The sequence below is a fragment of the Wolffia australiana genome, chromosome 5 (assembly GCF_029677425.1).
Source record: "Wolffia australiana isolate 7733 chromosome 5, ASM2967742v1".
In the NCBI taxonomy this organism is placed as follows: domain Eukaryota; kingdom Viridiplantae; phylum Streptophyta; class Magnoliopsida; order Alismatales; family Araceae; genus Wolffia; species Wolffia australiana.
The window spans coordinates 20626832-20769406 of NC_135839.1; the positions used below are offsets into that span (position 1 = coordinate 20626832).

At 40.7% G+C, this 142575-nt stretch overlaps 10 protein-coding genes and 1 long non-coding RNA gene across 17 annotated transcripts in view; 4 read left to right on the forward strand and 7 right to left on the reverse strand.

Moving 5' to 3' along the window:
• The first annotated feature begins 12788 nt into the window (after positions 1-12788).
• I-2 (phosphoprotein phosphatase inhibitor) lies at positions 12789-15534 on the forward strand. 2 transcript variants are annotated; one of them, XM_078576068.1, is made up of 6 exons: positions 12789-13007; positions 13106-13164; positions 13923-13987; positions 14135-14247; positions 14334-14513; positions 15250-15534. In XM_078576068.1, the coding sequence occupies exons 3-6, from the start codon at positions 13968-13970 to the stop codon at positions 15444-15446; spliced, it is 510 nt and encodes a 169-aa protein (XP_078432194.1). In that variant the 5' UTR covers positions 12789-13007; positions 13106-13164; positions 13923-13967; the 3' UTR covers positions 15447-15534. The 2 variants fall into 2 exon arrangements, with proteins under 2 accessions (XP_078432194.1, XP_078432195.1); XM_078576069.1 differs by lacking the exons at positions 12789-13007; positions 13106-13164 and adding an exon at positions 13211-13297.
• Positions 15535-30512: 14978 nt separating this feature from the next.
• LOC144703434 (uncharacterized) lies at positions 30513-39023 on the forward strand. The gene is made up of 11 exons (XM_078575600.1): positions 30513-31339; positions 31435-31509; positions 31575-31646; positions 31733-31813; positions 32243-32340; positions 32430-32555; positions 32689-32737; positions 32819-32997; positions 33847-33936; positions 34901-37707; positions 38631-39023. Exons 1-11 carry the CDS (start codon positions 30563-30565, stop codon positions 38999-39001), a joined length of 4725 nt encoding a protein of 1574 aa, XP_078431726.1. The 5' UTR covers positions 30513-30562; the 3' UTR covers positions 39002-39023.
• On the reverse strand, positions 33513-34011 carry LOC144703805 (uncharacterized). Its single transcript, XR_013581634.1, has 2 exons — positions 33841-34011; positions 33513-33727 (listed from the first exon to the last, which is right to left on the reverse strand). It is a non-coding gene; the product is annotated as an uncharacterized LOC144703805 (long non-coding RNA).
• Positions 39024-57399: 18376 nt separating the features above from the next.
• LOC144703806 (embryogenesis-like protein) lies at positions 57400-58359 on the reverse strand. Of its 2 annotated transcripts, none has more exons than XM_078576072.1 (2): positions 57675-58359; positions 57400-57498 (listed from the first exon to the last, which is right to left on the reverse strand). In XM_078576072.1, exon 1 carries the CDS (start codon positions 58171-58173, stop codon positions 57685-57687), a length of 489 nt encoding a protein of 162 aa, XP_078432198.1. In that variant the 5' UTR covers positions 58174-58359; the 3' UTR covers positions 57400-57498; positions 57675-57684. The 2 variants fall into 2 exon arrangements, with proteins under 2 accessions (XP_078432198.1, XP_078432196.1); XM_078576070.1 differs by having other exon boundaries at positions 57400-57600.
• An 11860-nt stretch (positions 58360-70219) lies between these two features.
• Positions 70220-73556, reverse strand: LOC144703807 (Tetratricopeptide repeat (TPR)-like superfamily protein). 2 transcript variants are annotated; one of them, XM_078576073.1, is made up of 6 exons: positions 72828-73556; positions 71912-72058; positions 71778-71831; positions 71617-71697; positions 71361-71552; positions 70220-70486 (listed from the first exon to the last, which is right to left on the reverse strand). In XM_078576073.1, exons 1-5 carry the CDS (start codon positions 73467-73469, stop codon positions 71379-71381), a joined length of 1098 nt encoding a protein of 365 aa, XP_078432199.1. In that variant the 5' UTR covers positions 73470-73556; the 3' UTR covers positions 70220-70486; positions 71361-71378. The 2 variants fall into 2 exon arrangements, with proteins under 2 accessions (XP_078432199.1, XP_078432200.1); XM_078576074.1 differs by lacking the exon at positions 71778-71831 and having other exon boundaries at positions 72828-73555.
• A 1563-nt stretch (positions 73557-75119) lies between these two features.
• On the forward strand, positions 75120-76773 carry LOC144703808 (putative cytokinin riboside 5'-monophosphate phosphoribohydrolase LOGL10). Of its 2 annotated transcripts, XM_078576076.1 has the most exons (7): positions 75138-75521; positions 75599-75696; positions 75768-75798; positions 75876-75975; positions 76057-76127; positions 76210-76353; positions 76422-76773. In XM_078576076.1, exons 1-7 carry the CDS (start codon positions 75411-75413, stop codon positions 76575-76577), a joined length of 711 nt encoding a protein of 236 aa, XP_078432202.1. In that variant the 5' UTR covers positions 75138-75410; the 3' UTR covers positions 76578-76773. The 2 variants fall into 2 exon arrangements, with proteins under 2 accessions (XP_078432201.1, XP_078432202.1); XM_078576075.1 differs by having other exon boundaries at positions 75120-75521; positions 75876-76127.
• Positions 76774-76903: 130 nt separating this feature from the next.
• Positions 76904-78103, forward strand: LOC144703153 (uncharacterized). The gene is made up of 3 exons (XM_078575253.1): positions 76904-77149; positions 77224-77524; positions 77604-78103. Exons 1-3 carry the CDS (start codon positions 77042-77044, stop codon positions 78002-78004), a joined length of 810 nt encoding a protein of 269 aa, XP_078431379.1. The 5' UTR covers positions 76904-77041; the 3' UTR covers positions 78005-78103.
• Positions 78104-87497: 9394 nt separating this feature from the next.
• Positions 87498-88927, reverse strand: LOC144703809 (Peroxidase superfamily protein). Its single transcript, XM_078576077.1, has 3 exons — positions 88715-88927; positions 88357-88548; positions 87498-88215 (listed from the first exon to the last, which is right to left on the reverse strand). The coding sequence occupies exons 1-3, from the start codon at positions 88925-88927 to the stop codon at positions 87664-87666; spliced, it is 957 nt and encodes a 318-aa protein (XP_078432203.1). The 3' UTR covers positions 87498-87663.
• Positions 88928-125626: 36699 nt separating this feature from the next.
• Positions 125627-129966, reverse strand: LOC144703810 (Small GTP-binding protein). Of its 3 annotated transcripts, none has more exons than XM_078576080.1 (12): positions 129421-129966; positions 127981-128737; positions 127741-127897; positions 127613-127667; positions 127470-127537; positions 127286-127390; positions 127097-127168; positions 126909-127022; positions 126705-126845; positions 126189-126248; positions 125925-126105; positions 125627-125801 (listed from the first exon to the last, which is right to left on the reverse strand). In XM_078576080.1, exons 1-11 carry the CDS (start codon positions 129709-129711, stop codon positions 125940-125942), a joined length of 1986 nt encoding a protein of 661 aa, XP_078432206.1. In that variant the 5' UTR covers positions 129712-129966; the 3' UTR covers positions 125627-125801; positions 125925-125939. The 3 variants fall into 3 exon arrangements, with proteins under 3 accessions (XP_078432206.1, XP_078432205.1, XP_078432204.1); XM_078576079.1 differs by having other exon boundaries at positions 125627-125809; XM_078576078.1 differs by lacking the exon at positions 125627-125801 and having other exon boundaries at positions 125864-126105; positions 129421-129963.
• A 1756-nt stretch (positions 129967-131722) lies between these two features.
• On the reverse strand, positions 131723-135677 carry LOC144703813 (putative LRR receptor-like serine/threonine-protein kinase At1g14390). Its single transcript, XM_078576082.1, has 7 exons — positions 134509-135677; positions 134297-134433; positions 134006-134225; positions 133726-133925; positions 133569-133618; positions 132174-132294; positions 131723-132099 (listed from the first exon to the last, which is right to left on the reverse strand). The coding sequence occupies exons 1-7, from the start codon at positions 135608-135610 to the stop codon at positions 131866-131868; spliced, it is 2064 nt and encodes a 687-aa protein (XP_078432208.1). The 5' UTR covers positions 135611-135677; the 3' UTR covers positions 131723-131865.
• Positions 135678-136254: 577 nt separating this feature from the next.
• ERMO2 (Sec23/Sec24 protein transport family protein) overlaps positions 136255-142575 on the reverse strand; it is a 6348-nt gene continuing 27 nt past the window's right edge. Inside the window, exons 1-13 of the mRNA XM_078576081.1 lie at positions 142261-142575; positions 140321-141349; positions 140087-140225; positions 139062-139252; positions 138862-138969; positions 138567-138770; positions 138258-138489; positions 138042-138191; positions 137817-137973; positions 137618-137745; positions 137223-137545; positions 136974-137156; positions 136255-136609 (exon numbers count right to left, since the gene is read on the reverse strand). The exon at positions 142261-142575 is cut by the window's right edge and continues 27 nt beyond it. Coding sequence (XP_078432207.1) covers positions 136376-136609; positions 136974-137156; positions 137223-137545; positions 137618-137745; positions 137817-137973; positions 138042-138191; positions 138258-138489; positions 138567-138770; positions 138862-138969; positions 139062-139252; positions 140087-140225; positions 140321-141310 — 3039 coding nt within the window. The 5' untranslated portion in view covers positions 141311-141349; positions 142261-142575 and the 3' untranslated portion in view covers positions 136255-136375. The remainder of the gene's footprint in view (positions 136610-136973; positions 137157-137222; positions 137546-137617; positions 137746-137816; positions 137974-138041; positions 138192-138257; positions 138490-138566; positions 138771-138861; positions 138970-139061; positions 139253-140086; positions 140226-140320; positions 141350-142260) is intronic.

Consider the following 142575-nt stretch of genomic DNA (forward strand, 5'->3'; position numbering starts at 1 on the left):
GAATGAGGGCAATTTCAGGTGACCTTATGATTTTCTTTAGTTGATTTTTATGTTCCATGAGACTCTGAATGCATGATTTTATTCATGAACCGATATTTATGAGTTTTTTTAGAGCTTTTATCACCGCGACTTCTGTTGGACATTTCATCGAACATCTCACCTGTTTGATGAATATATCTTGATTTATATAAGTTTTTCCCTCTCTCAACCTTATAAAAATCTGAATATAAATATATATAACTCTTACCCAACTCCAATCGGGAATTCTATCGAAATTCGAAGAGGCGTTCTACAAAATTGCCTCTTCTACCCCACTTTTCTTATATAAAATACTTATAAAATCATATAATAACTAAATAGACTATATAACTCTTTATTTCAACCTTTTTTTGGGAATTTGGTCAAACACCTTCAAGATGTTTGATAAATCACCCTTTTACCTCTGAAATTTGACCATAAAAATCTGTAAAAAATATAAATAAAATATAAAATAAATGTATTAACTATCTAATAACTAAGTAAACATCTATAAAACTGCATAAAAATATATTGTCTTCATACCTATCTACTTATTTAGGTATATAATATTTATTTAATTACTTAAATCTCTCCCAAGCTATAATTGTGTATTTTATTCTTCTTCTTTTACTTCCTCTTACTAAAATAACTACCCTTTCTTAGCAATTTTACACCCTTCACATCTTCTTATCTTAGATCCCTAATCTTAACTAAATACTTAAATCTTAATAATTATTATTATCCCTCTCTTCTACCTAGAATGAAACTTACTATTAATAAAATAAATATCATTTTATCTCTATCAATATTATATTACTACTATATATATCTTCTACTTCTTCACTAGCTATATTACTATCATTCTTAAATATAATATCTAATATCTTAATTCTTTATTATTCTTATACATATAATATCTGATATCTCTTTTCTATTTCTCGTATTATTTTAATATTCTATCTACCTGTTAATTACTTATCTCTTCTTATACTTACTATCTCTACTATTATTAATCCTATTAAATAACAACTCAGTTATTGAATACATCTCTAAAAGGCCAGTCCCTGTGGAGATGGCCTTACTCACACTATACATTTGAGTAAGTTTATATACTTTATCAAATTTATTTGATTTTAAGCAAATCAAAATTTCAATGACAGTTAAAAATTAACCCACAATTTGCCTTCATCACCCCTTTAGAGATATCCATTTCTTGTTCGACATGAGCCTCATTTCCAACGAAATTGGCTAAAACTTGTACTTGAAGACTATCATCCAGTTCATGAGCTTGTCATAAAGTCTGGACTTGTCAAATTTTGGATCAAATATTACCTAATGTTAGTTGAAGACATATTTTTTGGGGGGATTAGGTCATTTGATACCTAGGAAAATTTTGGCATATGTCCTATCATTAATATTGAGGTCTCACTTATAAATCATTTCACACGACCATCAAATGCACGGAAAGGGGGAAACTAACATTCTGCTATCATTTATATCATAATATGTTGATCAGAATCCATCTCATAGGACTTTCAACGCCTTCCAATATTTGACATACTTTGATCTCCAACATCCATGGGACCTGGAGTTCACTCCATGAACCTGAGTTAAATATGTTTGGATCCTATAACGGAGGACCATGCATAACCTTTTACCCTTTACGCTGATGCTCATAGTTTGGTGGAATATTGTTAAATTTGTCTCTATTGTAATATATCTCTTCATCTAGCATGTGTATCGTATGCATACTTCAGGGATATGAGTGTAACTTGACTATCAATTATAGTCAAGACTATGAGTTTAAATTTATATCAGTCAACTAACCCTTGGAAATCCCACATTAGGTTCATGTAAGTTCTTTAGGTCTTTCACTAGATCCAACATACAACAGCACAATCTTACATATCGTAAACAAAATATATTAATAAGATTTCAAAAAACATAAATCACATGAAACATTTGCTAAAGTAAAAATCTAAAAGACATGAAAAAATTCATAAACAAACATTCAAACAATGTAAAATGATCATAATCATTTTATTGACTTTATAATTCAAATATTAAATTAGTACATTCAATTACTCCAAAACTATGCATTATTACATTTAAGAAATTTATTGAAGTGAAATAAGTCAAATTTAATTTATTTAGTTCAATAAAGTCAGTAACATAGTTTTTCAATTTCTTTGAAATTAATTTGACATCAAATAGTTGAACACCTTAAATTATTCAACTTGGAAAAATGGATTTTTTTACTTGTGATTTATATTTATGAGTTAGTTGAATTAAGTAATGTAATTTTTAAATAAAGTGAAGAAATGAAACATATAATTCTTTCTTTTAAATACCCCCTGTGTAAAGTACATAGACATAATTAATATCATTTCTAAAAGAGAAGAGTGGCTTAGTACAGGTTGTCTTGATCTATGATGAGGAGCAGGGGTGTCCATGTGGCTGCCACATGATACAAAAAATGCTTGTGTTAACTATAAGCCAATGTGGTAACGCCATATAGCCCTCGAGATACATCTATGTGGTATTATCATGTGACATTGGGCCCACAGGTTTTGCTGCCATGTGACATGGGAGTGTACATGATGCTACAATACGGTTTTTCCCACCTAAGTATTGCTGCCATTTAGCCATTGAAACCTAGGTGCCCCTGTTACACGGTATCTGGTGCATATAAAGCTCCCCATGCTGTACAAACAAAATTTTCTTACATTCTGTTCTTGCGCACCAGCTGGACCATACTCATTGAGGATTGGGGTATGACTCAATGCGTACCAAGGGCGGTTGGCCCATGGAAGTGGGCCCAAAACTCAAACTGTTCTAGACACCGTTTTTGGCACTTCAGTTTGGATGATCATGATGAGTTTTTTCATGTCACTCATGGTAAAACTTGTCCCTCATACCCGATAACCTCAATACTCGGGTTTTTTAATTATATGGTTGATACTTTGAATTTAATCAATAGCATTTATAAATCATTATTCACTAGAAAATTATGACTGGTTACTGAAACGGATCATCTCCACAAGGAACAGAAATCAAGACCTTAATATTCTTTCAGTCATGATTAAGATGGTGAGGATGGATGCATATAAGTTGTGTTTTACCTGTCTTGAACTCAATATCTCATGGTAATATCATGAAAAATACTTTACAAGATATCAGAAAGGGCAACATCCATTTTAACCAATATATGGATTACTAGATGATGATATCAAACATCAGTTCCTACAGTACCAATACCTGATAATTATCTGTCCCAATATTAGCATGTCTCAAGGCTTGGATGACCATATTGGATATTGGTGTCGGATATCAGTTTTTTTATATCTAACATTATAAATTGAAAGGAATTATACTTTTTATGGGACATATCAATATGTTTTTAAGCTATTGGGGTTATATTTGTTATATGTTTGGATATTATTAACTAGTTAAATTAATTCAACATCACTCAATCAAGTTGAGCAGTTTGAAATAATATAAGATTATCGAATGGGCTATTTGGAATGGACACCCAGTTCATTACATTTCAATGGATTATAAGCCCAAATCGATTAAGATGACAGCAATCACCTAGATATTCCTTGGCCATAGTTATTTTTAATTTAAGTTTGATTGCATTTACAATATTTTCTCTTTTATTTTTTCCGTATGGGACAATGCATCCTTAGAAAAATGAGCTGATATCCTAATCTCAGATATCAATCTCCGGATACCATTTTCCAATATGATTATATCCAGATGTAAGTTTCTGATATCTGTCATGTCATGATCTGATATATGTCCAGATATCCTATCTCAAATGGATATTTGGTACACGTCTGATATCCAATATTTAGCATCTAAAACTGTCTTGATCTCATCTGAATATTGATTGTCTGATATTAAATGTCAAATGGATATCAAACAGGTGAACACTTTTTATGAGGTAAGAGCTAGAGAGAAGATGGAAATGGTGATGTAGGAAGGTGATAATTAATTCTAGTAAAAAAATATAGTATTAAATTAAAAGTTGGAAGATATAGATTTTTGATGAAAAGAGAGAAGGAGAAACAAAGGTGTGAACACATTATAAGTCTTTATGCTACATGGGTGGTCATGAAGAAGAAAACAGAAACACCACATAGTTTTTACCTTCTTGGATTTAATTCATAAAAGTAGATTTAAATTTTTTTTACCTTCACAAAAATGATTTAATTAAATTAAATTTAAGTCATAAATCTGTATACAACCCTAAAAATAATAATAAACTGAAATTTCATGTTTCACTACTTTCTATTTTTGGATTCAACCTCACTCCACCATTGGTAAGGAATATTATATGTACTATTGCATCAATAAGGTCTAAAAAATTTTTATCAATATTGTCCTGTGTTTAGTTGAAGATTGGTTGAATTTGTGTGGGATATTTATGATTAGTCATGAGATAAATTAGCACCATAATAAACAGTACATTGGTAAAATCTTGTGATGTTATTTTGAACTATAATAATGGGTCAAATTCAGAGGCTTTATTCATAGTCCCTTCATTTACACTTATTTTAAAGTACTAGGGAGAACTTTAATCAGATACAATGCAGTTATGTTTGTAAAGTGAGGTAAGAGCTAGACAGAACATGGAAATGAAGCTCTACCAATTGAGCTATATCCTCCTAAGCCAACTAGAGCATGCATGAAGGAGTCAGATGCTTCTCTTATAATTTTCCCTAGTGTTGCGAGGCCATCTAGATTTGAGCAAGAGACCTCACACGTGAAGTAAGTAATTGCACATATGATTCAGCCTGGATTAAGTATTCTTTTCAACCCATAAACTCTTTCATGGAATGAATCAATAAGTAGCACCCCATCTGAACATGCCATATGGTTATACCTTAATACCCTTTAGTGAGGCTATTAAACATGTTTATGATGTGACCATTATGATCCATGGATCATCCCAGAACTAAAGAAACAATCTCTTCCTTAATATTGTTTTCCCATTGCCTTGAAAAAACAATATTCCATTAGACTACTGAAATAATGTAACTCCATGTACGCAATCCTCATTGGTGTCATTCAGAAGTGTGATGCGCTAGAAAGCATACATCCACTGATACCAACAATATAATGTTGTTGGAACTTTCCAAAATCTGATGAACTCAAATTTAGTTGTTTTAATTATATCTTTGTTGTGATTCGAGTGTCATGCAATACATTCACAATCCTCACTAACTATAGTGTGTAAGCAAGGATCAGTCCTCAGGGAGCCTAGGTGATGGAAATATATGTGGCCAATAAGTCACTCACACATTCCATATCTCATTCCATGTTCTTTAAAAGAACATAATCATTATAGCGCCCGTGTGATGCTTATAATCAAGTCCATGAATACATGATCTGACTTAGTGAATTATGATGAGATTGTAATACAGATATCACTAGTCTTTAAACATGTGTTCTAAATATTCCTATTCGAAGGATCCAGATAGAGTAACACTATATAGCCTCATTTATATGATGAGTATAATTGTTCCCATAGCCATTAGTGTGGAGACATTAAGGATAGATAGTGGGTGCTCTTTAGTGGATAGATTTCACTTACTTTATCCGTATGAATTCTTGAATAGTATAATACCGAACTTTCAATCAGGTTGATTCACATCACGGTTGTGTAAGTGGTCCTTGGACCTGAGACACCAAAGATGTATTCTGGACAGACAAGTGTACTTTGACTATGGCCTATGTGTCCCTAATCATGGGATTCTAACTAGTCTTAGTTTGGGTGCATCACGAAGTTCATGAAGATGATTGAGTGTTCAAGATGGGATCGTCCACCCTCGGTATAAGAGGTGACAGCTCAAGAAAGGTGACGTGATGAAGTCCTTGGCAAAGGTCATGAAATATCAGACTACTAAATAGTAGTATTGACTCGAATGATTGATTAGGGTTTGACATTTCACCATACCCTAAGTCATCCTAGGAGCGTCAAGTGGATGAGGGATTATACATACATGGTAACCAATGGTGAACAGGTTATATGAGTGTGTTGATACACACTCATTTGTATCTTCTAGAGTACGAAATGTAGCTTGACACCCCACGTGTTGGAGACTCGACTGATCGATTGGGTTCAATAGATCTGACATTAATTAATCTATATGTATAGTTAATTAATTTGGAAGTCCAATAAAGGTTATTTTGCCACTAGAATTATTAACTAGACTGATACAGGGGTGTAGACAGACACACGCAAATGGTCTTTGAACGTCGTAAGATATACTTAATTTTGGGGAGTTTTATGAAAAATACCTGCTTAGTACAAATAGGGGAAGACCCTGCACGAAATTCACCCAAGTCCTAATAGTTTAGGGTCCTTCTCCTCCTTTCTCCCCACACTTCCTCTCCACTCCCAATGCGATCAGGATGGCATAACGACAATGACAAAGATTGAAAGGGCTCATCAACAAGGAGGCGATCCGACGTGCGGAGGACAGCATGGATACTTCTAGAGGCTGCAGACATGAGCAGCTCCAAGCGACTCATTGGAGGATCAAAGGAATCACAGATGTGATCTGTGACGAGGTTCTTCATTTCAATAATTTTAATTATGCCGTTTGATTTCATTTAAGTCTTCCGCTACAGAATGTTTTGACTTTTTCATCCATGTCAAGGCCTATAAAACCCAACACTAGGAAATGAGGGTAAGTGATTTTTAAGTGATGAGTTAGAAATTTCATATAACCATATGAAGGTGATTTTAAGTGAGAGATGAATAATGATGGAAGTTAAGAGGGTGGTACAAAATAATATGGTGTAATTACAATGTAATTAAGTATTAGATGTGGTTTTAAAAGGATTTTAGAGAGAATTTGATGGTAGGAATGAGAAATCAAAGACAGATAATGTAAAGAAAAGAGGTGCTGATTTCAGATGACTAATTGAATTTCAATGATGAATTCCACTAAAATAAAAGAGAAATAACACCTACATTGTCCATATAAGGGAGTACAAGGAAAAAACCATATCCAAACCTGCACAGAAACCCCCATTCGCGTCAGTCTTAGGTCGAGTGATGCTAGGTTTGCTTCGATTGAGATCTTTCACTTGCTCTTGCTTCCCCAATACTCTATATATATCAAGAAATGAAGAGAATGGACCTTGCACCCTCTCTTGAACCTTCTGGTAGCCTGCTGATAAGCGGATAACAAAAAGGCCCAAGGAGAAAGAAAATGTGGCTTCATATAGGGACTACTTAGGGTTAGGGAGGCATTTTGGTCATTTTGAAACTTCATAAAATATTTTAAGCTCAAAATCATGATCAGACCACATAAAATTAAATATAATCTTATGGGGAAGTTGTCATTAAATTTTCAACCCAATTGGTAGTATAGATCAAAAGTTATTAATGTTTCAAGTTGGAACATTTTGGATTTTTTGATTAAATGTGACCCGTGTCACACTCTAATTGGGCACGACTGTGTCCTCTCTTTTTGAATTACAGGGCACATTCTATTATTCATTGGATAATGGCATGTACCTTGTATATTATCCATTGGATAATTTTTTGTATCTTTGATACTTTGTGGAGCACTATATTATACATTGGATAATGCCATGTACCATTAATACTTTGTGAAGGACTCTATTATCCATTGAATAATGCCATGTACCATTAATACTTTGTGAAGCACTCTATTATGCATTGGATAATGCCATGTACCTTCCATACTTTGTAATGCACTCTATTATCCATTGGATAATGAAATGTGCCATTGGTTCATGTAAGTTTTTTGTAGAAAGATATGAAAATTTTCACATAAGCCCCTAAAAACTCAAATCCTAACATCTATCTCAATTCAAGTTCTTTTTACTCCAAATTTTATCTACTAGTTCAATAATTCAATCATCTTTATTCCTAAATCTTCATATATTTAAAATCATTAATAAAATAGTAGTTTAATTAGATTAAACCCAACCTATGCACAGAGTAGACTCGGATCTTAGTTCAAATCCCAATTGATAGTTAATTGGTCATTTTAACTTCCTAGATGCATGGATCATCGTAAACAGAGACCTATTTGGCTCTACACCGAGAGGGTGTGTCCGGACCTTCTAGTCATTATCATTGCATCCACACCGCGATCTCTTTCTTATTCATTTGAATCCAAATATTCATCCAAAATGTGACTAAACTATTTGACTCAGAGATGTAAAATGGTGTTAATATCCCATAATAAACACACGAAATGCTTTGAATGATGTAAGATGGGATTAAAATGCTAATTCATGAAAATGTGGTATTTCATCATAAACATAAGCATAATTGAAGGATTTGATGATGAAATAGCATTTTGATGCAAGTATGTAACGTCAAATTTATGCTTATCAAAATACTACAGTCATTTTTTGAAAATAAAAAAATATTTTTAAAAATTAAAAGACTTTTTTTGTTGAACTCTAACAGCATGTCCCATCTGGAACTTGGACAATCAATAATCCTGCCCTTTAAGGGCTGCACAGCTGTTTGACTCCTACTTGTTTCCAAAACAAGATGTTTAATTGGTTGAGGCATGTATGTGAATCAATGCTTCCAAGTTACAGATGCTTGAAAAAGATTTTGTATCTCCGTGCCTCATTAGTCCCGATTTTGACTGATGTTATTTACCACGTGGGGGTTCATGACTTAAAAACTTCAAGGTTAAAATCAGAAAGCATCCATATTATTGTCAAATTAAAGTGTTTCTTACTTTCAAAAAAAGTTTCTTCAAAGGAGAAGGAAGTCATCAATGGAGAATAGGAGATCAACAAAAATTGATGGTCGTATTTTTTGGCAACATACTTAGTATTATTGTGTAGATTTTAATTGTTTATCTCCACAAACTAGCTCATGTTACTTAGTCTTATGCATCATGTCAGATAAATGAATATGCACAATTAATCTGGATTCAATCCGAGAATCCAGATCCAAACATTCATGATTTTGAAACATTTGAACATATTTACTGTGACACCTACATGGAGTTCACATCTTAAATGCATCATTTAAAAATCACTGTATTCATATTAGTCTATGTCAGTGATAACACCCAAAATTATGTGCCTAATTAAATAATTAGCACAATTATGTCCATTTAAGGAGTTTAAAATAGAGTCGTTATCACATATTTACATATTAATTAATTTTCCAAGTGAACTCTGAGCTTACCCTAATTTTCTGTTAATTTATTAATTTTATGTAATTTATTAAAGCTTGGAATACCTCTATTTAAATCAAAATATCAGGCTTAAAAATTAAATTTAATATTAAGTAATGTGGGGATGAATTATTGAATTTTCTAGACTTTTCTAGCATTTTATTGAATTTTTTGGGAATTTATTTGATAAAGAAATGAATTTTTAAACAGAAAAGGATATAATCATAATGATAATAGGATTCTAGAGCAATTTCTAAAGTTGGAGGGACTATTTTTAAATTTTGGCTGTAAATATGCCCTTAAAACAGCTCTCGGTCGTGTGTTGTTGGCGTAAAAATCCAATAAAAATATTTTTAGGGTTTCATCAAATTGATTGGGATTTTCAATGGTTCTTTTAGGGAAATATGGAGGAGAGAAAAGCGGAGGGCCATATCTCCGATTATTTTTGGGCCGTGTTCGTTTGTGCGCACAAATTAAAGCAAGAACCTTTGCAAAAAATGTCAAGAAATTGAGTTAACGACACCACATGGTGAAATCTCGACCGTCACAAAGGAATCTGATGGCTTTAATGTGGTCAGCAGAAGTATCTCTTTTGGGCAGCAAGTGCACCGCCCGTGCTGTGCATATAAAGATGCAAGCTGGGGAGGTGACGAGGCTATGCCGAATTGGTTGACGTCAATAAAATGTACAGGTACATGTAAAGCAATTTATATTCTTTTTTATTTATTTTATTTTATGATTTTCAACCTGGGGTATGTGGCACGCTGAGGGAAGACCCACCAAATTGACTCTAAATTTTGCCAGCCAATCAGCGATTTACACGAAACATGGTTTTTTGAAATTTAATTTAAATAAATGAATTATTGGTCCAACGGCTCAATTTGGTCAATTTTCATTTATTCATTAGTCTTAATCCAGAAGTCAAATTGATCTCAAAATATTTGGGTTTGCTTGTCTCGACCTCCTCTTTCTATATATATATATATGTTGGATCATTCAGATCAAGCCTGCATAGATGGATAAAGTTTAATTAGCTATTGGAGTTGAAATGACAATTTTTACCATTTAACCTAAGTATAAAAATGTAAATTTAAGTTGAGGAGATCATTCTGGAAAGGGCTCTTTCACAACTGCAAAATAGAGAGGAGAACCAGCTTGGGTCATCTGCTTTTGGTATTTTTTAATTCACTGTATTTGAATTTTAGTGTAATTTGGATTATGTGTCAGTGAAATTTTTTATTGTTATTTTTTATCTTGGTCTGAAATTCTGAATTTCTTGGCTTGAGCGGAATGTACAAGCCCTTATTAGGATTAAGAGGAGTGAGCATTGAATTGATCTAACTATTCCCATCACAAATTAAGAACAAAAAAAGAAAAGAAAAAGAGGATAATTTCTATGTGAATAGATTTAAGTTTATTTTAAAGGTAATGACTTAGTTCGGGTATCAATTCCACCAAAGAAACAATTTATCATTAAACTTCTCTTAACCCCTCTACTTGACTCCATGATCCTTTGTATTGGACGAAAGAAGTCAATATAGAGATCCTTACTTCTATTCTTCCCATCTCCTCTACCCTCCTTTTTAAATTCTTCATCTAATTAGGGAAATTTGATCTTCATTGAAAATCAAATTAACCTTAACATGGGTTAAATTATTCAAGTAGAACACTAATTGAATAACCTAACTATGTTCCTTTGGACGATACGTATACATATCATTATAGATCTTATGTTAGGGTTTTATAAATTTTATTATATAAGCTAAAATTAACAGCGATACGAGATTTTAATTTGTTAATTCACCCCTATTTTTAGCTTATCAGCAAGTATTACTGACATTTTCTACATTTTTCTTGACTTTTTCAGGATTTTTGGTGTGTGAACAAATTTAAAAGAAGTTTTCAACCAACTTTGACTCTGTGTAAAAAAAATTTACTTCAGAATAAATGGATTTACACTTAACAGTAAATGATATTCATAACAGATTAATTTTGGGTGAATGCCATCAAAATGTACCATTTTATTTAAAAACGATTTTTAAAAATTAATTTCATAATAAAACTTATGATTTATGAATAAAAATTAATTAGTTTTTGAAACATTATATCATATTAAATATTGTGTATTATAGGCAGCCTATTATAGTAAGTATTCAAACATATACTCGATTTTAATATTGGATGACCATTTTGAGTTTTGGGATCACCTAAATCAAGTTTTTTATGTTTTCCACTCGATAGCATGATTTTTTTCTTAAATAAATTTATAAATATATTACTCATGAGCCAAATCAGCTTAGGAGAAGCTTCTCCTGGTATTCTCCTATGTTTTTCATGGCATAAATTTAGGATAAGCCTTGGTATAATGTTTGCATCATATGTATATTTTATTTAAATTTTTTAATTTTTGTTTAATTAGATCTTATTTTAATTTTTATTTAATTTAAACCTTTTATATTGTGTAAAAACTAGATGAATTAATGAAGTTCAAATGTCTGAGCCATTTATTTAATCAGCTCTCCCCATATGGAGCCTAAGAACTCGCGATCAAAACTTGAACTTTTATGTGTGCAATTAGTTCTTTTTTTAACAAAATAATTAAGCCCAATAATACAACTAATGAGATAATTAAATTCATTTGAACTTCTGATCTGGTTATGAAAGGCTCAGGTATAAAGATCATGATCAGTTCATTCTGATCATCCGTCTTTACTGATCTGAAAATGATATCAGCCATCCAAGCAATCAATGTTTGCCCAAATCCCGATCTAGGAAAATGTTGTAGAATCTGATTCAATCCAGACTGATACTCCAACAATGATATCCATACAGGCCTCAAAATAGGGATAATTCCATCAAACTATCAAACAGCCATGATCAATCAAGATAACATGCTGTCTGATCTATCAAAATAATGAACAGATCCCTAACCGATCTGATCCAATCCACACTGATTTGATCCGATCATATCCACACCAATTCAATCCGATCCATCAAACTATCAAACATGCAAGATAAATCAAAATAACATGATGTCTGATCTATCAAAATTATCAACAGGTCCCTATCCGATCTGATCCAATCCACACTTATTCAATCTGATCTGATCCGATCCGATTCCTAGTTTAATAATACTATCCATTATCCAAGTGTTCCTCCAAACTGAACTGAATCCAAGAGTACGTGGGCTTTGACTTGACACGAATTTATGCGGCTTGATTATTGGACTTACAAATTGGGATTAATTATTTGGCCTAATTATTCAGCTAAATTATTGGGGTTAACAATTGGGATTAACTGTTGGGATTAATTCTTGGGTTTAAGTGCTGGGCTTAATTATTGGGCTTTGATCAAAATATCATCATGGTTGGTGGGTCCTGGGCTAAGAGAATAAATCAATTGGGGTTAACAATTGGGATTAACTATTGGGATTAATTATTGGATTTAAGTGCTGGGCTTAGTTATTGGGCTGTGATCAAAATATCAAGATGGTTGGTGGGTCCTGGGCTAAGAGAATAAATCAACGATGTCTGACACGCTGGCGCCGACACCTGGTCAACCGGACTGATTCTCGTTGGCCGTCGTGGCGAGAGTGACGTTGTTGTTCTCATCCCCAAATCTCTCTCTTCTCCCCACCTCTCTCAATATTCAGAGCCCTTCCCTTCTCTCTCTTCAAGCTTCTCTCCCCCTCGATTGGGACGCCTCCGCTTAATTTAATCTTTGCTGATTCCTGCAAAAACTGCGTTCTTGATCGAAATTTGGAGTCGGGTAGTCCATATTTTTGTCATCGCTTACGCGGTATGTCCATTCCGATCAGCGAGTTTCATTCCGTGATTTTCAATGTAAAGGGTGTTTTGTTATTCCTTTGGATGAGTCAAAGGTTCTTTTTTCTGCAGGAGGGGGCGTTCGTGGCTTTTTCCTTAGAGATCGGTTTTGCGTTCTCGGCTGCTAAAAGGTTGTTCTTCCTTTCTTCTTGTCTCAGCTTTTAATTCGGCTCTTCTTCGGCGGAACGTTTTGTAATCCAGGGTTTCTCTCGAAATGGAATAATCCTGTATGTTTCCCCGTAGAATTTGCTACTTTCGGGAAGGGTTTGTATTCTTCGCCATTGATCGATTCCTCTTTAGAACAATTTCAAAGTAGAAAATTTTCTGGGTTGTTATATTTCCGGAAAATCCCTTCCCAATTCGTAGGCGGTTTGTATATATACATAAACTCTGTTCGACATTGTTTGAAGTCGATTCATAGGAATTGATTCTTTTTCGTGCTTGTTTATTCCCGGACGAAACGTATCTCAGGAGAATCCAGTTAAACTTATTCTCTGTCTCCTAATAAATTTTACTTTATATCTCCCGCTTTTTCATTGTATAGCAATTTGGACAAGGAGACTAAACCTCCTTTTTTAGCTTTATTTGAATTCTCATAGTAAAAGCCTCTATATTTAAAGGGGTTCCTGACGCGTATGGAAGAAAGTGATTTAATATTTTTTAAGTTTTTTGCAGCTTAAAATTGGTTTAATATTTTAAAAGTTTTCGGGAAACTTTCAATGTTTCTACGGAAATATTAATTTGAATGTTTGTATTGGCCTGCGGTTACTGAAATTATATGATCCCAACTTCACTTTAACATCTCATAATATATTCTGTATTTTTTGTTCATCTTGCAATTATCTCTGCGAACCGAATTATTCATGTTTCAATTTCAATGACATTTTAGATACCCATTTGTCAAGATTCGGGACAATTCAACTTGGACTTTATAATGAGTGATCGCAAACTGAGGTAAGTGATTGTGTTCCATCCTAAGTAGGCCAATATCCTATCCTTTTAACTTTCTGATTCTAATATGTGTTCCGTTTAAATATTTTTTTTGCTAGCAATTAATTTTGAAGTATTATTTTATCTTGCTTTCTTTTTTTCCTTTTATAGACCCCGAGTACGATGGAATGAGCTCAACTTGAAGGATATCGAGTCAAACAAGCCAGTGAGGCAGAAAATAACAGAACCCAAGACACCATACCATCATATGACTGATGAGGATGGTTCGATCACATGCATACTTCTATATTAATATAACCTTGAATTTCTCAGGAAGTTCAAATCAAACTCATGCATTGATTTCCTTCAGGTGGTACCTCATCAGGTTGGGGCTTCGATGAATGCATGGCTGACATGGAACGTGCAGAAGCTCTAAGAAATGCCCTAAGTGAAAAAGCCTCTTCTAGTAAGACATCTACAGATTCCGATGGGGGAAAAGGGGCTTGGATGTCTTCCGATGATGAAGCAGAGGCCATGGAACAGGATGAAGGTACGTTTTACATAAATATGTATTCTTTCAATTGGAAATAATCATCCGGGTCACTCTTTCCTTTACGGTTTGCTGCCACCGCAGGCAAGGACGGGAGGATGTTGATGAAGCGTCATTACTTGTCATTTGTTTTCCTCGAGATGGCAATGCCTATGATGACGATGAGTTCATAAACATCGCCTTTCATCATCAAATTGTTGACGGATGATGATGTTGATTCATCATCCACCTCTCACCACTTTCTCCATTTTTTACTCTCACATGCTGAGGGTGATGATGAGGACAATGATGAGTCGTCATCCTCATCATTCATTTGGGTTTTAGTTGACGAATGCCAATGATGACAATGAGTTCATCATCGTCATCATCTCTCGTCCTCTGCTTATTGGCGGAAGATGAAGTTGACTCGTTGTCATCCTCTCATCACTTTCTCTCTCTCTCTCTCTCTCTCTCTCTCTCTCTCTCTCTCTCTCTCTCTCTCTCTCTCTCTCTCTCTCTCTCTCTCTTTCAGATGCTATGGCAATGATGAGAACGATGATGAGTCTTTCTTCTCCTTATCATCTGTCTGTGGCTTTGATGATGATGATGATCATGATTTTGTCCTTGTTGTTCTGGCCCTGGACAATGAGGAGAACTACTCATCATCGTCCTTTGCAGATGTCAAATTTGTCATCGTACGTCATGACAGTGATTGAGGATTATGAGTTAGTGGTTCTGATTATGTGATTAAATTCAGATTCTGAAGCAGAGAGGCGGAGTCTGAGCTTCAAGGAGCTCAGGAGAGCCCATTATGATGAGTTCAGGAAGGTGAAGGAGCTTCTTGAGAAAGGAGCTCTTGCAGATGAAGATGATACAAAGGCCGGCGAAGCAGATGATGTGAAAGCAGATATAAATGAAACAGCAACCTTGGAAAGTCCATGGAAAGCAGGGTAAGGAAGACTGGATTTGATTTCAAATTTCTTGATTCGAACTCATGTCCACACAGTCTCTTTCTTTACCATATTGTCTAGTATTTCACATATCCGCCAGAATCTAGCCAGGGCCATTTTTGTCATTTTTCCATTTGAAAAATATCATTTAAGGTGCCTTTCAATTTCTTTAATTGGTATAGAATGAATCATGGCGCATAAATTTAACCCTTCCTTCTATCAAGATACTCAAAATAAGGAGGCTGATATCTATAGCAGGCATCTTGATAGAAGAATCATCATAAGTTACCAAAGTTATTCTCATCTAAGCATATTTTATTCATGTACATTTTCAATTCCTTGTAAAAAGCAAAACTTCGCAGAACTTAACCACATAAACTTATCAGGAAACAAAGGTTCTAACTTGAGAAATGAATGGTGTCTTTTCTTGATAGGCTTCAACGCACATTGCCAAGGGATCATGCGTACACTGTGATACAGAAAAATGATTTGTTAATTTCCCAAAGAGATTTTAACGTGATGAATAGTGCACAAATAGATTCAAATATATCATTTTTTAGAAAGCTGGAGAGTAATGGCATTAACGCAGAGTAGGACCTACCTAACGTGCAAATCCAAATAGTGAAAGCTTTGTATTGATTGATCATCCGAGTTCTGAGAGATATACTCAATTTTATGGTGTTAATTATATTATCGTTCCATTTTGAGTTAAATCAAAAAAAATTATAAAAAAAATTATTAGGGGTACTGATGATTAGGGGTAGTCTCTATGAGAACGGTGATTAGGAATGTAATACTCACTGAATTGTGATTAAAGAGTTGAGACATGATATAAAATAAGAGAAAGTGTGATGACAGAAATGGTTAGGTAGAAGGATTATTGATGTAGCGCGTCAGCCCGCTCCACCGGATTTGTCTTCAAAGTCATCAGCATCGTCACTTACTACCCCGCCGGCTCGTGTCGTCCGACGGCACGCCCAAGGCGTAAGTGAAGACACCAGGGTCTAAATACCCTGGGTGAGAGCACGACCACACCATTGAATGATTTGATTTCCACAGGCTTGTGCTCGTCCTGTTCATTGTTTTAGCGCGTTCGTGTGCTCATTTTCGTAGTGCCTCTATTCATATTTGTCATGTCATGTCCGTTCTGCCGCGTGTCACATCTTTCATGTCGTCATCGCGTCTTTTAGTTTTCAGTGTTTTATTATTTTTGTTATTGTTTTAAAGGGGATCCTTAGATATATGGACCCCCTTAATGGACCCCTTTATTGGACCCTCCCTAGGGGCCCATCTTGACCCCCAATATAAGGGAGAAGAAGGGGCACCCTAGGTCTGTTAGACCAGGCATCATCAAAGTGAATTGTTTGTTCATCCTTGGTCTCACCGCAAAGAAGAAGAGGAAGAGGAAAAGAAGGGAGAAGAGAGGATAGGAGAGAAGAGGAGGGGGCAAAACCACCAACCGCCACCGTCTTTGGCCGCGACTCCTCCGTCATCTCTCAGGCTCGTACGCTAGTTCGCGCGTGGTCCCGACTTCGTTGATACCTGGTCCACACTCATCGCAGGCGTTCCCATGCTACGGCCAACGCAACCGCGGTGCGCAAACAAAGTTGCACCCCTCGCCATATAAGCCCTGCACGCGACCCCAGCTCCAGTGCTACCTGGTCCACACTCATCGCGGGCGTTACCTGCGCTACGGCCAATGCAACTGCGGTGCGTGAGTGGAGTTGCACCCCTCGTGTGATAAACCCTGCGCGCCAATCTCGTTGCCCGTATGTGCGTCGCGACGCTGACCTTGTTCATTCCTGGCATTTGGGACATTCGCTACAATGGTCCCGCCTGCTGACTCCGGCATCGTCACATGTCATGGGGCACTAACGTTACTATCATCAGTGATCGCCAACACTTATGGTCTTGCCACACCGCAACTGTCCTGGCATATATGTGTGTCTTGTTTGGGCGTGTACCTTTCCGGATCGCTGTGCCCGTCACTCTGCCGAGTGGTCACGACCCCTTGCATCTGTCCAGTCCATTGCCGTCGAGTTGTCGGCCGCTACTCGCCTCCGCCATTTGATTCCGCCGTGCCGACCCATCTTAAGGTCGGGCCCCTGCCACGACACCGCTTGAACTTTGCCCTCGCCCTCGACCTCCCTCCAGCTTCCCGCTCTAGTGTCGCGTCTCTGCCGCCTGTCAAGCGACGCATAACCAACCCCCGTCGATGCGCATGCCTGCACCGGCCCATGCACCGGTGAAGACACCGACGACGAACACCACCACCGATGCGCTACGACGTTCCTCTTGCTCGTCATTTATATTACCGTCTTCAGTATATCGTCTATTGTGCTCCCAGTGCTCAGGTTAGTTTAAATGAGAGAATGTATCCAAAACTACGACACTAGAGAATTTCCATGTTCAGGTCAAGCCCGTCCGTTACGTGCGAGCGCCAAAGGGAATATTCTGTTTGATGTCATAGTCGCCTTTGTCGCTTCGACGAGGGTCAGAAGGTCACCGTCACCGTTATCAATTGCCCACCCTAGAGTGATGGAAGACCATCCAATTGAACATGCCCCGACTCGTTGTCAACCTTGCCATGAAGCCCGAGCCAATGTGAAGAACCTGAGTTTTCACTACCAGGCTTGAAAACCGCATCCCTGTCATGTTGTTTTCGTGTGTTCGTGTTGTTCTACAGTTATTACGGAGACCCTTCACGGTTTCACGGGGGTCTGTTTCATGTTGTCTGTTTTACTTAGTCACCCTAGACTGCGGGGGCGACCACACCTGCTTGTTTCACGTTGTATGTTTTACTTAGTCACCCTAGACTGTGGGGGCGACCACACCTTCTTGTGTACGGCCCTTCCTCCCATGTGAGTTGTGTTTTTTTTAACCTTGTTTTTGTTACACCATTGATGGAGGGAGAAGCCATGCATGGCTTCTTCTCCCTTGAAGGTCCCTGTATGGGGGGAAGCCCATTAAGCTTCTTTCCCCTAAAGGGGACCATTAGGGCACTCCTAATCCCCTCGATTCTCGTTCACTATAAAGGGAGAGGGGAGGTCTCGACCTTTTTTTCAGAACTTGTAATGAAAATGAAAGAAGAAGAACGTCGTTTGTTTTGATATGAATTTCTCCCTCGTAGTGGTTTAGGATTCCAGTTCCACCTTCCCCCCGCGGCCCCCTTGTGCCTCGTTTTCCTCCGTCCAAGGGAGAAGACTATCACTAATGCTGCGGTAGTCGTGGAGTCTCTTTGTTCCAAGTCATTTCTACGCCATCGTAGCTCTTGTCGCTAGTTCATTGCACCGTGTGACTGCTAGCTCGACTCGTTTTCTCTGCTCTGCCTCAGTAGTATGTCCAATGGTTAACCCTTCAGGACTTTGCTGAACTGGCAATCACTCTACCGCCCTTGGTTGCCTCTGTTACTTCCTCGGGTTTCTTCGCTGTCCATCCACAGCTTAGCGGTCTGCGGTGCTGTGGTTGACATGCAAAAAAAAGGGTTATCCCGTTGACTGCATCAACATTGCAGGTGAAAGCAGCCCTTCTCGAACGGTAACTTGAAACGCCATCCGCTCCATTAGTCGTGAACCCTAACCGTCGTGAAATCAACTGGGTCCTCCATGACCCTCGTCCCGCCTGCTGGACATACTGAACAGTTGTAGAGTGAACGCATATCTGTATCATTCAGTGCTACTATCAACTGAACCCAGTCCACGGGTGTTGCTAAGAGCTTCTCCTCCACCTCCCGGGGTGGCTGGCTTCGACCCCACTATCCACGTTCAATGAGACTCCAAGACAACGCCCTCTTTGTTCTTCCCCATCTGTCATGCTTCACAGCTCGAGGATCAGGTCATCACCATTCCCCTCAGGTTACTTCCTTCGTCCTCTCCCTCCCTTCTTATTTTGTAGTATCATTACTTTTGTCAATGTTGTCTCAGCTGCTCCTCTGCCCTGAGAGATCCGATGACACCAACATAGGACTAGTCACCCTCTCGTATTAGGTACGTTCCTAACGGTGTTGGAGTAGCTTGTTCGCGACGATGGTACGAACGCTACCCGGACTGTAAATCATACCTCACTTTGTCGGCCCTCAAGCTGAGCGCACAGATCATTGGGAGCCTAGACAAGGCTTGACACCCTCTCGTGTCGTCACCTGAGCCACGCCCCAGATCAGTCGGTTGCCATGTCTTCTTGTTGAATTTCCCTGTGGTGTGACACAACAGGTTGACCTGGTCGTGTTACATCACAAGCTAGGAAATCGACGAACCCCCACGAGTCGGGGCCTGCACGTACATCCGCCTAGGATCCATCGCATCACATAGTTTCATCAACTTTGGGGATTATCCGTCGGACAACATCATTGACAATGCCCGTCATCATATTGGTATCAGAGCATCGTCTCGATACCCAACCAGACGACGTCCTCGATGACGTCTGGCATCAAATTGGTATCAGAACATCGTCTCGATACCCGACCAGACAACGTCTCTGATGACGTCCAACATCAATTATAGATTCTATTAATATTCCTATTAGGAATACTTACATGAATGGTAGAAGGTAAACGATAGTGATGTAGAGAATGAGAGAGAAACAAGATAAGGAGAGCACAATGAGGGAATAATGATGAGATGAGAATGACGATATAGGGTAATTGTATATGTCTAAAGGGATGAAAATTAAGTAATAGTGGGTTGATGAAATGAATTTTTTTAAGAGGTGATGAATATGATTGGTTGGAACTTAAGTTCAGCCAGGACCAATGAGATTTACATATGGATGTGAGCTCCTCCTATTCTCTATTCCTTCCCCTCAATCACCCAAGATATCAAGGATGAACTTGATGGATCTTTTAATTTATTCGCTTTCAAATATCATAAAATTTTACGGATAAAGTATAAGACAGATTTACAGATGTAGGCACGTCCACTCAAAGTTTGAATGTCTTGCAATTATGGAATTTTCTATATACAGAAATAGTATCTCCTCATTAGCTTCATTTTTTTGGGTTTGACATTTTGGATTTTGGGACTCTGATTGAGGTAAAACTAAATGGATTCAAGTACAATAAGACTTCAAACAGAATCATAAGATCACTCAAATCTTGATGATCAAATAACACATATGCAGATTGGATAAGTGATTTATTGGCTCCTCAAGAGAGAGGAGATTAAGCTGTTCATGTGTGATCGATCTAGATGTATCAACACAATCAATGACAAGTCAAATATCCTCCTTTGTCTCGATTGTCTCCCTTATCTAACCAGCATCGTAGTGACACCGTTTTGATTCCATCGGGAGTGGAGGAAAGCCAAGGATATAATGGAGAAGATGAATAGGCACGTGAAGAACTCTTGTATGGGTGAATTTTATTCAAGACCTTCCACAATTTATTAGTGTAGCTTTAGATCTCCAAATGATCATTTGTGTGTTACCCTCTGGGCCCATGTCTCAGTCTAGTTAACAAGTTCAGTGGTCCAATAACATTTATTGGTCTATCTAATTAGTTATCTATATCATCATATAGATTAATTAATCACGAATAATTCAAACCAATTGATAGGTCAAATTTTCAGCCTGTTGGGGGATAATCTACTCCTCGCACTCTATAAGATGCAAAGGAGTAAAATTACTCTCTTGTGGACTTTTACCATAATCGGTAATTGTGTATGTTTAGTCCTCATCTGCTTGAAGTTCCCAGGATGACATAGGCTATTTTCAACTATCAAAACCTAATCTGTCACTCGACTTTGTACTGATAACTTGGAAATTAATATAGATCTCTTATTCAACATTTCATTGCTTGGCTTAGGAATTCATCAAATCATTTTCTTGAGTGATCTCATGTTATACTAAGGGCGGATGATCCCATCTTGAACTCTTGATCATATTTATAAACTTTTTTATGTACCTGAACAATGATGATTGGGAATTCCATAAATAGTAACTTGTAGGTTATTGTCAAAGTACAACCGTTCATCCATAAGGTGCCTTTAATATCTCAAGTGTAAGGATCACTTACATAATTATAACATGAATCAAGCTAATTCATAATTGGGTATTATATCATTCTAGGATTCAAACGGATAAATTTTCATGAACTCTTTTCACTAAATAGCAAGATATGCCCTTTGAGTCTCCAAACAAATGGCTACGAGATTGGTCATACTCGTCATATGAATGGGACTAGATAGTATTATTCTATCTAGATATTTTGATGTCCTGATCAAGTATCCCTTTAATAAGAGTATTCTGAACACATGCTTCAAGACATGTGATTTCCACATAGGATCTCATCAGATGTTATCAACTCGGATGATGAAGTCATGCACTTCATCATAATCATCACACATACCTTCTATTGATTATATTTTATTAATGAACACTAAGTGTGATATGGAGTGTGTGATTTTCTTCCCATGAACATATATTTCCATCCTCACATCCTTGAATTTTCTAAAGAATCATTAGTGATGTTTGGCTCATATTTCTATTTTATTACTGATTGACGGCTCAGAAAGTGCCATTAGTCAAAAAATAAAGTTTATTTAATGTGTGGTAAGGTGATGCATCACTGCATGCAACGTTAACTTATTTTATCCGTATGGTGAATGTCATGATGACATAAACACATGCCACTACTTTTTACGTGTCGAGCATTATTTGTACCTAAATATTCTTTTTCTTTAATTTGGTGACACATGGCACTGTATCTCAATCTTTGAAATAAAATTTGTCGTTATCTTTGTCACTCTTTTTTCTATTGATCCATGTTTCCTATGAGTTAATAAAACTTACGAATTAGCTAATGAATGACCTTTGTAGAGTCCCACTTTGTGATGCCATGGTTTCAGCTTTTTGGAATGAATAACAAATGTAGTCATTCATCGCCAATCAAGTAAGTCAAAAAACAGCAATTTACAGGACATAAATAAAACTATAAAACCTTAAATAATTTCCACAAATATATATATCTATGATTTTCTTATCATATCATAAAATTCTAAATTAATTTATTCTAACTTATAAAATTAATATTAAATCTGGATAAAAATACCAAAAATATAGACAACAATATGATTTCACTCTGATTTTATTTAATCATTGAAAGTTTAAAACATGCATATATTATAATTTATTGCATATAAGCATGAAAAATGGATGCTATTAATCAAATAATTTAGTGTGGTATCAGACCTCGAGTAAGTCGCTAAATCGTAGTCGAGAAAGGGGATAGGATGCTTAAGATAGTTTCAGAATGGGAGTGTTTGGCTACTTCAGTTTCCTTAATATTCAAAGGTTAATATTTGTTTGAAGTTTTCTCCATTGTTGACAGCCACGCTCATAGCGAGTCAATCTTAAGAGGCTGGATAGCAGGATTGAGTTATTGGATTTGCAATATTCCTTTTTCACATGTAAATATTGATTCTTTTCTGATAAGTTTACAGATTTTCATCTATCATCTCAAAGCCACTGTTTTATATTGTGGCATTGTGGACCTCACATTCTGAGTTTAACGTGTCCTTTATTATGCATCATGGATATGTGGATCTCCACATATTTGAAGCCAAATAATTCAATCATAAGTCAATTTTAAAAATAAAAAAGAATACTGTATTAAAATACATGATGAAATGCTTGAGGTCCCAACTAAGCCTTCCATAAGATAAACATAGCTATTGACATAAATAAACTTGTGTGCGTGTAGAAAGTTACCCTCAGTGATATGATTACTTAGTGACACCAACACTTGGCTTCCTACATGAAATGGTGCATGAATGATACAGCCTCAATGGTTCCTAATGAAATGTGATTTAGGTATCATGTAATCATGTATGGTCATAAGTGATTTTAAAACGTCATTACTTCATATGCATCTATGTTAATACATCAAAAGTACTTATTTCGTGCATGGATTCAGTTTAAAAAATGTTTTTTTGTTGAAATTTGGAGAGATCAGATACATTGTTTCTCTGATAGAATTTACAGAGCTCATTTAAGTGAGTTTGTCCATCAAATATTCATTTATTTTTGCATTTTAATGGAAAAAATGAGAAAATATATGTATTTAACAACTCATGCATCAGCAAGGATAGCCTTGTTCGAAAGAAAATTCAACCAGAATATCAAAGTCAATTGGGATTGTGCTTTTCCAGTGATGCTGGTATATCACCCCGATAAAGCAGAAATGAACCCAAACTCAGACTCAAAGCATGGGAAAGGTAGCATCTAACACAGCCTCAATTTGTGAGTCTCTAACTCACTCGTAATCTTTCACATCCCTGGTCTAATATATCACATTGATTACAGGGGAGTAAGATAAAGATTTAATTCTGATGAATTACCTTAAAAATTCTTGAAATAGTGCTTTACTGACTATTTAAAATACATAAATACCAAATAGCATGGGTTGAAATGCTATCTCTTTATATTGAGAAAACACAAGGTTTATGAGAAATTTTTGGGGTAATTTTTTCAATCATAATGAATAACATCCTGAGTATTTTATGTAATAAGTATTTGATTTTTTGTTTAAAACTCAAGAAGAATCCAATGTTACTATTCATTTGTAATAAGGTGTTAAGATGTAGTCATAATTTTTTGTTATATTTAAAAAATATTAATGACACCATACATTTTTGTTGTCTCATATGTGTCAAATATCAAAATTACCCAAATAAAAATATATTCATAGTTATGAAAATATTTTTACATCGACACTATAGGACAAAGAAAAAATAACGTAGCCTTAATTTGACCAATGTGATTTTGAATAGCTTTGCTGCTATTTCTATAATTTGGTGCACTATTTCATATTGCATTCTTTTTCTATTTCATGGGGTGAAACGTTGTTCGCTGAGAGGACTACTGATTCATTAAATTTTTTGAATATTTTGTCTTATATCTATTTTTTCATCTAAATCAAATCACTTCCAGGTTTCTTAGGTTGTATTTCCTTTGCATTTAATTTGACCTTTGAGTCAACTCATATGTGGCTTGAAGAGATATTTAGGACCCATACATAGGATGGAAACTCCTGATGAATCGGAATTATTCCTTTATACTGGAACCTTTTTATCAGACATGTCAACTCTTCTCATTGTCTATATCTTCTTTCAGAGCATCCATTACAGGAGCGAAGACCATGGATCATGATCAGGAGGGCAACTAGAGAATCCGACTTATCCACTATTTGAGACCTGTTCAGAGTCACCCAATGACCTTTCCCAATGCCTCTATTAATATATCTGTCCACTTTAGAAACCAGGCACACATGCACAAATGGCTACCAGAATTCTATAGATTACGATTGGAAGATGCATACATGCATGTCTCACGTACATAGATCAGATTAGGCTATTCCCTAGTACAGTAAAGAATAGAGATAAAGATTGGCTAATGAGATCAGATCAAGAGTTTCGCGTACAGACAGAATGGAACAAGACTTTTTTTATATGGGAATAAGATGAGAACAATTAGAAAGACTATACCGGAATTTACACTAGAGACAAGAGAATCATTTCATGATGCATAGATATGTCACTAGATAGTGTCCTCATCATGGTTTGTTCAGTCGTCAGCACACTCATATTTTTTATGATGTTACAGGGCACAGGTTAGATATTTGCTAGATGTGACATATGTTGGAATATTTATGAGCAATTCTGACGATGGTGCCATAGAGCTGACTGAGATAGCAGGTGAAAGTAGCCAACATAATATTGCAAAACCATTCAAAGGAGAATCACATAGTAGAGGGATGTTGGACACAGAATTAGTGTTCATGATATGGCATTGGAATAGATAGAAAGAATGACCCAATTCTAGAACCTCCGAGATAAGCACAAAAATTAAAAATGGATCTGGTCTTGCCCCAATATGTCTCCTATTTAACATACTGACAATTAAAAGGGAGAAAGATGAAGATGGATTCTTCAACCTATATATCTCCTATTGAACATAGTTCATCCAAATTTTATTGAATACCTTTGGGAAATTTATGGAATTGTCTAATAAGAATTAACTATAACTAAAATACCTTAGCCAGCAAGTGTTTAGGTAGTGCTAGTTGATTGAGGCATGACTGAGATGAGTGGGGAGAGATTTCTGAAAAACCACTTTTGATTGCGAAAAGAATGGCAGCAGATGCATGTTCTCAAGGTTGGGTTCTAGAGTCCTAGATCTGGATGAAGAAATCAAAACAATATGCAGCGGAAGACTTTTGTGAAATCCTACGGCATCGATGAAATCATGAAATGAAGTTCCTTTGCACGGACCGCATTCGTGATTTCTTGGATCCCGGAGTGAGACGAGTCGAGCTGCACAAGTGTGCAGCCTCTAGACGTATCCACATGATCCTACTCGGCACACCGAATCTCCACCTCGTTGACGAGCCCCGTTCAATCTCCGTCGTCGTCTATACGTCATCCCGATTGCATCGTGAGTGGAGAGGGGTTGTGGGGAGAAGGGAGAAGAAGGGGAAGGCCCTTGAACAATTCTGGCCTGGGTTAATTTTGTTCAAGGCCTTCCCCTATTTATACTAAGTGGGTATTTTTCATAAAACCCCCAAAACTTAAGTATATCTTCCAATGTCTAAAAGACCATTTATGTGTGACCCTCTAGGCCCATGTATCAGTCTAGTTAGCGACTCCAATGTTCCAATAACCTTTATTGGCCTTCCAAATTAATTAACTATATCATCATATAGATTAATTAATGTCGGTTCGATTTAACCCAATCGATAGGTCGAGTCTCCAACACATGGGGTGCCAAGCTACACCTCGTGTTCTAGACGATACAAAGAAGTGTGTATCGACTCACTCATGGAACCTGTTTGTCATCGATTACCGTGTATGTATAGTCCCTCATCCACTTAACGCTCCTAGGATGACTTCGGGTATGGTCAAGTGTCAAACCCTAATTGGTCATCCGAGTTAGCACTAATGCATTCGGAAATCATCGGAGAACTCTTTTCTGATATTTCACTGTCTTGGCCAAAGACTTCATCGCATCATCTTCCTTGAGCTGTCACCTCTTAAACCGAGGGTGGAGGATCCCATCTTCACCACTTAATCATCTTTGTAAACTTCTTGATGTGTCAAACTAAGACTGTTTAGAACCCCATGATTATAAGCAGTGGAGTGGAGAAAGAGATATGGATAGGTTTCGCTAGTTATGATAGAAATGGATGGTTGACAAGCATTGATAATTGGTAGAGTTGGTTGTAGCATGTAGAAAGGTTTTGACCTCGGTTATCATTGAAAAGATGACATAGGAAAAGGAAAAAGAAATAAACTCAATAGATATAAGATCACATCAAACTCATTATCATATGTTTACGATGGCCCTAAGAACCAAATCTAAGGGGCCCAATAAAATTTTAATTTTCATTTTCATACTGGTGGTAAGGAATTATCTATATGATTACAATAAATAATAAGGAAGTTTCATCCTCTAAAAGGAAATGCCCTTTTGGATTGCTTTTTTTATGATGAAGATGCCTTCATTTATAGGTGTACCAACCAAAGAGATTACAGGACACCCATCCCCCTATTTAGTCAATAATTGAAGGCATCATTCATTAAATTTTCCCATCTTCTCTCATACATCTTGGCATTTTATAGCCCTGTGAAACAAAATTTAGAGAGATCTAGTATTGTTGTTGAATGTTTTAATGAGTGCAAAGGTGTTTCATTAGAGTGGAAGAAGGCATCACTTAGCTCTAAAAGACATTTCTAGAACCAAGCAGTTTATAGGTATTCAGAGGTAAGAGGTAAGACCACAATCCCTCCTTGAAAACTCATTCTTAATAATCCTACTGTCAACGCCTAAAAAAATTCACATTTCATATGTCCATTCTCCTATCTCATTTCCACATAAATGTTATTAAAAAACGCTTCCATTCCATCATACCGCCCTTATAATTGTGATATAACTATTGTACATTTCCTTTTAGGGTTTGACATTTGGGACCAAGACCGGTCAGTCTAGACTGAACCAGGATCGTCGGTCCACCATTTTGGGGTGGACTGGCTGGTTGGACCGGATCTGGTCCGATGGTCAAACCGAACAAGGACTGGATATTAAATGATAAATAAAAAACATTAAATTCTTGGTCAACCTATCGGCCTCCCCCCCCCCCTCCAAAGCTGCTCCCGCCGGTCACGGGCACCTCCTCCTCCTCCCACCGGTCACATGCACCTCCTCACGCTGGTTCTGCACTTCCCACCCCACCCCCACCCCCCCTGGTTCCATGCTTCCCACCAACGTGGTGGTGCTCATCCTCCCCACACATTGCGCTTCCCCCCCCCTCCCCCCCCCTCATACCCTTCTTCCTGGTCGTGCTCCCTCTCCCCACCCCCCGTGTTTCCTCTCTCTCTCTCTCTCACTCACACTCTCTCTCTCGCACACACACACACACTCTCTCTCACGTTCTCTCCCACACACACTCTCTCTCTCTCCCACTCTCTGGGTTCCACTTTCGTGTGCTCAATCCCCGTTTCTTTCTCTCCTCCAACTGTCAAGTTTGCTTCATTATTCTTTAAGGTATGTTAGGTTTACCCGCTTCTTTCTGTATCTCAATCATTCTACTCCCTACTCTGTCAAGTTTTCCCATTTTGTTATCCTTCTACTCTTCTTTTTTTATTCTTTTTTTCACCATCCGTTCTTCTTTCTATTTTATTTTTATCCTGTTTTTTAATTATTCTTCTCTTTTACTTTATTCATCTTTTCATTATCTGTTCTTTTTATTTTCTTTCCTTTTTATTCTTCTTTTCTTCTTATTTTGTTCTTCTTTCTTCTTATTTTCATCGTCTTTTCTTCTTATTTTATTATTCTTATCCCTTCTTATTCTTCATTTACATTTTTCTTCTTATTTCCATCGTCTTTTCTTCGTATTTTATTATTACTTTTCTCTCTCTTTTCCTTTTTCCTCTTTCTCCTGGTTTTCTAATTTCTCATTATATTTCTTTTCCTTCTTCTTCGTTTCTTTTTCTTTGATTCTTCTTTTATTTTTCTATTATTCTTCTTTCAATAATCTTTACTTCTTATTCTTTGTTTTATTTTCCAAGATGGGATTTATAGGTGACTTTGCAATAAATTTTCCCTTTCATAAGAAGTCCACACCAAATTTTTTATTTTGACATTTGTTTTTCAAGTTTGACAAGTGAACATGACTGGACTGCGATCAGACCAGGACAGGCTCAGGAGTGGACGAGACCGGACCACAACTGGACCGATTGTTAGGTAAGTTTTAGGTCCTTGTTATAAGGAGAGACTGTACTGGGACTGAAACCCTATTTCCTTTACCCACATAATCCCAGCCTCAATCATATTTTCTATTATTAATCTTCTTACACATGTTACGATAACCACAATAATCCATCCTATCATTTGACAGCCCTCTAATATTCCTACTAATAATTATTTCTCTATTTCCTAATCTCCCACAAATAGTTTATATCTTCCACTCACCCTCTTCATCTGTACCCTTGTCCTTATTCTCATTCTTTATACCTTATATAATTCATATCTTCAACACAGTCTGATAAATTATCTCTATCTCCTTATACATGTTATCTCGTTCTTTCTCTTTTCCTAAACTAAATATCTTTATCTGAAACAACAGTTCCCAGTAGATTCAACCCTTTAGTACCGCACTCTAAGTGTGTGCATTTTATATCTGTATTACACCAATTCAATGGCATTTAATGATAAGTATTCCCTTAAATCAACATCATTAGTCCTCTTTCAGGACTCCTTGAAAGAAGATGATGTCTCCCGAGTTCCATACAGGCAACATGTGCCCTCCAAATTTCCATTCATGTTGTGTTTCTTACATCCCAAATTGGACTCCTTGACCCCAATATTATCAATCCACCAAATAAACATATGCACCCCCCCCCCCACCGTTTATGATTATTTGGGGCACTTCCCTCCAAATTTCCATTGAAGTTGTGTTTCTTACATCTCAAATGGGACTCCCTGAACCCAATATTTTCAATCCACCAAATAAACATATGCCCTCCCCCCTATGCTCGTTTGGGCCATTTCCCATCCAAATTTCCAGTATCTCTTACATTTCAAATTGGACATCCTGAGCCCAATCTTTTCAATCTGCCAGATTAACATTTATTGTGCCGGGACATGGACAGGATGGTTTTTCGTCCCAGGATGAAAAAGTGGGCCCGTCCGCGAGGTTGGAGGAAAACTGGGACGAAAATTCGTCCTAAGACAAACGGATGAGACCATTTTCGTCCACTCTGACAAAAAACCGTCCCGTTAGGATGTCTCGGACAAAAAAACAGTCCCATCCGCGTCCCTACACTGATTCCAGATGTCAGATGGGATGATCTTTGTCCCGTCCCGTCCGTTGTCCACGTCTCGGAAGATACGGAACTATATTAGTGCAGGGACGCGGACGGGACATTCTTTTCGTCTCAGGATGAAAAAATTGTCCCGTCCACGAGGTTGGACGAAAACCGGGATTGAAATTCATCCCAAGATAAATGGACGGGACGCTTTTTGTCCACTCTGACAAAAAAACCATCCCGTCCGGACATCTAAGAAAAAAAAACTGTACCGTCCGCGTCCCTACACTGATTCTGAATGTCAGACGGGACGATCTTCATCCTGTCCTGTCCATCGTCCATGTCCCGGACGATCCGGAACTCTAGTCGTGCAGGACGCGGACAGGACATTTTTTTTGTCCCAGGACAAAAAAAATCGTCCCATCCGCGAGCTTGGACGAAAACCGGGATGGAAATTCTTTCCAAGACAAACGAACGACGGTTTTCTTCCACTCTGACGAAAAAACCATCATGTCCGCGTCCCTACTCTGATTCCGGATGCTGCATGGGACAATCTTCATCCCATCCTGTCCCATCGATCGTCCACGTCCCGGATGATCCGAAACTGTATTAACATGTGCCCCTCAATAATCATACAAAGCGTCCATTCAACTCGGGTTTCGCCCATCGCAAATAAGATTTCCAGAGCCCAGTCTTTTCAATCCACCTTCTACAATCCTTTGGGTGCACTTGGAGCTTCTCGCTAGCGGGCCTGTACAGGGCCCATCAAGACAACGGATAAAAAAGAGACGAACTCCCTCTGGGAAGAGCAGCAGCCCTCAAGGAGATGCAGATTCAAGGACTGATGATGATACGCGGGCTGCCTTCTCTCCGCTCGTCCTGGACGTCCATCACCGTCCCCCGCCATGCCTGCGGCTGCGGCGCGTCACGCCGTCCGCTCGCCGCGTCATCCAGACCCATCCTCCTTCCCAGAAGAAGACCCATCGCCGCCTCCCCGTCATCCGATGACGAAACCAGAGACACCGAGCTCGAGCTGCTCGGCAAACCCTCCCCCATCCCAATCCCAGAAGAAGAAGAAGAAGAAACCGACGTCTCGGCCGAAATGGACGCCGCCCTCGCCCCCTTTCTCAAGTTCTTCCGAGCTAGGGATTCCGCCGAAGAGTCCGGCGACGAGGATCTCGAATCTGGGCCGTCCGATGAAGCCGGAGATGGGGGGATGATCGGGGTGGAATATTACGATCCCGCCCTCGGGGATTTCGTCGTCGGAGTCGTCGTCTCCGGCAACGAGAACAAGCTCGATGTGAACGTTGGAGCGGATAGGCTGGGGACGATGCTGACCAAGGAGATTCTCCCCTTCTACGAGGGTGACGTGGAGCGGTCTCTCTGCAATTTGCAGAAGGACGTGGGAGAGTTTACCGTTGCCGGAAGGGTTGGAATCGCGGTCGAGGAGGAAGCTCTGACCGGGGATAATGGGCCGGGCAGGCCGGTTGTCGAAGTGGGCTCGGTCGTCTTTGCTGAGGTATTGGGCCGGACTTTGAGCGGGCGGCCTCTCCTCTCCACGAGGAGGCTGGTTCGGAGAGTGGCTTGGCATCGAGTGAGGCAGGTCCTCTTCTTTCTTTACCTTGGGGAGATGGCGAGGAATGTACACTAATTGTATTTAGTTGTTTTGATTCTTGAATTATGTATTAAAACTTGCAGATAGAACGACTGGGAGAGCCGATTGATGTGGTAATCACGGAATGGAACACTGGAGGCTTGCTCACTAGAATCGAGGTACGGCGAGTATGGAATGATTAAGGATTATCGGAAAGTTTTCAATTAATTCCGTAAATTTTCAGGGTTTGCGGGCGTTTCTCCCCAAGGCGGAATTGATGAACAGAGTAAACAATTTCAGAGACTTGAAAGAAAATGTAACTCCTTCGGTGATCGGTTATGCGTGAGATTCGTGAAGATTTGCCCTAGTTTGTTGATTTATTGTTTTATGATATGGTTGAAGGTCGGTCGACGTGTATCGGTATGCATCACGCGGATTGATGAAGAGAAGAATGACTTGATCATCAGCGAGAGAGAAGCTTGGGTGAGTAAATACTTCAGAAACGAGTAATGAATCCAACGACTGATTCATGTATTTCCCCTCAAAGATTTAGCCACGATGCAGTTCGAGAAGATTTATGAAACACGAACTTTGTAGAAAGATTACGTTGTTGCTATTATGAGATAATTTCGGCTGAAAAAGAAATGGGTAATCTCCATGCCATATCAGTGTGCGCAAGTGTGGGGAAATCGTGCATCGAATGCTATTTTTCTTCACATGCAGATTGAAGAGTTGGCATTTCATATAAATTCATGTAGTTCGTACGTGGAATACTACTGTGGGCCGATTGAGTGTGATTAAGATTGGATAATTGCAACACCGAGGCAAAAAATGTTTTGGTTCCCGATTTCAAAAATCATTCCCAATCTTTCTGCCGGAAAAATGTTTTTAACTGATATCATGGGATTTCAGGACATGCGAAATCTTCGGGAAGGAACTCTCTTGGATGGGACCGTAAAGAAAATATTTCCCTTTGGAGCACAAATAAGAATAGGCGACACAAATCGAAGGTAAGCACGATTATTAAGAAACATATGATCATGTGACAATGTAGAGTCATGTTCATACTAAACTCAATTCCTCTCTCCCCATCTCGCAGCGGTTTGTTGCACATCTCGAACGTCTCCAGAGCCCGCATAGGGTCCGTGGGCGACGTTCTTGAGGTCGACGAGAAGGTGAAGGTCCTCGTCATCAAGTCAATGTTTCCAGACAAGATTTTTCTAAGGTCAGCATTATAATTTAGATTAAGACCTAAGATTTCAGGAACAATTTAATGTTCCTGTTCGGTTGTTGATATTTAAAGATCAGCGATTCATCAAATCTGTTCACCTCACTATCGAAGCTTTAAAATAACGCAGCATTGCGCATCTGGAAGGGGAGCCCGGCTTGATTCTCACCAATAAAGAGGTGGGTATCAGTTAAAATCATTATCTTCCTCATCATTCTCTCAGCCGTTGATCTCATATTTTCAACGGCTCCGATCTGCAGAGGGTTTTCGCAGAGGCCGAAGAAATGGGAAGAAGGTACAGGCAGAAGCTACCCACCTTCTCGGGGACCCAAAGGGTCGACAAACGCAGCCCTGTGGAGCCCCTTTACCCATTCGACGACGAAGCCAGATTGTACTCCAATTGGAAATGGTTTAGATTCCAAAGTGATGAACAGAACTAGGATCTCTACAATTGCTCTTTAGCTGCATGTAGATGATGCCTGGATTAGCGCTAAATCTTCCGGATCATTGATTCTAAAGTTTTCTGTGAATCTTCTGCAAGGCATAAGATTTTCCTTATTTTACTCGTCCCGAAATAAAACGGTCAGAAAGAGTGCCTCAGAACCCTAGGCGGATCAGTGCAAACCAGCTTCGCCGGTTAATCTTCCGCCTATGGCTTCTCCCTAGAGTATGATCTTTTTTGCCCCTATTCCCGAGGCGCTTCACAACCTTTCACAAAGATTACGGTTCCAAGAAACCATTGAAGGGGGGGAAATAATTTATGGAAAACAATATCATTCTATGAGAAAAAAGAAAAATATAAGAGATAGAAAACGTTTATTTTTGCTTTGAAACTTCGATTCAATTGAAAATTAATTAGATTCAATTAAGCAGATGTCATAAATTATCAATTTATTTCAAAGAGAAGCATACGCGAAAGAAACAGAGTACTTTCTTTTTGCTCAGAAACTCAGATTTAAATAAATTTGAATTAGAAGTAGCTGCTTTACAGATTTGAGGGGCCATGGCTCGTAATGTTCGAAAAAGAGGAAGAAAATTATAGGATAGAAATTAACAACTTTTGTTTTGCTTTGAAACTAAAATTTAATGGAAATTGACTTAGAAGTACCTTGTTTGCAATCGGAGCCGGTCATAACGCCTATCGATGACGAGAAATCCAAATAAATCCTCTGCATTCACGGCTTTAATTAGGAGAGAAAACAGGAATCGCGGTAGAGATTTTCCTCGTTTGTTTCTAGATTGATGGCAGAAATCGCAATCGCTGCTAGCAAGACTCGTTTACCTTTAGCAATTTCCGAAGCGTCCTCGGCCCCCTCCGCCTCGCCATCACGAGCTCCAGTTTCCCAGGGAACGAGAGGAACGCGGTCGACATGCTCTGGTTGATCTTGAGGCAGTTTTTGGGCGGGAAAACGAGGAATCGACGTTTCGAATATCCCCAGTCCTTTTAAAGGGGCAGGCTGGACTAATCGCGCTTTCCAGGCCAAACAAATGAATCCAGCCCGTTGAGAGAGAATCCGACGGTCCCCACACTCGAAGTTGACAAGTAACGGTTTCCTATCGCCCAGAGCGGGGCCCACATTTCAAAAGACTCAATTCAGAGCGGGCTTGGCTGGTGCAACTTTTCGTCTAGCAGACTCTCTCTCTCACTTCTCTCTCTCTCTGTGCATGCGTACATCTCTCTCTGTGATTATCAAACTATGTCTCCTATATATCATTCTAATAATCTCTCTGCATATAATTTCCATCTTTCTTTCTCGACATCTATCCATCTAAAGATCGATCTTTCGCGTTCTTGTCTAATATCCATTTATCATGACTGTAATCTCTCTCTGGCTTAGTATCTATCCGAGGTAGCACATGAATCTCATGAATATCTCTCTCTCTCTCTCTGCCTCTATCCATCCATTTATATTTCTCTCTATCTCTATCTGTGCAAGTATATCGATATATATATATTATATATCTATTTGTCTCTCTATTTATCTCAATCTATCTCTATCTATCTCTCTTTATGTCTCTCTGTCTATCTATCTATCTCTATCAATCTCTCTATATATCTCTCTATCTATCGCCTATCTCAATCTATCTCTCTACCAATATCTCTATCTATCTATCTCTATCCGTCCACATGTCTATCTATCTATCTTCATCTGTCTATCTCTATCTATTTATCTATCTATCTCTATATCTATCTCTGATTCTCTATCTTTATATCAGTCTATCCATCTATCTCCATCTATCTCTATATCTCTCTCTATCTAGCTAGCTATCCATCCATCCATCCATCTATTTTGTCTCCACCGATCTTTATGGCACTATCTCTCTTCCTCTAAGGCATGAAGGCATCTTCCTCTATCGTTCTCGCTCTCGCTCACACACTCCCTCTCGCCTGCGCTCCAACGGACGCGAAGACAAGCCCAAAGCCCGGGCGGCGCCGCCGTCCAACCCCCCATGGCTCGCAGTCCAACCCTGTCCCTCGCTCTTCTCTCCCTTCTCTCTTTCTCAATCGCCGGGCTCTCTCCCGACGGCCAAGCCCTGCTCTCCCTCTCCCTCCCCCTCTCGTGGAACCCCGACGACGCGTCGCCCTGCGCGTGGCGCGGCGTGGCCTGCTCCCCCGACGGCCACGTCACCTCCCTCTCCCTCCCCTCGACCTTCCTCAACCTCTCCTCCCTCCCCGCCTCCCTCTCCTCTCTCTCCTCTCTCGCTTTCCTCAATCTCTCCTCCGCCAACGTCTCCGGCGAGCTCCCCGGCTGGCTCGGCCGCCTCTCCTCTCTCCGCGCCCTCGACCTCTCCGGCAACTCGCTCGTCGGCCCGATCCCACCCGCCATGGCCGAGCTCTCCTCTCTGGAGCTCCTCTGCCTTCAAGATAACCAGCTTTCCGGGCCCATTCCGGCCCAGTTGGGTTCCATGGCGGCTCTCCGCCAGCTCCGGCTCGGCGGGAACAAGGGAATCTCCGGCGCGATTCCCCCGGAGCTCGGCCGGCTGCAGAATCTCACCGTCCTCGGCGCCGCCGCCACCGGAATCTCCGGCCAGATTCCCCCCCAGCTCGGCCGGCTAAAGAATCTCCACACTCTCTCCCTCTACGACACCGCCCTCTCCGGCGCCGTCCCCCCCCAGCTCGGCTCCCTCTCCGAGCTTCGTAACTTGTACCTCCACCTTAACCTGCTCTCCGGCGCCATCCCCCCCGAGCTCGGCCGGCTTCAAAACCTCTCCCAGCTTCTCCTCTGGGGGAACTCCTTAACCGGAGAGATCCCCCCCGAGCTCGGCAACTGCACCTCTCTGACGGTCCTCGACCTCTCCGCGAACCGGCTCTCCGGTCGGATCCCCCGCGAGCTCGGCCAGCTTACCCTGCTCCAACAGCTCCATCTCTCCGATAACTCCCTCTCGGGGGCCATCCCCTCGGAGCTGGTCGGCAACTTGAGCTCCCTCGCGGTGCTGCAGATGGACAACAACGCGCTCTCCGGGGAGATCCCGCGGGAGATCGGACGGCTGAGATCGCTTCGGCAGCTCTTCTTGTGGGGGAACTCTCTCTCCGGCGAGATACCCCGCGAGCTGGGGGACTGCTCGGAGCTCTCCTCTCTCGATCTGTCGTTGAACTTGCTCGCGGGGGGGATTCCTGAAGAGATATTTGCGCTTGGGAAGCTCAACAAGCTTCTTCTGGTGGGGAATTCTCTGTCGGGGGAGCTGAGGATGAGAGAAGGAAGCTTTCCGGCTATGGCGAGGCTTCGTCTCGCTGGAAACCAGCTCTCGGGAAGAATCCCAATCGCCATGGCCGGTCTGCGGAACCTCGTCTTCCTCGACCTCTCCCTTAACCTGTTCTCCGGCGAGCTTCCGCCGTCCATGGCCGAGCTCGGAGCTCTCGAATCGCTCGACGCCCACGATAACCAGCTTTCCGGCGAGATTCCCGGCGAGCTCGGGAAGCTGGCGAGCCTTCAGCAGCTCGATCTCGGCGGGAATCGATTCTCCGGCGAGATTCCGGTTACCGTTGGCGACCTTCGCCGCTTGGAGAAGCTTGTTCTGAGGGGTAACCGGTTGACCGGGACGCTTCCCGGTTCCTTGGGGAAGATGACGAGGTTGACTCTCCTCGACCTAAGCAAGAACGCCATCTCCGGCGAGATCCCATCGGCTATCGGATTGTTGACCGGGTTGACCATGAGCTTGAACCTGAGCGGGAACCGGCTGACCGGGGAGCTGCCCACGGAGATGGCCGGGTTGACCCAGCTCCAGTCGCTGGACCTCTCCTCGAACCGGCTCAGCGGCGGGATCGGCGTCTTGGCCGCGTTGACCGGCCTCGCCTTCCTCAACATATCCGGCAACGACTTCTCCGGCCCGGTCCCGGTCAACGCCTTCTTCAACTCCGCACCCCCCGGCTCGTACGCCGGCAACCCGAAGCTCTGCACCTGGGTCAACGGTTTGACTTGCGCCGGGGGCCTCACCCCGGGAGCGGCGTTGACCACGGTGAGAAAGGCGGCGCTGGCCGGCTGCGCCACCGCGGCCGTCGCCGTCGCCGCGATCGCCGCCTGGGTTATGGTCCTCCGCCGCCGTGTCCGGGGGTTCCGGTCACCGCCCCCGGCGGCTTCCTCGTGGACGCTGACGCCGTTACAAACGCCGAGCTTCTCCGTGGAGGACGTCTTGGGCTGCCTTAAAGAAGAGAACTTGGTCGGGAAGGGCAGCTCCGGCGCCGTTTACAAGGCCGAGACCCCCGGCGGTGACGCGATCGCGGTCAAGAAGCTATGGCCGTCTATCGGGTTCGGATCCGAGATCGAGATTCTCAGTCGGATCCGGCACAGGAATATCGTTAAGCTTCTGGGGTATTGCACCAACGGCAGCGAGAAGCTCCTCCTGTACAGCTTCGTTCCCAACGGTAACCTGCACCGGCTTCTGAAGGAAAACCCTTGTCTTGACTGGGATGCGAGGTACAGGATAGCGGTGGGGGTGGCGCAGGGGCTGGCTTATCTCCACCACGACTGCAAGCCGGCGATTCTACACAGAGATGTTAAGAGCAGCAACGTTTTATTGGATTCCAAGTACGAAGCCTGCGTCGCGGATTTCGGCATTGCCAAGGAGATGACGGGATCGGTGGTGGGGGAGTCCCTCCACGCCATGGCCATGTCCAGGATCGCGGGTTCTTTCGGCTACATCGCCCCAGGCAAGTTCCTCTCTCTCTCTCTCTCTCTCTCTCTCTCTCTCTCTCTCTCTCTCTCTCTCTCTCTCTCTGCCTCTCTCTCTCTCTCTTTCTGTCCCTCCATCTCTGTCTCTCCCCAACTCTCTTTCTGTCCGTCTCTCTCTCTCGTCTGCCTCTCCCTGTCTCTCTTTCTCTGTGTCTCTGTCCATCTCTCTATCTCTCCCCCACTCTGTCTCTCTTTCTCTGTGTCTCTGTCCATCTCTCTATCTCTCCCCCACTCTGTCTCTCTCTCTCTCCATCTCTCTGTCTCTCCCCAACTCTCCCTCTCTCCCCCACTCTCTGTCTCCCTCTCTCTCTCTCTCTCTCCATCTCTCCGTCTCTCCCTACTTTATGTTTGTCGATCTCTCTCCATCTCTCTGTCTCTCCCAAATTCTCTGTCTCTCTCTCTCTATCTCCATCTCTCTGTCTCTCCCCAACTCTCTGTCTATCTCCCTCTCTCCATCTCTCTTTCTCTCTCTCTCTTTCTCTCTTTCTCTCTCTCCATTTGTCTGTCTCTTCCCAACTCTCTGTCTTTCTCTGTCTCTCTGTCTCTCTCTCTCTCCCTCTCCATCTCTCTGTCTCTCCCCAACTCTCTGTCTATCTATCTATTGTCTCTCTATCTCTCTCTCTGTCTAACTCTCTCTTTCTCTCTCTCTCTCAATCTATCTCTTGCGCTCTCTCTTGCGCTCCCCCTCTCTCTCTCTATCTATCTATCTCTTGCGCTCTCTCTCTCTCTCTCTCTCTCTCTCTCTCTCTCTCTCTCTCTCTCTCTCTCTCTATCTATCTATCTATCTCTTGCGCTCCCTCTCTCTCTCTATCTATCTATTGCGCTCCCTCTCTCTCTCTCTCTCCCGAGGGAATGGACGGAACTTGGACGGGTAAGGGGTCTGAGTCTGGGCTGGTTGCAGAATACGGCTACACCGTGAAGATAACGGAGAAGAGCGACGTGTACAGCTACGGGGTGGTGTTGCTGGAAATACTTAGCGGGCGCAGCGCGGTGGAGGAAGACGAAGGCCTGCACATAGTTGCACGGCTGAGAGAGAAGATTGGCTGCTTCGGGCTTTCAGTCGAGTTGTTGGACCCTTGGCTGAGAGAGATGCCGAGAAAGGCTGTACAAGAGATGCTCCAGACGTTGGGAATCGCCTTGTTCTGTGTGAACTCTTCTCCGTCAGAGAGGCCAACCATGAAGGAGGTGGTGGCGATGCTTACAGAGGTGAGAAGCCCACAAGAAGAGTGGGGGTTCAAGACAGTCTCCTTTAGGCCTCCCTTTCAGAGTTAGAAGGGTTTGTAAAGCTTTAGGATTCCTGTTCATCTTTCTAATGACTTTGGTTTTATATGAATCATGTTTCTTGCCTTTTTTTTCCCTCTACCCTTTTCTCATCACCAACAATAAATAAAGGTTAGCTCTCTAGTTTTTGCTCAAGGTACTCACGACGAAAAGTTAACCGATTCTAGCTTAAGTCCTTTGATCCCCCAGGTAAAAGACTTTGTTTTCACTGGATCTCACTTTTGTGAAAGAAATGTATAAATATGGTGAAATGGTTATGATTCATATATTAGAGTAGCCTATTCGCCTCAATCTCTAAACTTCTATTATACGATTTTAAGACTACAGTCGCCTGTTTGCCTAAATCCATTAATTTTTTAAGATAACAAACATTTGACAAGCACATTTTCCATATCTCTCTATTATATATTTCTCCTGCATCTTATCTTTCTTAATGTATCAGAATATTATTAAGAGATGCACATTTACTCATTCACATTGACCACATCTGCAAAAAAGCTAAATCTTGATATCGTCAATTGCCCACAATGAAACTAACACTTCATGGTTTGTATATGCATTTGTTCTCATTTTTCCTCCCTTGTCTTATTGGTCAATTAAAGCAAACATAGTTGGATGGTATATGTTTGTCCAACTATTTGATTTCCTCTCCATACAGAATATTTTTACTGACAAGAGCACCTTGAATTCACATATCCAAACAGAAAGTTCCATGACTGTAGCATCCAAAACCAATTTTAATGAAGTCATTGGAGACTACTTTAAAAATCCAATTTTTGGGTCTTTTAAGCACAAATGCATCCAATGTATCAAACTCAAGATAAAGATGATGGATAATAGGCTGATAAGTTCATTCAAGAATCTTTGTTGATATCATTATCACCAATACTTTATATTTCATTGGAAATCAGTTCAAGAGGCCTGTCCTGAATCGGACGACAATTATATATCAAATGAACCACCAAAATCCTATCTCCTGTTCATGAATAAAATATTTTTTCGTCAAAAATGACACAAGACCTCAAAATTTATATTCTGGAATTCAATGGCCTTTTCCAGTCGAATGACACCCACGTGCATTTACTATTTATCTGGAGAGAGATTCGAACTTATAACGTGAATAAGAATACATTATAGAAAATTTTAAACTGGTTATATTTATTTAAATTTTAGCTTTCCTCCTCGTCTTTTAATTATTAATAGGATAAGTAAATTATCAAAAATGAGCCTTTACTTTATTTCATGATAATTATATCAAACATAAGAATGTAATATGAAAATGTTTCTACAACAAGCAGGTAGTTTGAGAGTTGATCTGCTTATCCCAAATTATTTAAAAATATTAAGATAAATTAAAAAAATAATTACGCCTGGTCTAAATAGATTAAGGATAACCTCATAGGGAGTGAATTAGGTCCATAAATTTGCTATTTAAATAGTAGGCCCAACTTGATGAAAATATATGTGGCCGGCAAGCCAATCACACATTCCATATCTTATTCCATGTTTATCACTAGAATTTATTCATTATAGTGCATGTGTGATGCGTATAATTTAGTACATCAATACATGATTGAATTTAGTCAATTACGATGAGATCATAATATGATGAGATCATAATCTTAAAGCTTGTGTTCTAAATATTCGTATTCGAGGATACTCGAGAAGGACATCTGATAAACTTAAATTTAGGTTGTTAATTTGGTGTTGATATTTGAGATAATGAATAATAATTTATAAACCTTTACTCATAAAATAAGTTGACTATTTAGTGATGAAAAAGGGTCGTCTCCATAGGAAATTGATATTAGGCTTTAATACTCTTTAAATGATGATTCAAGAGGGATGATAGGAGATACGTATAAATAGGGGATTGTGATGCAATGGATTCAAGCTGTTGAAAGGGTGATATTTATTGTATGATAAGGATGATATGAATAGTAGTATGATGAATAGGTAGGAGGACGAGGATAGATCAAATGTAAATGAGAGTGTGAGATAGATGAAGACATGAAGTGATGATGGATGTAGAAAATGAATAAGAAGATGGATGATAAGATGGGTGAATGGATATGAGTGGATATGGATGGATGATGGTGAAATAAAATGGTGGAATAACGAATGATAATGACCTAATGGATACTATGGTACAATGGATAGGTGGTAGTGAGATAGAGAAGAGGATGTAGACCGAACTAAATGGATGCTAAGGAGGGAGACAAATGTAAGGCAAGAGACTAACCTTACAACCCTATGTTTCACTAGGATCAGTGAGCTTTTTGATGCAGATAAGCATCTTCACTTCTCTGTTTATCTTTCCCAATCACTCAAAATACCAAGAGCACCTTTATGGATCTTCAAAACCCTCACTCTCTTTCAATCAGCCTCTCTAAGAGAAAGTGAGTTCAAAGATGGTTTTTACAAAAATCTCAGGCTCTATTTATAGATCCAACCATATGAATAGAAAGAGTAAATAAAAAGGAAGCTCTGCTCAATGGCAGCCCAAAACACCTTAAAAATGTCAGATATCACGATTTGAAATTTGGATCTCATCCTTCTGATTTTCTCTCTTCCAAAAATAGACATTAATTCATAAAAATATTATAATATATATTTTTAATTTAAAATTTATATCGCTTCAAATTTAATGCCAAAAAAAATTCAGGAAAATTCGATTGCAACTAAAAAAATTATGTTCTTTGAGAATTTGATATCAAAAAAATCATTAAAAATACTTAATAATTCATAAAATTTATAAAACTCATAAAATTCAAAACATCATTCAAAAAATAAATTTAATCACTCTAGGCTTGATGAAATGCATATATGACTAATTTAATACAAATAAACATGTAAATATAGGCATATTAACCCACTAAATGGGTGTTATCAACATCAATGTATTCGGATAGAATGACATTATCTAGGCTCACTCTTATAATGAGTACTGATGGTCACATAGCCATTAGTGTGGAGACACTAAAGATTGATAGTGGGTGCCTTTAGCACAAAAAGTTCTATAAAACATATGTAACAATCCCTGAATGCTATATTACCTAATTATCAATCAACATGATTCACATCAGGGTGGTGCGAGCGAGCCTTAGACTAGACTCACCAAAGACATTTTGTGGATGAAAAATTTTACTTTCACTATGATCGATGAGTTCCTAATTATGGAATTTTAAATAGTCTTAGTTTGTTTGCATCTAGAAATTTGTGAAGATAGTTGAGTGGTTAAGATGGGATTATCCACCCTCAGTATGAGAGGAGACGACTCAAGGAAGATGATGCAATGAAGTCCTCAACTATTGATGGAGGACCATCCGGATGAACTCATGCTGGACCGCAAGCAACCTCACCCCGCAACTCGAGTTGACGCTAAGGACCCGCAATTCAAGTACACTACGTGAGTTGTTTTCATCGTTTATCACGAACCTATGCTGTTTTCATCTTTCCTTTGTTTTGGCGGAGCTGCCCACATGCATCGGGGGACTCCGTGTTGTTCTTCCTCTTTCTTTCTGTTTCTTTTTTTTTAACTATGTTATTTTCAGAATGGATGCCTGCACTGGGGTGGCGCCGTTAACTTAAACGCCACCCCGACAGGGTGGACTAGGGCACTCCCTTCCCCACCCTAAAAGAGGGAAGAGGTGCCGTTTTTTTTAGAAGGGAATTTTGAAGGACTTTTGATCCTGAAGGAGTTCCCTACCCTCTATCTCCGTTCCTTCGTCTCGTTTCTTCAGCTCTCTCTTTCTCTCTCTCACACCGGAGTGGCGGCGCCCAATTCCTTCCATTTTCGATCCTCCCGCAGTTCTAACAGGGGTGGAAATCCTGCTTCGCTCACCAGATTCCTCATTTCTTCAAGGAGAACAAGGAGTCTCGCCGACCAGGATCGCCGGTTTCCCAGCTCCCCAAAGTGTTGTTGAAGACGGCCTGAGACAATCCTGCTCAGAGGAGGGATCTCGCAAGACCGCCATTCCCATTACCGCCAGAGCGGCCAGCCAGCACCGTCTACGCCAATCTTAGATTCCCCTTCTCTTCGAACTGCCCTCCCCTCCCCCCTCAAGGCCCTCCCGTCCCCCACCCCGCAACCTCCCCCTCTTTCCTTTCCCCCTCTTCCCCTTTTCCTCCCGGTCCCTTTCTCCATCATACGAACCCTCTCTCTGTTCTCACGATCCACCCTACCTCGCCTCCTTTCCCCGAAGACCACCTTCCCCCGAACTGCCCGCCGAGAATTCCCCAACCTTTTCCCCAATCCAGAAATCTCACATTTCTCTCCCTTCGATCACCCCAACCCCCTCACTACATCTCTGCCACAAACCCCTTCTGTTCCCCACGATCTCCTCTCCTCTCCCCCTCTCTGCGTTGCCCCTTCCGACCTACCACTTCCCGTTATTGTTTCCTTCTCCTTCCCCCTTGTTGCCACCGCCGTCCACCCAACACATCAAGAAGAGCAAACGAAGAACCTCGATAGATCACCCTCCCCGATCTTCTCTAGGCGACGAGCACCTTCGCCAACGCTAGAGAGGAAGAAGAGCCTCGACGTCGCTGAACATCATCGGGCGAACAAACGTCCTCCCGGACCACCACCCCCCCGCCGTAGCAGATTCCTGTGACAACTGCCGTGGATCTTCACGATCCGTCCCTCACTGGCGCCCAACAATGCTTGCATTGCGGCGGTCGAGTCAGTCCGTTGGAGGCCACGCGCGGAGGATCTTCATTGAGGTGGGAATCGCAGCGTTCACGGAGGCTGCGGCTAGCATCGACCTATCACGTTGATTCTTCCACGGACATGGACTTGCCTCGCTCGGCGACTTCCGGGACCTAGTCCCCGCCCCCCCCAGGTCAGCCCACTCAACTTCCCTTACTTGGTGTTGTTATTTCTTTCATTGTACCGACTTGACGTGAGCCACCCTTCCGATAACCCGTGCCTATCTCTTTCGCTTCTACCTCACCGTTGTGCTTTCTCCTTACCTACGTCCTAAGTTGGGTGGGGTAATTGATAGGGAGTCTTTGGGCGGGAACTATCCAATAGCGACTAGCCACCCATAACTCATTTCTAGGTGAAGGCTTCAACCCTGACCGGGGCACCCATCCGTAGGTCTCGAGTCACTCACCGGCATTCGGGGCACCCGTCCCCTTACTAGCCTGCCCTGACGAACTAGAAGAGCCAACTCCCACGCTCACGACGGCCTAGTGTTTTTGTGCTTTCTTGCATCGGTTTCATTCTTATTTTCGAGTTATTGTGTTGCAACCCACGCCGGTCGATCCCGGCCGTGGGCATGTTGCATCAGCTATGGTAGTGAACTATCAAAGAAGACGTATCCGATCATTTTCGAACACATCAATACTAACTCAAATGAGTGATTAGGGTTCGACAATTAACCATACACTAAGTCACTCTAGGATCACCAAGGGGACAAGGGACTTTAAATACACATTTATTAGCCTTCCAAATTAAGCTACCTTATCATCATATAGATTATTTAATTTTATATTGATTTAACCTAATGGATAGGTCTAGTATCCAACCAACAGGGTGCCAAGTTACACCTCATGCTCTAAAAGATACAAAGGAATGTCTATCGTCTCACATGGGCCTAGAAGGTCACATGCAAATGGTTTTTTTGATGTCAAAAGATATACTTAAATTTTAGGAATTTTAATGAAGACTACCAACTTAGTATATACAAGGGAAGGCCCTGAGCGAAATTCACCTAGGAAAAAAATTTTCAGTACTCTTTCTCTTCTTCTCCCATATCCCCTTAGCTCCTCTCCATTTCTAATGATGTAGCGGTGCAACAAAGACAATTCAGGGTGAACAGAGCTCATCAAGGTGAAGGAAAATATTCAATGTGCAGAGGACCGCGTGGATACGTCTATAGGCTATACACATGCGCAGCTCGATACGTCTCACTTGATGATGCAACAAATCACAGATGTAATATGTGCGCAGTTGATTCATGTCATGATTTTAATGATGTCGTTAAGATTTTATTTAAATCCTTCCATTACAAATAATTATAGATTTTCATCCAAATAAGGCCCATGGAAACCAATATAACTATCTACACGACTAATCTTCCATGTAGCTATAAGTTAATGTCATAAGAGAAACTAAATGAACCAATGGTTTGTAGATTGGTCCAAATATTGACCTAATCCAATCTTAGATATGATTTGCTCTAGATCATGTTTTTAAGTATAGACCTATGATAACCCACATTTTCTAGGCCAATATGATACTATTTACATGATTATTTTCATTGAATTAATTATATAAGTGTGTTATTAAGCCTAAAATGATTCAATATATTTTTAGAATGGTTTTTGGCATTTTTTATTTTTAGATATTTTTATTAAATTATATTCTGAAATAAAACATTTGTTGAGGTCAATATGATTTTTTCTATTTTTTGACATTATATTCAGGAATATATGATTTTTCAAAGTTGAAAAATATATTTTGGAAGAAAATATTTTTTGAGTTGAATATGATTTTTCCTATAATTGAGGACGTTATATTCAAAATATATATGATTTTTAGCCATATCTTTAATTTTATATAAATTTATTAATGCTGTTTTGGGGTTAATCCTCAATCACGCCTTGTGGCACGATCTCATCCCTTGGTAAGTAGTGAATTAGGGCTTATCACAATGATTAAAATTTTAATAATTATCAAAAGTGACAATATGGAATTGAAATATGCAATTCCATACTGACCAATCATTATAAACATTTTTTGCTTTTTTATAATCGTAGAGATGATGTGGCCCCTCAATACGTGCAATTCCGTACTGACCAAACAAGTTTTGTTGCAATAAGTGCAATTTTGGAAAATGAGAAAGATAGAGGAATAAAATAAGAGTATATTTTTCTTTTCTATTCCCTTTGACTGGTCAAAAGTTGTAGTCCCTACATGTGTCAACACCTATACATGATGCCATGTGTCGATCATTTAATGGCTGACAAGATTTAGGGTGCAGACATGGGGTTCTGATCTGGTGCCACATCACACATACCCCATTTATTATTTTGTCACTCATTTTTTTCCACAAGGACACATGGCACAACATGAGACGTTGATAGAGGATTACGTGGGAGCATCTGAGCCTTTGACTGTATTTAATACCAAGCTAAAGGCAAAACCGTAAAAAGGATATGATGGTGGTGACAAGGATGAGGGAGAGATATCTTTAGTTTAAGTCAATGGATAGGAATTGTCCGACTTCAAGGTTTTATATATTACAATTCAAAAGATTACACTGAAATTTTGAGGGCAGTGTTGCCTTTCTTTCCCCTTCTTCTATTCTCCATTTAATCATAAACCTTAAAGCACTACTTTCTTCACCTTCCCTTCTTACTCATTTCCTACATCCACTATCTGTTGGGTTCTAGAGGCCTGGATCTGGATGAACAATACAAAACGATGTGCAGCGGAAGACTTATTGCGAATCGAATGGCATCAACGAAAACATTAAAACGAAGTACCTTTGCATGAATCTCATTCGTGATTTCTTTGATCCCGGAGTGAGACGAGTCGAGCTGCTCAAGTGTGCAGCCTCAGGTGTATTCACGCGGTCCTCGGCGCGTCGGATCTCCTCCTCGTTGACGAGCCCCGTTCTTTCTCCGTCAGCGTCGTTACGTCATCCCGATCACATCAGGGATGGAGAGGGGGTGTGGGGATAGTGGAGAAGAAGGGGAAAGGCCCCTGAACAATTCTAGCCTGGGTGAATTTCGTTCAGGGCCTTCCCCTATTTATACTAAGTGGGTATTTTTCATAAAAACCCCCAAAACTTAAGTATATCTTCCAATGTCCAAAAGACCATTTGCGTGTGACCCTTTAGGCCCATGTATCAGTCTAGTGAACGACTCCAACGGCCCAATAACCTTTATTGGCCTTCCAAATTTATTAACTATATCATCATATAGATTAATTAATGTCGGATCGATTTAACCCAATCGATAGGTTGAGACTCCGACACGTGGGGTGCCAAGCTACACCTCGTGTCCTAGAAGATACAAAGGAGTGTGTATCGACTCACTCATGGAACCTGTTTGTCATCAGTTACCGTGTATGTATAATCCCTCATCCACTTGACGCTCTTTGGACGACTTAGGGTATGGTCAACTATCAAACCCTAATTGGTCATCCGAGGTAGTACTGATGCATTCGGAAATCATCGGAGAACTCTTCTCTGATATTTCACTGCCTTGGCCAAGGACTTCATCGCATCATCTTCCTTGAGCTGTCACCTCTTATACCGAGGGTGGGCGATCCCATCTTGACCACTCAATCGCCTTCGTGTACTTCTTGATGCACCCGAACTAAGACCGTTTAGAATCCCATGATTAGAGACTCGTTGGCCATAGCCAAAGTACAACCGTCTGTCCACAAGACGTCTTTGGTGTCTCAGGTCTAAGGACCACTTACACAACCGTGACGTGAATCAACCTGATTGACAGTTCAGTATAATACCATTCAGGGATTCGTACGGATCAATTCAGTGAACTCTTTCCACTAAAGAGCACCCACTATTTATCCTTAGAGTCGCCACACTAATGGCTACGGGACCGGCCATACTCATCATATGAGTGAGGCTAGATAGTGCTATTCTATTTGGATACTTCGATGTCCTTATCGCGTGTCCTTTGAATAGGAATGTTTAGAACACATGCTTAAAGACTAGTGATCTCCGTATTACGATCTCATCATAATTCACTAAGTCTGATCATGTATTCATGGACTTCATTATACGCATCACACGTGCAATATAATGAACATGTTCTATTAATGAATATGGAACGAGATGTGGAATGTGTGATTGGCTTGCCGACCACATATATTTCCATCACTATCTTCCTCTTACGTCTTCATCTATCTTACGCCATCTATCCTATTCATCCTATTCACATCATCTTACGTACTTCTCTTCTTATTTACCATCACATCTTAGTTAAATACTATGCACCTCCCCACTCTTGTCATCATTTTAACCATATTCCTACCTACATGATGTAATAGGATGTGCGCCGGGATCGGACGGCTCGTGTTACAACACAGATTAAAAACCAATAAATGCAGTGATTTCGAAGTATGGATATTTTTCGAGTAAACCAATGAGAAATACAAGGCAATTGCTGACTAGAAAAAGACGATCGACTAAGATTTGAGATTGGACCATTCACGGTCAGACTTCCAATGACCCGATCGACTAACTAGACGTCTACGTAGTGAGGGACACGACGTGTCCAGAGGCGTTCGCGACCTCTGTTGATAGGTGACCTAAGGGTTATCACAATAAAATCTTACCTCTCGACACAAGGTGGCTAATCCTAATGAATCGTTGGTAAAAATCCGGGCAGCAGAGCAAGTAGCGAAAGACGGCACTGAAAGAAATAATAATACTGCTAGAGAAGGGAATGGCGGTACCTGATGGATCGAAGCCCAGAAGTCCATGGCGAGGGAGTCGTTCCACTGAAGATAGCAGTAGTCGTTGGCAAACGGCTAGCATGGGCGTAATACCGCATGCGTGAAGCGCGCCGAGGACACGTGGAGCACAAGGAGCATGCAGAACAGTGCGTGGGAGCGCTGAGCACGTGGAGTGCGTGGGCGCGCGCAGTGTGCACGCAGGCGTGGAGCGTGCGAAGCGCCCACGTGTGCACGAAGTGCGCGGAGGGTGTGCAAAGCGCCTGAGGCGCGTGGAGCATGCACGTGTCGGTCGGAGGACTACGGCGTCCACGACAGCTGGTTGATGACCGTGGCAGGTACAGGAGGGTGCCGACGCGGGGCACGCTGGCGGGGGTGGGGACGACGGGCGCGGGCCACGCAGGCGCAGAGCGCACTGGCGCGGGGCGCGGAGACCAGACTGCCGGAGGGGGCCGCGCGGGCACGGGGCATGTGGGCGCGAGGTGCGGTGGCGCGAGGCGCACTGGTGTGGGGGCGCTGAGGCCCAGTGTGCGGCTGCTGGGCGGTGGGCGCGGAGTGTGCTGGCGTGGGGCGGCGGGCATGGAGTGCGATGGCGTGGGATGGTGGGCACGGAGTGCGCTGGCGTGGAGCGGCGGAGATGGGGTGCGATGGCGCGGGGTGGCGGGCGGGGGGTGCGATGGTGCTGGCGTGCAGCGCGGGGCGTGCTGGCACGACGTGCACGGGCGCAGACGCATGGGCACGTGGCTGCAGGCGTGGGGCACGCAGGCTTGCACGGACGGAGTGCTGTGAAGGTGCGAGAGCGTTGGCGACGGCGGTGGCGACGACAACGGTGATAGTGGTAGCAACGAAAACGGTGATGGCGGCAGCGGCGGCGGCAGTAGTGGCAATGGCAGCGGCGAGGATGGTGATATCAAGAACTATCAAAGAAGATGATTCTTGGCACTTCCTGAATCAGACCCAAATCAAGAAACTAACCGTCTTGATGCAGAACTTCAAGAACAGCTACGTGACACGGCAGTAACGGTTTTGATAAGCCAAAAAATGCACGTAAATATGTCGTTGATTTTGGATTTAGACTTATACAATAAAATTTTTAATTTCCCTTAACTACTAAATATGGAATATAGAGCAAGTAAGGGGTCGAACCACAGGGAGGCAGCAAGTGAGAATTTTATCCAATTTCAATGAATTAATTCAAAGATGAATGAATTTTGCAACGAATAAATCTTAATTATGCTTAATAATGTTTTTAATTAATCAAAATCAAGTAAGACTTAATTTTGATTTTGAATATTTCGGTCAGAAAGCTCAAGATAGGAACATTTCAATTTTAAAATCAGATTAATTCAGATTAATAATTTCCCAATTATTATAAAATTTTAAGACAATTTTTATGAATTAAAATTGGGAATTAAATAATCAAGAAAGGGATTTTTAAATTGGACTTCAAGATGGATGAATTTTCTAATCAAATTTTATTTTTAGGTTTTTTATATATTAAATTAAATTCCTAAACAATAAAAATCAAAATCTAGAGAGAAAAAGTAGACAAATTAACCTAGAGAGGGAAAGTGAAGAATTTGGGAAAAAGATGAAATCCGACCCTAAATTAAAAATCTAATGATGCAGGAATGTTCTAAATTGATTTAGAGTTAAGGATCAAAAATCAGATCTTGAATCAGAATCAAAATGAAGTGCTAATTTCATTCAAAACAAACTTCTAGGGCATGTACATTTTGCCCATGCCTTGGCGTTTTAGAATCGTTCAAGAAGATGATTAAAATATAAATCAGAGACTTACAAATTTGAGTTCAGAAGCAAGATCTGTCGACTTCAAGAGCCCCTCCTGTGTCCTTCCTGGCCAAATGCTTGGGGAGAGCTTTCAAAAGTAATTTTCGCCTTCTTACACACCTCTATTTAAAGATCCAACCGTTTGGATCATAGAGGGGGACAAGAAAATCATACCCTCAAAATTTGAGCTAAATCGGACGGCTAGATCTCAAGATATCACAGTTTTACTGAGGATTAATCCTAGCTGTTGGATTATTTATCTCTCCTCCAAGAAATTTGGAAATGCTATTTTTCTATTGGTCGGCGTTGGTATTTCTCGTTTTCTGCATTCTCGGATCACGTTCTGACACGTGATTGTCCTCATCGTCGGCGCACAATAATTGGGCATTTGAGTCTCTTTTGAATGGATGAAAACGAGCCACGTCGCCCTCTTCATTTAATTTTTTTCTAAAAAAAAAAGAAAACGACAAACGGAGCCACACTTTTTGACCACGTTAAAAAAATTAAACAAATGGGCGGTAAGCTGACCGCCTTTATTTACGTTTTTTCGACGTCGATTTCTGGGTGCATTTAATGCACCCAGCGAATCGACGCCGTTAAACGTCGTCAGTGTTTTTTTAAATAAAAAAAAGTGTCGGTTAGCACGTGCATTAAATGCACGCACTAACGACCTTAAAATATATGTATATAAAAAATATTGCACGTGCGTCGGTTAGCGCGTGCATTAAATGCACGCTGCTAACCAACCAACGTGCAAAAATTCGTGCCCGTCGGTTAGCGCGTGCATTTAATGCACGTGGCTAACCGACATTTTAATATATATATATATATATATATATATATATTGAATATTTTTCGCCGACTTTTTGTTTATTACATAAAAAAAAAATTTCGTATATATAAAATGCATCCACGTATTTGCCCGAATTTTGGGAAAATGACGTGGATACCCCTTGATATATATAAATGCTAAGTAAATGCTAAATTAATGATAACAAATCATTTCTTGGCTATATAATGATAAAAAAATTATATAAAAATATGAAAAAATTAGGAAAACCTTTACCAACCTTTAGCCAAATACTTAAGGCCCCGAAAAAAATATTTCTTCACTGAAATGAGGTTAAATTCCATGTAAAAAAATGATTAAAAAATCAGGAATAAAAGTAAAATCAAAGTGTAAGTGATTTATCTTCATTTTTATATGATAACATGCAAATATAGTCATTAAAACACATAAATATAATGTAAAATCCACTAATTAATCATGTTAATTTGCAAGTTATCAGGTTCCTCCACGGGATTCTCGACGTGGGCAGGGCATCGTGGCAGGCAATTCCCATGATCTATGCTAGGCTAGAAAACTGTAAAAATAATCTCCCAAAGGGGGGAGGCGGGAGCCCAATCGAAATGAACTTTCACTTTTTTCAATTAAACTCCAAGTGGCTCCTTGGGCATGGCATCCCTTTATATACAGGAGGGAGGATGCCCAAGTGGGGCCGAAATAGGGGAAACCGTCTCCTGACGTGGTTTCCCCTGAAACATACATCAAATTAGCGTGAAAGAAAATGACTACGGACGAGCCCAAAACATGGCAGCCTAATCCGAATCGTTCATAATATAGAAATACATGAAACTAAATGCATAGCTCACAGTCATTGATGATGTCGAGTACTTGAGCCAGGGTCGAGGACGTTGGCTCAAACTGCACGAGGTTGTCCGCTGGTGGACCGTGGCTTGGTCAGTGTGATGGTCCCCCATCACTCCAACTGTATACGTATCACTTCTTACCTTACCCGATCACTATCTAGAGATAGTGAAATCCAAAGAAATGTTTACTGTAGAGACGACATGTACACGTCCACAATATATAACTATTGAGTGAGCAACTATTTATAAATTTTATTGGTTAAAACTCAATCTCAACAATGACCTAATTTTCTATCTAACTTGGAGTTTATTAGCCTACGAATAGTCTAGCCCACAAATCCCTTGGCCTTGTAAGCAGGTTAAAAAATATAAAGTACACAAATAACAAGATCTTTCTCGGGACAAAGAGATCTAGTGTGTCTGGCTTTGCCACCTAGTCTTCCACACCTAGGAACAAAAATCTTGTCCTTATGAGTACCCTTCTGCTTATACCTTTTCCTTAAATAAACACCATGGCTTATTTTTACTTCTCACCTAGTTGACTATCTCTACTTAAGCTCTCTTTAAGTCTACCACCAAACTACATGTTTTTTTTCATAGTTTCCCTTTTTACCAGTATTATCATTTAGTTAACTTATCTATAGTTCACTAAGCGTTTAATGTCTTTCTCTTGTAGTTACAGAATCAAACATAATATACCTCAATTTGTATTTCAATATCTCTGTGTGTCTATTTCAATCTGTATCAAAATCAATAATGTACCGGGCATCAAGTGAAAATTTTCTCTTGTTTTATTTTATTTTCTCTCCAAGAAACCAAATGTTTTCTTTCATAGTTAATTTCCTTTTTTACCAGTATTATCATTTAGTTAATTTCTCTATATTTCACTAAGCGTTTATGTCTTTCTCTAGTAGTTACAGAATCAAACATAATATACCTCAATTTGTATTTCAATATCTCTGTGTGTCTATTTCAATCTGTATCAAAATCAATAATGTACCGGGCATCAAGTGAAAATTTTCTCTTGTTTTATTTTATTTTCTCTCCAAGAAACCAAATGTTTTCTTTCATAGTTAATTTCCTTTTTTACCAGTATTATCATTTAGTTAATTTCTCTATATTTCACTAAGCGTTTATGTCTTTCTCTAGTAGTTACAGAATCAAACATAATATACCTCAATTTGTATTTCAATATCTCTGTGTGTCTATTTCAATCTGTATCAAAATCAATAATGTACCGGGCATCAAGTGAAAATTTTCTCTTGTTTTATTTTATTTTCTCTCAAGAAACCAAATGCTTTCTTTCATAGTTAATTTCCTTTTTACCAGTATTATCATTTAGTTAATTTCTATATTTCACTAAGCGTTTATGTCTTTCTCTAGTAGTTACAGAATCAAACATAATATACCTCAATTTGTATTTCAATATCTCTGTGTGTCTATTTCAATCTGTATCAAAATCAATAATGTACCGGGCATCAAGTGAAAATTTTCTCTTGTTTTATTTTATTTTCTCTCCAAGAAACCAAATGTTTTCTTTCATAGTTAATTTCCTTTTTACCAGTATTATCATTTAGTTAATTTCTATATTTCACTAAGCGTTTATGTCTTTCTCTAGTAGTTACAGAATCAAACATAATATACCTCAATTTGTATTTCAATATCTCTGTGTGTCTATTTCAATCTGTATCAAAATCAATAATGTACCGGGCATCAAGTGAAAATTTTCTCTTGTTTTATTTTATTTTCTCTCCAAGAAACCAAATGCTTTCTTTCATAGTTAATTTCCTTTTTTACCAGTATTATCATTTAGTTAATTTCTATATTTCACTAAGCGTTTATGTCTTTCTCTAGTAGTTACAGAATCAAACATAATATACCTCAATTTGTATTTCAATATCTCTGTGTGTCTATTTCAATCTGTATCAAAATCAATAATGTACCGGGCATCAAGTGAAAATTTTCTCTTGTTTTATTTTATTTTCTCTCCAAGAAACCAAATGTTTTCTTTCATAGTTAATTTCCTTTTTTACCAGTATTATCATTTAGTTAATTTCTCTATATTTCACTAAGCGTTTATGTCTTTCTCTAGTAGTTACAGAATCAAACATAATATACCTCAATTTGTATTTCAATATCTCTGTGTGTCTATTTCAATCTGTATCAAAATCAATAATGTACCGGGCATCAAGTGAAAATTTTCTCTTGTTTTATTTTATTTTCTCTCCAAGAAACCAAATGTTTTCTTTCATAGTTAATTTCCTTTTTTACCAGTATTATCATTTAGTTAATTTCTCTATATTTCACTAAGCGTTTATGCCTTTCTTTGGTAGTTACAGAATCAAACATAATATACCTCAATTTGTATTTCAATATCTCTGTGTGTCTATTTCAATCTGTATCAAAATCAATAATGTACCGGGCATCAAGTGAAAATTTTCTCTTGTTTTATTTTATTTTCTCTCCAAGAAACCAAATGTTTTCTTTCATAGTTAATTTCCTTTTTTACCAGTATTATCATTTAGTTAATTTCTCTATATTTCACTAAGCGTTTATGCCTTTCTTTGGTAGTTACAGAATCAAACATAATATACCTCAATTTGTATTTCAATATCTCTGTGTGTCTATTTCAATCTGTATCAAAATCAATAATGTACCGGGCATCAAGTGAAAATTTTCTCTTGTTTTATTTTATTTTCTCTCCAAGAAACTACATGGTTTTTTTCATAGTTTCCCTTTTTACCAGTATTATTATTTAGTTAACTTCTCTATAGTTCACTAAGAGTTTAATGCCTTTCTCTGGTAGTTACATAATCAAACATAATATACCTCAATTTGTATTTCAATATCTCTGTGTGTCGATTTCAATCTGTATCAAAATCAATTATGTACCAGGCATCAAGTGAAAATTTTATTTTATTTTATTTTATTTTCTTTCCAAGAAATCCCAAAAATAAATGAATCTGCATAAGTCGATTCACAAATCTGATATCCCTTGTCAATATACGATCCTAATCTTTCTCTATGTATCTTTCAAAATATGTATTTTCCAGTTTCCGATCTCAATTCAGTACATCCAAGATGTATTTACTTATATATCTATGTTCAAAATATATTAATTCAATAATATTTATGTAATAGTATAACTGGGTTAGATTGATAAAAATAATAAATAGAACATTTTTATCACGAATTTACATTTTTCTTGTTTGATCTTTATTTTTATTCCTGGAAAAAGTTGTGAGAAGCTAATATTTGAAATCAGACACTTAATATAATTATTAATGGAAAACCCTAGATTAGGTAAAGTTATTTCTTGTCCAAAACTAATGTAGTAAAATGTGCACATACATGCAATAAAATGTGTCTATAATAGACACGAAATTCAAATGCAGCTCAGATGTATAGAATAATCGGTAAAAGCTAGGTTTTACATTCATAGGATATCTCTGAGCTCATTTTGAGGTCTCTAGTTTAAGAATAATATCTCACTTGGTCCTACATTAAATCTTACAATTTTTGATGTCATAAGCAATTCTTTTTGTGGGCAAAACGAATTTCATTTACGGCATTTGATAAGTTGACAATAATTGAGATACAAAAACTAATATTTGGAGCATATCAAGAGAGATAGAACTTGAGCAAGAGGGTTTCTTTTCTTCTAATATTCTTCCATTTTATGTTTCATTCGATTTGTGTATGCATGCGATATCAGCAAGGTAAGATTCAAAAAATATCAATAATAAGAGAAAATATCTTCTTTTTTTTTAATTGGATATTGATCATTGGATCAATTTCTATGAGAAAATGTCTATTAATAGATGAATGACACAAAGACCGTTAAAATATATATTGTCATTTCGGTAATTTTAGCATAAGTGAATAAAGGAAAAGGTTACTGAAAAGATCATACACAAATAATTTTTAAAAATAAAATATTATGAAATGTGATTTAGCGCTCATATTGATGGGCAACTCAACAACTCATACAGTAGACTGAGACAAGCCAAGCATCAATTTGGAGTGGCTTTCTATATCCAAAGCCATATGGATGAATTTTAAGCCACTACGGGCATGAAGATCCTTCACAGTTGAACTGTTTAAGTGAATTATTCAAGGAAAGAAGAATCAAAGCTGAACGCCAATCTTCAACAAGTAGAAGTACCAGTTGAAAAAACTGAATTCCAGCAAAGTTCAATGTAACTACAGAGTGTAGACGATCCGCATCTATTTTATTGTGTGTAGTCTTTTGGGATATGGCAATGGTTTAGGAGGCCCATATGAGAGAGGCAGATATCGAGAAGATGTTCAGATCAAGATCTTCAAAAATTTCCAAATGTAGTAATATTCTACAAGCATTGGATGTTGTACAAGGGTAGAACAGATGTGGGGAAAGAACAATGGACAAGAATCAGAAATAAGAACTCAGCCCAACCGGATCGGTAGAGCCTGCTGCTGGCCCAGGAGGATCTCCCACGTCTCCAGCCAACAACGATCCTGCCACGAACTTCTTGCTGCACTTTTGTTTCACCGTATCACTTTATTTATAGAGATTGGTTGGTTGTGTGATTTGAATCTGCACCTGTGGATTGGTTATGTTTCCTCCTCACGTACGTCGGGGGTAGAGTGGTAACAGTTTAGGAGGCCTATGTGAGAGCATTGTGATACAGTCCTATACAATGAATATAAGAGAGGTCGAAGAAGGGGCCATTGAAGCCAGGCGTGTAACAGGAAGACAGCAGTCAATGCTGGTCAACATGAGGGTCAAACAGCAGATGACCCTAAGCCAACAACATAGAGAATTATAGAAGGTGGTCACGTGAGGGGGCCACACGAGGCGACTTAGGATTAATAGGCGACGTATCGGCCCATCAAGAACGGCCAAGACAGGCCCAATAAGGGGAATAACGGTTTTGAAGAAGAGGACACAAGGCGCACGATGTGAGGGAGGGACGCTTTTTGGCGTTGATTCAAGAATCAGGGAGGTCAACGGTTTCCGCCCGGTGGCGCTTCAATTGGCTAGAATGCAGTGTTTGGGACGACGACGACGACGTTTGGGATTCCACTATCACTACCAGAGCGAAAGGTCATCAGGAAGTAGCTGAACTTCAGAGAAGAGGGAAGTTGGAGGCAGATTATCAAGGGGCGAATCAGGTTTGTCACTTGATCTTGCAATTGACACCCTAACACGGCTTCAATTGTATTAGATTGCAACTCAAACTTTCACTAACTTGTGACAATATAAGACATAAAGTTTACCCAGAGAAGGAAGCCTTCTCCATGACTGGACAAATGCCCAATCAATAATTTCCTTTCTCCATTCTTTGGATTGGAAATATAAATAAAATATAAATAACAGCTGCAGCTTTTCTTATCCTTAGTTGAGAACTGACACATTCTAGCTATCGAAGAGAAGACCTTGACACATACCAGGAAGAAATAAATTTTAGAAACCCAACAAAGACCATAAAATAACCCCAACAAAATTCGAACCATTTGGGCAGTTGGAAGAATATCTTAGAAAACCCAAAAAATGCACTGAGATTATCAAACGAAATTAAGACAGTTCAACAAGTTCTTCCCAATGCCCGTTGCAGATCGTACACCGATCGGTCTGCATTTTTCAATACAATCCAACCCCTAAACGATGTCAAATATTCATCCTTAACAATTAACGAATGAATTTGTTTCAAGCAGGAGCAATCACTGAAGACAACTGAAACGATTACCAAGATTAATGCTATTAAGTTCACGCAAATAACCAATGAGTTAAGAACAGAGACACTCTACCTTCCTAGAATCACTCGTTTAACTGCGCGAGTTCTGCCTTAAGCTGCTCAATCTTAAGCCCCATCGACCTCCGAACAGCGGATTTCTCCTTCTCCGGAAGCCTTTCAAGCAATCCATCGAACAGGTGGAGCACGTCTTTCACCGCCTCCCGAGCACAATCTGCCTCCTCGTTGAAGTACACCGTCTCCTTCGATTCCATCGCCGATTCGATCTCTTCCCGCGCCTCCGCAAACTTGAGATTGATCTCGTCCAATTCCTGGCTGTAATCCTCGGAAGACGACCCGCCGCAGAATCCTCGGCGCCCCTTCAAACCTTCCCAAAACGCCGATTTGGAGATTGAACTGTTCTCGGAGCCGTGTAAGGTGGGCTGTTTAGATCTTGCCGAGATGGGCAAGATAATCGAAGAACGAGCACTCGATCCCTCCTCGATTTGTAGAGAAACACGGGCATGGAGTGATCTGGCGAGGAGCCACAAAGAACGCTGCCGCAAGAACACCATTGCAACGTCACCTCCGCCGGCTCCTCGACAAAGAATTGATCTGTTCGTTTGGAAACCTGATACGATCAGATTAATCAAATCTGATCACTTCACAAGATCGATTATCACGAGACGATCATGGATTTAATGGGAAGCCTGAAAAGCCAGATGTGTATTAATTCTATTCTCCCCCTTTCTCTTGATCATTGAGTAGTGTATTTGTTCATACTTATGGTTAATTTTAATATATAAATGATCGATTTCACTATCTCTTAGTCGCTCTCCCTCTCCTTTGATAAGTGAATTCCTTGAATACATGTCATTATTTCCTAAGTTCAGCAGGTAGAAGATGTAATGAACATTTTTTCAGAAAATACTGTTACTAATTTAAAAAATATGCAAATTAAAAAAATTATTTAAGTTTATTTGCATACCTTTTGGATTCCTTACAACGGCTAATAATCATCGAGTCCCAAATAATTTGGTTCTTCAATAAAATTATCATTATTTCATAAGTTCATTAAACTCATTGCACAGCAGATTGTGTGCTTTAATGTCATAAACTATTAATCATATATCTATGTGTACATTATATTTCTCCAGCTCCAGAGTGGAAAATATAAATTTACAATAATCAATACCGGAACTTGCATTATTAACTTAAACCTATAACATTGATTGTCTCATTCATGCATAAGAACAAATTATTAAGCGGCTCATTTCTCAAAGCATAATTTAATTAACACTGTCTCCCAAGTTCTTTAGATGCATGAACAAGTTGAATTGCATCAAATCTCAATTATCATTATATATCGAAGGATTATAATTTTCTCACATTCCTAGTGAACACATTCATTTCACACCTCTTTAAATTGTAGCTTTCATCATTTATTTCAATATTGCTAAAGTTTGTGCGTATCCAAATATTGGATTGTTTAAGTTGTGATTTGTTTCCAAAGAACATTCAGCTCATAAGACAACTAATCATACACTCATGAATTATATCACATCAGAATGATATGCTTACACGTTCACATGTTAAATGATTATCAACTTGGATGAAACTAACATTCCACATTAAACAAAAATATTAATGTCTTATCTAACTTAATTGATGTATCATGCAGAATTTACTGTTTAGTTTTATAAAAGCTATGTCCTATGTAATTGAACACATAAAATTTTCTGCAAAAATTGTTTGGAGAATGAGTGCAACCCATAATTTTATGAAATGATGATCATAACCTTTGCACCATTCATCATATAGAACTTAGTGTACTTTAGCTCTGAGAAATAGATATTCACAGTAAATGAATAATCTTTATCATAGGAAGAAATCATTCACCAGTTATCTATTATAGTTACCATGATGGATGGCACAAATCTGATTTCTACTAGCACAAATGCCTGGGCTCTAGATGTGTCGACGCATTCCTTTGTGATAGCTTACATGCCATGATTGATGGTCTAAAAAAATTGTGTAGAGGAATAAAATTAATCAAAATGAACCTTTAAAACCAAAGATTAAATAAATATTTGATCACTTTAAGCACAATTGAATTCACAAAAGATTGATTCCTCAAAACGAATCTCTTCGAGCAACACAAATTTAACATGTCGTAGATAAATTGATTTAAACCAATTGACAGCTTAATGAAGTTTAAAAGCCTAATAACTTTTTCTTTGCTAAAAATCGATTGTGTATTAAAATATTACATTAAATATAGATCTAATGATGGATATTATGTGGCCTTCAACTGAATCACACTTTTATGAGATGTTTTAAATTTATAAAAATAACATATGTTAATTGTTATTCCCGTGTAATGGCTATAATGATATCTACGTATACGCAATGAATTAGTTCAATATTAGAATTATGAAATCATAATATAGTGATAACTAGTCTTTATAGATGTATTCTAAATATTCATATTCGATGAATAATTGAGGCATACATGAAAATATACACACAAAATAACACTATAAGATCATACTTGTACAATAAGTACGGCTAGGGTTTGACAGTCCTTGTACACTCTGGGTTTTTAACAAAGACCTAAACCTTACTTAAAGTTTGTTCTGGTTCCAGTTCGTTATTGTTTGGTCCCCACTGGGTCTGGACCAGTCCCTATTTGTTCACGTTGACTAGTCAATGTGAAAGGAAAGTATAAAATTTATATTGATGGGTGCATTGAATATATGCTGGTAATGAAAACCCCTTTGCCTCCCTTCACTTCTTCATCCCTCCCACTCAATCTCCCTCTATAGGTCTTTCTCCTTCCACACTTCCCTTCCTTTGTGGATAACTATCAATTTGAATGGAGAAGGAAAAAGTGTTGAGAAAGAAATTTTGATGGGTTCTTGTAGGCTGCCTTCAAAGAAGAATTCCTATACATCATGTGGGTGCCACGGATGGGCAGATATATGGCAGAAATGATGTGCTTAATAGACAACTCTCCAGCGAGTTGAATTTAATATTTTTTAGAATTTTTAAAAAAATATTTAACAATTTACTTCCGGTTCCAGTCCAATTTGACACTTGGACCTAAACCTGCCCCATTAATCGGTCCACCTTCACATGGAGGCTCTACAGTCCCAGTTCGGTTCGGTCAAATTGGTCCTCTTTCCTAATATCCAACCCTAAGTATGGCTAAACATTTGGTCATTCATGTGATGACGCTAAGGACATATTATGGTTGATTTTTAAAGAAAGAGTTATTCAAATTAATATGTATAAATCCTTGAATTGTATTATACATAAGAGTTCACCAACCCTGTTTGATTCAGGTGACACTCATATAAGTGGTCCTTTGACCTGAGACAGCAAGGGCATCTTGTGCATGGACGACAATGTATTGACTACGGCGTAAGACTCTTTAATCATCACATTCAAACATGTTTTAGATAAGATATGGTAAGAAGTATACAAGGTAATTGAGTGGTTAAGACGGGAGGCACACCCTCTGTATAGGAGGAGACTGAATTATGGAAGAAGATGCATTAAATCCATGGCCATGGTAGTAGATATATTGGGGGAGACACGATCCAATGTTCCCTGTTATGCATTATTACTAACTAATTGGTGAATTCAGGTTTGACAGTTTATACACTCAAAATTATTGTGAAATTATGTTGTTCTTGATTTGAGTTTTATCAATAAAATTTATAACTTGATACTCGCGTTAAGTGTACTAAATAGTGGATGTGTACGGGATGTCTCCATAAGGAACATATCTTAGAGAAATAAGTCTCTTGATATGGTGATTTTTTTAGAGGACGAAAAGGGATATGTAAAGGATAAGATATATCGATAAAATGAAGATGGGGTGATGGAGGACCATCGGGAAGTTCCAGATCAAGCTAGCCAGCATCTGCGTCGTGGAGCCCGAGCCGACGCAAAGGACCCGAGCTTCAAATACACAGCTTGACGATCGGTCCCGACAATTCGTTTATTTCTGCATTTTGGCCTTTATGAACCTATTATGGCACCCTGTGTTTTGTGCCCCGTGTCTTTGTTTTGTGTTGCATTTGTTTTATACATACCATTAGGGCAATGTCTCTCGTTGGACAATTCCCCTAAGTGGCCCATTAGGGCAACCACCCTTACCTATATAAGGGATGGTATGCCCTAATGGCCTCTTTGGACTTTGCAAAATAGAATTTGGAGTTTATTATGTGAATTATCACCCTCTCTTTGAGAAAATTCAACTCAACTCATAGTTTTCTAGAGAAGAACAGAGGATGTGATCTTCGATCGACCATGGCAGCCGCCACTAGCTCACCGCCGCGAAGATGATACTGCTGCCAGGAGAAGAGCTGCCACCGCCGCCGTCGACAACCTCTATGTCCGTTACCAGTAACAGGCCCTCCACCTGCAGCTTGTGGCTTGCCAGGTCACACTCGTGGTGGAACCAGTCTCTCTCCATCGTTTGCATATAACGACTATCGTGGTTGACGTTGAGACGGTATCAACACTGACATTTGTGCCTCTGACCTTCGGTCGTGCCTCTTGGGTCCTCGCTGCAGCCCCTCCCCTCTTTGCTCGCGGACCTTCATCCCTCTAGCTCTTCCAGCCACTACAGATTGCTGGAATGACGGCCGTTACCGCGAGCAGCCGATCACGATCGTCGGCTCCACGCTATCGCCCGCGAACAAATGTCCACTCACCCCGACCATCCAGTGCCGCTCGCCGGCGAACCCATCACTCGGGAAGAGACCTGATCGGTCACCGACACCCTTTGGGCTTAAGTGCGGTCGTGCATGACCAACCCCAAGGTCGCCCCTCTCCTGTAGGGCCCCCTTGGGCCTTCTCTTTTTTGTCCACTGGTGACCATCCGTTGACCATGCCGTGTACGTGAAGAACAAATGTTCACTGCCTGAATTTGCTGACAGATCCCCCTACGCCGGGCGTCCCAAGTGCCCTATCTTTGTCTGGGAGCTAACTCACAGGTCACTCCTCTTCCCTCCATTCCCTTTTATTTGTCGACTTAATTACATGTTTCAGTGCCAATCTTGTCGCTCTTCAATCGGAGAATTATATCATAGGTCTAGCCACGTCTTAGAGAGTAGGACATGTTCCAGGGTGTCGGAATTAGGTTCACTATCGACGATGGCTGGGGACACGTATGGGCAGTGATTGCCTCCTCTCTTCGTTGGTGTTCTAGCAGATCCGTTGGGTCATTGGGAGCCTGCCCGGCCCCAAGACTCCTCGTGTCATCCCACCGGTCTTTCGTCCTAGTCAGTGGAAACCGATGTGTTATTTATTGTTTAACAGCTGCATCATACACTCGCTGCATTATATCCATCCACTTCCTGTGGTGTAAACCGAGCCGACGAACCTGCCAAGTCGTGTTACATCATGGTGAGATGAGATGGGGATAATGACTATTCAATAATAATACGACAAATATCACCATGATCGGTAGATAGTTTAATGTGAATGAAGCAAGAGAAATGAGAAAGTGAGATAGGGGAAGATGGGATGGATGATGGGATGAGACGTACAGATGAAGGAGGCAAATGTAAGGGTTGAGTGAGGAATGAGATGGAGGAAGATAGTGTTTAGGATTTATTAGGTGAATAGAGAGGAAAACATGAGACGGGATCGTGATGATGTAGATGATATGTGACGTAGGCGGTCGAATGATGATGATGGCTGGTAATAGATGATGGCGGATAGTGATGATGAAATGGATGTGATATACCTAAGTGAATGTGTTTAACATGGATCAATATAAGGCAAAAGACTAACCTTAGGTCCTTATGTTCTGCCGGGTTAAAGACATTTTTCCTCATGCAGATCAGCATCCCCACTTCTCTGTTGACTTTCTCCAAGCACTAAACACACCAAGAACACCCTTTTTTGCACCTTCAAAACCTCACTCTCTTTAAATTTTTCGCTCTAGGAGGTAGTGAGTATATATATATATACAACTATGGGGGCCTCAATTTATAGATCCAACCATACATATGGACAATGATAGAAAGACAAAGGCACCCTCAATTTTTTCGCTTGACCTACCTCTTGGATAGTTACATGTCAAGCCCTAAAGTTGGATGACTCCTAGCTGTTGATTTAATCCAAATATTTCTCTCTCCTCATCCTCGTCAGCACGGTCATATCAATTTTAGAGTTTTGTCTTCATCATGGTATTACATGAAATCATTGATTTAGATTGGCTTGTGTCATCCACAATGAATGACTCTCGTCGTGCCATGTGTCATTTCCTTGAAAAGACAAAATAAAGCATAAATGTATATTAATATAATAATAATATTAAAAAGAAGAGGACTTATGATGTGATGACGCATCAATGTGCCCCATGTCAATGTGTTTTTAGTAAATCCAATAAAATAAGGACACGTGGGTGTCACGTGTCTCGTGACACATCAGTTGCGACGCTATTCTTGACCAATTTGAGGAGAGAGGAATATTTAAATAATTCATTTTCACTTCCTCGGTCTCTACATCACATTTATTGTGAGAAAAATACCCATTTTTTATTGGGTCATGTCATCGTGCCGTTTAAAAAAATAAGAGAGAAGGCATTAGCAAAAAATGCCATTATGGCGTTGCTTATCGTGATGCCATAACAGGATCACTTTTAATGACTGATTGCCACTAATCATTAACCTTAACCTTTAGTTGGTCTCTTTGTTTAGTCAAATGACAACACATGGCACAAAAGGAATAAAACCCAAAAATAGCTTATAATTCATAGAAAATTAAATAGGAAGCCTAAAAATTTAATAAATATATATTTCGGCATAGAAAATCATATCCTTTTTAATATATAAATTCAGGGAAAATCATATTCTGACTCAAAAAATTATTTTCTTTCAGAATATAACGTGAGAAAAATCCATAGGAGTACTTTAAAATCAAAAAAAATTAGAAGATCATGAAATAATGGATTTAATCATTTCATCTTGATAACACATGCATATAACCAATTTAATGTGGATAAACATATAGATATCATCAACGATTATCAACGGTAAGTCATACCTAAGCCAATTGAGAGTCACGCATATGAAGGATTACATATATATTGTAACTGATGACAAAGGTTGTATGAGGGAAAGTTCAATGCCATTATAACTGATGATGGGAACCAGAACTGGCGCCTCTTTTTCTTCTTTCATTGGCACTCCACTCACTCTACTTGAGAGAATTCATGGTGAGACGATCCACTATACCTTCAAGAGAGTTGGAGAAGAAGAGGATGCCCACCATCACATTGATCGTGTGGATACATCTAGAGGCTGGACAAGTAAATCTCTTGAACAGATTCTCCCCAAGACAAAGTCAAGTGTATGATTAGTTCCTTGTAAGGTATTATGATGATTTCTTATTTTATCATTAGATTCTAAATTTAATCCCTTATTATGCTACACATAAAGTAGTTCGTAGCATTCAACCAAACCTTAAGAACCCAACAACACTATTAGAGCCAGCTTATGAAGGCTTTGTCTGATTGAGGAGAAAAAGGCCCAATTTGGCTTCTAAAAGTTTGATTTTTGACACAATTAGGACATTTCCTAGTGCCGTTGATAAAGTCCAAAAATTAGGGTTCTAATTGTTGTTGGATCTCAAAAACTCATTAGCTTTCAATCAATCCACAAGTCTAGGAAACAAGTTTAAGGATAAATTTCACAAAGATCTACGCCTTTATGTATAGATCAGACAACATAGATGAAAGGGGGGGGGGTAAAAATGAAACATCCCTCAAAAGTTTAGCTTAATCAGCCTTCTTAATCGTCATAAATCAAGCTTTGAAGTTTGAGTAATCCTTTGTCGGCTGTTTAAATATCCAATCATCATTCATTTTATCATTGGTGCGATCACCTCAGATCAATGATCGATCACTCCTAGAATGCCATGTGTAGTTGCATAGAGGAAAAAGACAAAAAGTCATTTTTATTAATCAATCATTGTGTGAGATGGTGGCACATTACCACATGCCATGTCACACATATTATTTCTCATCATTTTATTTTATTTAATTTTGAAAAGAATGACACGCCGATGCATGTCATTGAAGTCCAAAAGATAAAAAGTCACCAATGATTGTATGATGCATTTTTGCATGCCATGTCAGCATCACATATGCTTTAGACCAATCCCAATGTTACAGGTGTGCACAATGTGTAACCCCACAAATGTCGACATTTAATTTTGTATTATTTTATTATTTCCCCCCTCAATCATGTCATCACATTTATTGTGCTTTAAATCAGGTCTTCTCTCTATTGGTCAAAGATAAAAACATGTTAATCAATGATGGGACGTCATGGCATTATATATAACGATGCCATAATGACAACTTTTTGTAATGATTAAGTTGAGGTGAATCTCTTGATTGGGCACCATTTGATTGAATCGAATGACGACATGTGGTGAGAAGGATATTATGACATTAAAAATATTAATTAATATTTATAAAAGAATCCTAAGTGATACAAGAATATGATATTGAAAAAATACATAAAAATTCCATTAAATCCACAAAAATAAGAATTTTACTCAAAAATAGATTTAATCATTTTAAGATTCATTAGACAAAGATATTATTATTTAATGCATAAATAACCTAATAATATGCATGTTATCAGCCAACCAAGTCAAACATGAGTGCCAGGGTCAACTCCCAATGCCAGTGCCACACGAGAGCCTCTTAGGGTTGTTTTGCAATCTCCCACACAAAACATTTGTCATCGTTGGGTTATTATTTATGTAATTTTTCATCCACACGAGACACCCAAATGACTTAGGTATTGCTAATCGCCAAACCATAATTTATCATTTAGTTAATACTAATGCATAATGGTAAACATTGGAGAATGACTTCCCCCATATCTCTATTACCATGGCCATGGATTAATGCATCTTCTTCCTTGTTTCAATCTCCTCCTATACAAAGGGCGGGAAATCCTCTCTTGACCACTCAATCACCTTATTTTACTTCTTACTATATATCTGAGATAAATCATGTTTGAATATTGTTATTAATATTCAGAACACATGCCTAAGGAATATTGATATCTGTACTAAGATCTCATCATAATTCACCAGTTCAGATATATTCATGGACTTCATCATAAGTATCACACACATATCATGATCAATGTAAAATAATATGAAAATTGAATGATATATATAATGTGTGATTGGCTTGCTAGCCACATAGACTTGTTTCAATATCCTACTTGGCCAAAATCTATTTACTTTTAGTAAAAAAACCTTTTATTTTATAGTGATGCTAAAAATACATAGAAATAATTACTTCATTTATGAATCTGCACCTTTTTGGTCACTAGAACTCTTCCATTCTAAAGGGAAGTGTCTTATAAAACTCATTAAACCCTTAAAAGACATCCAATATTTTATTTGTACACAAGCGCCATTGGTATCACACAGAAATGGATTAGGGTCTATGATGAAAGAGATGACTCCAATGTTATTGATGATCATTTAAAACACTTTTTCTACTCTCTGAAAGATAGGGGGGATGTGATCATTTAAAAGAAAAAAAATGAAGTGCAATAAATAAAGATGGATATGGAATCAAGATAAATGAATATAGCCATAAGATTTAGAATGCAAATGAATTGGAAACCAATACACTGTGAGAAATGAAGAAAAAAGGAACATAAATAGAGATAGAAATTAACAAGAAATAGTTTTTCAGATATATATATATATATATATATATATATGAAAAGAAAATTTAAGACGAAGATTAACTAGAGGTGGGAGTGTGCCTGATTGAGGAAAGAAGAAGAGAGATAGAGGTGTTCTAACATTTATTTTGAAATTGAGAGAAATGTGTGCTTCATCCTCATACTAAGGATATACTTTTATTTTCTATGATGCCATTTTACAACAGAATGAGCAGGAACATTAGGGTTGCCCATTTTCTCCATGTACTCTCACAAAGGAATAGATGTATATTTCTTATGCTAATATTTGGGTTATTCATATGCTAATATTTGTTTTTTAATTTGACTATAAAATTACTACATGATAATCATAAATAACATGGTAATTATAAATTTGATATCAAACATAATAATTTTTTAGAATGATCATATATGCATATTACTTAAGGTTAAAATAGTTTATTATATGGTTACTATCATATACTATTTTTTTATTTGTTCATACTTTTACAGAATGTTTTGACATTTAATTCAAAAAATCTTACAAGTCAGAATATTTTGAATGATGGATTTGAATATTTTAAAGGATTTTAAACACATTGGATTTTAATTTAATCTGTTTCCCCATCTGTCACAATCTGATTTTTTAAGATTGCGACCAATCATTCGTTGACACGAGTGTTGGCAGCCAACCAAAGCACCATTATTTTTTTTTTCTAAGAAAATGGATAAAAATAAAACATCAAATTTAAATAGCAATAAATGTCATCAAAAGTGCATGAAAAGTGGCGAATAGAGAAAATTTGATTAGAGAAAAAATGAGCCAATGCACATGCTGAAACATGATTTGACGAAGAATAAAATGCATTACATTTTCCAAAATTTTCATTTTACCTTCTCCTTTCCCAAGTTCACTTGGTAAAGTCTGATTAGACATGTAACTTAGGGATATATTTTCCAGTCAATGGTGTGTTTTTGTAATTTTGAGGACTTGTGTCATTATATGACTAAATGTATGGATTTTCAGGTGAATAATTAGCATCTGTTTTGTGATTTTAAATGCAAATTTTGATATAAAAAATACATGGGAGTGAGAGGATTCCAGTGACACATTGGTGATCATTGACAAGGCTCGAGGAGGAGAGAAATAAATAATGGCTTAGAATTGGCCAACTTTAAATATGATATCTGACTTTCTAGGAGTTCAGGAATGAAAGTGATAGGGTAATTTTGTATTTCTCTCCTTTTACAGACTCTTATTTTGGATCCATAAATGAACCTCCCCATCCATGTAAAAATGATACCGCAGGATTTTACTGGTAATAAATTTTATCAGAGTGATTTTCGTATTCTAAGTATCACTTGGATCCATTCTTTACTTTCAAGATCAAAGTATTAAATGTGTAGTGAAGAAAGAGTATTACTTGATTGTTGGACATGTGACAGCAATGTTAGTTTGATCTTCTATCGTTCTCTGTCTGATTTCCACATTTTTCCTGTTATTATATTTGATGATAACCTGTACCCTCATAAGGGACTCTGTGACGACTAGGCACATGATGACTAGGGACTACACCAATCAATAGCATAACCACCTCCATTTTTGTTACTACTATGATCAGCAAACTTTGTCTCCGTTGGTCCACTTCGCTTCTTCTTGGTGTGTACCTGCCACCATTTCTATTATTTTTATCAAAATGAAATCCCACTCCGTTCCACTCCATTCGCACTTATTTCATGTTAACTATCACCTAGCATTACTGAAGTCCTTGCTAATTTATTTGAATTAGAATCAATTAGTATTTCCGACCTAAATCTCTATAAATTCCTATAATTATTCTAGTAAATTTGAATAGATTTGGGTTAAGACGAATCATTATTCTCCCCCCCCCCCCCCCCCCCAAAATATTTTTCACTCGTTTGCTTCCATGAAACTTGCTCAAATTCTCTAAAATTATAAATTTATAAATTACTTGAAAACCAGTTTTTAATACTTGAGCTTGGTGGATTCTACTTTCTGTCACTATATACCTGCAGGGAGATACTTAAAAATTTGAATATTCTTGAAACCTTAAATGACATGTTTGACTCTAATGGTTGGTTATCACTTCATGGCTTATGAATTTGGCGTTATTACAGAACCCCTGTATCAAGCTCTTGAAATAGTTGACCATAAGAAATATTTAAACAAAGTTGTCTCATTAAAATGATTTTAAGTTAAAGAAAGTAGTGACATCATAGAAAAAAAAAAGTAGTGACATCATAGATAAGCATCAAATCAGTAGTAATGCATCTAAATAAGCTGTTGAAATAATCTAAATAAATCGGATTGCAACATGTGGCGTGACAACGTTAAATCACCACAAGTTAATTTAAAACACAAAAATACTTTTAAGCATCCTAAAACATATTTCTATACAACAAAATGATTTTATTTACAAATATGATTTAAGAGAGTACCATTTAAATAACACAGAGTCTAAGGAAGATTTGAATATCATCCTGAAAACAGATCTAACCATTATAACATTGACAACATACACATTATCATTTTAGTGAAAATTAGTATGTAAAGTTATTACGTTGAAGTAATAATTTATCTTTCAGAGTGATCTTGTGTTTTGGGGTTTATATGAATTATTAGAATGAACTATTTTGATAAAGAGCACCCCACATCTATTCTAATTGTTTGCACACTAATGTCTCTAATGAACCATAATCATCATATAAATGAGATGAGTGAGTGATATTCTATCAATATTTTGAAGTTCATCTTGAGTACTCTTCGAAAAAATATTTAAAAGGCATCATTAAGTACTAGTGATCGCTTTTTATGGTGAACACAAATATTTTACTGAACATAAACGAGACCTAAGATTGTAATTAGCTTATAGACCACATAAATCCATCAATCTCTCAACAAGCAAAAATGCAACACTTTTGTCCTACCACTGTCTAAGTATGATTTATTCTATCATCCGAGGTAGCGAGATCAGTTGATTATTGGGCTACCTGATTTATATGACAATTCTCAAGCGAGAGTTCTGTTCAGCTTATGCAAGAATGGCTTCATCCATCCCTTGAATTGTGATCCTTAAGATCTGGGGGTACTTGGACCGCCCCCCCAACTGCGGACGCCCACGACAGCATTGCCTGACGATGCCGGGCCCTGAACAGCAAACACATTCATCGGGGGAGGTTAGACATAATAAACTTTTATTGATTAAACACAATAATTCATTTTATTCAATTACTCCATTCCAGCTCCCAGTAGGGAACGGCAGCCATCATCCATCACGTCACACGTCACAGTGACGGCAACATGACAGATGACGCGATGGTGACAGTGACGAAAATAGGGGTCCGTGACGGTGACAGTGGTGGATGACAAACTGAGCATGACGGTGACATGATGTTGACGCGGGGGTTCGGACGAGTGAGGTGGCGGGACGACTGTCACAGATGACGGCCGAGACAAATTTTTAAAAATGACCAAAAAAGCTTGAAAATCGTTAGATTTAAGCTTTTCGATGGCCGAGAATTCGCCGCATGGTATTGCTGCTAACTTTATTTCTTGGCATTTTGCAGAAAAGTGCCTGCAATTCAAGTGCGCAAAAGAATGCTGTCCAAAGATAATTGGAGAAATGGCCCTCCAATTCTCTCTCCTCCGCATGCTTGTTTTTCCCGTCACGCATGAAGGTGACGCAACGGGGATGCCACAAACCATGACGGTGACGCCGTCCAGTGACAGGGGTGTGACGGGGATGTTGCAAACCATGACGGTGATGTGAACATGACAGATTTTTCTGAAATCCTTGGACGTGTGATGGGACGGTGACATGACGATAGTTTTGTCACGTCACCGTCCGTCATGGATCATCATCCGTCCCGGACGTGCCGTTCCCCCAGAGATAAACTGGGTTTTAATTCCACCTAGAATAGGAGTAAAAAATCTATATATTTCATACCAAAGAACGATAGAAAAATATATAAATTCAACCAGAATATATGAAAAACGCAAATTTAAACTATTCTTAACTTACCCTACTTCTCTCAAGCGCCTATTTAGAAGCCCCAGCCTGTTCTTGAGGTTGTCCTTGCGCTTCAGCCTTGGCTGAAAGAATCACGTCATCGAGGAAACTCCGCTGGGGGAATTCTTCGGGAACGAGGCTCCGATAAATCTCAAACTGCTCCTCTGCTTCCTTACTCCTCTCCAACAAGCTGTAGATTATGCCCTAAAATCAAGAAAGATTACCCATGATCAAAAGAGCAACCGGACGCGAAGAACCACTCAATTACCTGGCAAAGATAGGGCCGGAAATCCCTTGGATTCTCCTCAGCGAGCTTCTGAAACCGCCCCAATCCCCCTTCCAAATCGCCCTGACATTAACAATTTCTTTAAGAAACATGTTTCACTTTGAAAGAGACGAATTTTGAATTATTTTTTTGGGAAATTGCACATTATTGTCAAGAATGAGAGCTTTGAACTCCTTGAACCCCTCCGCACGGTTGCCCTGCAACGCAGCATATCGCCAATGTGGAGAGACGGAGATTTAAGAGGGGAAGAGATGAAGAGGCAAAATCGAGATTGTACCATTACGACGTGCATCTGGGCAATTAGGATTCTGATGTTGCGTTCTTCGGTGATTCTCTGCTCGCGGCGGGCCAGCTCCAGGGCTTTCCTTAACATCTCGAAGACGGCCGGTCCCTCACGGTTCTTGTGCATCACTAACGCGAGCCCCTGTATTGAGATTGAAGATTATCCGCGCAACTTATGAATCATCATTTTAGATTAATCAACAAGTTTAAGTAATGATATTTTAGCAGAGAAATCAAAGAAGACCAGAAGGAACGAGAGGCAGAGAGCAGGTATGGAGTTGAGTGTTCAATCCGAGCCGGTGCCATTGGATCTTGAAGAAATTTAAGATAAAACATACTCATGTCTTTAGCATAAAATTTCAGCCGAGAAATCTAAGAGGACCCAGAAAGAACGAGAGGCAGAGAACAGGTCTGGCGTCAATATTTCAATCCGGTCTGGAGCATTGAATCGTCTTCAAATTTAAAATAAATAATATTGAACTTTTCAGCATCTATCGTTGAATCTTCATTAAATTTAAAATAAATCAAATTGAAGTTTTCAGCACCTATCGTTGAATCTTCATCAGATTCTGGAAAATTAAGGCATTTAAGATAAAGCATAATTGTGTTTACGACCTAAAATTTCAGCGGAGAAATCTATGACGACCCGGAGAGAACGAGAGGCAGCGAACAGTTCTGTTGTTAAGATTTCAATCTTCTTCAAATTCTAGATAAAACACACGAGTTCGCAGCGATAATCATCCAATTATCATCAAAATTTGAAAAATCTAATGACTGGAAGGCTATCTAGCGAAGAATCATGTAAAAAAAAGGGGATGCTACGATGAAAATCGATGAAATCGAGGTCCGAAGAACACAGAACGATATATATGATTGGCGGCTATGGAGCCTTACTAGAAGAACATGCATACATGCAATGCTCTCAGCTGAAGAGGTTTCTCCTCCAGAATGTCTCTGAAGAGCTGTTTGGCCTTGGACAGCCGGCCCATAAGCTCATAACAAAGCGCCTGCAGAAGCCGCCACTCCACTTCCTCAGGCTCGGCTTCAATCAGCCTCTCCACATAGCTCACAGCTTCCCTAGTCTTCCCCTTTTTCATCTTCTCGTAGAACACCATCTTCAAAGAATTCAAATCTTTAGGATTCGAATCCAACAACCTCTCCGCCATATCTTCCTCTCCATCAGTAGACAATTTCTCTTCCGTCGCCGCGCCGGCACCACGGATAGTGTCAGCGATCGACAAGGCAGGCCGGCGGCCGAAATTCCCCAAGAACAGCAAAGATCCGATGACAGATACGGCCAAGAACTTGACGGAATTCTTCCAGACTGCATTATCTTCAGTTCTACTCACATGATTGCCTTCGAAGCAGTAACACGAACTTTTTTTGATCATAACCGGAGTAGATCTGCGGAGAAAAATTCCAGAAGAAGAACGAAGCGAAAAAACGAAATTCCTTGCACGAAGCCGTGAAAAGTCGAATCCTGAGCATGTCACATCAGCAGGAACCCTAGAAATCGCGGAAGATCCGCAGATCGACATGGACAAACAGAACATTTGCAAGATTTGGTAAATTCCCGGCGACGAAGGAAGCGGATTTTGGGGGTTTTAGGCGGCTGGAGAAGAACCTCGAGGAAGAAGATGATGAGGGGAGGTTTTCGAACTTCTTAATGGGCCAAACCTACTCTCAGCCCATTAGATCGGCTGCCATGTTACGAAGCGATGAGCACGGGAAGCGTGCGAAGCGAGGCTTAGCGATTTCCGAGGGAAACCAATCATGACTGGGCCGAGAAAGTAAGACATGACGAAATTAAATGCGGGTCTCTTCCAGGCCGTCCGGCCCATTAAATTCAACAGACCCGTACGGGGAATCCGACGGTCGAGAATAGCCCCGCGATCGGATCGGACGGTTGAGATGCGGCGTAGGGACACGTGGGCAGAGGCTGTCACTGTTACCGCGCTGGCCCGGCATTGACTGGACTCCGAACCGGCGGCCCCTTCCCGGTTCGTGGAATGATTGTGCTGGGCCGTACGCGTGACCCGACAGGGCCTTTTAGCCGGAAAGGCGGCTGTCCGAATTCCGGGTGACGTCATGTGATGTCATCTGGATAAGACGGGACACGTGGTCGGCCTCCATTCGCTGCGCTGACGCCCACACAAACTCGAGGTTCGATTTGCACAGTAGAACACAACCCCCCCAATTCGAACAATTCAACTAGAGGGGGAGATGGAGAGAGAATGAGATATAGAGAGCGATAGCTAGAGAGAGAGTGATCAAGAGAGAGAGAGATACAGAGAGAGAGAGAGACAAAGAAAGGGTGATAGAGAGAGACAGACAAAGCACGATGGAAAGAGACAGAGAGAGACAGACAAAATCATGATAGAACGAGACAGAAGAGAAAGAGATAAAGAGTAATTGAGCGATAGAGAGAGACAGAGAGAGACCAAGAGAGAGTGATGGAGAGATAGAAGGAGATCGAGAAAGACAGGCAGAGAGTGATAGAGAGTTGGGGAGAGACAGAGAAAGAAAGATGGAGAGTCAGAGATAGAGAGAGACAGAGAGAGAGTTAGAGAGAGACAGAGAGAGTAATAGAGAGATAAAGATGGAGAGTTAGTGAGAGACAAAGACAAAGTGATAGAAAGTTTGAGAGAGACACTGAAAGAGAGAAAGATGGAGAGTTAGTGAGAGACAGAGAGAGCGATAGAGAGTTAGAGCGAGACAGAGAGAGTGATAGAGAGTTAGAGCGAGACAGAGAGAGTGATAGAGAGTCAGAGAGAGACAGTGAGAGAGAGAAAGATGGAGAGAGAAAGATGGAGAGAGAAAGAGATAGAGAGAGAGGAGAGGGGTGGAAAAACTCCGCCGTTCACAATTCCATACGTGAACAGAGAATTTGGTTTGAGAGATTTTCTCGCTACGTTCACGTCTAGTTAGAGGTTTTTAGAGAGAGAAAGGGCTATAATTGCCGAGGCTCGCCGTAGAGAGCCAGCTTTGGGCGAGATGACCACTCGGAAAGATGGTCTTTTTGGCACGAATAGCCCGCTCCCTACGTAAAGTGCAAGAGAACAGCGAGGCATTCTAGAGAGAGACTGACTGTGGCGAAGAATATAAAGACAGGCTCGGCCGGGCGAATTACGCCTTAAATTGCCTGATGGGCTGAATCCGCCATTAATGGAGCTCAAAGCGAGAGAAGAGAGACTGGCTTTCCGGCGGTCTAAGTGTGAATAAACGTGTGGCCAGGCGTAGATTTGACCCTCATCAAGGGATCGATTCCCGAGCCGAATTCCAGACCCATCTAAGCAGGAAATCCCCCAAAAGATTCCTGCCTTCAAACCCCCCCCCCCTCTCTCTTTCTCTCTCTAACCCTGTCCGTCGCTATATAAGTGCCCCCCCTGCTCTAACCCTGGTCGGCTCTTTCACTTACGAAGTTACATCTCACTACTTCCTTCTCTCTCTACTATTTTCTACCTGCTAATTTCACGTTGTCTCTGCGGAGAAAGATGGAGCTGAGGAGGAAGTCCAAGTTTGGCAGGATTTGCGTCTTCTGCGGAAGCAGCTCGGGTAAGAAGAGCAGCTACTCTGAGGCGGCCGCGGCTCTCGGAAAAGAACTGGTTCTCTTCGAATATCTCTGTATATTTCTCTCTTTCTCTATAGTTTTCGCCCTCTAATTTAGCCTTGTTTTCTGCAGGTCCAGAGAGGCGTCAATCTCGTCTATGGCGGTGGCAGTATCGGTCTAATGGGGGACGTCGCCAAGGTCGTCAGCGGCGGCGGTTGCCACGTCTTGGGGTCTCCTCTCTCCCCCTTCTCTTCCTCTCTCTAATCTATCTCTCTCTAACTATTGTCTCTTATAATCGCAGGGTCATTCCCCGGACACTCATGCAGGATAACGTGAGCTCTCTCTACTACTCCCTCGGTCGATAATCGATAATCGAAATAACTCCCTCTTTCTCTCTCCAATTCTGTAGCTAACTGGCGAAGCCGTCGGCGACGTTCTCGCCGTGTCCGACATGCACGAGAGGAAAGCGGAGATGGCGAGACAAGCCGACGCCTTCATCGCTCTCCCTGGTTCTCCGCTCTTCACTTTCTCTCTCTACTTATCTCCCTTTCTCTCTCTTGTTTGGAAACCCTATTTATTGTTTTTACCAGGCGGCTATGGAACTCTGGAAGAACTGCTCGAAGTGATCACCTGGGCTCAGCTCGGAATCCACAACAAGCCGGTAAGTTCGCCTTAATCTCTCTCTCTCTCACTCTCTCTAGGTTTAGCTATTATCTGATGATTAACATTGTTTGCGGTTTCAGGTTGGCCTTCTGAACGTCGACGGCTACTACAATATTCTACTATCGTTCATCGACAAGGCGGTGGAGGAGGGCTTCATCTCCTTCTCCGCAAGGCGGATTATCGTATCGGCGCCGACCGCGGCGGAGCTAATACAGAAGCTCGAGGTTCGATCTCGGCCGTTGATTGGGCTCTTCGTTCAGATCTTTTGCTGATTCTTGCGGTGGGTTGATAGGAGTACGTGCCTCAGAGAGACGAAGTCGTGGAGAAGTTGATATGGGAGGTGGATTGCGCGCCGGAGGCGGCGGCGGCGGTGGCTGCGGTGGCGGCGGCGGCGGCGCGGCCGAGCTACTACTTGCCCGAGCCGGAGGCCATGGCGTCTGCTTCCTGAAGCTCGTAGTCTTCTTCTCTCCAAACTTGTACTTGGTAGCCCAGAGATATATATATAGTTCTCGCTTTTGTCCGTCGGCGGCGCGCCAGCGGCGCCAAGTGTAGTCGCCGCCGCTGCGCCGCCCGCGATGGGGGGCGGCTCGGTTTCTATCTTTTCTTGTGGCCAACGCATTGAACGGATGACGTAATTTAACGAACGGATGACGTCTTTCAAACGAACGAGTGCCGTGGGAGACGGACGGATGACGTAGCATGAGAGACGGATGACTTTTTTGTTGTTCCGTTCCGTTCCGTTTGTCATTTGCATTACAAGTGGAGGACTTGGTCAGGAGGTAACAGCGACGTGACGCTGCTTCTCTTTCTCGTCTTTTTCAGCGCGCGACGTGGGCCACGTGGCGGTTGGATGGGTTCTGAATGTGGGCCCCGCGGATTATTCGGTCTTAGATATACCCTTCCCGTTTTCAAATGTTTGGGTTCCCGCCAAAAGTGACTCGGTCGGATCGGGGCTCTGCGGCGATGGCGAGGCAGCAGATGTTCATCGCGCTGCGATGCTTCGATTGTGATACGATGCAGGTTTGAATTATGGGAGGAATTCATCTCGATCTGTGTTTTGATCTCGCTGATTTGAGTTTTTTGGATGGGATTAGGTCAAGCAGCAGAAGAGAAGTAGCAACAAGTGGATTTGCGCGGTGTGTAATCAGAAGCAGTCTGTGAAGAAGGTGTTCGCCCGCAGCGGCCTGGCGAAGGATGTTCGTGGATTTGTTCAGAGGTTCAACATGGCCAGATCTTCCGCGGAGCGTAATGATCCAAGTTTTTCTTCTCCGGATCATCAAGGTGGCAGCGACGTACGTTCTGATCATGTTGAAGAGGAAGATCTTTGTCCTGTTCCTCGGACTGATTGGTCACAGTTTCTAGATCCGGTCGAGGGAGAAGATCCCCCGGATGATGGTACGTTGTTCACTTATTCTATAGATGATCTTCAGCTTTTCTCTGCCTCCGATTCTCCTAACCATTAATCATCGCGCAGATTCATGCGCAGACCTTTTCTTTGTGACGGAAATGCCTCCTCGGAAGGCTAACAAACGAACGGCCACTTCAAAAATCCAGTCGGATCGCAGCACTCCGCGAGAAGACGAACCTCCCCGGAGGAATCTCTTTCGAATAGAGCAGAATCGAAGTAAGCAGCATTCTGACAGTTCATCGGCACGACAAGTTTTCTATTCATCAACAGGCTCCGGGGAGAAACGCCGCTGTCTTCCGCTCCGGCCTTCATCAAAATGGGGCGAGTATCTGCAAGAAGACGCGAGCAGCGAAGTGTTTGAGAATGGTTGTACATCCCCCAGTGAAAGAGCAGGTTTCAACGAAGGCGTGCATTGTGAGTTACTTGAATCGGCCTTCGAGGAGGAAGTGCACCCAGACTTTCTCTGATCTCTTCTCTACCGACTTCAAACCAGGTGACTATTTTCTATTCTCACTTTGAATCTCTTCACTTACTCTATAGCAAAAAGAAGATAATTTCCGTGTTCATAGTGCCAGATTTCATTTTTAATAATTATTGGATATTCTTCCTGGCCCTCAGTAGCATTCCACGTGAAAAGGCAGAAGAATCCCTAAAATTTTTTCGCAGAATTTTTTATCAGTACAAAGTCCATGTGAAAAGGCACACCAGCCTTTTCCCATTTTTAGGATACAACCCAAATGTCTAATAGACCAATACCCGCTCCCTTGATATCACTCTTAAGATGATTCAATAGTTACCAATTATTGAGAATACATTATCCATTTAAAAAAATTCAGACAAGGGATCGGAATAACAATTTTGATCCTAAATATCCGGTTTAAATCTGATTTTATTGGAGGGCCAATCCATTTGAAGTGGGTAAATCTTCATTAGCTGCTAATCCCTAGAGTCATGTTGAGATTTAACTCTTGAGGAAGCGGATTAGAATGTTAAAGAATCCAGAAGAATTGTAAGTGATCGACAAACCAATGTAAGGAGAATATCTGAGATGTTGTCATCAGCCTCGTTCATGTCTCCACCTTATCACCGTCAAGAGATCACCCTTTGCACTTTGTTCTAAGAGGAAGATTCAAATAACTCTCTCATAATTGGGATGGAGAACAGGCAGAAACAAAGCCTTTTAAAAGGCTCAAATCCAAGGCCTTAGTGGCTCCCAATATACTAGTCAAGATATTATCTCTAGGATCTGCAACATCACTTGTAATGGACAACTCCTAAGTCTCATAATACATCTGATCAGCCTCATCAGCAGTCACGGTTGATCCTGAAATGGCAGTTAATTGTTACTTGGTGAAGATTTTTTGTCTGCCCTTTTTTATGTGAATGTAATTCAACTCAAGTCAACAAGGAGTAAACATTGATTACATCAGTTCCATCCAAATCTTCCTCTCTCAGTCCCAATTTAATAACCTAAAATGTTAATTTCCTCAATAATTCTTAATTTAAGAAACTTAACATTAGCATGTATCAATATACAAATTAATGTAAAAGATAATTCCTAAAATATATAAGTATGTAGGTTCTTTCAGAGCCTTAAAATACCCAAAAGTAATTCATAATGTACATCTAAAATAGTTATCTATTGTTTCATAATATAGATAATGGTACTTTATATCTCAACATACTAAACCATTCACCCCTCCACCTCTAGCAACTAATTCAAACTTTCAAAAGAGTAAAAGTTAAAATTGTATTCATGAAATCAAAACACTAGGAAATGTGTAGCACCTACACAATTCACAATCATAGTTTAATGTCATGCATTTGTTCCATTTTTTAAATTTGAGTTATTATTTTTTGGATAATCTTACATAAACATTAAGAAAACGGCCCAATTTCAATGAACGATAAATTTTACAAAAATGCAGCATACGAAAGCATCATTTCATATTCAATTTTTTTTATATTGAGTATTTTGATGGAATAATGAACTTTATGCTTTGAACACCAATATGAATTTTCCTTTGACCCATTAAGGTCCTCATAATGCACTCTTGGTTCTTAGTGGATATGCCTAAAAAATTGTCATTGGAGGAAAAATAGAGTAAAATCAAAAGGTACATTCTGTTATTCAAGTATGCCTCACAATGGGGTGCCGAGAGAGGTTGATAAAGATAAAAAGCAAGATTACGGTCCATTCTATAGAGCCCTCACTGGGGAGCTGCATTTGAACCAAAATTTTATCATGATATGGATGGCCAAGGGAGATCCTATCAAAGATCAGATTGAGCAATTTAACTCTAATTTTATGGAGTTGGAGAATACACATAAAAGAAGAGATTGAAGATCAAGATCTTTGATTGCATTGGCCTTTAAAACATTGCTACAAGGATTTGTGTGTGACTTTTTTTTATGCTAGAGACTCAATGACTCTGCATGAGATGAAATTGATCATTTTAGAGGGATATTGTGGACAGAGGCCTCAGTTATGGGAGTGGATAAGGGAACTAATCCGAAGCTTTTGTACCATGAGGTAATGCAAGACAAAAAAGCCACCATCAAGGAGGAAGAAAGTAGTCATTATCAAAATCAATAATACACAAAATAATTGAAACTATTTTCAAAAGAAAGGACAATCAAGGCTTTGAATAGAAACTTATGTATATGAAACAGATCACAAAAAAATAATTCTACAGAAAAATGTGTATGACCAAGGAGGGAATGAAAGACATATATACTTGTGTCCTTTTCCGCACATATTTATGAAATTTAAATGGGTATTCTTGAGTCTCCAGTGCCTGTTCAATAGCATTGGCTGATACTATAGCTTCTTTGATTGTTAATCTAAAGGAGGGAAAAACTTTGAAATAGTATTCCCAAGTTATATAAACGTGGGGTTTCTTATCATTGCCTTCTCTGTGTCCTTCGCTTAAATATTTACCAAAAATTTTATGTAGCTATTCCAAAAGAATCATGTATAACCATTTGAGAAATGACATAGATCAAGTACAGATTTCTAGTTTGGAAATATCACAAAATGTGATTTAAAGTGAACATTTCCAACTGATCTTACGTTTTAGAATTTAACAGTTTTTTCCAAGTAACAACACCCATGTGAGCAGTATGCTCTAAAAAAACACTTTTGGCAGTAAGCCTATGCCCCAATATATTTTTTAGACACTTGTCCCCTTTGAACTAGGTACTAGATGTATACATGCTTAGACATGAACAAGCTTATGTTGTTGTTTGAGAATAACACAGCTAGCTTATTCTTTTAATATATCTTGGGAGGATTTTTACTCTCACTCAGAATCTAAAGTAGTGAAAAATACTTCAGCCACAGTCCTCAATTGGATGTCTCATAGATTGTATTGTCTTTTGTTGTCACAGTGGAAGACAGTATAAGCAATTGTTTAACACTCCACGATTGGCTCATCCAAAAAGCAAAAAAAATATAGATCGAGGAAGATCTTGATGAACTCAAACTTACGGTAATAATTTTTAGTTTATATTTGTTTTAATTAATAATAGTTTATAAATACTTACGTTCACATAACAAATTTAGGGAGTGATGCATACGGGTTGTCTCTGCAGGGAATGATAATTATGGATTTAAAGCTCTTTAAATGACAATTCAAGAGGCATAAGAGCGGATCAATTAAAATATGAGATAGTGAGGTGGTGGAAACGGTGAGAGGCAAAATTACTATACAATAAGAACATGCTCAACATTAATATGAGTGGTAGATAGAATGACAACAGAAGAATAAGATGAAGGAAGATGTGAAGAACTGATAATGGGGGTAGAAGATAAATAAGGGAAAAAGAGAATAAATGGGAGAATTAGGATTTAAAAGTGAGTGATTATGATGTGAGACAGAGATGATGGAGCAGAAAGTGGTGATGGTTGTGGAATGAAATGTCAAGATAGAAGGATATGAATCTAACCTAATAAATATGATGAGGCTGCGTTAATGTAAGGGGAGAGACCCTAAACCTTCCACCTTATGTGAAAACCACGAAATTAATTTGAAAGATTTTTTTCAGGAATTTACATATTCAAAGAGTTAATATAGCTCCGCCTCTAGATTGTGATTCCTCAAAGGGCGACGATCTGTACTATCTATGGTTAACTCCCAACTTATGTATGGATTATTTTATTGCTAAAGGAAGCTCCATTTTAGAGCAGGATAGTTATATTCCCTTTCATGAACAAGAAAATTTCCCTAACATAGAGTTGAAACTCTCTTTTCTTTCATAAGCTTAGTCATTATGTTCCACTAGGATGACATAAACTTCCTGATATTGACAAGCCTCTCCTCTTCTCTGTTGACCTTCTCCAATTCACTCAAGACACCAATGAACACTTGAGGAATCTATAAACCTCTCTCGATTGGCCTTCTGGATCATCATATATCAATTGCTGAATTTGGATCAATCCTAGCAGTTGATTTGAATTATATGGTTCTCTTTCCTTATCCTCGTCACTGTCGTGTCTTGGCTAGGGCTTTTTTCCTTTGACTCTTTGACTTTCCACAATGATCGACACTTATTTCTTTTTTCATTCTCTATCAATGGTTCATCAAATGCAAGGAATCCCTACACAATATGACAAAATAGGTACAGCTAAATAATATTTGAGTGTGTGACATGGTGACGCATCAGTGTGCAACATGTCTATGCATTTGATCTCTTCTTGCAATCCACACATCGACACCTGAATGCCACATATGCTCATGTGTGACACATGCACATGTGGAGGTATTCCTTGTGCAACATACGATGAGTGCCCTAATCACAATAAAAGATGAAGTCATGATTATTTAAAAGAAGCTTTTCCGGTACCTGAGAATGCATTTGTTGAAGTATAAAATTGGTTTTATGCACATTAATTCAGTGATTAAAAAGATTAAGATAAACATTAGTCAATGATCAGCCATTATGACATCATGATTTGGGATGTCATAATGACATCCTTTTTGTAAAAAATCATTACAGAAAATGATGATTGGTCATCATTCAACAAATCAAATGGCAACAGATGGCAGGGCAAGATTACTAAACCCAAATAACATATATAACCTAGAAAAATAAATAAAATACGATGTCAGACTTATAAAATGATATCTTTAAGAACTAAATGCCAAAAAGTTCCTAGAAAATTATATTTTGATGTAATTTTTTTCTTTCAGAATGTGATGTTATAAAAAATGACCTAAAAGTACATAAAATCCAAAAAACCATTCTAAAAATAAAATTAATCATTTTAGCCTTGATAAAAAGTGTATATTATCATTACTATAGGTAAATATGCAAAAGAGTTTGATTAATCACACTTCTTTCCATGTCTTTGAGAGTTATTTTTCATCTTTTAGTCTTACCATTCAAGCTAAGAAATCCTAAAATAATGTACCAAGGGAAAATTCAACACTCTTCTGAAGTCTAAGCAAAAAGGTTCTAGACATTATTGGCCTGTACCATCATTTTTTCCATAGGAATGATCATTCACCCTTAGAGTCGATGTTATTGACCTAAACCATCTTTCAGACATTATTCACCATTAGAGTTGAAATGAATAGTTTTTATTCTTTTGCAAAGTTGATTCCCAACATCGGCCTTAAAAATTTTGAAAACATCTCTTACTTCAGATTTCTCATGGATGAGATACAAGTATCCACATCGCGTATTAATAACAATCAAGGTGACAAAATATTGTTTACCATTCCAAGATGCTTTATGATAGAGTAAAAAAATGATCATATGTATCCATTCAAAGATTTTTGAAGCTCAATTTGAACATGTTCTACTTTTCACTATTTTCCATTGATACATTTGGTACATGTGCTAAACTCTTTTAACTCTTCGGAATTGAGGATTCCTTATTTTTGGGTTATGTGACCTTTATTGAGATGCATAACAAAATAGCATATGAATAATAGAATCATAATGACACTTACAAAAACCAATGATCAAAGCACCTATGTATAGATTGTGTTGGGTTTTACAGGCCTTGATTTAGATGAACATAATGATTCCTTCCACCGGAAGAGTTATAACGGAATCACTCAACATGGAAATGAATAATCTCAGCACAAATCACATTCATGATTTTTTTGATCCACGAATAAGTCTGTGGAGTAGCTCATATGTGCCGCCTCTAGAAGTATACATCCGGTCTATGGCACACCATATCTCCTCCTCCACCTTAACGAGATTCATTCACCCTCCATCATCGTTATTATGACATCGTGATCACATCAGGAATGGAGCGGAGCTGTGGGGAGAAGGAAAAAGAAGGGGAAGGCCACTGAACTATTCTGGCTTAAGTAAATTTTTTTTGAGGGCCTTCCCCAAGTTGTACTAGTGGGTATTCTTCATAAAAACTCCAAAACTTTAAGTATGTTTTTCAACGTCCAAAATACCATGTCTTTGACCCTCGAGGCCCATGTATGAGTATAGTTAATGACTGCATTGGCCCAATAACCTTAATTAATTATATCATCATATAGATCAATCAATGTTGGACCAATATAACCCAATTGAGAGAATTAAGCCTACCAATAGGTCGGATCTCTAGCCCATGGGGTGCCAAGCTACACTTCATGTTCTAGAATACAAAAATGAGTGTGTATTGACTCCCTCATGGAACCTGTTAATCGTCAGTTATCAGGTTGCGTATTGTCCGCCATCCACTTGACACTCCCTGGAAGACTTAGGGTATGGTCAATTTTCAAAATTTAATCAATCATCTGAGTTAGTACTTATGCATTTAGAAATCATCATGAAATCTTCTTCAATAATTCACTATCTTGGCCAAGGAGATCATCACATCATCTTCCTTGAGTAGTCTCCTCTTCTACCGAGGGTAGGCAATTCCATCTTGAACACTTAATCATCTTTGTGAACTTCTTGATGTACCTAAACTAAGACAGCTTAAAATCCCATGATTAGAGACTCGTAGGACACAATCAAAGTACAACTTTCCATCCATGAGACGTATTTGGTGTCTCAATTTTGAGGATCACATACACAATTGTAATGTGAATCAACCTGATTGAAAGTTTGGTATAACACTATTGAATGATTCATACAGTTCAAGTTAGTGAACTATTTCCACTAAAGAGCACCCATTATCTATCGTAATTATCTCCACACGAATCGATACAAGACCAAACATACTCATCGTTTTAGTGAGGCTAGATAATGTCATTCTATCTAGATACTTCAAAGTCTTTCTCAAGTATCCTTTGAATATGAATATTTAGAGCACATGCTTAAATACTAGTAATCTCATTATTACGATCTCATCACAATTCACTAAGTGTGATTATATATTCATGGATTTCAGTATAAGCATCACACATGCACTACAATGAATGTATTGTATTAATGAACATGGAACGAGATATGTAATGCACGATTGGATTCCCAACCATATATATTTCCATCAGATCATATCTGTGATTTCTCAATCCCTCATGAAAAATTAGTTGATCTACTGATGTGTCCAGCCTCTAGATCTATCCATGTGATCCCCAACACGTTGAGTTTGCTCCATCATGTGGAAGCCTCGTTTTCACTCCACCATCATCATTGTGATGTCCATATTACATAAGGAATGGAGACGAGAAAAGGGGAGAAGGGAGAAGAGGGTAGGGCCCTAAAAAATTATTTCTTGACCAAATTTCATCAAGAACCTTCCCTTATTTAAACTAAATGGAGAATTTTCAAAAAAATCCTAAATTTTAAGTATATATTTTGATGTCCAAAAGACTATCTTTACGTGACCTTCTAGCCCATATATTAGCCTAGTTATCAACTCTTTGGGACCAATACACTTTATTGAACTTCCAAACTAATTTTCATCATCATCATTTAGGTAATGCAAACACAAATTGATTAACCCAATCAATAGGTCTAGTTTCCAACCTACAAGGTCCCAAGCTAAATTTCACACTCCAAAAGATACAAAGGAGTGTATCTACTCTATTATGGAACCTTTCTATCATCACTTAATGTGTTCATTTATTCCTAGGATGAATTAGGGTTTGGTCAATTTTTAAACCCTAATCAGTTATGAGAGTTTGTATTTATGCATTTGGAAATCATTAGAGAACTCTTCTTTGATATTCCAGTACCTTGGCCATAGAGTTCATCATATCATCTTCCTTGAGATGTCTCCTCTTATATCGAGGGTAGAAGGCCCATCTAAAACACTCAATCATCTTAGTGAACTTATTAATGCACTTGTCTCCTCTCAAACATATTTGAAATTCAATGATTACAAACTCATAGGTGATAATCAAACTACAGTCATCCAGCCACAACATGTCTTTGGTGGTGTAAGTCTTAGTACCACTTACACAACAGTTACATGAATCAACTTTATTGAAAGTTTGGTATAATAACATTCATAGATTTACATAGATAAAATTCAGTAAACTCTTTCTGATAAAGTACACTCACTGCCTATCACTAGTGTCTCCACATTAATGGGTATCGGATCGAGCATACTCATCATATGTTTTAGACTAGACAGTTCTATCCAATATGGATATTTTGATAGTGCCACCCTTCACATATGAATATTTTGACCACATGACTAAGGACTACTGATCGCCATCTTCATGGACTTCATTGTAAGCATGACATGTATATTATAATGATGTACTATATTAATGAACATTGAACGAGATATATAATTTGTGATTGGATTTCTTGCCACACATATTCTTGTCATTCTTCCACTTGGTCAAAAGCTAATTACTTTTAATGAACAGACATTTTTATTTTCTAATGGTGCTCAAAATTCGTTGATCTAATGATTTCGTGATATGTTTTTGGATCTTGCATTGAAAATTCTCCTTCTTTAGTGTAATGCATTTATGATTCAATGATGAAAGTAACTGAAGGGTCGCTCGTATTTTTATGTTATGCAACATTTATTAATAAAAAATCTATGTCCAATCAGAGAGTATTTGTCTATGAATCTTCAATTTGTCAATCAATGGAACTTTTCCATACTGGCATCTCCATTATGGATGATCTCCCTACTAAAGTGAATTGTCTTATAAAATTGATTGAATTCTAATGTTGCATTCACTCTTTGAATTGAAGTGTCTATATGAATATGACGTCGTAAAGTTCCATAAAAGTACCTAAACATCTTTAAAATTCAGAAGATCATTACTATAAGAGATTTAATCATTGTAAGCTTGATAGAAATCATACAGTTATTTTGTGAAAATAAATATGTAAAAATAATAATTGTTAATCGAATCATTATTGCATAGTATACCCCTCAATGGGCTGTCTAGCTGGCCTGCTCTTAGGCCTTGCGGCATGAGCCAGCATGCCTATGCAACACCCATTTTGAACCATATAAAGCCCTTTTGATGGCATGGGTAGCCCTCTTGGCCTCTTTGGCCATTAGCCCGTCCCAAGCCTAGTTGTCACAATTTTTGCTTTAAGAGACTGCTCACTCAAATTACACCAATGGTTTAAGCTGTTCCTTTTAAGGTTACTTTCTCAGATTAGAGCGGTTGCCTTAAGCGACTGTTCACACTTAAAAGCCCAACCTGGCCCATTAGGCCATTATTATTGGCCCACTAGGCCATGACTGTTCACCCGAGCTGGATCAGCAGTAGATAAGTGGGCCTTTTGGGCTGAGGTTCTCCTAGACTTCACTGGTGGCCTCATGATTATATCACATGGATAGAATGAGACCTTTGAGCTACTCCATCAGATTAAATTTCCAGGAATTCAAAAGATTTTCCAGAAATAAAAAAATTGAAATCCCCCACGTTAAAATAAAACTAAAATATAAAGTTTTCTTTTAATATAAAATAAAACAACTTCATAGAATTTTGAAATCTCCTACATTTTTGAAACAAAAATGCTTTGTCATCGTGGACTTGAAGAATTGCAAAGGCAGTCTGATCTCAAGTTAGTGACCGCATCTCAAGGAACAATGATAGTGATATAAACATAACTCTCCTCTCTTCCAAAAGAGGGACTCTTTTGGACTACAAGAACAGGACGAGAGACTTACATGACAAACGAAGTTAAGTCCATCCATTTATTCAACGTTACAACCACACTTGAGCTGTTTCCTTATTGAAAACTGTTAGTTCACCCTGCTGCAGACTTGTCTAATCTCGCCGCTAGAACCGGTGAGAGGGGAGATGTTTCCCATCTTCACCATGGCATCGGCAAAGTCCCTGAAGAAGATGGATCTGTCGGCAGCGTAGCTGCTGACGATGGAGTCTGCCGGACCACCATTAAATAGCTCCTGGTCAGAGTGAAGTAGACCCTTCTTGGAAACCAAATTTAAGTAATAGCTGTTGTCGAAGATCGTCGGCGTTTTGACGTCGAGAGGTGCAATGTCGATAAGGCCGCCGGACGGCGGGCAGAGCGCCCTCAAAATGGCAGCGAACAAGGGGTCGATGTTCTGATCGTTGTAGGCTCGGTCGCGGAAGGACGCGCAGCGGGCTACGCCGAAGGTGTGCGCTCCGGATAGAGCGACGAGATCGCGGAGGTTCAATCCCTTGTTCGCAAAGTTGGTGACGAGAGTCGACAGGCCCGAGAATTGAGATGGGAGGTCGCTCTCCGCCGCGCTCTGGCTCGCCGTTCTCGCGTCCCGACGTCCCACCAGCACCTGCCACGACGGCCCTCCACTCTGCAAATTCATCGTCTCTCGTAGTATTATTCGCTGTCTTTGAGGATTTCCATTATCGTTCTCTCCGTCCTTTAACGTCGTCTTTCGTCATTCGAACGGAGGGTCCAGAATTAAGATTCTGATCAATTGTGGGGTACTGACCAGGACGACGGCGTCGCGGGCGGCGATGGTGAGAATATCCGCGCAAGAGACGGTGGACTTGCAGACAAGCTCGACGGCAAACTTGATCCTATCGATGATGTCAAAGGCGGCGAGGGAGTTCTTGTTGGGGGCCGCGTTCTGCTCGCCGGTGAACGTCGGAGTGTCCGCTAGAAGAACTGACGCGTCGCAGCCCTGCAGGATATGATCTATCTTCATCAACGATAAAGAAGAGCGTTCGAGGAAGAAAGAAGCGCCTTCGTGTTCTTTTAGAGGACGAGTGAATCGTTGTCCCCGGCTGCTGAAGTCAAGTTTACTTTGACGATTATTTTTACACTTTCAGATGAAGGGGAGTGCGCACGTTTACGAAGCAGTCGTGGAAGAAGAGGCGGACGATCCTGGCGGGCACTCGAGGATCTGTCAGGGTGGAGGCTACCATGACGCCTTTGACGATTATTTGGAGAGATGGGCAGCTTGCGTCGTAGAAGCTAAGACTCAGCTGGGCGTCTGTGCACGCGCACAGGATAATTGTCAGAAGCCAGCAGGCGATAGACCTGTTATGAGTGGAGGCCATCGTTCGGCGGTTCAAGAGATGCCCTGTTGAGCTCTACGGAGATGCACGTCTTTATATAGACTTTTAGCTGTTCTAACGGAAGCCAAGATTACCCGAAATTGAGGTAATTACGCTATCTAGTTTCCCCACTTGGCTTCTCTGAAGGCGAAAGGGAGTTGACTCTAAAATTTCCACGGAGATTGGCGGATGGGAAGGCAGACAACGACTCGTACTGAATGCAAACACTGTCGTATTGTTGGAGAGTTAATTATGAGATGGGTATTGGTTGATGACCGAGTATAGACGAGTGTTATTATATTCTTGAATTTCTTTCGAGCAAAATGGTTTGCCAAATAAAGACAAACGATTTTGCCCAATAGAATATGTCGTACTGTTTTCCACATCGCTATGTGGTAGAAGGCGGATGGGAAGGGATGATCTAGTTTACGTCTCTAAAAGTCAGCCAAGAGTTATGATTTCTTTCTCCGGAAGCTTCAGAACATTCGTTGATGCTGCAAGTGCAGTGATAGTCTTGTTTTGAATGATGGGCAGAGCGTTGATAATATTTGTGAAGACTTATTTTGAATGCATGCAGTGAAAGCGATCAGTGCCGTGAAGGCTAAATTAAGAAAATCCATTCTCACAAAAATTAAAATAAATGAGTAAATTATATGCTTGGAAAGAGCGAGTTGGCTTCTACAAAAGGAGTCCACGAAATAAAGGCTTAAGTTTCTATTGGCCAGTTCTGGATGCGGTATGAGACCATTAGAGCAGAAGATATAATTTACAAGTTTTGAGATAAGCCAAACATTATTGTTCTTTCTCTGGTCGCGTCAAAATATCCTTTTTATTGAGACGATGGGACTGGAAGTGATCAGTACAGTCTGTCCAAAACAACGGGACCAGATACTACAATTTAGCTGAAAAAGACTCACATTGAATGCACACAGTGAATCCTCTGTTCTGTATCGTTGAAAACTTAATTAGTCTCAATATTCCCAGATACCTGTGTATATATCAATATAATGTATGCTTGACCTGACTCCCGTCAATAAAAGAAGGCAAAAGTTCTCATCTTGGCATGCTGGATGGGACAGGACGCAATAGGAGGGTTATCTACCTTACCAAGATAATTTTCACCAAAATTCTGATTCATTAACTGTAAGCATAATACATCCTTTCTTGGGGAAGTATGGGACTGGATGGTATCATGACGATCTTATTTTAATGATGGGACCGGAGGTGAAAATAAACAGAGTGGAGAAAATGATATTCTGCTTGAGAGAAAAGAAAAAGATGTAGCACAATTAATGGAAAAAGAAAAAGACGTGAAGATTAAAACAGGTACTCCTGAATCTTTAAAATGGAAGATTTTGCCATGTGCTTAACAGATTTATATTGTTCCAAATTGCTTTTATTGCAGCGAAAATGGAACAAGGATGTATAGCAATAGAAGAAAAAAATTCTATTTCGAACAGGACAAGATAGGGTAGGAGACAACGGGGTCAGATGGGACCGAGTTTTGGAGATGTGCGCTAGATTCACCCAAAATTTATGGTTCTTTTCTCCAAGCAAAACGTTGAGAAGTTATACTGAACAATTTCTGTGGGGACAGACAGGATTGGGGAGGAGGACATAGTCTAGTTCACATCTCCAAAGCTCGGTCACATCTTCTGTTTTTGGCAACTGCCCTACATCCTCCTGTGACTGAAAAAAAATTCCAACTACTGTTCAGATCTTGCTATCTATCAAAGTGGTCATACGCTTCATTATTTATCAGCCGATTTCTCTTGAAACTTATACTGTCCAACCCAAAGCACCAAAATGTCCTTTCTTTCTTGAAAATGAAATTTGAGGCGATAATTTGGATGCAAATAGGCTTGACAGAGACAATGATAATCCCTACTTGTAGGAATAGTATAGAGTATTGTATTGTTGAAGACAATTAATGCGAAATATCTTCTAAGAACATTGAATATAGATGATAAAAATATATCCTATTTAATACATCAGTACTTTCTGATTGACTCTACATTACATAAGAAGGGGAGCTCACCAGTTGCATTATTTTTTTTAAGAGAAGCAGGAAAGGTTCAGAGACGACAGGAAGTAAAGGGAATAACTTAGCTAGAGGTTGGTAACTCAAAATTTTCGTTAAAATTTAGCTGAAATTCCATAGTTTACATTTCCGTACTATTTAATTTGAGGATAATAAAATGTCATTTTATACAAAATGGTTTATTTAATTTTTTATAGCATACATCTTGGTTAATACTGATTTGAGAGTGAAGCAGATTTTGCATAATTTAAGTTAAATTTGGGTATCTTTGGTAATCATTTGAGGATAATAAATGTCATTTTATTTTGTTAATTCTGATTAAATTTATGGGAAAATTATTAATTGAGTTTATTAGAAACAAACTTTTCATGTTTTCACTTATGCACAAAATGCCATAACAAACCTAATGAAGATATATCCCTTACTTCAAGAGGAACAGCCATCTAATGAACCTAACAAACTTTATTGGACAGTCATGATTAATCCCAATGTCCAATGAACAGCCATCTTCAGTTGATCACTCACACTAGCTGCAACTTGTAACTTTTACATGTTTTGAAAGGGGAGTATGCAGAAAGTAAATTCCTATCTCCTCCCTTATTGTTATGCTCTCTCCTGGGAGTTGATTTTTTATGATGCCTTTTGATGAACTCAAGCTCATAAACTAGCTCCCTGAATAATTTTGTCTATGCCACAAAAAATAATGGATACAATTTCATTAACTAGGAAAATTTAATGTTCAGTACTCAAACATTTTTGAGATATTTTCGTATTTGGTTAAGACAAAAAAATGGGGATAGTGGTTTCCTTCAAATTTGTGACGCTGAAACCTTTGAGTCTTCTTGTTATTCTAAACTAAAAGCAAAAGTTATTTGGATATTTGAGACTAAATAAGTATTAGACAGTATTGATTCATGACACCTGTTTTTATTGATATGAAAATTGTCTTTCCTGGTATCACTGATCATATTGCCTTCATTCCAAGATAAATTCAAGGAAAATTAGATGAAGAGAAAAATCAAAAGGAAGAATGAGAGATACTAGGTTTTTTTTTTAAGTTATTCTCATAGTAATTTGTTTTCACTGTTAATACATAAGTTTTATTATGAAGGACACTAGTACTTGAGCTCTAATATCCATTCTTGTGGAGAAAACCCTTGCTCTCATTAACAGGTCAAATTATTTTATGAATAAAGTTTTATAAATTATTATTGATAACTCAAGTATCAACAACAAATTAACACCCTAAATTTGTGTTCATCACATGGACTTCATTGTAAGCATCACACATGCAATTTAATGAACACATTGTATTAATGAACATGGAACAAGATATAGAATGTGTTCATTAAAGTGCATGTGTGATGCTTACAATCAAGTCCATGTGATGAACACAAATTTAGGGTGTTAATTTGTTGTTGGTACTTGAGTTATCAATAATAATTTCACTATTTTGTATTTTGCTTGTCGACCACAAATAATTACCTCATTTTGAAGAATAATAAGGATGATAAGTGTGACAAAATAGTGAAAGTTTTTTGTGGTGAGTTCTGAGATTTTTGTATGTATAATGATTCTGATCTTATTTTTGAGACTAAAAGGAAAGAAATTAAAATTATGCTTTTACATATAATTTAATATGCTTGCTTTATCTATAGACTGCACTCAATCTTAGTCGCTGGCTGATGATAAACTCAAATTTGGGATTCAATTATGTTACTATTCATTTGAGTTTAAAAAATAAACTTTATAAACTGATGCTTGATAAGCCAAAAATAGGGGTAAAAACTATGCAACTTTTAGCCCTTGTCGTTGTGGATTTTGGCTTATGCAATAAAATTTATAAGAACTCCACTTAAGACGTATAGTGATAAATACGAGTGTCGTCCAAGGGAAGCTAGTAAGGAATTCGATTTGGTGATTGTATTGGTCGTTTCACTCTGATTAAACTGAATTTGATCTTCAATGAGGATCAAGTCACCCTACTTAGATGAGAATGTAGAAAGGGGGGTAGAAGAGTTGAGATGAATAGAAGAAATATGGAGCTCTAAATTGGCTTCTTTGATCCTAATAAAAGGATCCAAGAGGTCAATTAGAGAGGTTAAAAGGGAATTTTTAATTTGAGTTTGGTTTGTTTTTGCAACTTTGATAATTCAGAACTGAAATGGGTGTAATTTAATCTCCTAAGAATTAAAACTAATTTTTTTAGAGTTTTTCTTTGGAATGCAGTTGAATGCTTAGTTGAATCCCTCAAATTCTCCTCTCAATCCTAATCAGGGCTTGTACATGCCGCTCAAGCCAAGCGATTTAGAATTTCAGATCAAAACCAAGAAGAAGAAACAAGAAATTGAACTAATCTCATTCAAAATGCACAAATCCAAATACAATCAAGGAAAAAGTACCAGATAACTTGATCCAGGGTGGGACTCCTCTCTGTCTTGCAGCTGTGATAGAGAACCATCAAGAATCAGCTCCCCCTCTCGAAATTTAGCTTTTATACTTAGGTTATATGGTAAAAATCACCATTTTACCCCCGTTTAGTACTTAATATTTATCTATCAATTTAGGCTGGATCTGAATGATCCAACCGTACAGATAGAAAGAGGGGATCAAGACAAACAAATCCATAAAAAACTCATCTCAATCGGACTTCAGGATCAAAAGTTATTAATAGATCAATTTTAGACCAATTTAATCCATTGGATTTAAAATTGATTTATTTGTTAATTTCGTTCTTAAACACGCAACGACGTGTCGCTCTCTCATTGGCTGGCACATTTTGAATCCTCCTTTTTGCAGAAAAGTCCTTAAAAAGCCTGGAATTGCTTTGGGACGCCGCCCAAAAGTAATTGCGTATATGCCCCTGGCGCACTCTCTCTCCTCCGATTTCTCCTAAAAACATTAAAAATATATATTAAAAATTGCAATAAAACCCTGTAAAATGTTAAATTGGATCTTTATGCCTGCAATGGCGACCGAGAGCTGTTTTCAGGGTCTTTTTGCAACGAAAGTTCGCAAAAAGGCCCTTGAAAGTTTGAAAATAATAAAAATACTTTTTTTCTATTATAAATATACTTTTTTCCCTTGAAATAAATACATTTCCGCTTCAAATAAATCTCAGAAAAATCCTAAAAATTTGTAAAAAATTCTTAAAAATTCTAGAAAATTCACTGATTCATTTCCATGCTGATAAATGTTGAAATAAAATATTAAATATGCCATTTTCATTCAAAAATAATTATTTCTAGCTTCAATAAATCCTTTAAAATTCATAGAATTGACAGAAAATTAGGGAAAAATCAGAAATCACTTGAAAACACTATTTTCATGTTGATATGTGATAACAACCCCATTTTAAGCTCTTTAAATGCATAAAATTGTGCTAATAACATGAAATAAAGACAGAAATTAGGGTGTTATCAATGCTCATGTTATAGTTCTTGCTAATGGGTGAGTAGGGGTTGTCTCTACAAGGAATGGATATTAGAGATTTAACTATCTCTATCTAGTGATTTTGGTTGGATGAGAAGTGATATGTATAAGGTAAGAGGTAGTGATGTGATGTAAATGGTGAAATGAGGGGGAACATATTAAGAATTTAACTATGCCATGATGATACATAAGATGAGACATAGGTGGCATGATGAGAGTAAGATTAATAGAAACAACAGAGTAAGATATGCAAAGACATAAGGGGAAGATGGTGGATATAGGAGATGAACGAAGAGCTAGGTGGATATAAATGGTGGTTTAGGGTTTACAATTTAAATGGAGGAGGGACAAGGGGATGAGATTGTGATGACATAGATAATGTATGGCGTAGATGATAGATCGTAACGCCTGATGATGGATGTTGGGGGATAAAAGTGGATGGTGATAAAATGGGTATGATCTAACTAATGGGCAGGATACAAATAAGTCAATGTAAGGCAAGATACTAACCTTATATCCCTTCATTCTATGGGGATCAGGATAATTTCCTATTACATATGATCCTCTATTCTTCTTTGTCGATCTTATCCAAGCACTTTAGACATCAAGAAAACCCTTGATGGGCCTTCAAAACCTCAGTCTCTTTCAATATGCTTCTCTAGGAAGAAGTGAGTTCTAAGATTTTCCTTTATAAATATCTGGGCCTTAATTTGTATATCCTACAATTTTGATAGATAGAGGAGAGAGAGAAAGATTTCCTTAAAATATTTGCTCAATCAGCCTTCTGTATTATTCGATATCAAGCCCTCAAAGCCCTTGTCACTACCACTGATAACACATAGTATTAATAGAGTATTATAAAAATAATTGCATTTTTATAAGCATTAAATTAGATATATGTATGTGTTATTGAGCCTAAACTTATTAATTCCATTTAAAATGATGTTTTGAATTTTCAGAATTTTAAACTATTTTTGGCACTTTTTTGGAAACATATCTTGAAAGAAAATACTGCTTTGAGTTGTAATATGATTTTTCTGATTTTTTGACATTTTATTCATAAAGATATGATTCATCTAAGTAGAAATATATATTTATTCATAATTTGGGCTTAGTAATCATTTTTATGTAAAATATTAATGCAATTGTGTACTATATTTGCTTGTTGCCGTTCAATTTGTCCAATGGTAACCAATGTATTTTTACGGTTAATGATTGATAAGCATTAATCATTTAATCTTAGTAATGGTTAACATGAGAAAATAATTAAAAGAAAAACAGTAATGTCATCATGATTAACTTGTGCAGTTTTTTATATGAAAAATTATGAGAAATATTATAAATATTGTGTTTGTTGTAGTATGTGTTGTTTTTTAGTTATAGACTCTCATGCAAGAAAAAACCAGATGCAGTGGCAGTTCCCTTTCTTGGTACATATATTGTTTTAAAACTAAAATTGATAATTACTTGGAAATCTGTTGACTTTGATAACCAATGAAATTATTATACACACCGACATCAATAATCTGAGATAATCCATCAATGAGTATATGTTCAGAGGAAGGCCCGATCAGGGCCCATTACACAAGCACCGGCCCAGCCGACAACATTTACGTTTTCCAGTTATGGTGGGCGATGAGCTGGTAAAGAAACTAGATGGTATATCTTATTTCTCTAAGCTGGATCTCAAATCGGGGTACCATCATATCCGACTGCATGACAGTAACGTCGACAAGGCAGCCTTTCCGCACTCACTTGGGGCACTATGATGTTTGGGCTCTCCAATGCATTGGTCACCTTCCAAGCACCGATGAACCTTGTCTTCCAACCGCAGCTCCAAAGGTTTCTTTTTTATATTCTTTGACGACATCTTGATCTACAACCACAGTCGAGACGAGCACGTAGATCACCTCTCCAAGGTCATGCACCTCTTAGAGACTCATGCCCTCTACGTCAATGCAGATAAGTGCTTCTTTCTCCAACCACAACTCAAGTACTTGGGACACTAGGTCTCTTCTGTTGGAGTTTCCACAAACATAGACAAGGTATGGGCCGTTCAGGATTTACTGACGCCCCTTACCTTGCAGGACCTCCGAGAGTTCCTCTGAGGACCCCTCACTCGTATCCTCAAGAAAGGCATGTTTATGTGGTCTGACGAAGCTCAGGACGCCTTCGAGAAGCTGACACATCTTTTCCACTACTACTGACATAATTTTACCTAACTTTTCGACCGAGTTTTTCTTGGAAAAATAGACGCATTTGGGACAGGGGTGGGCATCATGCTCATGCAGCACAACCAGCCTATGGCTTATTTCAGTCAAGCCCTTACACCAACTGCTTGCGCTCACTCAGCCTACAAGCAGGAGCTTATGGCCATCATCCTTGTCATACACAAATGGCACCATTACCTGCTCTTCCAACCCTGAAGCACCTCCTGGATAAACATGAAATCCAAGGAGATTACAAAAAGTGGTTGTCTTAGCTCTTGGGCTACAACTTCTCCATCCAATACGAGGCTGACCGCACGAATGTGACTGCAGACGCTCTGTCTCACATTCCCCAACACGATGACTTCGATCTGGCACCATCTTGTAGTCTTACTGGGAGGATTTACCAGCCATTCACTGCGAAGTATCTACAGACCCCCAAGCTCTCGACCATCGTTTGTGACATCAAAGCCGGCCATGACTCCCAGCCTCACTTTGCCCTATCTAATTACACTTGTTTATGATGGCAGGGTTTTGCTTCCCAAATCCTACATGTTCAACCCAATCATCCTAAGGGAGTTCCACACTTCGGTGAAGGGGGGGCCACGGGGTTTCCTCAAGACCTACAAACACATCCTCCATCAGTTCTTTTGGCTGGTCATGAAGCACATCATCAAAAACATTTTCAATGGGTGTCACATTTGCAAGCAAAACAATGCGTCACATCTCGTTCCTGCCGGACTTTTATAGCATCTTCCCACACCGATACGCATTTGGGAGGACATTTCTACCTCTCTCTCTCTCTCTCGTTCTCTCCCTTTCTCTCTATCTCACATGTTCTCTCTCTCCCTGTGCTCTCTCTCTCATTCTCTCTGTTAAGAATGAAGAAAACAAAGACTAAGAAAGGAGTGAACAACTCGGTAGCCACTGATCACATGCATTTTTAGTGCCTTATATTATTATATTTATGCGTCTTTATGCATTAAATTACTCATATTTGCATGTTATCAAGCTTAAAATGATCAAATCTATTTTTAGAATAAATTTCTCAATTTTCTATATTTTAGGATTTTTCTAATAGTATATTCTAAAAGACTATAATTTTTTGAGAAAGAATATGATTTTTCTGGAATTTTTGGATATTAAATTTGGAAAGATATGATTTTTCTGATTCAAAATATATATTTATACGTATTTTTGGGCTTTTATTTGATTTAATATGAAAGTTTAAGTATTTTGGTTTTTTTTATGGCATAGTGTGACGTGGCGTGCGGATGCGCCGCCACGTCAGTGTTGAGAAAGAGATTTTTTTTTGTTTTTTGTCCTTTTGACATGTACATGTGGCACGGAATATGAAAAGTCGCAGAATACGAAAAGCCACGGAATACGAAAAGCCACAGAATACCAAGTGCTTTGACTTCTTAACAGGCACAAACTGATGACATTGATGAGGAGAGAGAAGAAATTAAAGGCTAGGATTGCTTCAACTTCCAATGGCCATAACTTTTTATCTTCCCCTCCTCTTTCTATCCATACCCTCTAATCTATAAATAGAGGCCTGGATCAATGTAAAAACCATCTTGAACTTGCCTCCCACTTTTGTGGGCTGATTGAAAGAGAGTGAGTTTTGAGATCCATCAAGAGTGTTCTTGGTGTCTTGGGTGTGTGGGAAGAGACAAAAGAGAAGAGGGGGAGCTTGCCGGCACTCGCAAATCGCCGTGATCCTGGCGGAATGTAAGGATCTAAGGTAAGTGTCTTCGCCTTACATTGTTTCTCTCCCAACATCATCGTTATCATAGTTATAGGTTTTCATCAACGTTTCTTTATCACTTCACTTACTTACGTCCCCATTCTCTCATCTCTCCATCCTTGCCATCGTACCATTCCATATCCAACCACTATCCTCGTTCATACCATTGTTCATTATCGTGTCCGTCACAATCACTTACTCTTTTATTTTAGTTAACTTTACATATAAATTAAGTACTCAATCGATATCACTCGCTCATATCCTTGAATTGTGTTTTTGTCGATCGCTCATTGATCATCACTAGTTTAAGAAAGTAATTCCTTAATCATCGTTCCCTGTGGCGACGATCCGTACTCATCACTAACTAAGTATTTTTAAGTACGGTTAAATATATTTTTATTGAATAATCTCAATCACCAACAACGAATTTTAACCCTAAAATTGAGATTATCAGCCACGACAGCAAGCAATTCTCCAATAGGACTTTTAATAAATATTAGAATAGTAAGGATTGGACACGTACCCTTTCCTCGTTAAGGGAAATAGACAGACATGATTAAATGTAGGATCAAATATAGACGAGTAGGATTCAATCTAGGTAGGATTAAATATGGATGGCCAAGATCTCATCTAGACAGGTCACAAACTAACGGTTAGGATACATCTCATTCTAGGCGTTATAACAATTATAACAGCTAGGATTAAAACGTTTATAACAGACTACTATATGGTAATATAAATAAGAACCAATGTCGAAAAACATTTTTGCGGATTTTCAATGAGTCAAAAATAACTTCCACTCTCTCTCCTTGTCTCTCTTTCTCTCTCTCTACTCCTTTTCTTCTATCTCCGTTCTGGTTCTTCTTCTTGCTCTTGAAGTGCCTCTGAAAGTCCAAGAAGATTTACACTCTCAGTTTCTCTCTCGTTCTCTCTCTCTCTCTCTCCTCTCTCTCTTTCGTTCTCTCCCATTCTCTCTCTCTCGTTCTATCCTTCTCTTTATCTCTCGTTCTCTATCTTTCTCTCTATCTCTCTCTTGTTCTCTCTCTCCCGCGTGTTCTCTCTCTCTCGTTCCCCCCTTTTTTCTCTCTCTCGTTCTATCATTTTCTCTATCTCTCGTTCTCTCCTTTTCTCTCTCTCTCTCGTTCTCTCCCTTTCTCGCTCTCTCTCTCTCCTTCGTGCTCTCTCTCTTACTCTCGTTCTCTCCCTTTCTCTATCTCTCGTTCTATCCCTTTCTCTATCTCTCGTTCTCTCTTTTTCTCGCTCTCTCGTTCTCTCCCTTTCTCTATCTCTCATTCTATCCCTTTCTCTATCTCTCGTTCTCTCTTTTTCTCGCTCTCTCGTTCTCTCCCTTTCTCTCTCTCTCTCTCTCTGTTGTTCTCTCTCTCCAGCGTGCTCTCTCTCTCTCTCGTTCTCTCCCTTTTTCTCTCTCTCGTTCTATCATTTTCTCTATCTCTTGTTCTCTCCTTTTCTCTCTCTCGTTCTCTCCCGTTCTCTCCCTCCCTTGTGCTCTCTCTCTCTCGCTCGCGTTCTCTCCCTTTCTCTCTCTCTCGTTCTATCCTTTTCTCTATCTCTCGTTCTCTCTTTTTCTCGCTCTCTCGTTCTCTCTTTTTCTCGCTCTCTCGTTCTCTCCCTTTCTCTCTCTCTTGTTCCCTCTCTCCCGCGTGCTCTCTCTCTCTCTCGTTCTCTCCCTTTTTCTCTCTCTCGTTCTATCATTTTCTCTATCTCTCGTTCTCTCCTTTTCTCTCTCTCGTTCTCTCCCTTTCTTTCCCTCCCTCGTGCTCTCGCTCTCATTCTCGTTCTCTCCCTTTCTCTCTTTCTCTCGTTCTATCCTTTTCTCTAACTCTCGTTCTCTCTTTTTCTCGCTCTCTCGTTCTCTCCCTTACTCTCTCTCTCTCTTGTTCTCTCTCTCCCTCGTGCTCTCTCTCGTTCTATCCTTTTCTCCATGTCTCGTTCTCTCCTTTTCTCTCTCTCTCTCTCGTTCTCTCCCTTTCTCTCTCTCTCCCTCGTGCTCTATCTTTCTCGTTCTCTCCCTTTCTTTCGCTCTTGTTCTATCATTTTCTCTTATCTCTCGTTCTCTGATCTTGTCGCTTTCTTGTTCTCTCCCTTTCTCTCTCTCCCTTATTCTCTTTCTCCCTCGTGCTCTCTCTCTCTCTCGTTCTCTCCCTTTCTCTCTCTCCCGCACTCTTCTGCTCCCTCTTTCTCGTTCTCTCCCATTCTCTCTCTCGCTTGTTCTCTCTCTCCCGCGTGCGCTCTCTCTCTCTCTCTCGTTCTCTCTCTCCCTCTCTCATCTGCTCCCCTTTCTCGTTCTCACCCTTTCTCTTTCTCCCTCTCTCTCTCTCTCTCTCTCTCTCTCTCTCTCTCTCTCTCTCTCTCTCGTTCTCTCTCTCTCTCTCTCTCGTTTGTTCTCTCTCCAGTGCTCTCGTTTCTCCCTTTCTCTCCCTTTCTCTTGCTCTATCTCTGTAGTGCTCTCGTTTCTCTCTCTCTCTCTCTCTTGTTCTCTCTCTAGTGCTCTCGTTTCTCCCTTTCTCTCTCTTTCTCTTGTTCTGTCTCTCTAGTTCTCTCGTTTCTCTCTCTCTAGTGTTCTCTTTTCTCCCTTCTTGTCTCTTTCTCTTGCTCTGTCTCTCTAGTTCTCTCGTTTCTCTCTCTCACTCTCTAATGTTCTCTTTTCTCCCGTTCTATCTCTTTCTCTTTCTCTGTCTCTCTAGTGCTCTCATTTCTCTATCTCTCTAGTGTTCGCGTTTCTTTCTTTCTTTCTCTCTCTCTCTCTCTCTCTCTCTCTCTCTCTCTCTCGCATGTTGTCTCTCTCTAGTGCTCTCGTTTCTCCCTTTCTCTCTCTTTCTCTTGTTCTGTCTCTCTAGTGCTCTCGTTTCTCTCTCTTGTTCTCTCTCTCTAGTGTTGTCGTTTCTCCCTTCCTCTCTCTCTGTCTCCCTTGTGCTCTTGTTTCTCTCTCTCTCTTGTTCTCTCTCTCCAGTGTTCTCGTCACTCCATTTCTCTCTCTCGCTTGTTGTCTCTCTCCAGGGCTCTCGTTTCTCCCTCTCTCTCTCTCGTTCTGTCTTTCTAGTGCTCTTGTTTCTCTCTCTCTTGTTCTCTCTCTCTAGTGTTCACGTTTCCTTGGTTTCTCCCTTTCTCTATCTTTTTCTTGCTCTGTCTCTTGAGTGCTCTAGTTTATCTCTCTCTCTAGTGTTCTCATTTCTCCTTTTCTCTCTCTCTCACTTGTTGTCTCTCTCTAGTGCTCTTGTTTCTCTCTCTCTCTCTCTCTTTTTCTCTTGTTCTCTCTCTCTCTAGTGTTCTCGTCACTCCATTTCTCTCTCTCGCTTGTTGTCTCTCTCCAGGGCTCTCCTTTCTCCCTCTCTCTCTCGTTCTGTCTTTCTAGTGCTCTTGTTTCTCTCTCTCTTGTTCTCTCTCTCTAGTGTTCTCATTTCCTTGGTTTCTCCCTTTCTCTATCTTTCTCTTGCTCTGTCTCTTGAGTGCTCTAGTTTATCTCTCTCTTTTGTTCTCTCTCTCTAGTGTTCTCATTTCTCCTTTTCTCTCTCTCTCACTTGTTGTCTCTCTCTAGTGCTCTTGTTTCTCCCTTTCTCTCTCTTTTTCTCTTGTTCTGTCTCTTAGGCATAGGGGATCGGATTGGACCTGATCGCTCGAATCTTGGTTGAAAGATTCGAACGAACAATGGCCGATTCGAACTGATCTGTTTGAATCTTTCGATCGAACAGACCCTTTGTTATCAAAAGTTTTGAGCAAACAATTTGGTGAGTTCGTGTTCAATTGGCCATATGTTTGAACTGTTCAAGCAAGTTCAAACAAATGGCCAGGGGCTCGCCGGGGACTGCCCGTAGCTGGTGGTGCTGCACTGGCGGTCGCTGACGCCGCCCGCCATGCCACACCCTCGGCTGAGCCCACCTCTCGGTCCAGTCCCTCCGCCGCCACGCGCGTCACCTCGCGAGCCCGCTATGTCGCTGTGCCTCCTCGTTGGCCCTTGGCCGAGGGGCGGTTCTCGACGGCGAAGAGCACCTCCTTGCACCCCCCTCTGCGTTGCTTCGACAGCTCGGTCGGCGGCCTTCCTGGTGGTGAACTCAGTGTTGAAATTACTTGTGCCTTATATGAAGGGGGAGAAAGAGAAGAAAGAACGGGGGAATAAGAAAAGGAGAAGGCACAAGAAGAAGCCGTAAAGATCGTTGTTATTTTGCTAGATTCAAGATATTACAATGGTTGTATGTATATTCCATATAGACTAATTAAAAATAGTAATATCCATTTTCTGTATATTTATCCGTTGTAACTGTTTACAATGGATATATACATTTTAAAATACTGTTTTGATCCTAGCCGTTATAACAGTTTGGTTGCACCGATCACAGCCGTCGATCCGTGCAGTAGACCCATCTTTATAACGGAAACCTTATATTTAATCCTAGTCGTTATAACAGTATGGGTGCACCGATCACAGCCTTCGAGCAGTGTCGTAGACCCATCTTTAAAACGGAAACCTTATATTTAATCCTCACCATTATAACTATCTACTGTTTAATCCTAGTCGTCTATGTTTAATCGTGTTCTATCTTTGAACCTATATTAGACCCTATTTTCTAAGTGATGTCAGACATCGTAGGAGACGTCGTCCGGCCGACACCGAATGTGATGGTTCAGTGCCGAGGTATGACAGTATCGGACTACGGAGTGGCGTCGTCCAATCGGGAGCCCTAAACGGGAAAAGTTACTACGTTACAATGCAAGATGCACAGTATACGGTACGTGGAAGTGCCGACTAGCTGGGAATACCAACGCCCGGGACCGACGGAGTCACACGGCGATGGAAAGGTAAACCTCTCGAACCTCATCCAAAGGGGCGAAGATGACTATGGCGCCGAACAGAGTAGCTCCGCGGGGCGTTGCCCGCACTTGACGGGCAGGCCAAACTCGTACAGGGAATAGACACTCAATCACAACGTAGTTCACGCTCAACCTGTCCCTCTCACCTATGTCTAACCCCAGCGTGGTGGAGGCAATACGAAAGTGCACTGTAAGAAATAAGAGACGGGCGAGCGAGGAGAAGATGTACCTTATCCGCGCCTGCAAATCAATCCTCCACCACTTCGTATGTTCGGGAAGTGCGCGTTCAATGGCAGTGCTGAGAGACCGGGTGATGGGCCAACTGGGCGTGACGGCCGTAGGGCTGGATCAGATGAAGAGGGGGTCGAAGGGGACAACAACCTCGAGCAGGTTTCCCCGTTGAGGAGGGGGATTCCGTCCAACAGGATCTACTCACATGAGGCTTGGGTCAAAGGGGAGCCAATGGTTGTAAGGAGAAAATGGGTAGGACCCCGAAGGGTGGTCTCCGGATGCGACAGTGTATTGCCTTCGCCGGGGGGAAAAAGAAAGGGGCGACAGGGTTGGCGCCCTTGGCTCGAACGCCCTGGGTGCAGGGAGTTCTCCCCCCTCCCCTCGATCGGTCGACCAGGGTCGCGGTCATCGCGACCCATCGGTCAACGGTGGTGCCGGCACTCAGCGTGCTGGGCAGCCGGCAGTGGCCCACGGGAGGCCGCTAGCCTCGTCCGCTCGTGGCATGGATCGCACGGGAGAGTCGCCCAACGTCCTACAGAAATTCCCGCACGGTCGAGGGGAGTTCGCGTGCACCCGACTGCAAATCACCCGCCGGCGGGCAACGCAAAGACGTCGACTTCCCACCGCAGCCGCAGCGTTGCACCGATGGCTGCGGGAGAGGGCGGGCACTGTTGGACGATGTAGAGAAGTGGGGGGGTGGGGACGTCATTCGATGACGTACGTCCAGCCTAGGTCCCTTCTTCCTCCACAAGTATGATGGCGCACGCCATCAAGGATCGTCAACGACGTCACCCCCGCTGGGGTGCCCTCAACGTTGAAGACCGGGTGAAGTAGCTCGAGTTATCATTTCTGTTTTTTGTCTCTCTCTCTCTCTCTTGTGTTTTTTGCATTTTTCCCTTTCGCATCGTCGTGTTTTGTCTCGTTCGCGACGAGTTTTGTCCGCCCACCATTTTGCCGTCAAGGTGGAAGGGCCTTCCTTTGACCCTTTCCCCTTGTGTCTCTCCCTTTCTTTTCCCATTTCCTTAATTTCCCCCTTTGTTCTCTTATGCTTTCTTCTTTGTTTGTAATGGTGGAAGCCCATTTATAAGGGCTCCCCTAATGGACTTCCTTTATGGCCCATTAGGGGCCCATGCTTTCCCCCTTTATAAGGGAAGGGGTGGGCGCCTTAATCCCTTAGACCAGGAAAAACAAAGAGAAGCTTCGTTTGTTGAATTTTTCTGGTCTCCCCCCTTCTTTAGAGAAGAATTTGCACAAAGGGGAGAAGAGAGAACGAGGAGGGCTGGGGGGGGTAAGGGGATTCAACTGTCTACAGTTTGATCCACTTTTCTGATTCGCCGAGCGTGGTCCCCATCAAATTCCGTTGGACAATTCTCCATCTTGCACAAGCCATAGTTATCCACGATAACCACAAGCCAAAATTGGACTATTGGAGAGTCTCCCTGTCTCACGATTAGGGACGGTGATTCACCGATCGGGCACCCTGCCTGAGAAGCTGAAAGAGGGATCAGCCTGATTGGCCGCATACGTGTTCTGACCTGGGCTGATCAGCCTGCCGTTCTCTGTTACGGCCATGCTCTACATCTGATGCTGGACCGCATTGAACTCAGGAGTCCAATTTCTCCCAACGGTGACTAACTCACGAGCGGGGCCTGCTGACGCCGGGAGCAACCGGTGGACTCCGATTACAACAGAAGAGGGACGTCCGCCCTCCCCCCTTTTTGAGTGTTCCCTCCGTTGCCTCAACGCTTCTCCACGGCCCTCTTGCACTCTCCCTCCCTTTTACTCGGGATGCATTTGGGCTCAATAGTGTGATCTCTTCTGGTCATGGATCTGCTGCTTGACACCAGGTGGATCACCCCGCGCGTCAAGCACGTGACCCCTGATGAGGAGCGACACTCTGGGTGGGAGAGTCCCTGTCTTGGGCCTTTTCCCTGCTAGGTGTTCGAGCCTGGTCCGCAGGGCCGACGCGCCGTCTAGTTGATTAACAACGGCTCAAGAAAGTCACTCACATGTGGCTGCTGTCTCTGGAGGCTGAATGATAACAGTCGACCGAACCGCCTGACAGCCATCACGTTAGCGAACAGAAGGTCTTCTTCAAGAGCGAAACCTCCCGCCGTCGCCTGCTCGCCCTAATTGCCACCATTATCAACAAAGCGCTGCCCAGGGCATGCCAATTAAGACCAGTGGCCGGCTGGAGCCGTGACCGCTACCGCGCTTGTCCTCCTCTCCTCCCCGCCTTTCACCAGTAGCTTCCGTATCGCCCTTGCTTGTCAAGCCGCCGTGATCTCTCTGGCGCCTCCTCATCAAACCCGCTCCAACTGCCGACCGTCGATGACTTCCTGCACCTCGAGCCACGCTGACGAGGTATGTTGTACTCTCCCCTGGCTCGTTTAACTATCACTTGTAGTATAGTTCCATCTCGACTCCACCGCACTCGGGCTAGGTAGGTGAGCGAGGTCTTTGAGAGAAAACTACGAAATATTCGAGTGTCTTACAGGTATGGACGAGTATGTCCGTTACGTGCGAGCCCTACGGATTGATTCCGTTCAGCCATAGTCGCCTTTGTCACTTCGACGAGGTTCGAGAGGCCACCATTGCCGTCACCGGCGACCCCATCCAAGTTGGGAGCTCAACGCCTCCCTCGAGTCAGAGCCTGCATGTACGACACGTAGGGCACTCATCTTGCATTGTAGTTACATCGACCCATAAGGGTTTCCCCCATCGGACAACGACACCATCAACATTCGATACCATCATCCCTTATTGGCACTGAATCATCATATTCGGTGTCGATCGGATGACGTCCCTGATGACATCCGACAGCAAGGTATCTCTTCCCTCTGCTTGGCCTTCTCTTCTTCCCTTCGTCCTCTTCTTCAGGTCGGGGCCTGCTATTCTCAACAAAAATGATTCTTTGAAAACAACAAGTCCAGGGAATTAGGGCACCCATCCTTCACCTTTTATAGGGGAAGGTTAGGACTGGGCCCCTAACAACAACACGGGAAATAAAAACGTTAAGGCCCATCTAAGGGGAAAAGAAAGGGGGAGGGGAAGATCCTTATGAATGGACTTCCCCTCTTACAAGGAAGATGAAATGAAAGACAAAGATTGGAACAACGATATAAAGACGAACGCTGACGTTGGGAAACGTGCGACATGGATAAAAACTCAGATGAAACAACGGAAAAATGACGACGAGATGCCCCTTATCCGGGTTATTTGAATCGGGGCGTTCATGCCATCGCCTTGGCTTGCCGGGCAGGCTGAACGTGAACCGGCAATGATGTCGATGATGATGGCGACGTCTCCGAAGACGTTCCTGGGGGCTCGGCCTGCGTCGCACCATCACTAAGTCTCTAACTAGTATATGATATTGATTCAATTTTACTAACTTATCTTGATTATGCCCCTAAGAGGAGGTCGCTGGTGTTGACCAAGTAAAACTCTTCCTTTAACACTTGGTCCACAACCGAGCCTCCTCCACCTCCACCACCTCCTCCTAGAGAACCACCAGCCAACAGAGCTCTATCGTCGTCTCCACAGCCACAGGAGAAGCCTCTCCACCGTCATCTTCATCCTCTCTTCTGCTCTGGCACTAGAGGGGCTGAGCTTGGACGGCAGCGCCGCTGGAGCCGGTCTGCGGCCACGTGGAATGCGTCTGGTATGATTCGAACATTCAAATTGATCCAATTCAAACAACGCGTTCGAATCGAATTGAATTCGAACATTCGATCCGAACAGTCACCTTGTTTGAACAATCCGATCCAAACCCGATGCACAGATCAGGTTCGGATCGGATCTGAACTGAACAAATCGGTGTTCAGATTCGATCATTCGAATGCCCGATCCAATCAAACATTCAAACGATCTGTCCGAATTCCCGATCCCTACTTTCTCTAGTGCTCTCGTTTCTCTCTTTCTCTCTCTTTCTCTTGTTTTGTCTCTCTAGTGCTCTCATTTCTCTCTCTCTAGTGTTCTCGTTACTCCCTTTCTCTCTCTCTAGTGCTCTCGTTTCTCTCTTTCTCTTGCTCTGTCTCTCTAGTACTCTCGTTTCTCTCTTTCTTGGTCTCGCTCTCTGTGTTCTCATTTCTCCCTTTCTCTCTCTTGCTTGTGCTCTCTCTGTCTCGCTCTCACTTTCTCTCTCTCTCTCTCTTTCTTTTGCTTGCTCTCTCTCTCCCTGATTCTATCTCTCCATCTTTCTCATTCTGTCCCTTTCTTACTTTCTCCAGGGCTCTCTCTGGTTCTGTTCCTTTATCTCTCTCACTCTCCCTCTGGCTCTCTCTCTTGTTCTCTCGTTCTCTCTTTCTCTTCCTCACTCTCGTGCGCTCTTTCTCTCCCACTGGCTCTTTCTATCTCTGTGTTGAGAAGAGAGACACTGAACAAGCGAAGAGACGAAGTGGGAGAAACCAAATAATGTAATCCTCTATCTTTGTGTGGCGAACTGTACGTGTACCCCAAATTGATTAAATGTACTGAGGAAGTTTAAATGGAGTCCAAAGTCTTCAATGTAATTATGTCAAGGTGTAAGCAGTGTGCAATGACACTTGTAAGCATTCTCCCACAAACCCAAACCTTGTAATGACACTTGTAATCAAGAAGGTTGAGTTTGGATCGAAGCTAGTCAATGATATACTTCAAATGCCTCCAGTGATATGTTGTAGGATCATGCATAAACTGGCAAGCTTTATTCAATATCAGGAAGGGTAATGCTTAAGTATTGCAAGCTGCCCACAATTTTACAATAGGCAATGCTATCACATTTGAGATGTGATTTAATCTCCGTTTTACTATGGGATATCAATGAGCTGCAACATGGAGTGCTGACTGTTTTACTATCAGCCATGTTAGACATACGAAGTACTTTGACTGTATATTGTTCTTGGGACATAGTGAGGCCTGCCTTGTTCCCATGAAGCTGAACTCCAAGAAAGCTTTTGGCAGGTCCGAGATCTCTTATTCCAAAGTGCCCACTAACCGCCTTAAACATCTGAAATATTTCTTGTGAATTTGGACTGATAATTAAAATACCATCCATATGAACATGAATGTATTGAGGTCCCAGATTAGTAAATTCGAAGCATAAAGAAGCATTCGTAAACATATTTTGTAGACATGGAGTACATAGAGTATAGCTCAAATTTTTTTCGAAAATGTTTTAGAGGTGTGGAAGGAGTTGTTGGTGATGAATTTTCAGGTGCAGAGTGTGTTCTAGATGGTGTGACATCAGGAAGTGGAGAAGGTATAATTGGTGACCTTTCTTCAAAGGGCCGAGCTGACGAGATGTTCTGGAAGGAGGGTTCCTCTAATTGATGTTGGAAGTTGTTGTAGTGTAGCAAAGTTTGGTTTGTTGTTGGATAAAGGTGTTACAGAGGCAGTCATAGTTGAAAAGGGATATACATTTTCATGAAACACAGCATCTCATCAAATGATAATTTGGTTAGTTCGAAGATTGAGACATCTATATCCGCTATGATTGAGACATCTATACCTGTTGTGATGTAAAATGACTCAATGGATTCGTCGGTCGGGATACACCATAGGGGATGAGCTGAGGGCAATATGCTAAATGAATGATGTAAATTTTAAAATGACGAAGAGCGCTCGATTGTCGTCATATAAGATGATAGGACCGTGAGGACAACACATAGGGTCTAGGGACCGGTAGGCTCCCAATGACCAGATTGATCCATCTGACCACGAACAAAGCAGCGAGGCAATCACAGCCCATAAATGTCCCCACACGTCGTCGTTAGTGAACCCAATTCAATTCCAAGGAAGGAGCCCTACGTGATAGAAAAGTGGTTAATCTAGTAGTATTACTCTAGATTTTGGAAGAATGACGAGATCAGCACTGGAACAAGTAATTAAGCTCATAATATTTAAGGGCAGAAGTAGGAAGACAGAATGACCTGTGGGTGAGAACCAGTCATAGATGGAGAATGGAGGTCCAAGCTTTAGAGATGACTGCGTCGATTGGTTCACTACGTGGCATAACAATGATCTCCTTGGAGCACATGATCAAAGATTGCCCACATGCGAAGGACGTTCACAGTGGTAGTTATCAGTATTCAGCATTCGCCCCAACATCAGAGTCTAAGAACATTATCCGGTCGACGATTCATCAGAAGAAGAGGCCGACGAAATCTATCGGTGCTTGATAAGCCAAAAATAGGGGTAAATTATGCAATTTTATAATCCCTTGTCGTTGTTAATTTTAGCTTGTACAATAAAATTTATAAAAACCCTACCTAAGATGTGTAGTGATAAGTATGGGTATTGTCCAAGGGAAGCTAGTAAGGAGTTCAATTGCTGATTTAATTGAATAATTTGACCCATATTGGAGTTAATTTAATCTTCAAAGAAGATCAAATTACCAGAACTAGATGAACAAAAGGGGGGTAGAAGAGATGGGAAGAATAGAAGAAGTAAGGAGCTCTAGATTGACTTCTTTGATGCAATAAAAAGGGTCAAAGGGGTCAATTCGAGGAGATAAGAAGAAAATCTGATTGTCTTAGTTTGTATTGGGGATTTGGTATCAAAATTCACTAAATTTTAACTCATAAAGACAATCTATTTTATCCTACAATTTAAACCTTTTTATAATTTTTTCTTAATGTGCAAATGGAATAGCTAGGTGGATTTCATGATCTCTCCTCTAAATCATAGTAAGGGCTTGCACATGCCGCTCAAGCCAACCGTTTTAGAAATGCAGACCAAGATCAAGATGAAAATTCAGAAATTTGACTAACACATAATCCAAATTACACTAAAATTCAATAAAATGAAGTAGAAACCACCTAATAGAGTTGATCAAGTATGAATATCCTCTTTGTCTTGCAGCTGTGATAGAGCCACCTCCAGAATGACCTCCTCCTCTGGAAATGTGGCTATTATACTAAGGTTACATGGTAAAAATTACCATTTTACCCTCATTTAGTAATTAATTTGTATTCATCACTGTAGGCTTGATCTGAATGATCCAACCATACAGATAGAAAGAGGAGCTTGAGACGAGCAAATTCATAAAAAATCATCTCAATCGAAGGTCTGGATAAAAAGTTATTCATAAATGAATTTTGGCCAATCCTAGCCAATGGATCAAAATTCATTTATTTAATTATTATTTTCTTCACACATAATGATGTGTCGATGGCGGATTGGCTGGAGTATTTTGAACTTATAATGGTGGGTCGATTCTCGGCGTGCCACGTACCTACCCCCTCCTGTGCATGTGCACGTCCTGAAATCAAAATAAAGAAAAAAACAATAAAAATAGACATAATATAAAATGATTTGCACTTACCTGTGGGCCTTCATAGTTTAACCTAATCACAGAGTGACACGTCACCTCCCGTGCATGTGCTTGGTATGCACAGTACAGGAGGTGAAACCTGCTGGAGAGAGAATGGCCTAGAATTTTGCAAAAAAGTTCATGATTAAATACCCACGCGCAAATTGACGCCGCCTGAATAAAATTTATGTATATATCCTTTTCGCTCCCCCTCCATATTTTACTGAAAACATTAAATAAAAAATACCGATTAATTGCAATAAAACCCCATAACTATTTTAATTGCTTACAACCATGACCAGAGTTGTTTCAGGGCATAATTGCAGCAAAAATTTTAGAAAAACCCATTTGACTTTAGAAATTGCGTAAAAACTCAATTTTTCAATATAAATATATCCTTTTCCTATCTAAAAATTCATTTCTTCCTTGAATAAATTCCCAAAAATCCAATAAAATCCTAAAAAATTCTTGAAAATTCAGTAATTTGTCCCCACATTAGTTAACATCAAAATTAAGTTTTAAACCTGCCATTTTCATTTGAACGGAATTATTTCATGCTTAAATAAATTCCATAAAATTCATATAATTAACAGAAAATTAGGTAAAAATCAGAATTCACTTGGAAAAATTAATTAACATGTACTATATGATAACAATCTCATTTTAAACTCTTTAAGTGCATAAAAGTGTGCTAATTTCTTGAAATAGATACCAAATTTAGGGTGTTATCAGTGCTGACCTAATGGAAGATGATGCTAGTGGACTTTCTGGGTCAACAATTCTGCCGAAGAAGAAAGCAATGGGGATGCCTCCTCGTTAATAGAAGCGCACGATCGAGGGAGATCTTGCACCAAGATCCGCCACACGTTTGAAACCTGATAACACCCTAATTTGTGTCTTTATTTCATGTTATTAGCACAATTTTATGCATTTAAAGAGCTTAAAATAGGGTTGTGATCATATATTTACATGAAAATAGTGTTTTCAAGTGATTTCTGATTTTTCCCTAATTTCTGTTAGTTCTATAAATTTTAAAGGATTTATTGAAGCTTGAAATAATTATTTTTCAATTAAAATGTCATATTTAATATTTTATTTCGACATTTATCAGCATGGGAATGAATCAGTGAATTTTATAGAATTTTATAGAATTTTTTACGAATTTTTAGGATTTTTCTGAGATTTATTTGAAGAGGAAATGTATTTATTTCAAGGAAAAAGTATATTTATAATAGAAAAAAGTATTTTTATTATTTTCGAACTTTCAAGGGCCTTTTGCGAACTTTCATTGCAAAAAGACCCTGAAAACAGCTCTCAGTCGCCACTGCAGGCGTAAAGATCCAATTTAACATTTTACAGGATTTTATTGCAATTTTTAATATATATTTTTAATGTTTTTAGGAGAAATCGGAGGAGAGAGAGTGCGCCAGGGGCATATACGCAATTACTTTTGGGCGGCGTCCCAAAGCAATTCCAGGCTTTTTAAGGACTTTTCTGCAAAAAGGAGGATTCAAAATGTGCCAGCCAATGAGAGAGCGACACGTCGTTGCATGTTTAAGAACGAAATTAACAAATAAATCAATTTTAAATCCAATGGATTAAATTGGTCTAAAATTGATCTATTAATAACTTTTGATCCTGAAGTCCGATTGAGATGAGTTTTTTATGGATTTGTTTGTCTTGATCCCCTCTTTCTATCTGTACGGTTGGATCATTCAGATCCAGCCTAAATTGATAGATAAATATTAAGTACTAAACGGGGGTAAAATGGTGATTTTTACCATATAACCTAAGTATAAAAGCTAAATTTCGAGAGGGGGAGCTGATTCTTGATGGTTCTCTATCACAGCTGCAAGACAGAGAGGAGTCCCACCCTAGATCAAGTTATCTGGTACTTTTTCCTTGATTGTATTTGGATTTGCGCATTTTGAATGAGATTAGTTCAATTTCTTGTTTCTTCTTCTTGGTTTTGATCTGAAATTCTAAATCGCTTGGCTTGAACGGCATGTACAAGCCCTGATTAGGATTGAGAGGAGAATTTGAGGGATTCAACTAAGCATTCAACTGCATTCCAAAGAAAAACTCTAAAAAAATTAGTTTTAATTCTTAGGAGATTAAATTACACCCATTTCAGTTCTGAATTATCAAAGTTGCAAAAACAAACCAAACTCAAATTAAAAATTCCCTTTTAACCTCTCTAATTGACCTCTTGGATCCTTTTATTAGGATCAAAGAAGCCATTTTAGAGCTCCATATTTCTTCTATTCATCTCAACTCTTCTACCCCCCCTTTCTAAATTCTCATCTAAGTAGGGTGACTTGATCCTCATTGAAGATCAAATTCAGTTTAATCAGAGTGAAACGACCAATACAATCACCAAATTGAATTCCTTACTAGCTTCCTTTGGACGACACTCGTACTTATCACTATACGTCTTAAGTGGAGTTCTTATAAATTTTATTGTATAAGCCAAAATCCACAACGACAAGGGCTAAAAATTGCATAGTTTTTACCCCTATTTGTGGCTTATCAAAACCCACGGGTGGCAGTTGTTAAGATTGTGTGACTGGAAGAGGCTTCACCATTGCCTAAATGGACCCACGAACGGACTGACATCCACCATCAACAATGGTGAGATCAGTTGACCACCCTATCAGATCCACGAGTGGCCAACTGTCGCGTATCACGTTCTTGCCAGGCGAGGAACGACGGTGGTGCTGAAATCCGAGGATAGGTAGAATGGGCAATTGGCCACGACCAACTGGAAAATGTTGGTGGTGATCAAGGAAGAGTCGGGTTGTTCAGCAGACGGCCGGGTACTCGATCGATGCGTTTCGCTCATGGATCTGAACAATGGTTGGTCGACGATGATGACAACAGTGTTACACCAACAATGAGATATGTCTCGCTGTTGTGATCAAAGACGACGGCATCTTCAAATTCAGTTGATGATCTCGATCAGAATTTCTAAATTTATGATAAAAGGATCTCTAAGAAGAGAACAAGAGACTCCCACCAAAATAAGAAGTCCAAGTCCCATTAGGGTAGGCCACCCCTTTTAAGTAAAGGTGGTTGCCCTAATGGGCCCATTAGGGGACTTGTCTAAAGATGGCCATTCCCCTAATGGAGCCCAAACACGAGGGCCCATAACAGCTCATAACGACAAATGGCAGAAGAAGAATAGTCGGAGTCGGTCATTAAATTGTGTCTTCTTGATGGTCCTCCATCATCGTACCAAGGCATAAGGAACTCGACTCTGACGAGTTTGAGCCAAAGATATCATCTAGAGGCTGGATGAGCTCTGGTCGTAGTCACCAAAGATCTGTCCTAGAGATCCACGTGTCATCTGATGAAGGTTGGCCATGCCAATGACCCAAGAACTTGTGGTTCTACCGCTCCCCTACAACGTTAATTACCTCATCTAGTACTAACTCGATACGCTCATGCCTCAAAGGGGTTAAGATAGGGGGAGATGTATGGTGTCCCTCACTCCTATCACTACCGAGGCTCGAGGGTTTATGAGGCTCGATGATGGGTGGCATAGGTCAATATCTAACTAGGTTGCTAACGTTGAAGGTGGAATAGACCCCCATCCACAACGTAGGCGTTCTTGCCGATCACACAAACTATCGAGAAAGGCCTGTCACTATGAGCATGAAGCTTCGTAACGACCCCTGGAGAGTATCTCTCAGGGCTCAACACAACCATAACTAGATCTCCCTCAATGTATGTGGCTGGCCTTAGACCCATATTGGCGGCAACTTTGTACTTTTTGTTATGTGATACAATGTGTGCATGATGCAAATCTCTAACATGTTGGGCGAATGCAAGGCCATTCTTGGAGGTTTGAATATGAGGTTCTACTAGAATGAAGTCCAGGGACCTATGAGGTATCTGGCAATATACAATCTCAAACGGAGTATGGCTGGTGGTGCGATTCACAAACGAATTCACCACTTCCATTGCCCATCCGTCTGTGGGTGGTAGGCCGTGGAGAACTTGAGCTTTGTTCCCATCAAGACCCATAGGGTCTTCCATAAGTAACTCGTAAATCACACATCGCGATCAGACACGATAGACTGGGGCAACCCGTGCAGGCGGACAATCTTGTCAAAGAAGAGTCATGCTACTTGTGATGCATCGGTTGTCTTCAAACAGGGCACAAAGTGAGCCATCTTGGAGAACCTATCTACGTCGACCATGATAGAGTCATGTCGTCAATGACTCTTGGTAACCCTAGAATGAAGTTGATGCTGACATCGTCCCAAGGGCGCATCGGCACCAGGAGGGGCATATAGAGTCCAGAGTTCTACTTGGTCATCTTCACCTTGGAGCAGTTCAAACATCACGAGATGATCTTCCTGACATCTCTCTTTAGGGAGGGCAAGTAAAACTGGTATTCTAAGGCTAAGATGGTATTGTTGACACCAAAATGTCCACTAAGACCACTTGCATGAGTCTCCTAGGTGAGAAAATCGCATAGCGACATGTGGGGCATACTTAACCTCTTCCCACGAAAGAGATACCCGTATGAAAGTTAATAATCCTGAAATTCAGATTTCGGTCCATTCTGGAGGGCACTAGCTATTTTCCCAAAATTGCGGCAATCGGCGTAGTCCTGCGGGAGCTGATCAAAATGAGTGGTCTCTGGCTAAGGGCATTTACTATGGTGTTATCTTTGTCTTTCTTGTGTCAGATGGCAAATGTGTAGTCCTGTAAGGAAACAATCCAGTAGGCACGTCGGTCACTGACCTTCTTCTGATCATGCAAGTGCCAAAGGGCACTATGGTCCGAGTAGAGCACAAACTCCTTCAGGAGGAGGTAATGTTGCCATTGTCAAAGTGACAAGGTGAGGGCATAGAATGCACAACCATAGTTGTCGTATCAATGCCTCTTATCGTTCAAATTTTTGTTGAAATACACAAATGGTTGTCCGTCCTGGCGAAGGACACCACCAATACCAACGCTGGATGCATCACACGCGACTTCAAAGACCTTGTCAAAGTCAGGAAATCGTAGTATGGGAGACTCGGTTAAGAGGTGTTTAACCTCCTCAAGGGCCTTATTAGCTGCCTTCATCCATTCGATCTTCTCGAACCCAATTATATTTGTGATGGACGTAGTGACGGCATTAAACCCCAGGATGAAATTTCGATAGAAGGTCGATAAACCCATGAAACTGCGAATGTCTTGGACGTCCTTGGGCTTTGGCAAAGATGTGATAGCCTCGATTTTTGCCGGCTTGACAAAGACTCTGTGAACTGATAAGATGAATCTGAGGAGAGAGACCTCGGCCATAAAGAAGTTGCACTTCTTTGGGTGCACGTACAGCTTCTCTCATTGTAATGTCGCGCACACCTCTCACAAATGCTGTAAGTGATCCGTACGGGAGCTGCTAAAGATCAGGATGTCTTCAAAGTACACAGCAACAAATCTACTGATGAACGGGTGTAAGAACTCATTCGTCAATTGTTAGAACATGCTGGGGGCATTAGAAAGCCCAAATGGCATAACGTTCCACTCAAATAGGCCATCCTTTAGCTTGAAGGCCATCTTCCATTCATCTCCGAGTCAGATGCAAACCTGATGGTACTTACTGCATAGATCAATCTTTGCGAAAATTTTTGCTCCTGCCATTTGATCGACCATTATTTCTGTATGCGAGGAGTCAGAAAATGGTACTTCACCATTATTTCATTTATTGCGGGGGAATCGCAACACATACACCATGCTCCGTCCTCCTTTGGTGCTAGGAGCACGGGGACAGCACAAGGGCTAAGGCTCCCTCGTATGAGGCCCTTCGACAAGAGCTCCTTCACTTGCCGGCGTAGCTCCTCGTATTTTATCGGATCCATCCGGTAATGAGGTAATTTTGGGAGTGATGCACCCGAAATGAGGTCAATGGCATGTTGTATGCCTCGCACGGGTGGGAGCTCAATTGAGGAGCTCTTTAGGAAATACATCCCCAAAATCAGCCATGAACCTGGTCAACTCAGGTGCAACAGGCTCACGAGAGGAATTCTCAGAGGGAATATCTCGGGTGATAGCGTAGCACATGTGAGGAGCTTATTTCTCTCTATCAAGCTCTCGACTAAATATGCACCCATTGGTGACTAACGATGTCCTTGGCAATGGTGCCGGTGTCGAGTCGAATGGGGCCGCATAGTCAGCGTTCGTGTTGATGGGTACCATAATAGTTGCCATCCTCCATACATGAATGAACACGTGTTCGCTCATCCTACTAGCTGGACATCGTGGTCAAAGAGCCAAGGCCGTCCCAATATGAAAATACCGATCTTCATTGGTAGCACATCACACAACACATTCTCGTCATAGGGGCTCATCTTCAACGTCACGTGACATTAAGACTTCATCGAGAGGGTAGAGCCATCAATCCATGACATGTTGTAGGGCGTCGGGTGTGGCACCATTGCGCGGCATCATTGTATGGCATCGGGTGCAGCGATATCTTTGTAGACTGCATTGATGCAGCTCCCACCATCGATGATCAACTTATATGTATGCCCTCCTATCTTGACATATACGCAGAAGATCAAGGTGCACCGAACGAGCTCAACGGAGGCGGTCATCGGCTGATTTGGCAGTGGTGGCAATATAATTGCTGGGGTAGGGTTCCACAGCATGGATGTAGTACCTTGAGTCAATGAGGTTGGGCGTGTCGGTACCACTGGCATGGTCTTGAGTACGGGCAATGGAGTAGCGGGTCGTGGTATAGATGGTATGACCGTCTGAGCTCTAGGGATCCCCAAACTCGAATCGTCCTATTGGATCCGTGGTTTCGCCACCGTGGCAGGAGTGATCTAAATATATCCTAGATGCTCTTCGTAGACATCATCCTCAGGACACTGACTTGGAAAGATATCAGCCTCAAAATCCTTGTCTTCTAGAGTGTCGATCAGGTTCGCACTAATATTGACGTGTAAGAGAGAAGGGCATTCAGTTCGCTAGTGCCCAAAGCCCTTGCACTTGAAGCACTAGACCAGCTCACGGGTTGCAGCCAGGGCTTTGGCAGTCGAAACGACCGAGGAGGTGATGTGTGTCATGGTGACAGTGGTCAGTAGTGGAGTAGTGCTCCTAGGAGTGGTGGGAACCCCTTTAGTCCACCCAGTGGATGGGGACATCCTGGTGGTCGCACTCGTAGCGGTGGTTGTGGCCCGGGTGGTTGGACTCGATGTGGGAGTCGTATCCTCAAAGGAGATCTCATTGCTCTCCACAATGCTGTAGGCCTGATCCACTGTTGCTGGATTCTATTCCAGCACTTTATCACCCAATTCCAATCAGAGGTTGTGTACGAAGAATGTAATCTAGATATACGGGCTCTCGACAAAACGATAACACATGCACAACTCCTAGAAGTCCTTGATATAATCGCCCACCTTAAGCTTGCGCAGCTTGAGGTCCATCCACCTTAAAAGGACTTGTGTCATGTAAAGCTTAGGGATATACTTATCAATAAGCTTCCTCGACATGACCTCCTAAGTGGTCGGCGGATCTCCATGTCGACATGCAACATCCTTCTCATTCTTCCAAAATATTTTAGCTTGTCCTCCAAGTCACGCTTTGGCCTACGCGACAAAAAAATTGTCGTCTGTGTCGTGCCACTGCAAATAGCTTTCCAAGTACCCTTGTAGACAGGAACCTCAATACGAACACTTTTCTGAATCATAACACGATGTGCTTCTATCCTTCAGACTCGATCGTCGTTTTCATAGTGATGATGGGCAAGCTATGGTTGCCTAGCATCTGGTGGCCCATAGTGATCACGAGGTTCTAGGGCCTGGGCATTGGGTGAAATCGCCTAAGCAGGGTAGTAAATGTGGTGGTCGTGCTGTCCGATTTGCACTCCCACTGTTGGTGGCGCGTGTGGCGCAGGAAGGTCATAATCACAATGGTGAGCTGGTGGTACGTAGGGTGTGTGGAGCGTAGTCACGATGGGAGGGAGGTATCGGTGGACAGTCATACCAGCCCATGTCGCCGGCTGCATATCGGTCACGCATAGTGTGGACCGGTGTCGGTGCTGGCAGTGGAATACGGGTTGAGGGTGCTTATAGCGCCCCATAGTGATATGGGGCCGGAAGAGCCGGCAGATCATTCCATGCATCTTGCATTATAGTGTGTGCATCACATGTAGAGTATGACGCGGGGTTCACCTCGTAGGGTCGCTCTTGATAATCAAATGGGTCATCTTCTAGATAATAATCCAGGGGTGCTAGTACCTCATCTCGAGGCAAAATATTTCAGCCATCCAGGGGTAGCACGAGAATCTATCCCAATGATTGTGATGGTCTTCGAAGTGGCGTTGGAGCCGAGGGCCAGCTGGTGGCAGTGTTCTGCGTCTGGCTTGTCCCCAAGGCAGATGACGTTGCTGGTGATGGGGGGCCTGCTGTTCATGTGGTCAATGTTGATGTTGGGATGGCTGCATGTCACAAGCTTGGGGTGGCAGAGGGCTATCCCTCACTAGGGCATTAACAAGTCAGTTGAAACATCATCTACTGAGGCGGCGGCACGATGAGTACTTGACGTCGGCCTAGGGGACGGCATCGGGGCAACCTGCTCCAGATCCTCACATCGGAGTGGTGGTACGGTCTCGGGTAATTCACTAATAGGGGTGCGGACCCTTGGAGGAGAATTCCTGCCAGCCCGAGCAAACGACTCAACCATGGCAAGTTCAAGTTTCCTAAACATGCAGGCTTGGAGGATCTTCGAGTGGAGGGTGGAACCCGCGGGATCATGCACGTGATCCTCATCATAATAATCATCACCGACGTAGGACCATAATTGGTTGTGTGTTCGGACCATCCTAAGGGTAGATATCTCACTATCTATTGATTCTATCTACTATGATGCGATGACGAGATAAGTATGAATGCACATGTTATGAAGTTTAAAATGCAATGCGTGCAAGACATGTGAAATGAGAGAAATAAATTCTGGACCAACGGTGCTAAGCACGGAGGTTAGCACGATGGACTCTAATACCAATATGATGTAAAACGACTCAACGGATTTTTCGGTCGCGATACACCATAAAGGATGAGCTAAGAGCAATATGTTTAATGAATGATGCAAATTTTAAAATGATGAAGAGCGCTTGATTATCATTATATAAGATGATAGGACCGTGAGGATAACATGAGGGGTCTAAGGACCAGTAGGCTCCTAATGAACTGATCGGTATGTCCAAACACTAATGAAGTAGGGAAGCAATCACTACCCGTAAGTGTCCCCACAAGTTGTCATTAGTGAACCCAATTGAATTCCAAGGAAGGAACCCTATGTGATAGAAAAGTGGCTAATCTAGTAGTATTACTCTCAAATTTGGGAAGAAAGACAAGATCGACACTGGAACAAGTAATTAAGCTGATAATATTTAAGGGGAGAAGTAGGGAGACGGAATGACCTGTGGGTGAGAACCAGTCGTAGCTGGAGAATGGAGTCCAAGCGTGAGAGATAACTGTGTCAGTTGCTTCACTATGTGGCAGAACAATGATCTCCTTGGACCACACGATCAAAGATTGTCCACATGTGAAGGACATTCACAGTGGTAGTTATCAGTAATTGGCACTAGCCCCAACAGTAGAGTCCAAGAACGTTATCTGGTCAGTGATTTATTAGCAGAAGGGGTCGACAGAATCTATCAGTGCTGACCCGGTGGAAGATGATACCAGCGGACTTTCTTGGTCAACAGTTCTATCAAAGAAGAAGGAACGGCAACGCCTCCTCGATGATAGAAGCGGACGATCAAGGGTGATCCGACACCAAGATCCGGCACGCGTTTGAAACCCATGGGCGGCAGTTGTTAAGATCGTCCGACTGGAGGGGGGTTCACCGTTGCCTGAATGGACCCAAGAACGGACGGATCGTCCATAATCAACAATGGCGAAATCAGTTGACCACCCTAGCGGATCCACGGGTGGCCAACCATCATGTATCACGTTCTCTCCAGGCGAGGAATGATGGTGGCACTAAAAACCGAGGATAGGCAGAATGGGCAATCGACCATGACCAACTGGAAAACGTCGACGGTGATCAAGGAAGAGTCGGGTAGTTCACCAGATGGCGGGGCACTCGATCATCGGGTTCTGCTCCTAGATCTAGCCGATGGTTGGTCGACGATGACAGCAATCATGTTACACCCAGCGGCGAGATTTGTCTCGCTAATGTGATCGAAAAGCGACGACGTCTTTGAATTTGGTCGGTGATCTCGACTGGAATTTCTAAATTTATCAAAAAAAGAAATTCTTGATAACAAAATAAGAAGTCCAAGTCCAATTAGGGTAGGCCACCCCTTTTAAGTAGGGGCGGTTGCCCTAATGGGCCCATTAGGGGAATTGTCCAAAGATGGCCATTCACTTCATGGTCCTAATAAACAACATAACATAAACATAAAAAAAAAAGAAGATAATGGAGCCCAAACACGAGGGTCCATAACAGTTCACAATGACAAAAAGCAGAAGAAGAATAGTCAGAGCCGGTCGTCAAGCTGTGTACTTGAAAGTCGAGTCCTTCGGGTCGGCTCAGCCTCCACGACACAGCTGTTGGCGAGTCTGACCTGTCTTCTCGATGGTCCTCCATCACACCCATACCTGCTATGATGAGTGTCATAGCCAAGGAAGACACATTGTTTGGATTGAGAGCTTAGTTTGGAGATCGCATACAACCTGAGATTAGGAAAACACAAGCATCCAAAACTTTTAAGAAATAATAATTTGGAGGTTGATATATAATACATCATAGGAAGATTTGAAGTGTAGTTGTGCCATGGGAAGATAATTTATGAGATGGACTGAGGTTGTTGTGGTTTCATCCTAGTATCGTTGTGGAATGGCTGCATGATACATCATTGAAAGGGATGTTTCAATGCTTGCGCTCCACTACTCCATTTCGCTGATGGGCATGAGGACATGAAATGTGATGATGGATGCCCTCCCTTCGTACAACTTGATAAAGAGGCATGTATTCTCCACCCAATCTGACTAGAATGATTGGATTTTACAATTGAATTTTCTTTCAACTAACGTTTGAAACAAAAAAAAAAGGTGTCAAGTAGATCACTTTTCTATTTCAAGGGGAATTTCCATGTATATCTATTGAAGGCATCAATAATGATAGATAATAAAAAATCAAGATGTAATATAATAGGCGCAAGTCCTTGGAAATCAGAGTAAATAAGTTCGAAAGGTTTCACAAAAACATGGTTATAGAGTGTCATCCATATGATAATTGGTTGGCCTTTGACATAGCACATGATTTACCCACATGTGGTCGAGGCATATCAGTCAACGTATAACCAAAATGTGTTAGAATGTTTTTCAGAATTTTTAAAACAGGTTGACCAATCCGCTAGTGCCAAAGCTCCAAGGATGCTTGTGCGACAAAAAATGGTTGAGGTACTAAAGATGACCGATGATAAATGACATCTCAAATATCACCCTTGAGTAGTATGTTCCCTGTTGATAACATGCATTTTTAGTACTTTATATGATCATATTTACATTATATTTCAATGCTATCAAGTAAATGATTAATTTTATTTTTAGAATGTTCCGAATTCTCTATAATTTTATGCATTTTTGTGAAATTTGTGACAATAGAGTCTAAAATAATATAATTTTTTGAGACAGAATATGATTTTTCTGGAATTTTTCAACATTGAATTTGAAAAGATATGATTTTTCTAAGTCCAAATATATATTTTTTTGTAATTTTGGGATTTTATTTTATTTAATATGCATTTTAAAAATATTTCCTAGCCCTTTAATCTCGTGTCGCCACGCGTCATCATTCTATTCATATTCGCAAAGCCATGATTGCATTTATCACTAACACATTGATTTTTGAATTTTCCTGATGCAGGGGCAACTTAGACCAATCAAAAAAACCTTTTTGCAATAAATGTGCACGTGATACAAGGCACAAAATGACAATTTTTAATTTTTTTCTTCCTTTTTTCCTTTTTCTTTGAAATAGTTGCGTGCCACATGGATGCATGACACACTGCCACATGTACACGTGGCCCACGCGCGTACATGTTGTGCACAACTGTCAGCCTTGGATTAGATAGAAAGAAGAAAAGCGTTGACGTAGCACGCGCTGACAACATGCCACATCAGATGTGAAGAATATTAAAACATAATCCTTTAAATAATCTATTTAATCATTCTCTTTGTCTTTTTCTCCTTTAGGTACACGTAGAGACTCCGAAAAATGTGAGCACAAAAGACGAAAACGACATGGACTTTTGAACAACATTACAGTTCAACCAAAAAATGGAAAAACAGGAAGTGTCAGATACGATGATGAGGAGAAAAAAAAAATCAAGGGCTAGGATTGCTCCAACTTCAAACGGCCATATCTGACGATCTACACATCAGATTGAGCTGAAATTCTCAGCAGTGCTTTCTCTCCCCCTCCTCTTTACATCCATATCCTCTAATCTGTAAATAGAGGCCTGGATCACTATGAAATTTATCTAGAACTTGTTTTCTATTTATGTCGATTGATTCAAAGATAGTGAGTTTTGAAGTTCATCAAGTATTTTCTTGGTGTCTTGGGTGTATGGGAAGGAGCATTAGAGAAAAGGGAGAGTTTACCGGGACTCACAAAATCCTGTGCTCCTAGCAGAACGTAAGAATTTAAGGTAAGTGTCTTCGCCTTACGTTGTTTTTGTCACGACATCATCCTTATCATAATTATAGTTTCTTATCACCTTTTTGTTTATTATTTCACTTATGTCCCCATTATCTCGTCTCTACCTTTAAAATTATATCGCATTCAATAATTATCGTATCCATGACGCCTCTACCTTATTCTCGTAACACAGCGTAATTCTAGTTATATTTCCTCAATATCACTGTCTCGCCTATTCTATTCTCCTATTTGTCTCTTCTCGTACCGATAATCACTATAGTGAGAAAATTCAACCCTATATCATCATTTCATGTGGAGATGATCCCTACTCATCACTAGCTAAATATTTCAAAGTACAATTACATATATTTTTTTGAGTAATCTCAATCACCAACAACGAATTAATCCCCCCTCTAATTGAGATTATCACATGTCCATTGATCCTTAATAAAACAAGAATATGGATGAAATTCAATGCAAAAATTATTATCAAATGTGAGTTTATGAACATATAAAATATTCTTGGTGATTTTAGGAATGTGAAGAATGTTTAGTAAAGAAATATTGCGTGGTTTTGTAAAAAACATTGAACTTTTAGTGGCAAGGCAAACCTAAACCATCGCAAGTGAAGAGTTTTTCCGAGCCTTAATAGGTTGGAAGTGCCCTAGCACTTGAGGATTTGTGGTAAGATGGTGAGTCGCTCCACTATCAGGAAACCATTGTGTTTGCATAAGTGTTGATGGCACAGATGTAGCTCTTGAAGATAGAAAATACGCCTGAATAGGGGGAGGGGGGGGTGTAATTGAACTTGGTGGTTGATGTTAGAGAAGCATTGTGTGGAGGTCTGGGGCCAAATCAATCATAGCATACGTCAACCCTACGCCCATTTTTTATACAGATTTGACATTTAAGATCTGTTCTTTGTTGTTGATTGAAATTCTATAGACCTTGACAACCTTGACCTTGTGTCTGTCCTCCATGGCCTCTTTGAGAAGTTGGTTGGTGATGTTGATCAAATTGTGCTTGCATTTGATTTGCTTTTAGAGTTTGGTTGTTCTTTACCATCTTTAGTATCACCAAACATTAGCATGTTTTCTTCAGACCTCATCATAGCCACCGTTGTATCAAATGAGTACTCATACTAGTACAAAATGATTGATACTTTGTGCTAAGTTCATCGAAGGAAAGCAAATTTCAATGCATACTCATGCACACTGAGAGAGGGGGTGATGTTCCATATTTCTTGAACAAAATCGTCAATATTTTGCCTAACTCTGCAAATGTTATGTAGCTTGTTTGTCAGCTCAATGATTTTTGACTCTGAGGTGGAGGATAGTTCACACATGCTTTCTTAAATGATGGGAAGTACTTCATCATTCATAGACGACATCATGGTTGCCATGATCGCCATATTATTCTTCCACCAAGGACGTTCTAGATTTGTGAACATTGGAACAAATGAGGGTCAGTTGTGAACTCGGTGCTTACCTAGCCCTTGTGCCATGACTGTGTTTTTCACACAGTGCACCCACAATGGGTGATTCAGTCTAGTGAGTTTGATACCCATAGGTGGAACTTGTTGTGCTGTGACTTTCTTTGGAGATCTTGTTCGTCGCCATTGTGGCTGTTGAAAGATGCCTTCATCACAAGATGATTCATATCAAACGTCGTCGGTGACATTGTCCAACCGGTGAAATTCCTTGAGGGCATGTAATTATGTGATGACATGTCTTAGGCGGATGTACATACAGCCCTGACTCGTGGGGTTTCGCTGGGCTCCTAGCTCTAATGTAGATGACCAATGACAGTTATGGTGACCATCTGATCCTCGTCAAAGCGACGATGACGACTACAGTGTTTAATGCAATGATTCCATTGGCGCTTGCACGTAGCGAACGAGCTCAACCCATACCTAGGAATTAACTCGACTCCTAGTTTTGATATTTACACTCTCACCTAATCTAACCCGCGCGCGGTGGAGTGCAGCCAAAAATATACTGAAAGATATCATATAACTAAAGAGCAAGGGGAGCGCCGTACATCATCAATGGCGTCGTCTGTCGTCAATATGACTTTTAGTGCAATAACCGGTGCGAGCAAGGATGGTAGAGGCGTGCTAGAGGCGAGCGCGTCGTTGCTCGACAGGCGGCGTAATCAGGGCGCTAGAGAATTGAAATAGAAATAGAGAAATCGAAATAGAAATATAGACATAGAAATGTAGAAATAGAAATAGAAATATCAAGGGAGGTGATCCATTTTGAGAATAGGAATAGAAATTAGAATCAACTTGTATCTATGTAGTTGAAAGAGTCGACTTCGTATTTACACTGAGAATGAATTGTTCAAAAACTTCTTAAGAGATCAGATCTGCTAAGTCGGTCGTCAACAACCTCTCTTCCTAAACATGAATAATTGAGAAGTCATGTTCTGTTGCATGTATAGGCCCCCTGAGTACCTACCACATTACTTATCAATAACATGATACACATATGGAAAGTACAGGTAAAAGGGCTCAAAAAACATTATATTGCTTCCAATAATTAAAAAAATTCTGAAATGGAGGATTGTACCATGGCTCATCATAGTTAAGACACCTTCATCAGCTCATGGAATGCTTCTTGTGGTATATCTACAGACCCTACACGCTTCATCCGTTTCTTCCCTTCCTTCTGCTTCTCTAGTAACTTCTTTTTTCTTGTGATGTCCCCTCCATAGCATTTTGCCAGGACGTTTTTCCTCATAGCCGAAAGCCTAACAGAATAAACACATTAATCCTGATGCCATAACACCAGGAAGAAGGCAGGGAAATGGAAATTTTAACAGAGATCTCTCACGTTTCTCGGGCGACGACCTTGGAGCCAATTGCAGCCTGTATAGTTATCTCAAACATTTGCCTGCCAATAAGAGTTGAGAATTTTTTAGATGCCCATGTCCACTTACTCATCCAGTGCAGCAAGATCTTCAAAAAGATGATTGCGGTGAGAGAGAGAAAAAAGGTTGAGGAAGAGAGAGAGAGAGAGAGAATGAGAATGAGAAATGGATGAAAAGAGAGGGTGAGTGAGAGAGAAAGATATATATATAGAGAGAGAGCCAGCAAGGGTGAATGGTAAATACATAAAGAGAGAGGGGGAATGAGGGAGAGAAAGAAAGATATATAGGAAAACAGCAGGGTTTAATGAAAGAGATAAAGGGAAACGGAAGGTGATTGAGGTAGAGAAAGAGGGAGAGAGAGAGAGAGAGAGAAATAGAAATAGATATGTTGAGTGAGATAGAGAGGGAGAGTGAGAAAGAGAAAGAGAGATAGAGAGAGAGGGGGAGAGCGAGGAGAGCGAGAGTTCAAGGCATCACACCTGTCGATGACTTTCTTTAATTTTTCGACAAGTTCACGACCAAGCCTCTGAGCTTTCAGGTTGTGAACAATAGTGGCCATGGCGTCAACCGGTTGTCCATTGAGAAGAATGTCAAGTTTGACTAGATCTGACTTCTGATACCTGCATCATCGATCGGCATTATAGCAAAAATCGTTCGTAAATTCAAATAAAAACAGTGCTTACTCAGAATCTTCATAGTCAAATGAAGCATAACCAGACGTTATGCTCTTCAGCTGATCGTAGAAGTCAACAACAATCTCCCTTAGAGGTAAACGATACTTCATAAGCACCCGTTGACTGTTCAATCAAAATCCCACATTAAAAAACCGGAAAACAATTCACCAGAAAGATAAAAGAATCATCGAATTCACCTGTCGATAAATGAGTACTCTAACTGCTCTCCTCTTCTTTCTGAGCAAAGGGTGATCACGGCTCCAACATATCTGTTTCCAAGAAAAGAAATTCATCCCTCAATGAGTTATTTTCTGAAAAGTAAAAGTGAAAAAAATCCAGCAGCATGGAAAGTGGTAGACCGATTAGGGTTTGAAATTTGAGCTTACTCACTAGGAATGATGACCGTTGCAATAACTGAAGGCTCCCAGCACGCAACTATGCGCTTTCCAGGACTTGAGGACAAGGCAGCAGGGTTTTGGACGTTGATCTTGCTACAAAGACAAATAAGCGGTTGTTTAAACAGAAAACTGGAAAAAAGTATGTACAAATGAAGAACGGGAAATCACCAACCTTCCATCTGAATACTCAAAAATATATGGCACTGTTGGAACAGTAGATATTACATGAGCTCCGTATTCCTTTGCGAGGAAGATGACCATCATGACAACATTAGTATTTGAATGTCGTTTAAAAAGACAAAAATGAGAACTTACTTGTTCCAGCCGCTGATGGAATACATCCATGTGCAGTAGCCCAAGAAACCCGCACCTGCTCACAATACTGATTTCAGGATCCATTTAAATCCTTAAAAGAAATATCCATATCTGAAGAAAGAAAATACCTAAAACCAATGCCTAGTGCTGTACTGGTCTCCTTGGCGACTGATACACTAGCATCATTGCATGTGAGTTTCTCTATAGCCGCATTAAGGGCATCAAAATCAGATCCATCAGCAGGATAAAGTCCAGAAAAGACCATATGCTTGGCTGGCTTGAAACCTAGAATAAGGGAAAATGCAGTTTATAAACCAAGTGAAGAAGTCGACAGAAGAAAAGTTCAATAGAAAAACCCAATATCGCACCACGAAGCGGTTCCACAGAGCTTTTGGCATGGTGCAGGGTGTCGCCGACGCGAGCCTCCTTTGTCGATCGCATACCACTGACAACATACCCAACCTGCCCAGTGAAGAGCACTCCAGTGGGGGTCAGCTCCGGATGCATGATTCCCACATCAAATATCTCATAAACCTGGCCAGTGGCAGAAGATGTAATTTTGTCCCCTTTATGAAGGCACCCATCGACAACCGCAACATGGCATATCACCCCTTTATATTCATCATAATACGAATCCAGGAGAAGCATCCGTAAGGGTGAATCTCTTTTCCCTGAGGGAGATGGTATTCTCTCAATTACGGCAGGAAGGACGTGCTCGAGGCCTTGACCAGTTTTTGCAGACGTGAGAAGAACATCATCTGGATTGAGATCAAATAAGGACTTCAGCTGGGCTTTCACACGTTCAGGATCTGCAGTCGGTTGGTCTATTTTGTTTATAACAGGAAGAATGGTCAAATTAGACTCAAAGGCTAGATAAAAGTTGGCCACTGTCTGTGCTTGGACGCCTTGGGCGGCATCAACGACTAAAAGGGCTCCTTGACAAGCCGCGAGGGACCTAGACACTTCATAGCTGAAGTCCACATGGCCTGGAGTGTCAATTAGATTGAGAAGATAATCATATTTCGGAGATATCACGCCTGCTTCAGCACTGTTAGATTTCAGAACATTTTTGTAGAACATAGTGGCAGTTTGTGCCTTGACGGTTATGCCCCGTTCCCTTTCCACCTGAGATGTATCAATAATGAGTTAGAACAGAGACAGGTAAAGTTTTTGAGGTTGTTTAATCAGCGAAGATTATGAAAACTTGGTTTGTCAGCTCTACAGATTCATTTCCCATCCACAGTGCTACATAAAGAATCGGGGAATAAGCTCAAATTATGTGCATCCATACAACTTGACCCGAGCGACAGAAGGAAAAATATATCTAATGATTCCATCGAAGCATTTTCACAGAACCGGAGGATTAGAATGACTCAATAAGTGATACATACGAATTTAATGAGACATCTGTAAGTAACCTCGAGAGCCGGCATACATGATTCTTTCAGTGCCAATGACTTTCAAACCACGAAATCTCGCGTGGACGATAGATAACCAATTATACGTCCCCCGTTGGATTCAGAACTGAAGGGAAGAAAGATTTGAATAATGTCCTTTCGGGAAATCTAGAGCATTTTTTTGTGTCTTCTTTTTGCAGGAATCAATGTCCTTAAAATTTTCCTGCACTAAAGAAAACCCTTTTCTCGATCCTCCTCCAGTTTTGTTGCAGTCATCAATGCCCTTAATATCTCCCTACAATTCACTATAAAATTACCATCATTTCTTAATCCTCCGGCATTTTGCTTTAAACTGGACGAAGATAAGCATCAACGAACTTGAATAGCCTCCACATAAACGCGATTACTGACCTGCAGCTTATCGAGGTACTGCGGTTGGCCATGCCCTTTCTTAATCGTTCCCGTAAGCTCAAGCAATCGGTCAGCCAGCGTCGACTTTCCGTGATCAATGTGCGCGATTATAGAGAAATTACGTATCCTCTCCGGCGGAAACTCGCTCAAATCCGCGACCTCGTCCTTACCTGCCAACCGACTGTACCAGCAGCCCCGATGTTGAATCCCGACAATCCAACCTTCATCTTCAAACCTGGATCGCAGCAGCCTCCACCTCGATGATCTAGACGCTTGACGAACACAAGCCATTACTTCCCTCCCTCGCCAGGAGATCTCGTCGCGAGCTAGGTCATGAAGAAGAAACCCATGAAGACGAAGAAGAAGAAGATTATCGATTTCTGCTGTGATGAACTGGATTTTATAACCTCGTATTACGAATCGGGGTTCGCATCGAATCGAATCGATCGAATTTTGGTCGAATGTTTCGGTCGATCAAAATGATGTTCGATCCGAACGGTTCGAATCTTTCGATCGAACAAGGTCATAGACCGAGTTCACTCTAGATTTTTCGATCGATTCGATTTGAAAAATAGAAGTCGATCGGATTTTTTTCGAACTGTTCGAACAAAATCGAGCAGGTAAGAGAAAACAACCTCTGATGCTACCTCGCTCTCTATCTGTCATTCCTTCTCTACTTCTCTCCCTCTCCCGTAATCTCTCTCTCTTGCTTGCTTCATCTCTTTCTCGCTCTCTTTCTCTCGCGTTCTCTCTCTCTCTCTCTCTCTCTCTCTCTCTCTCTCTCTCTCTCTCTCTCTCTCTCTCTCTCTCTCTCTCTCTCTCTCTCTCTCTCTCTCTCTCTCATTCCTCTCTTGTTTCATTTATTATATATTTGTTTTGTTTATTTGTTATTAATTCGAGCAATCCAAACTGCCAGCTCGAATCAAACCGGAACTCATTATTCAGTCCGAACATTGGGCTGGATCGAAAAATACGATCCAAATCCGACGCAAAGATCATGAATGAGTCGAATCTAACTCGGTTCTGATCAAGGTTTGGATTTTGATCGTTCTAATGCGTGATCCAATCTGACATTCAAACGATCAGATCGAATCCCCGATCCCTACCTCGTAATTACGAGCCAGAAATTCCCTTTTTTTAGTTTTTTTACTAATCTTGAAAGTCTCGCTGACAGGTAGTGTTCGTCGTCCCGATATCCTCCGATATCCAGTATCGGACAACCGATATCCGATATCCGGAAAAAAATGGGACGGTTCCGGATATCGGATATCGGGTGATTTCCGTCTATCAGGGGTTACACAGATATCGGTACCGGATACCGGGGGGTGAGGACGAAGACGGTATCGGATACCGGATATCGGAAAACCGATATCCGGTTATCAGTTTCACGATATTCGGTATCCGATACCGACCGATAAAATGATCATCCATCTGACATAGTTTTAGTTAATATCACATAAGTAGATTTTTAATATGAATTTAATGCCCGTTATTATATAGTAACAATTTTTTTTATCTTTCCATATGGGATAAAGGGATTCCGAGTTTACCACAAAACCAGAATCCCTTTATCCCATATGGAACAAATAAAAAAAAGCAACGTGTATATAATGACTTGGTTGTATAACAAAATAACAATTTCTTCTGGTGCCCCCTTGCCAACGTTACCCCTGCGAAATATGAAATGTCGACCATATTTTTAGAGAAACATGGTTTCATGTGCTCCTCGTATTTTTAGAGAGCTAGGCATGAAAAGCTAGAGAGAGAGGGAGGGGGAGGTGGAGAGGGATAGAGCGAGAACTAGAGAGAGAGAGGGAGAGGGCGAGAACTAGAGAGAGAGATGGGGAGAGAGAGAGAGAAGGAGAGGGCGAGAACTAGAATGAGAACGAGAGGGAGAGGGCGAGAACGAGAGAGAGAGAGAGAGAGAGAGAGAGAGAGAGAGGGAGAGGGCGAGAACGAGAGAGAGACTGAGAGAGTGAGAGAGGGAGAGATAAGGGTATACGATGCTGATATCGAAAACTGATATCCGCATCCGATATCCGATACCGTCATCTGTCCCCCTGAGACGGGAGACGGGAGACGGATGCCGGTATCGGATGGATACCGGTATCGGATATCGGCACTGTAGCAACAGATATCCGATACCGATATCCGGTATCCGGATATCGGAAAAAACGGATACCGGAAAATTCAATTCCAGTATCCGGTTCACATCTGTCCCGATACCGGTATCCGATACCGGCATCAGGACGGGCGAACACTACTGACTGGGGTCTAAGAAACGGCAAGAATGAGCCCACAATGGCAAGAAATAACAAACTGGATTTTATAACTTGGTAATAACGGGCCGGACAGTAAAAGCCCAATTCTGGATATTCCCATTTACAATTTTTTTTTGTTCTTATTGAAAAGGGGTCTACGAGATGGACGGCGGCGATGAGGCGATCAGGGGATGGGCCCGCTACGGCTGGCGGTGGCCCACGCTTCTTGGAGCTGAACGGCGTACTGGAGATTCCAGATGACGTCATCGATAGAGGGGCGTTGACTGGCGTCGGGGGCCGCACAGCTGAGCGCCAGGTCAGCGGCGGCCCGCAACGAGTCGTGGGCAAACGTGCCTTGGATACATGGGTCAACGATATGGGCCAGCTTGGCCGGCCCATCAGACAAACAGTCCCGCACCTGGTAAGAAAAGTCAACGGTTTCGGTCAAACTGAAGGCGTTGACTGACTTGAAGAAGACGACAAAACGGTTACCAGGTTCGTCGTGGCGCTGACTCTTATGGGATTCGAAACGGGGCTCCCGAGGATGATCTCCAGCAGGATCAGCCCCAGCTGGTACACGTCTCTCTTCTCTCCCTGATCTCCAGCGCCATTACTGGACGAGGAAACAAATTCAAACAGAGAGATGAATGGACTGTGAATGAATGGTCAGTACATGCATCGACATATTTATAAATTCATTGACTGATATGAAAATCCAAAGATGGATCCACAGAAAAGATAGATACACATACACTATGAATGATATGTAAATAAATATATACAAACATACATAGATGCATATATTGATACAGAGGTAGATACATGCATAGAGACGTACATTTATAGATATAAAAGTAAATGCATACATACATACTATATACTCACATAAAATAAGATAATAACTAGATAGCAAGATATACATACCTGTATGAATACCTACATAGACACATAAATAAATGCATAAAGACATATATAGATAGATACATACATAAATGCACAGAGACATATATATATACATATATTGATACAAAGGTAGATACATGGATATAGGCGTACATTTACAGATATAAAAGTAAATGCATTCGTACATATATACATAAATATATACACATATAAAATAAGATAATAACTAGATGGCTAGATATACATATATCTATGAATACCAACATAGACACATACATAAATGCACAGAGACATATATAGATAGAATAAATAAAAAGATGGGCCCCGTTAATAGATAGATAAATAAAAATATACATATAAAGATAGATGACTTAAAGATAGATACATAGAGAGGTATGTAGAATGATAGATATATAGAGAGTAATATAGATTGATAGATAGATTGAGGGTTATATATAGTGATAATAGATAGGTAGATAGAGATATAGATGGATAAATGGGTAGATAGATAGTGATCAATAGTTAGATATATAAATACAGAGACAAATAGATAGGGATATAGATGGATGGATGGATAGGTGGATGATGAAGTATATATATATATATCTAGCTATCTATCTTTATAAATATATATTATAGATATCCTTCATCATCCACCTATCCATCCATCCATCTATATCCCTATCTATTCGTCTATATATATATATATATATTTACCCATTTATCCATCCATCTATATCCCTATCTAGCGATATATATATATAAAGATAGATAGCTAGATAGATAGACAAATATATAGAGAGATAGGTTGTAAGATAGAAATAAAGATATGTAGATAGATAAATAGAGATTGATAGATAAATAGAGAAATAGACAGATAACCAGAGAGAGGTAGGAAGATAGAAACATAGACATATAGGGAGATTGATAAATACAGGTTCATAGATGGATTTATTATATAGAGAGAAAAAGAAAAGATATTACCCGACGAAATCACCGTCTTCAACCCCCTCAAAAGGACTCTCCACGCCGCCCTGAAGTCGTAGAGCAAGAAAATAAGCAAAAAAAACCCCATCAATTTTAGAGAGAGCGACAAAAAAAACAAAGAACTCTACCACGTCGAGATCAACAGAGAACTGACCTTCGCGTTCTTGTTCTTCGTCACCGTCGGCAGATTATAATTACTGATCTTGGCGGCGAGGGTCTCGTCGAGCAAGATATTCTCGATACTCAGATCATTCCCCGAAACGCCGATCGAGTGCAAAAACTTAACCCCGTTGGCCAACCCAATCGCCGCCGCCGCCCTCTGAGGCCACTTCAGCATCTCTCTCTTCCTCCATTCTTCAAAACCCACCATCAATTTTAGACAGAAAAATAAATCATCATCATCATCATCAATCAATCATCAATCACCAACGTACCGGTCATGTGGGTTCGCAGATTGCCGTTAGAGATGGCCTCGAACACAAGATAGACGGCCTCGTCGGCGACGCAGTGGCCAAGAACACTGACCACGTAGCGATGCCTGAGCTTCGCCACAGCGTCGATGAACTGCCCCAGGCTCTGCGAGGAGTGCTTCTGCTTCAACTTCAAACGCTTGATCACCACGTTCGATCCGTCTTCAAGCCGCCCGTTGTACGTCTAATCAAGAAAAACCCATCAAAATCGGAAAAAAATTTCAAAAATCCTTTTCAAAACACCGATAATCTCACCTCGAACTGGGTTTTGCTCTCCGGAATCAAATTCCCGGAACTGAAGTTGCAGGTCGCTTCTTCGATCTCCTCCGCGCTGAAAACGCGGTACGATCCGACGCCGACCGTGGCCAGCCTCGCGGATTGCAGCAAGTGCCCTGACCAAGAACATCAAGAACACCAAGAACAAAGCGAAAAAACGGGGGATTGAATCTTGACAGAGCGCAGCTTACTCGTGTCCGAGGCGGTCGTCTTCTCGGACGGCGGAGGTTTGGGGGCGTGGGAGTTGGACTTTCTGAGGATGAAGATGAGGGCGACGCCGAGAACGAGAGCGGCTCCGACGACGCCGCCGATGACGCCGAGGACGAATCCGAGACGATTGTTGGGCTGCTTCTCGATTGCTTGCTTGGGCATGACGGCAGCAATGGCGGGATCGCTGCAGTAGGAAGCTGGGTGCTGAAGCTTGGGGCTCCCAGAGAGAAGACAGTTCCCAGAGTAGCGAATTTCCAAGGCGGAATTCGACTGGATGCAAGAGGGAAGCGTTCCAGAGAGGCGATTGCGAGAGATATCCACGAAGCGGAGGCGAGCTCCGCAGACGATCTTCCCCGGTAGAGACCCCGAGAGCAGATTCCCCGACAGATCGACGGTCCTGATCGCCGGCAGAGAGAAGACCAACGGCGGGATCACGCCCGTGATCTGGTTCCCGGCCACGTCCAGCGCCTCGAGCTTCACCAAGAACTTCAACTGGAGCGGGAGGGAGGATCGGAGGGAGTTGTTCCGGAGGGACACCGTAACGACGCTATCCGGGAGAAGGGGGAAGGAGCCGTTGAGGTTGTTGTCGGAGAGGACGATAGTCTGGAGCGCGGGCATGGTGGAGATCTCGCGGGGCAGGGGACCGGAGAGGGAATTGGAGCTGAGATTGAGGACTCTGAGGAATCGAAATCGGTCGATCTTGGGGGGGATGGAGCCCCAAAGCCCGAGGGAGACCAAGGAGAGGACGGTGAGGTCGGGGAGGCCGGCTAGGGTTGTGACGAAGGAGTCCATGTTGAACTGAGAAGAGAGAGGAGGACGGTCTCGATCGCCGGCGATGGAGAGCTCGGTGACTTGGCTTCCGTTGCAGACGATGGAGAGGGAATCGGATTTGGGAAGATAGCAGGGATGAGATTGCTCGTTCAACGAGGAAAGCGCTGCGGGGAACTCCAGAAGACGCTGGAGACGGAAGATCGTCTTGATTTGAGATTGCGGTAGCTGCTGAGCGATCAAGGAAGAAGGAACCAGCGCGAGGAAGACGAAGAGCTGAAGAACAGGCGGAGATCGCCGCCGTAGCGCCGCCATGGCCTCCGATTCGACGGCTGAGATTCTCCGACGAGCGGCGGTGAGAATCGCCGCGCGAAGAAGCTGCCAACCAGAGCTTAAATTTCACCCCCCGGGGGAGTAAATGACGGACATGCCCCTCGGGGTTTCCGGAACGGGTTAGAAAGGGAGAGCTCTTTTTGGGGATATTATTTGCTCTCTCTCATGGGGACGTGTCAGATGGAAGATTCGGCGGGGGGATTTCGCGCGGAGTTGATATCGTCACTCCCTCGGGGGTGAAGAAGACCACGAGTTGACTCTTTTTGACTGCGAGTTTGTGAGGGTTTGTGGGGTGGAGAGGAAGGGAAGGGGGGTGGATTTATCATTACCTAACGGCCAGTGTCAGCACCGACAGTTATTTAATCTGGGCCAGTCAAATTGACGGCCCACTGACGGAAGAAAACAGGGACTGGAAAAAAAATAGTTATTGGGCTGAACAGGTGGGCCCACTATATTTAATGTGTTGGCTGGCGATTCCCTCAGCCTTGTCCTTTCCTTCATAGCCCAGCTGTTCCCCCTTGCTCATGCCATCTTTTTCCTTTTTCTTCTTTAAAATAATTTCTCGAGGAATTATTTTAAAAATTACTGAATGATTGAACTCAGGTGTTTATTGGAACATCTGAAAATAAGAAAGAATGGCCACCGTCGTAACCAGTTAAATACTCGTGTGCCTTTAGAATTCCTTCGCAAGCCTGGGGGAAGGAAAGAAAAAGAACAATGAAAATGACATAAAAAAGCTCTCTTTATTCATGGGTTCTGCTGGGTTTGGCGGAAAATGTGGAGGATCCAATCGCCATAGCTGCTGATGCCGAAGCTCTGATCTTCGACGAGGTTGGAAAGGAAGAGGAGGCCTTCATGCGGCTGCTCGCCTTGCCTCACTATCATGCATAGCTGGTGACATGAAGTATCTTTCTCTCTCATCCTCCTCAAAAGCCCCATCAAATTCCTTGAAATCCCATTATTCTGCTCCACAAGATTCACCTGCAAGGGACAAAGGGTTTTGATTCAAATTGCATGTTCAATGAAGACCGATGATTCGGATATAGATCACAAAGTTTCTAAATTTTCTCAAATATAGCATGAAGAGTTTCAGGATTAACCTTATTTGAGAATTAAGGTTTGCTATTGGCGTATTAAAGTAAAGACCCTTGAACTATTTAATTTGTTAATTGGACGATTCACACCTTTCCCACTAAACTACAATTCCTATTATTTCATCTTTGCGTCAGGAAAATTTACTTATTTGTCCACTAAACGATTGAAATATGTAATCTGATTGTATCTAAGGAATTTTGACGAGTACGTTCTGAAAAAAATAGTGAATTTTTTTTTAATTTTTCGGTACCTTGGAGAGGTCCACGAAACCCGAGGAGTCAAATCCCAGAATGCTGCTCATAAGTTCAGACGGTAGCATCCTCCCAAACCATAGGATGAACCGGAAACCATCATCATAGACATAAAGGCCACTGGGGTCCAAGACGTCCTTGGTCAAAGGTAATGCGCTTGGGATTTCCGTTGACTGGCCCCCCTGAATCAATTTTTTTTAATCAAAATAAGGCTAAATATTGAAATTCCCTAAAATAGAAATGTATACCTTTAGAAGGCCTTCATCAACCCTGATTAAGGTTGGATAGAGAAGCTTGAGGGTCCGAGAAATGGGCAGGATCATCATGTTATGGCCGGCCGAGCAGCGATCGTCAAGTGCCACATCGGCATGGCCTCCTCTGAGAGCTGCCGACTTGCACAGTGCCAAGCCGTATAAAGGCAAGAGTTTCAAGGATTCTGGGTATATGAGCCTCCCACCGAGCCGATGTTGAACAGCGTAGAGATTGCGGTACTCTTTAAGGCTTTTTGTGATCCTCAGCTGAACAGACTGACGGACTTCTTCCAGTTTATTAGACTGCATCTTCTCAATCGCTGCAAGTTATTACAACCAAAATTAGTTCGAGGAGAGCTAAGGAACTGGTTAATAACAACGGTATAAATCACCGAGTCTGCTCATGAGAGAGATGGTGGCGCCAACGTCAGCATGACGGTACATCTCTGCAAGATCAGTCACGACAGGGGCTGCTGCTGTGTGGACTCTGATACGTCTCTCGCCGGAAGAGGAAGTATATCTGCAGTCTGATTAAGGAAGATCACCATTGCAAATGAGAGAAAAACGAATTCTGGATAGAGAGAAGGATACAGCAAAGCGACTTGGAAGTAGACGGTCTGGGACGTCATTAACGTTTCTTCCAGAGATAATTGCATTCCAAATGCTTTGTCGCAGTCCACAGACGGAAGAGCCAGTAAATCCGTGGACCTTAACATAAAATTCCCATGGTAACTCGTAAATCGGACACCTGAAAAGGAAAAATCGTTCGATGAGTTCCTAAAGAGATTTAAAGACGATGAGTACTAAAGCACAGACCTTTTCCGCATCTAATGCGCATTACAGCCTCCCATGCAGTCTCTCGAGTGAGATTCCGAGAGAGATCAAACTTAAACTTTTCATGATGAACTTCACCACGGAAAGATGGATAGTGATACAACTGACCACCGGTGTATTTGCAAAGGGTTCCTGAGGAAGTCCAAAGAAAAGGTTTAATTGAGAGAATAATCATCAAGAAAAAAGGGGGAGTCTCACCTAAGGAAGCTACATCACAATATCTTTCGCTGCAAGCAAAAATGTCAACACCAATCTGATACTTTGTAAATTCAGCTGCCATTTGCTTATAAAATGGGTCCTCTGGAACTCGAAGTAAATGTTCCTTGTCTGTTCCATAAACCCGAAGATCATCTCCACGCAGCTTGAGCCGCCCAACACCAAGGGAAGGTAAGGCAGACTGGAAGACAATCAATTTCCCACCCAGTTGGCTCTGTAAAAAAATGTTTAAAGTTAAATTTTTTTGCAATTAAAAAAGATAATAAAGGTTCCTCTACTAGGCCAACATACCAGGACCATGAACGCTGCTCTGAGGCCAGGACCTAGTGCGGACTCTACATTTGTATTTTGTTGAAACATGGTGGACAAGCTATCAAGAAACACATCAATTACATTCCTTGAATCGGCTAAGTTCACCAGAAGATCATCTGGCAGCGGAATGAATAGATCATCAAGATCTGTGACCACCATCATTTGAGGCTGCGTCAAAGTTGACTGCCAAAAAGTAAATGGTAGACGGTTAGACAGATGGGAGGATCTCATGTACCCAAAAGCAAATAATAATTAGATGAGGGCAATTAAAAACCTTCAGATTATAAAAATGCAATGTGCTGTCAAAGGTTATGAATCCAATTTGTGTTCTTGGAGACCCAGGCATCTCATCTAAGCAAGACTTGATGGTATTTGCTACAATCTGGAACAAGATAACCAACACAATCAGCAACGGCCATGAAGATAATAACACAAGGTCTTCCCCCAAAAAAATGTATCTTCTTCTTGGATTACCTCCAGCATCCCGCTATGTGCTGCCGTCGCAGAAACATCAATGAGAAAGAAATAAATTGGTGGCATTGGAGGCCGCACCATGTACTCCGTTGGGGCTACAATCTCAACACTTCCTTTCGTAAGTTCTGGCCTTTGATCCAAATCACACCTCCTGCCGTTCACGTCCAAGGTACAGAAATACTCGGGTGGAACTGAAAAGGAGTATGAGATGGGACTAAAATCTTTCTTCAAATGAAATTGAAAGTATATCAACTAAGGAATCTCGAGAAACCTACTTATCGATCGGTCTGTTGATTTGTCTATCTTTCAATCTATCTTTTTAATGGATCTGTCTGTTCATCTAATTAGATTGATGTGTTGACTTTGCAGAGAGAGGTCTAACTTATAATCATATGAAAAACATGGATGCACAAGAAGTTTGAGGTTGCCCAGAAGATCTTTAGACAAACATTCAAGTACATTCGGTGAAGTTGAGGGGCACATTTCGTAAAGAATATCAAATACTTAAAAAGAAACAGTCAAATCAAATAAACCAGAGAAAATTTAGAAATCTAAAGTGACCATTACAAGTTATGAATATTTAAATTTTCTAATAACAGCAGTTCAGTCCACGCAACAAAACCCTTATTTGAAGACAGTTTTTATAGAATAACACTTTAACCTCACAATGTATTTAACACTTTGGCCTCGCACACTCTATTTTAGACAAAACAATAATAGACATGGAAAAGTAACTCTCAGATTATGCATAGACAGAAAATTCTACAAATAAAAGGACTCCAATATAAAAACCTAAGATATCTATAAAATGACTTCTGATTCCCCAAGAGAAGGGGAATCACAAGTATTATTCCCCAACCTAGGATATCTTGTTTTCCTCAACACTGTTTAAACAGAGCATAGTTAGCAGAAAATTCCCGTTAAAAGATTTCTAATTAAACTATTATACCAAAGGAAAATGAATCTCCGGGCCATTGTGGGTTTCTATAAGGTCCCAGAGAAAAATAGAAACAAGGAAATCATACCATCATTAAGCAAAGAGCAGAGGTTACAGCGCCACTTTCTTCCGCTATCTGCAAACGTTGCATACGGATTAATGTAGGTCCGACACCTTCTACAGCGAATAACGCCTGCAGACCCAAAATTAACAATCGGTACTTGTTCCTGAAGCAAAAAATCTTGTGCTTTGTTAGAACCTTAGATAAGGAAAATCCAACATAAACGTAAAAGACAATAATCATCGATAATGATTTACATACCCCATCAGGAGAGTCTGCAAGCGGGTGCACAACAGCACCAATTGGCAAATGCCACCTAGACTGCAGAGACTGAGAATTGGGAATGGCACTAGTTGTCAACCTGAAGTATCTTGGATGACAGTTTTGCGGGTAAGCATCTGCAATTGAAGTTGATTCAGCGCCACTGTCAATGGGTCTTGGCAGTGAATTCAAGTTTATCCCTCCATCCATGGAACCCGCGGCAGACCCAATGGACATTGACTGGAATTCCTCGTACAGATTTTGAAGAGCTCCAGTCGGCGGCGCCACAGAGCCAAGTGGCTGAGCTGGGGCCCCCTTTGACCCTGTACTAAAGGGGAAAGAAACTGGCGCAGGAGGCACGAATCCTCCGTGGCTTGGCGGGAAAGGAGATGACGGCGTTGGTTGCAAATACGACGGGTGCCCTGGCCTTGTGGCAGAAAAAGCTGAGTCCATCGGTGGTAACGGGGCATTTCCTCTAGGAGGCATGCTTGAGTAAGGCGGGATATACGTCTGCGGAGGCCCAGAGGGCGGAACTGACGGTTGAAATGGCTGTGGACGCATGGCAGGTGGAGAGCTGGTCTGAACGGTAGGGTGAGCTCCAACAGGTGGAGGGATTGGAGCAAATGGAGAAGAAAATCGAGGGTACGCTGCAGTAGTTTTCGAAGAATAAAAAGGGCCTTGAGTAGGACTAGACGGAGTAGTAATCTGGCGAGGAGATAGAGTTCCAGAGATAACAGCGTCTGGTGTGGCCGTAGGCCTGGGAGGCCCATAGCCGATGCTCTGCACTGGATGGGCTATCCCAGGCCCTGACGTCGGCATTGGTGGCTGGTGAGGCAACGATGTGAGTGGATTATAAGAGGTTTCCAGTTCAATGACGGGTCCTGACGAAGGAAATGGTGCTGCACTACGGGGGGGCGAGGCAGCAAATGGAGAGACAGGCCGGCTGGGAAAGCCCGGCATCCCCTGCTTATCGGTGCCAGATGGTTGCATGGTCACTTGTTCTTCAAGTGGCTATTTGTGGCATGTAAACTGTGAAAAATGTGTTAAACATTGTAAGAAATTAAACATTTTGGATACAATATCCAGAAACACAAAGAATGTTGAATGCTACACGGAAAGAATGAGAATATGGTCTACTAAATGATGATGGGAAAATGAGAGCCAAATCACATCAGAAACGTGATCTGTCGATCTAAAGAAGCTATGGGACTACTTTTGAATCAAAATGAACACAGCTAGGGTTTTGTCGATCTAAAGAAGCTAATAATCAAACTTAATAACTTCTCAATGTGAATAGATTAAAATCGTAGAGAGCAGAGTCTCTCCTGTAAATGACACTACTTTACATGGGAGAGATTCCTATAGCTTCATGCTATAAATTTTTTCCAATATTTTTTATCGTTAACCGAAGCAAAATTTAGAGTTTCATGTACCCAGGAAGAAATTCGCCCGTTCATCCCATCCGGTCAACAAGTGGAAAAGAAATATTCATCGAGGTACCTTTATTGTTGTTCCGAATGAACGAATAGAGCGTCAAACATCCGTGAAATCATCATACCCCACCTTTCTTAAGAACAGCAAATCAAAAATTAAAATCATTACGATGCAGCTGTTAAACAATACCTGAGGCTCCTCCAACCTCCTACCGGAGAACTTGCAACAAAAATATTCACAATATCACGCGAGATTTCTTCCGTGATCAATAAGACGGCGAGATAATATAAATAAACTTACGGATCGAGTGTCTTTCGGGGACAAGTGAACAACTCGCGGTAGAAAGACCCATTTACAAAAAATTCTAAGACGAACTTCCTCCAAGATTGAACCCCATAACGGATCCACCCATAATTCGTTCTCATTACAATTTTCGGCAACCAAAAACAGGAAAAGAATCCAGGGGAAAATGGTAACAAATCTGAAGCTGGAAGGTCTGATCTTACCCGTGAATGGACAAAGGGGACCGAAACTTGAAGCACAAGAGTCCCTAAACCGATCTGGAGAGTGGGTATATCACCCCACTTCAATAACGATCAAGGCAAGGCCAACCCTTGTTCCTTTCTCTCTTTTTCGACTTCCCTGCAACTCTGCTATATACCCTTTTCGAGATTCAGCGGCGATTCCCTGTGGCGAGTAGAACAAGCGACGGATCCAACAACGGGGCCGATTTCGAGCGCATCGGCCTTCAGAAGACTTGGAGAGAAGATTTTACCGGCTTTCCCGATTGTGCAGAACAGCGGAGACTAGGCCATGGCACC

Excerpts from the sequence above, each read along its gene's own strand:
- I-2 (XM_078576068.1), top strand. The coding sequence starts at position 13,968 with ATGAGTGATCGCAAACTGAG. Across the intron at positions 13,988-14,134 it reads ATGAGTGATCGCAAACTGAG|ACCCCGAGTACGATGGAATG; the intron begins GTAAGTGATTGT and ends TTCCTTTTATAG. Across the intron at positions 14,248-14,333 it reads TCATATGACTGATGAGGATG|GTGGTACCTCATCAGGTTGG; the intron begins GTTCGATCACAT and ends GATTTCCTTCAG.
- LOC144703434 (XM_078575600.1), top strand. The coding sequence starts at position 30,563 with ATGCAGATTCAAGGACTGATGATGATACGCGGGCTGCCTTCTCTCCGC. Across the intron at positions 32,341-32,429 it reads ATAGGCGACACAAATCGAAG|CGGTTTGTTGCACATCTCGA; the intron begins GTAAGCACGATT and ends CCCATCTCGCAG. Across the intron at positions 33,937-34,900 it reads AACGCGGTCGACATGCTCTG|GCATCTTCCTCTATCGTTCT; the intron begins GTTGATCTTGAG and ends TAAGGCATGAAG.
- LOC144703806 (XM_078576072.1), bottom strand. The coding sequence starts at position 58,173 with ATGGTGTTCTTGCGGCAGCGTTCTTTGTGGCTCCTCGCCAGATCACTC.
- LOC144703807 (XM_078576073.1), bottom strand. The coding sequence starts at position 73,469 with ATGTTCTGTTTGTCCATGTCGATCTGCGGATCTTCCGCGATTTCTAGG. Across the intron at positions 72,059-72,827 it reads TTCAGCTGAGAGCATTGCAT|GGGCTCGCGTTAGTGATGCA; the intron begins GTATGCATGTTC and ends ATCTCAATACAG. Across the intron at positions 71,553-71,616 it reads TCCGGCCCTATCTTTGCCAG|GGCATAATCTACAGCTTGTT; the intron begins GTAATTGAGTGG and ends TCTTGATTTTAG.
- LOC144703808 (XM_078576075.1), top strand. The coding sequence starts at position 75,411 with ATGGAGCTGAGGAGGAAGTCCAAGTTTGGCAGGATTTGCGTCTTCTGC. Across the intron at positions 75,522-75,598 it reads CGGCTCTCGGAAAAGAACTG|GTCCAGAGAGGCGTCAATCT; the intron begins GTTCTCTTCGAA and ends TGTTTTCTGCAG. Across the intron at positions 75,799-75,875 it reads GGACACTCATGCAGGATAAC|CTAACTGGCGAAGCCGTCGG; the intron begins GTGAGCTCTCTC and ends CCAATTCTGTAG.
- LOC144703153 (XM_078575253.1), top strand. The coding sequence starts at position 77,042 with ATGTTTGGGTTCCCGCCAAAAGTGACTCGGTCGGATCGGGGCTCTGCG. Across the intron at positions 77,150-77,223 it reads TCGATTGTGATACGATGCAG|GTCAAGCAGCAGAAGAGAAG; the intron begins GTTTGAATTATG and ends GGATGGGATTAG. Across the intron at positions 77,525-77,603 it reads AGAAGATCCCCCGGATGATG|ATTCATGCGCAGACCTTTTC; the intron begins GTACGTTGTTCA and ends ATCATCGCGCAG.
- LOC144703809 (XM_078576077.1), bottom strand. The coding sequence starts at position 88,927 with ATGGCCTCCACTCATAACAGGTCTATCGCCTGCTGGCTTCTGACAATT. Across the intron at positions 88,549-88,714 it reads TCCACGACTGCTTCGTAAAC|GGCTGCGACGCGTCAGTTCT; the intron begins GTGCGCACTCCC and ends CATATCCTGCAG. Across the intron at positions 88,216-88,356 it reads CCCGCGACGCCGTCGTCCTG|AGTGGAGGGCCGTCGTGGCA; the intron begins GTCAGTACCCCA and ends ATGAATTTGCAG.
- LOC144703810 (XM_078576080.1), bottom strand. The coding sequence starts at position 129,711 with ATGGCTTGTGTTCGTCAAGCGTCTAGATCATCGAGGTGGAGGCTGCTG. Across the intron at positions 127,898-127,980 it reads CTCTGTGGAACCGCTTCGTG|GTTTCAAGCCAGCCAAGCAT; the intron begins GTGCGATATTGG and ends CCCTTATTCTAG. Across the intron at positions 127,169-127,285 it reads ACGGTCATCATTCCTAGTGA|ATATGTTGGAGCCGTGATCA; the intron begins GTAAGCTCAAAT and ends TCTTGGAAACAG.
- LOC144703813 (XM_078576082.1), bottom strand. The coding sequence starts at position 135,610 with ATGGCGGCGCTACGGCGGCGATCTCCGCCTGTTCTTCAGCTCTTCGTC. Across the intron at positions 134,434-134,508 it reads GACGACCGCCTCGGACACGA|GGCACTTGCTGCAATCCGCG; the intron begins GTAAGCTGCGCT and ends GTTCTTGGTCAG. Across the intron at positions 134,226-134,296 it reads AGAGCAAAACCCAGTTCGAG|ACGTACAACGGGCGGCTTGA; the intron begins GTGAGATTATCG and ends TTTCTTGATTAG.